Source organism: Nycticebus coucang, chromosome 6 (assembly GCF_027406575.1).
Source record: "Nycticebus coucang isolate mNycCou1 chromosome 6, mNycCou1.pri, whole genome shotgun sequence".
NCBI lineage: Eukaryota > Metazoa > Chordata > Mammalia > Primates > Lorisidae > Nycticebus > Nycticebus coucang.
This window is the reverse complement of record NC_069785.1, coordinates 40,351,579-40,480,584: the sequence shown is the minus strand read 5'-3', so window position 1 is coordinate 40,480,584 and position 129,006 is coordinate 40,351,579. Positions and strand designations below refer to the sequence as shown.

At 41.2% G+C, this 129,006-nt stretch overlaps 2 protein-coding genes across 2 annotated transcripts; one reads left to right on the top strand and one right to left on the bottom strand.

Annotated features, from left to right (window-relative positions):
* Window positions 1–20,278: 20,278 nt before the first annotated feature.
* On the top strand, window positions 20,279–92,991 carry RASGRP1 (RAS guanyl releasing protein 1). The gene is made up of 17 exons (XM_053594489.1): window positions 20,279–20,494; window positions 25,302–25,486; window positions 59,096–59,201; window positions 66,021–66,083; window positions 67,016–67,147; window positions 69,754–69,907; window positions 73,173–73,346; window positions 74,287–74,403; window positions 77,560–77,835; window positions 79,292–79,372; window positions 81,803–81,907; window positions 82,712–82,821; window positions 83,536–83,680; window positions 84,421–84,457; window positions 85,211–85,363; window positions 89,596–89,981; window positions 92,756–92,991. Exons 1-17 carry the CDS (start codon window positions 20,460–20,462, stop codon window positions 92,888–92,890), a joined length of 2,394 nt encoding a protein of 797 aa, XP_053450464.1. The 5' UTR covers window positions 20,279–20,459; the 3' UTR covers window positions 92,891–92,991.
* A 5,929-nt stretch (window positions 92,992–98,920) lies between these two features.
* On the bottom strand, window positions 98,921–128,237 carry FAM98B (family with sequence similarity 98 member B). Its single transcript, XM_053594488.1, has 8 exons — window positions 128,107–128,237; window positions 120,463–120,608; window positions 118,754–118,888; window positions 113,644–113,822; window positions 109,870–109,950; window positions 109,235–109,351; window positions 102,434–102,601; window positions 98,921–99,487 (listed from the first exon to the last, which is right to left on the bottom strand). Exons 1-8 carry the CDS (start codon window positions 128,175–128,177, stop codon window positions 99,122–99,124), a joined length of 1,263 nt encoding a protein of 420 aa, XP_053450463.1. The 5' UTR covers window positions 128,178–128,237; the 3' UTR covers window positions 98,921–99,121.
* Between the last annotated feature and the right edge of the window lie 769 nt (window positions 128,238–129,006).

Below are 129,006 nucleotides of genomic sequence, written 5' to 3'. Positions count from 1 at the left end.
TCTCCTTCTGTAGACATGAACTGAATAAGTGTAACATGTGGTGCTAGTTCAAACTCAAGATGACTATGCACGTCCTTTTTGCTTCTCTTTTCTTTCTTTCTTTCTTTTTTTTTTTTTTTGTAGAGACAGAGTCTCACTTTACCACCCTCCGTAGAGTGCCATGATGTCACAGGACTCACAGCAACCTCCAGCTCTTGGGCTTCTGAGGCCCCTGCCTCAGCCTCCAGAGCAGCTGGGACTACAGGCGCCCGCCACAACACCCGGCTATTTTTTCATTGCAGTTCGGCAGGGGCTGGGTGTGACCCCACCACCCTCGGTATATGGGGCCGGCGCCCTGCTCCCTGAGCCACAGGTGCCACCATCTTTCTTTTTTTTTGAGACAGAGTCTCAAGCTATCACCCTGGGTGGAGTGCTGTGGTGTCATAGCTCACAGCAACCTCCAACTCTTGGGCTTAAGGGATCCTCTTGCCTCAGTTTTTCTATTTTTAGTAGAGACAAGGTCTCGCTCTTGCTAAGGCTGGTCTCAAACTCCTGAGCTCAAGCGATCCACCCAACTCGGTCTCCCAGAATTGTGAGAATTACAGGCTGAGCCACCACACCCAGTATGTATTCTCACTTTTCACACCCCCTCATCCACCCAGAAGATTATATTCCTATTCTTCCAGTAGGGGTCCCCAGGCCTTCTAAATGACTCTGGAGATGTGGTCCCAAAGCTGGGTTTCCCACCCACAGCAGATGTCAGCATACTGACCACTAGGTGGGATTTCCTGACTTGAAAAAGAAAATTTCTCTTTCTTACACCACTTCCTGTAGCATCAACTTTCCAACCAAGAAAGGATCTCCAAGGACATGCTCTGGGGAGGGTTTTGGGTCATGGTGTTCCTAAATTGATGTGTCTGAGTCAAATTAATGTCTACATCCTATTTAAAGCCTTGTCTATCAACAGGTTCTGGTTCCTGTTCAGCTTCACTTACTTTAGTCTTAAAATTACTTGCCAGATTTCTCTGCAGTCTGCTATTTAGGCATCAGGGAACCTTTCTAAACTAATAAAACAGAGCCAAGTTAGAAAAGGATGGTCTTTGGAACCAGAGATTGAGTCCAAGGCACAGCATTGTCAGTCACTGCTGGGTAACTGTGGATCTAGGGCTAAATTTCTGAGAGAAAGTCTTCACATGTAGGACAGCACAATGCTCTCACTTTAACAGGGGCTAAAAGAAAAAAAAGATATAAGGAAGGCATGTAGATCATTGTCTGGCACATAGTTGGTGTTTTAAATGCTAGTTTCTTCCTCCCCTCTGTCCTTTTCTCTTTAGAGAGATTTGAGAAAGGTTCAAAAATAATAAAAGTAAAAAAGCATTTCATGTAGTTTCATGATGACTGATTATGACATTAAGCTACCATACGGCCTGGGATGAGTCCTCTACCTTATCCCTCTCCATTTTCTCATCTACAAAAAGAAAAGGTTGGGTTTTATATTCACGTTCCAAGTCATAGGAATTCCCCAATTCATCTGCCCCATCTGGGCACCGGAGTCATCTCCCTCAACTAGGTATAGTCCAGCTTCTTCCCTCTAACCTTACCTGCAAGATCCTTCCCGCTTCTGATGTACTGTGAAATGGCTGCTCTTTAAGATTAACAAGTACAGGGGTGGGTATAGTGGCTCATGTCTATAATCCTAGTACTTTGGGAGGCCAAGGTAGGAGGATCCCTTGAGAAAAAATTTTTTAAAAGATTAACAAGTACCTACTGACCACTTAGGTAAGGGCATGGCAGGGACCCAGCCACCTGACCTGTCTAGACAACCAGCAGTTCAATCAAAGTAACTGATAGCAAAGACGTCAGTGGAAAGGAATGCAAGGTCACCTCACCCTGTGGTTTGCAAACGGCATGCCCTACGCCCGTGAGACCTGGAGTTTCCTCAGAGCTCCTGGCAGCAGAGAGGGAATGAAGCAGCAGCAGATGGACCCAACCTTCCTCCACTGAAGCAAACGCCTCTGACTCATCTACTTCTCCAGTTTCTGCAGCAGTTTCTGCTGGAAGAGTCTCCTAGCTAAACAGAAAAGTCTTGTAAGTCACCACTTCCATCTTACCCTTTCATTTTACATATAAGGAAACTTTTTGTTTTTATAAGACATTTATACTTCAAAAGCCTCAGAATGATTCCTACACCCTTGAGATCCAATAATTCCACTTTCTAGTAAATTGGTCCTAAGAAAATAATTGTGGATTTGTGAAAGTTCTCATCACCTTATGCCTTAGAGTAGAGAAAAAAACTGCAAACACCAGCAGGAGAGAGGAGTGGTTAAATAATTATCATATCCCCAAATATGGAAAACAGGGCTGGCCCATCTATTATGGGAGAAAATTTCCAGGAAAAGTGTCCGTATGTATTGCTCAGTGGGGTACACACACATACACGTGGGTTTGTTCTGCCTGTATAATGTCCCCAGGTGTGTCACAGGAGGACCTTCTAGAAGTATTTAAATGGGCATCGCTGTACTCACGGGGCTCTGCAGCACGCACCCACCCCTGCTCTCCTGCAGTACCTCTGCCACTGCCCAGAAAGAGGAAGCATGTCCATGCCCAGTGTCTTCTCCAGATGCCCCCCTGCTTCCATCCCTGGTGCACCAGAGCTCTGCTGGGTGTTTGTGCACCCAGGGCGAAACAAGTAACTCTGAGCCACATTTCTCCTTGATCTTGGAGCAACCATACCTATACCCAGAACTGCCCAGTCTTTCTTAAATGGCTCCATCCATTTCTGGCCATCAACCCCTATCCAGTAGATGTGGGGTCCCAATTCAGTGAGAACTGGAATAGACACCACAGGACTTTCCATTCTGCTTTCTGCACTCACTTTCTCCTCCTCAAAGAACCAAAACAAAACAAAACAAAACAAAATCCTCACTATTCCTCAATCTATAGCAATAAACATTTGCATGCACAGAAGTGGAGGCAAACCAACAGAATAATGAGTGTTGGGTTTGGGGAGGTATGCTGGACAGAATAATGGACCTCCCCCCAAAATGTCCACCTCCTAATCCCTGGGGCCTAATCTGCTTTCTTATGTGGTAAAAAGGACTGGACAGATGGAGATGGAGGATCTTGAGAAATTATCCCGGCTCCTTCTGAGAGACTCAGTGTAATACAAGGGTCCTTATAAGAGAGAGGTAAGAGAGAAAAAGGAGATATCACAATAGGACAATAGAAGCAGAGGTCAGAGTGCTGCACTTTGAATATGAAGGGATCACAAACCAAGTTCAGCTGGAAAAGCCAGGGAAACAATTCTCTCCTAGAGCGCCCAGAAGGAATGTGGCCCTGCTGACATGTTTATCTTAGGCCCATAAGACTCATTTCAGATTTCTGACCTCCAAAAGGATAAACTAGTGAATGTATTGCTTTAAGCTACTACATTTGAAATGGTTTGTTGCAGCAGCAGATGGAAATACAATGTTGTTTATTGTAAGAGCTGCTAAACTATCTTAATGCATAGTGGTTGGACTGAGGGTAAAAATTATTTTTCTTATCTATATTTTTTAATCTTTACTCAGATGAACAATACAACTCCTATGATGAAAATGAGAAATTATTATTTTCAAAGAGAAGACTCAAGTGAATCAATGCATGAAGGTCCTGGAAGGGAAATGGCTGTGAAGGTCCTGGAAGGGAAATGGCTGTGAAGGTCCTGGAAGGGAAATGGCTGTGAAGGTCCTGGAAGGGAAATGGCCTGGAATCTGACATTTGCAGCTTAGGGAAAAGGGGCAAAGAATCAAAGAGAAGACCCCGGTCTGGAGTCTGTAATATCTCTACTATCCATGGATTTACCCAGGGCAATGATGTCCAGGGACTCTTGAGCAATGATTTAAATAGCAATCAGGAACATGGGACTTTTCCAAAGAAAAGTAAGAGTGAGAAGAATGAATTTAGAAGTGAGCAGGCACTGGGAAGAATTAAAAAGAAAAAGAAAAAGAAACAGAGAAAGAAATGCATTAAGCAAAAGTCCAGAAAATACATAAAGGTGAAAGTGAGTCCCCCGACACTTTACAATGATAGGGAACAGCCCTTGTGCAAATCTGTGTGAAGGAGGCGGGCAGAGCAAAGGTGACCTGACCAGCCCAGCTATTCACAGGCCCTGTTAGCAGGCTCTGGAGGGTTCCTCTTCCGATATTCTAACCAGGCCCTCCCAAGACATAGCCCTTTCTACAGACTTTTCCTAACCCTTTCTTTTCCACCAAAATATACCTGTCCTATTCTAAAAACAACTGTCACAGACACTTCATTAAGTCAATGTCATGGAGAAAAAAGGAAGGGGGCACAATCTAGAACCAGCTGTGCCCAACAGAGGCACGATGCCAACTGAATTCATAATGTTTAATAGCCTGATGGTCACATTACAAATTAAAAAGAAACAAATGAAACTAATCTTAGCAATATCTTTTATGGAACTCAGTATAGCCAAAATATTAATTTAGCATGTAGAAAATATTAAAAATACATTAATGAGACATTTTACATTATTTTATGCTAAGTTCAGGAGAGTAGATAGATATTCTTGGTACTATTCTTTCAACTTCTCTGTCTGAAATTTATCATAAAAAGTGGGGGAAATATACACATACTCCTGCTCTAGACTCCATGTCCATTAGGAGCAATTTATATGTTGGAAGCTGTAAATGTGCTGAGCTAACTATACTAAAATATTTTTATGGTAGAATATTCTATGGATGAAGCAGCATGGTTAGTAGTTAGAACATTACATTTGAAAAAAAATAAAGATTTCAGTTCTAGCCAGGTGCAGTAGCTCATGCCTATAATCCTAGCACTCTAGGACGCCGAGATGGGTGGATTGAGATGAGCTCACGAGTTTAAGACCAGCCTGAGCAAAAAAGTGAGACCTGGTCTCTACTAAAATAGAAAAAAAAAAACTGAGGCAAGAGGATCGCTTGAGCCCAAGAGTTGGAGGTTGCTGTGAACTATGACGCTACAGCACTCTATCCAGGGCAACAGCTTGAGACTCTGTCTCAAAAAAAAAAAAAAAAAAAATTTAGTTCTAGGTTTACCACCTACTAATCATCTAACTAAAATAGGGGGAGTTTCAATTTTCAATTCCCTTATTCTATATACATATATACATAAACATATATATGTGTGTGTATATATACACATATACATATTTGCATATATAAACTTTTGCATACAGGACAACTATTATGGCTGTTTAATGGGAACTTTCAATGTCTTAATTATAAACTCTGTCTTTAGGAATTTCAGGTCTTCAACCTATGAGTAAGGAAGGTATTTTTGTTTGAGGGGAACCCCAGTCTTATCATTTTGATAACTGTCAACTCCATTTCTAATTGTGGCATCCTGGAAAAAGGAGGGTACTCTGAGGCCCAAAGGCCCTCAGAAAGTTGTGGTCCAGTCAGTCAATCCAATCCTCATAAACTTATGACATCTCATTAAACTTCTCAAGTTTGGACCAACTGGTATGAAGAAGGCCAATGCCATGTTCAAAAAAGAAGACCTATAGAATATCTTTAAGGATATGGGATTTTTTAGTTTTGTTTTTAATCTCTCAACTTCCTAAGGCAGATATTAATCGAAGATTCTTTCAGAACACTACCTATCTACTTTGCTAAACTTATTTACAGTCAGCAGCAGCAGCATGTAAATGTTCAAAGGTAGTATTCTTCTTAGCAAGTTAACAATTTGCTTCTATTATCATATGCTTAGGCTTAATAATACTGTCTTCACATATATATTTTCAAAACAGTAAGCTTCCTATCATGCTTCTGGAATTACTAATCTCTAGAAATATTGAGTATGGATTAGGGACATTTTGCTGTATCACTTACTAACTGAAGACCATGGAGCTAAGTTAAAACTGAACAAGGGTGACAGACCCTGACCTTTTCCCAGGTTCTACCCCTTTATGGAACTAGTTTAGGGGTGTCCTGGCTGAGCATCATCTTCCTGATCCATGATACTACAATTTTTTTTCTCTCCAAAACAAGCTATGAAATTCAGAAGACATTTGACATTTATATTCATGGTGAAAATATATGTATATTTTCAGTTTATGTTTCCAAGTCCCAGATTAAAAGCAAAAGTGGCACAGTCAAGGCCAACACAAAAATCCTGAGGGATCAAGCTGGGTACTTGCCTCCCCAAACCACAAGACCAGGCACAGCACAGAACAAGGGCCGCAAAGGGTACAGAAAATTCTGACAGGCCATTTTTTAAATACCCATGGTTTTCTGTCTTTTTTAAAAAGGAGAAAATAACTCAGCACAGAGAGATCATGTAAAGTCTAATTGTATAATGTAGGACCAATTATGAAAGCTAATTAGACTTTTCAGATAAGCCTGCTAGAAACCAGGAACCAGAAATGACATGAAGAAAGGCAAAGACAAATTCTTTACCATCTGTGATGAAATCTTTTCAAGAAAAACTAGATATTCTTTTGGTAAGAAGGCCAAGCTAGATTTTGAAGATGTGATGAAATTCTCGGTTTGTTAATGACTCAGTCTGCGGCACTTACCTCTGTCCCTTGGTAAGGGCTCTTGTGAGTACAGAACAAGGAACAGGAATGGAAAGTCCTCTGTGAAGGGAAATTAGCCACCTGTATACTAAAATCTCAGGAAAAAATTAGGAAGGTTTAGGACTTCTCACTCCTTGGCCCTTGTGGAACGCCTTTGTTCCAGACAGCCTCCAGTTAGGAAGGGTCCTTCTAGCTTGCATCCAGGGGCATCTCACGACTCTCAATCTTCACCCCCAAAGCAGCCCATGTTTAGATGTCCCTGGCGTCCTTTGTGGAAAACTGGAAACCATTTCCCAGAGTTCTGTTCCTTGTTGGATGATATGACTATTTGCTGTTTGAAATGGTCCTGTAACTACAGCCATGCCCCTCGGGAGATACAAGTTGAGAGTAAGTACAGTTAGGGCAGGAAAGGGTTACTTCCGTCTTCCCCTTCCAGCTTCATCATAAATTGTCATTTATGATGAACAGCAACACCAAGTATCTGCAAATGGCAGCTGACCTGCCAATCAAAGTGCCATCCTGCCTGGATTCCAGAGTTGCTCTCCCTGTAAAATGAGCAACTTTGGTTCAGTGAGAGATGAAACTCTGAATACCAGGGGCTGAAAGGACCTTTGTTTTAGACAGTCTTTTGAAACCTTAATTTTCTTCAGCGCTGGTCCTATTCACGTCACTCAACAATGACTCACTGTTCAGAAAGAGCAGCCTCTGCCAAGCACATTGGGCTTTGGGAGTCTGATCCAAAAGAGGCAGAGCAGCCCTGAGTCTCAGGAACCTGCCCCAGGCTGGGCTTATCCACAGCCTTGCTAAAGATACGACATACAAATTATTAAAGTCATCGTCTGTCTCAGGCAACTCAACTCACCGCCTCCAAGTCACCAGAGCAAAAATACAGGTCTTCACAGAGGAAAAAAAATCCTTTATCAGAAAAAGAAGTAGGGCAGGACACAGTTAAATAATTTTTCAGGAACCTGGCATAGCTCGCTTCTTTTTAACAAAGCTAGAAACTAGCAGGCAAGTCATACTACTTGTTTGCATTTCTTCGTCTTTCCTGATCTCTAGCCCCCTATTTGTGTTACAGGCGTCCAGCGTTTGTGAGGACAGGATTTGGTGTGCGCTCTGCAGCCTGGGAGGGGTGCCAATCATACACATTAAATAGAAGACAAAATTAAAAAGTGGTGCTCAAAGGTCCTGGAAGAATAAAAGGAAAATTGAGATGCTGGTGGAATAGCAATAAATAGAAGTTTACGCGTCTCTTTTCTTTCAGAGGGGCTAGGGACCAGGAAGAAATGTGGCATACCGAGTCGGGAAACTTCCAAGTATCAGATTTGCCCCATGTTGAAAGCAAGACAAGTGAGCAGCCCTTCCCATCAGCGCTCAGACCCATATCAGGCTGGCTGGGGCAGCAAGGAAGACACTCAGAACACTGGGATAGTGCAGGAAGGAAAGCACTGCCAAGGCTGGGAACTTGAGCAACAGGATGAAACAATCGAAAAAGAAAAAAGTCAAAATTAGTCTTAAGTCCTCATTTGACCAGGTCTGATCAAAATGTCTGAATTTATGTCTGCTTCTCAGGAAAATATTCACACCTGTTGAAAATAAATTTTTGAGATTGGAGCAGAATCCCATTAATAGTTTGTAGGAATAAAAAAGTATAATAATAAGCCAAAAGCCCTGTTATAAAAATAACTTTCAAAAATAAAACCTCTTGTTTGTAAGTTAGAAAGAGCTTTAATGTCTGATTCTTTTGATCTTATAACTCTCATTTCTTAAAGGCAGGGACCAGAGCCTTCGAAAAAGTACTCATGGAGAAGAGATTGTAGCAAGAGCCACATTTCTGGACACTCACATATATAGATAACAACACACACCAAGTGTGGCTCCTGTCAGTGAGAGCTGACATGTTAACGTAACATGGCCCTGATTGACGTTTTAATGGCACATTGACGACATTTGTACTTTCACTTTTCAAATAACTTGAAAGTGAAAACTCAAGATACAGCCAGAAGAAGTTTTAAGTCAGTGGCTTCTACTTCCCCACCCAATGCCCAAGTGACTTTAGGTACAATCGGAGCTTGAGCTGGGCCAAGCCAAGGAACAGCTTGGAACCAGACCAAAACTCAGACCCCTGCGATGCTCAGGTGTGTAACTTGTACTTGATGAGATAGTGAAAAGGTTAGTACTTCACTGAGATCATCACAGTATAGTTAGAGCTGGTTACTTATTGTCCTTAGCTCACCCAGAGCTTCACAATGCACAATGGGTAGTAACCAACAAGCTCAACTCCGCGGGTTCTCAATCTGATGATACCAGTAGACAGCGCAGCAAAGTGGTGATAAGCTCGGGCTGCAGAATCACACTAACTTGACCCAGCTTCACTTCTCACTAGTGGTGTTTGGGGTGAGTTACTTACTCTTTCTAACCCTTACGTCCCCCATCTATAAAGTAGGGATGACAACAAGAGTAGAAAATCATCATAAAGGTTTGTGAGGATGCAGTGAAATAATGTACACTTATTTCTTGACACAGTAGTTGACATATAGAAAGTATTGAATATATTGGCTCATATTATCATGAGGGATTTAGGGACAACAGTAAATACAGAGAAAAAAATAAAAATGCATTCAGCTTGATTGTTGAATCTAGCTGAGCATGTGGTCTCTACCGATTTCACTCAATAGTCTAGTCCACTTTCTAAAATAGCCCAAAGTTTACCAGGCCGTTTGTGACTGGGCCTTTGGATACAATAGCCCCAAGTTCAAGTCTGACATGAAAGCAATAGGTGCTTATTCGCTTCCTGGTACAGGTCAAGCCCTTCTTCCTCACTAAGCTGACAGCTAGTTGAAGGGTAGGTAATGCTCTTTTGGCCCCTCTGAGTTAGACTCTCTGACCTTGAATGACCCTTTGGAGTCCCTAATTTGTTTGGGGTTTTTTGTTGTTTGTTTTTGTTATTTAATAGAATGGGGGGGGCAGGGAGCAGTTCTAGGTTCACAGCAAAGTTGAGCAAAAGTTACAAAGATTTTCCTTATACCCCTTTCCCCTACACCTGCACAGCCTCCCCCATTACCAGCATACCCCACCAGAGTGGTGCATTTCTTACAACTGATCAACCTATATCCACACTTCATTATCACCCAGAGTTCACGGTCTACATAGGATTCACTCTTGGGTTCACATCCTGTAAGTTTGCATGAACGTTTAATGACATGTAACATCATTAGAGTATCATACAGAATAGTTTCACTGTCCTAAAGATGCCTGTTAGAATCCCTAGTTTAAAAGATTGTGTGTTTACCTCTCCTCCCCAGACTGGCCTTCACTCCCTACCCTATTTCCCACCCTCCTGCTGTCCAGATGGTAAACTTTCATATTTCTCCATGGCTGTCTGTTCAAGACATAGGAAGGAAGCTCTTCCTCTAAACACACCTTTTCTTCTATTTCACACCAACATTTTTCAGCAGCTATAAGCCACTAACTCTCCTGGAACTCACAAAGAACACTTTTTCTTTCACAAAGGAACAAGCCTACTCTAGATAAGTCTGCAAAGGAAGGTTGAAAGAGCCTATGTGCAGCCATTTTGACTGATTTCAGACACTGGTAAATGCCCTGAACAAGGGAGTCACCAGTCAGTGGCCACCTGGGATCACCTGAGGATGGATGAATGTCTAAGCAGGGTGCCTTACAAACTATGCTTACCTTTCTGTGACAGCAGTTTATGATTAACTTTATGACCTGACCTCAAGACAATGCCGGTCACGTTTAAAAGTGTTACCACGGCTGGGCAGAGTGGCTCACACCTGTAATCCTAGCACTCTGGGAGGCCGAGGCAGGTGGATTGCCTGAGCTCACAGGTTCGAGACCACCTGAGCCAGCTTGAGACCTCATCTCTAAAAATAGCTGGATGTTGTGGCGGGTGTCTGTAGTCCCAGCTTCTTGGGAGGCTGAGGCAAGAGAACCTCTAAAGCCCAGGAGTTTGAGGTTGCTGTGAGCTATGACGCCACAGCACACTACTGAGGGCAACAAACTGAGACTCTGTCTCAAAAAAATAATAATAATAAAAAAAAGTTTCCATGGCCCCTTAAGGGGTCCCCCTCTGAAAGGTGTAAATGACGGTGCCCAGAGATGAGGCTGCAGAGGAGATGACGTTCAGGCTAGGTTTCTTGAAAGGGGAGCGTGACCCACCTGGGCGGTACAAAGATGGTGGGGGAGATAGTTAGAGACCCCTTTTATGTGGTGGGTGGCCATATTCTACAGTTCATTTGGAAAGTTAGAGTCCTTCGGCTTGAACTTCCCAGAGGGAGGGCTAGGCAGATCTCTGTGTCTTTGCCTTAGGAGGAGAGGAGGAGATAGGGATAAAGGGTTTGTGTGTGGCTGAGCTAGGCACCCCCAACAGCCTCCTGGTCAGGAAAGGCCCCCTGCTCTGTGGAGTAGGATCTGTTCTCTGTCTCTGTCTCAGTAAAACTTTCCTTCAGTTAGTTGTCGCCATCTCGAATTCATTCTGCACGAATCCATGAACTCACTTGGTGAATTCATAGGGCTGTCCCCGCTTCATGGGGGCACCCCCCGCAGCAAGTCCAGGGCTGACTTATTGAGGGGATACCATTCCTAAGCTCCAAGACACGCATAGGGGCCCACAAAATTGTTTTGATTTCTTTTAAAACCGGAAGAAAAAATGAATAGAATTATAATACATAATAATGAATCTAGTCTGGATTACATTTGTGTTTATGCTAACACAGTCATAACATATATTTTTAAATACATTTTTGTAGAAGAAGGGGTGCACATATGTCACATATGTTACCCCTGTGCTGGGTTATCACGTCCTAATAGAAGGAGGGGCCTGAAGCAAAGTCACCCGCCTCCCATCTTTACCTCCCACACCAACTATGTGCTTCCTCTGATGGGACAGGATAAAAGTCACAGTAACTTTGATGTTTGAAGACTGTCTTTAAAACAGCCTCCAACCTTGATTAGATATAACTCGTTCATTTCACACATGCATCATAAATCTACCACTGATTTCTTCACACCCCCGCTCCAAATATAAACTAATGACATCAAAGCAAGTAACACTGCCTCAGAATCACACCCACCTGGGCCAAATTAGGGGCCAGCAGGAGATGACCCTCCTCTGGGAGCAAAGCCTCACTCTGGGAAGGCGTGACAATCACACATAAATGAGCCCTGAGTACATTTCTCACAACAGGTGGCAATGCTTGTCACTGATTAAATCATTTGAAATCAATGATGCTGAATACTTGGTTGACCACCCAGTGAAGAGATAGGTCTCAGGCCATACTTGCAACTTCTCCAGGTATTTTCCTTCTGATGTAAAGTACAGGAAAAGAAAAACCCAAAACAATATAAAACAAAAAAAAAGACAGTGTTTTCTTTTACAATAAATTTGGATCATCCTATGGATGAATACTGAGAAATTATTACTATTTTTGACCAAGATGTTTGAGTCAGTTGCGAACTAGACACAGATACGAACCAATCTTGCTCCATACATGCAGCAAATGTAAGCTTTCAGCTTTTTGTTTCAATCAATGCATTTCTAATTTTTTATGATGCTGTATCACTTGTGAAACAGGAAGTCTGTATTCACAGAGAACACAGTTAAGGCACATCCTTCTTATTCTAAGTCTCACTTCCCATGGAGGAGAGATTATTCTACCCCATGTTATGCTATCATAAGGCTGCCTTCTGCCCTCTGCCCTCTGTCCCCTGCCCCACCCCGTGCCCTCCAGGATTTCACTCCCTATTCCCATGACAAAAAAAAACAGACTGAAGAAAAGATACCTAAGCCCTCTGTGGGGTGGGCCAGTGGGAGAACTAACAAAATTCAGAGATTAAATACTTGTTTGTAACTTCTATATGAAACTGGCTACTTCATGATTTCAAAAATATGAATAAAGTATGACCCCTTTTAAAAGGGAAAAAAAATTCTTGCAGACCTTAAGTATGTATCTGCAGATGATCCCAGTTTGAGAAACACCTGCTCACATTAATTTGCTCTGATTTTCTCCACCTCTCACATGTCAGTTTATCTATTAATATTCAGGAGTTTTCATTTCAATGCTGTGCTTACCATAGTTCTTTTTGGATACATATTAAACAGTTTTTTACCCAGAAAACCACATCCTTTGGCTGGTCCCAACTACTTAAATCTTTCTACGAACTGTTTTTTGCCAGCTTTTACCCATGTACTTTTGTAGGTGTTAAATTATTAAGTAGTAATAATGGTGCGGGTAAAGTGCTGGGTACACAATAGAAGCTTTAAAAATAGTGGTTGCATTAGGAAACTGGTTTTAGCATTTAAATTATTGCTCTTTGAATTGCAATGCCAGCCTTTTGAAAAGAGGCCCAGGGTTGAATTTTAATGAACTCAGCCCTCTTTTCAGCAGCACTCATCTCAAGCACCCAAAGGCAAACTTGAGGAGTGGTGTTAATTTAATCACATCCAAAATGGAGCAAAGGATTTAAGGAATTCACCAGGGACTCTTCAAGGTGTGAAACTTCTCAGACTCTGCGATAAGATTAAGTCAGATTTGAGGACTTTATTTATACATTGGCAGGAGTGGAGGAGGGAGAGTCGGTATTTAACAAAGCGCTCTGCTCTTCCTTACCCTCACATATCCCTTTTCTCTAAAACACCCTCCACCTCCACCCCTCCGCCCTTCCCCCACCCTCCCCCCACCCCCACCCCCCACACACTCACACATAATTCTGTTCATTTCTCTCTTTATCTCACCCTTTGCATCTTAGGCTAGACCTCACTTCCGCTGAGAAGTTGGCCCTTCATCAACCAAGATCTAGGGGAGGTACTCCTAGGTGTCATCACATAGCACTTACTAAGTTACTGAGATACTCACTGTCCTAGCTCCACAACCTGGCACAAGAGAAGCACTCCAAACGCACGTCGGTGAGAGTCACGTTACTAAGAAACCTTAGGGATGAGATCTCAACTCAAATCTAATTCTGAAGCTCACACTTTTAACCACAGTACCATTCTGCCACTCAAACACTTGCAAAAAATGAGATTGTTTTACCAACTTGTAATATGTGATTCACTAGCAGTTAACCCCTGTGGGCCCTATCCTCAGTTTGGTTTTGTTTTTTAACCCATCTGGGGCAGAATCAGAAAGCAAGAAGTTCTATACCAGAATGATTCAAAATAGCTTTTATTTACTTATTTTTAATTATTTTTTTTTTTTTTGAGACAGAATCTCACTGTGTCACCCTAGGAAGAGTGCTGTCATTTCATCACAGCTCACAGCAACCTCAAACTCCTGGACTCAACGATCCTCTTGCCTCCGCCTCCCAAGTAGCTGGGACTACAAGCACCCAGCACAACGCCCGGCTAGTTTTTCTATTTTTAGTAGAGACAGGGTCTCTTGCTCAGGCTCGTCTCAAACTCCTGAGCTCAAGTGATCCACCCGCCTCAGCCTCCTGGAGGGCTGGGATTACAGGCAAGAGTCACCATGTCTCACCCCAAATAGCTTTTCCTTATTGAATAAAAGTGTGCAAATAATACAAAAATAAAAATTACAAAAAGGGAACAAGGTAAGAATCCCCAGGCTCAGAGCCATGGAGTTGCGATTCCTTTTCCAGAGTTAATAATGGAGAGCTATTGTCATCAGGCAGGTAGACGTGTGCTTTGTAAACTGTGATCCCAACCCAGCAGTGGGTCCGCTTAGTGGGTTCTGAATAGCATATTTTTATGTCATTGAAAAATATTATAAAATTAAAGGATCAGAGTGAAGTATTGGCAAATATTGTCCCACACAGTCTGGCTTTCATTTTTCAGGTGGCGTGAATGTACACCCAAGTGAGGCACAGAGCTTAAACCAGCTTCCTCACCATGGAGTCATGTTTAAAGTGGCTGGAAAGCCACAGTTGGAAGTTATGAAGGTAACTTCTAGGGAGAGCCCTCCATGCTCACCTCTGATCAACCTTACCAAAGCAGAGGTGGATCCCACCCTCCTGCTCAGGGTTCCCCAAGAACTCTCCTCTCTCTAGGAGGAAAAGCCAGGAGACAGCGTATTTCTATGTGTTTGTTGTGTTAGCATCCTAAAAAAACATACCAAGATGAAATATGATCAAAGTTGGAGACACTAAAAGATGTTTGGAGAACACTCAGAGATCTAAAAATAGATCTGCCATTCAATCCTATAATTCCTCTACTAGGTGTATACCCAGAAGACCAAGAATCACATCATAACAAAGATAGTTGTACCAGAATGTTTATTGCAGCCCAATTCATAATTGCTAAGTCATGGGAAAAGCCCAAGTGCCCATCCATCCACGAATGGATTAATAAATTGTGGTATATGTACACCATGGAATATTATCAGCCTTAAAGAAAGATGGAGACTTTACCTCTTTCATGTTTACATGGATGGAGCTGGAACATATTCTTCTTAGTAAAGTATCTCAAGAATGGAAGAAAAAGTATCCAATGTACTCAGCCCTATTATGAAACTAATTTATGGCTTTCATATGAAAGCTATAACCCAGTTACAACCTAAGAACATGGGGAAAGGGGAGAGGGAGAGGAGGGAGGGGGGAGGTGGGCTGAGGGAGGGTGATTGGTGGGATTACACCTGCAATGCATCTTACGAGGGTATATGTGAAACTTAGTAAATGTAGAATGTAAATGTCTTAACACAATAACTAAGAAAATGCCAGGAAGGCTATGTTAACCAGTGTGATGAAAATGTGTCAAATGGTCTATAAAACCAGTGTATGGTGCCCCATGGTCACATTAATGTACACAGCTATGATTTAATAAAAAAAGTTGGAGAGACTATTTAGGCTAATTTGACTAAAATATGGGCTCTGTGATGCAATTAAATGTGACTTGGTGGGGGAGGGGGTCTGAGACACAACATCCTTCACAGCAGCTGAAACAAGGATGGATTTTTCACTTTTAGGCTCTATATTTGGGGTGATATAGCTCAGAATACAATTTCGCATGACATTCACAAAATTTGTTTGGCGAATCTTGGGGGTCTCTCAGAAAGACAAAGAACTTTCCAGAACAGCAAGCCGAGTATCTCTCTGACACTCCCAGAGAGGCTGCACACGGGAGGGAGAGATGCTGAAGACAGAGTGAAGCAGGAGTCCCACCATGACCCCACAATTAAAGGCACCGGGGTAGAAGCAGACACTTCTTCACAGCTTGGTCCGTATGGAGCACATGGTGTGTGGGATAGCCAGGCCCAGCTCAGAAGAACAAGGCAGGTTGCCCCTGTCTCAGAACAGGAGTGGGAGTAAAGACGGCACCCCACCCCTCCCTTTTCTCTCTCCCTGTCGCCTCACTGTCTTCTGGGGCTATGGGCCCTGAACACAGTGGCGCCATCCTCACAGGTCCCGGTGGAGGCCTCAGCTGGGACACCTCATTGTGTCCCCATGAAGCCAGGGCTATCCTGCCTCTGAAATGGCAGCTCCTGGAAATCAGAGTGTACCACCATGGCATAGTTGTTGATTTGTTTGCATTTGTTTGACTTGGTTACTGACTGTCTGCTGGACATTGTTAACCACATCATATAAATGAGGATCTTGCCTGTCTTGTTCACTGCCAGATTCTCGGCAGCAAGAACAGCATCTGACACTAAGTAGGTTTCCAGTGCCTCTGCCTTAAATGGATGAAGAAATGTTAGACAATGAAGCGGAGGCCATGGCAGCCAATGGGTTCTCCCAGTACCATCAGTCATCAGGCGGATTCTGAAAGGAGGGTTTGCACTCCTCCACCCCTAGAGGCAGCCGCAGGCGTACCCTCTAAGGTACTGGTTCAGATGTGTCTGGTGCTTACCAAGTGAAGAGAGATGGGAGACAGAAGAAAGCACACAAGCAAAAGTTCTGGGGTACAACAGGGCACAGTAGACAGCAACTTCCAGGAATGACCGAGGTGTGACCTAAGAGGCCAGGTGCCTGGCAGGGCACGGTTGGAGGACACGCAAGACAGGAAAGTGCACCATGTTAAGAAGTTTGCACTTCATTTTGTAGGCATTTGGGGATTCCTAGGCAGTTTGGAAGCAGAAAAATGATGTGATTAGGTAACTGTGGAAGCAACATGAAAGAATCAGACAAAAAAAGGGTCTATAAGGGCGGTGCCTATGGCTCAAAGGAATAGGGCACCAGCACCATATACTAGAGGTGGCGGGTTCAGACCCAGCCCTGGCCAAAAACTGCAAAAAAAAAAAAAAAAGGGTCTATAATTAAGTAGTCATGAGGCTACTACACATGTCCCAGTAAGGGAGGATAGGGCTCACACCAGCGTCTGGCCTTAGAGATGGAGAGAAGGCCCTGAGGGACAGTGAAAGGACGTTGTGGTTGGAAATGTGGGTCTGAATGTTAGATATCAAGGGTGGATCTTCAGAGAGAATCATATGGGTCCTGTAGAAGCTGTGTCAAAAAATAAATACATCTAATTTGACTGATGAATCATTTAGAAAATCTGATAAAAGCTAAAAACCTTTCCCTGAGGAAAAACACATTAGAACCTCTGTATGTTGACCACCCAAGGGACTCCAACAAACTGGTCCACATACTAAGGTGATCAACATAAGGAACTTCTATTGAGTACATGTGGTGTCCAGTCTATGAAAATTAGGTCAACTTAAGGAGGTGGTCAACTATGGAGGTTCTATTTTATATATAATAGTTTGGATGCGATTTTAGATGCTTCACATACAATTTCCTAAACTACCTCCCCAACATCCATGAACGTTAATTAAGAGCCCCTTCAGGAATCTGAGACCATCCTAAGGAATAGTGGGACTCCCACCTCTACTAAAAATAGAAAAAACTAGCCAGGCCATGTGGCAGGTGCCTATAGTCCAGCTACTTGGGAGGCTGAGGCCAGAGGATCTCTTGAGCCCAAGAGTTTGAGGTTGCTGTGAGCTATGATGCCACAGCATTCAACTCAGGGTGACAGAGTGAGACTCTGTCTAAAATAATAATAATAATAGCCTCTGATCAAGAAGAGGAAGAATGACAGAAAGAGTCCACAGGAATGGCCTCACCCAAGGGCTAGGCAGAAGACAATGGTTCCCAACTGCTGCTACAGAGATATTGACTACTGCCTCTCACAAAGACAGGAAAAAAGAGAGGTAAGATGAGGGAACAAGAAAAGAATTTTATTTTTGAGGTCAGAAGTGTCTCAAACTACACCAAGGAGGTTAAGTACATGGCAGATGATGAAGACAGAGACATCTAACCTCTCATTTTTTAGATGTTTGGAAAAGATGTATTGCAGCAGCACAACTAGCCAGAAATTCACACAAAAGAGCTAAGGTGAGTCCAGAAACAGAATCAGATGGAAATAAATGTGCAGAATTCTCAGGAATCCCAAGAGAAAGATGCTTGCTGAGCATATGTAAGCCTCGTTCTTTAGAAAACTCAGCAAGACTCATTTCTTGCTAATAACCTCCCTTTCTACTGCTTATATTGAATGGACTGCAGATGTGTGAGGGTAACTGCCTACATGAGTGTTTAGTATTACACGTGTATCACTGAATACTCTATCTGTATGTATCAAAACCTATTTCCATGATGCAATTATGCATTTACATAAAGGTTTATGTTTATCCATTTGACATGTATATACAGTGTAAGTATGGATTATTTCCCTGCCACATACAAGGTCTTTGCTGTCCAAAGACTCAATGCAGTCAGTGGAATGGAAGAGGAAGGGTGAAGCCACAGAGCCCTGCTGAAGGCGTCAGATAACCCCGTGAAGGAGTTCCCATAAAAGCTGGAGGGGACAGCCTGAGCAAGCTGATCAACTCTGCCATAGACAGAGGACTTAGAAGGGAAACTTGAACCTTTTTTCCAGAAATAAGGTGGAAGGATCTAACTTCCTTTTTTGAAGGCACCCTTTTCCACTTTCAATATCAAATCAACAGCAATTTATAGGTAATATCCCACAGGTGTTACCCAAAGCTGGCTGTTTGTGGAAACTAATAAAACCTAAGACCTGACTGTTTTGCCTCAAATAATAGTTTAAGGAATGTGGAGTTAAGACAGGGACAGGGACAGGGAATACTACATGGCAATATAAAGTGTGAGTAGTAAAAGTATTGGAGAAGGGACTGGTGAAGAGCTCATTCTGGGGTGGAGAGGTCAGTGAAAGGTAATTAGCGAGTTCCTCTATGAATCAAGACAATTTCTGCAAATTAGGACAGTTGGGAGATAGGTAGATATAGATATAGCCGGAGAGCTGAATCTTCACCACCTGCAAACATCCACTGACTTAGCTGATTAGGTTGCTGGGCTAACATAGGGAGGGGCTCTAAAAAGGCTTTGACCCATGAGTGAGGAAGTGGGTCATCTGCCCCTAACCTGCACCAGCCCCTTCTTTATATGAGGCTATGACTGAGGACTTGGTTCTTTTAATCACCCAGTGTTGATGAGAGTTCTCTGGAGACATTTCGTGCTGGTCTCAGTATCAAGAAGAGCAAAGCTTCCCTTGAGCAAAAATTTTGTCTTGCATGTGATAGGAATTGAATTTTACACAAGGCCTCTCTTTTGAACTTCTAAAAGTCAAGAAGGCAAACTTTGGTCCCGCTTGCAGCAAGTGTATTGGACTCCATACAGTGCACCTTTTCAAATGACATTTATTTTTTGTTCCATTTTATATGCCTTATTTTTCATTTCACACACTTCTTTCTGTAGGGTATGTATCTTGATTTTTTTTAAGGACAAGGTGGCATATAAATATAAGAAAATATATAAGTCAAATAGCAAAGGGAAGCCCAGAACATTACAGCTGGGGAGACAAGTATGATTGTGGCTAGAGTTATCACATGTGGCCATGATAATGAACGTTATTAGGACAGTCTGGCAGTGATTACAGGGCGTCAGATCTCAGTCCAAGCCATAGTTCTCTGTTTACTAGTTATCCGAGGCAAATTATTCTCTATCTAAACCTTAATATTCTCATCTCTAAAACAGTGATCTCTCTACATTTGGGAGGATGGTTTAAAGAGATAATGTATAGAAAGCTTAGCACAACTGCATCCCAATCAACATTAGTTATTGTTAACTATCAACACTTATCACTTAGACAAGCAGGGGATGGGCCGCCACTCTGGGCTTCTACTCGCACCGACACAGTAAGAAAGCTCTGCCACCACTCCTCTCCTACCTTCCCCAGGTCCCCACACGCCGGGCAGCTGTGCCTCGCCTGGTATGGATCACGCGTCCGGCGCGCACCTCCACTGCCCGGCCTCGCAGGCTGCTAACCAGAGACCCAAATGCGCAGGTTAAAGCAATTCTGTAACTGTTCATCAGTTCCCTACCCCAGCTGCCTCTGACACAGGGGAGGCCTACGAGAGACAAGGGGTCCTCGGGAGTCAGACCGAAATGCCCCGAGCAGCGGCGACAGGCCGCCGAGTAGGGGGTCCCAAGAGAGCCGCTGGCTGAAGCCCGTGTCCTCGGGCTTAGGTGGAGGCAACTGTTGGGGTGCAGGGCATCTGGGAGTCCCCCTTGTCCCCAGCTCCCCTTGGACTTAACCCTTTGGCCGGGAGAGGTGGACACCAGGCAGGGGCGGAAACAGAACTTCGAGAGGCGTGGGCTCCTGGGCACTACCGAGTAATGCGGGCAGGTTTCGGAGAAGAGCAGCGGAGCGCCGCATGCTTCCTCCAGCCGATAACATCAGCGCTTGTCAGGTGGCTCCAGCCGGCGAGGGAGAGAGCGCGCGCGCGCGAGGACTCGGGGGCGCGCTCGCACAAAGTTTGTGCCTGCGGGTGCGCTCGTTCGGGCTCGCCGGCTCCGAGAGCCGAGGGCGGCCAGGCGGCCGGGGGCGCCGAGCCCGGCGGTGGACAGGGCCGGCCGGCGGTGGCGATGCGCCGCGCCCCGCCGAGCCCGTCCCGCCGCGCTCGGTGAGCCGGCTCCGGGAGCGCGGGCCGCGGCCATGGGCACCCTGGGCAAGGCCAGAGAGGCTCCGCGGTGAGTAGGGGCACCGGCGGCCCTCGGGAGCACCACTTTCCTTTCTTGGGGAAGAAGTAACTGCACGGGCGGCCCCCGCCCCGACCCGGGTGGGGGCGGCCGGGGGCCGGAATCTAGGCTGAAGTCGTGGGAGACCCGGCACCGAGGGCGGCACGTCGGAGCGCCCAGCGCGCTGTGCGCGGGGCCGGGTGAGGGAGCTGGGGCTGTGGCGGTGGCAAAGTTCGCCCCTCGAGGGGCTTGACTGAGCCGGCGGCCGCCCGCCGCCGGTACCCGAGACACCCACCCGCGGACTTTCCGCGCCGCCTGCACCTGCTGGGGCGCAAGGCGCTGGGAGCGCCACCTGGCGCCCTCGGCCGGTCCTGCCCTGAACCGCGAGGCACCGTTTGCGGCCATCTAGCTGAGGTGGCACCGCTGGGTCGCCCCTGCTCCAGAGAAGTTTCCAGATAGTTTGGTCAGTGAACCATATAACCTTCTGAGTAGCCCCTGCACTATGATTTTCGAGAGATGTTTTTGGGTTATTGGATGACAGATTGAAGCTAGAATGTCAGTGTGTCAAAGGGCTGTTGGTGGGTGAATGAGGCCTGGAAGGGCCAGGCGACTCTGAGTTTCTTGTCAAAGGACCAGAACTGGGCAAGTGTCTGGACAGTGGCGTATGGCTGGCAAGTTGTGCGCTTCAGGACTCCATTCACGTAGTCACTGACGCGACTGCGCCTACCCAGCCTGCGCGAACACGCCCAGCAGCGGCAGGAAACTTTGTCAGGCCGGACTTTCTGTATTTACGTGGAACTTGGTCCTTCATGCCCTCCCCCCACACCTGTATGTATCCCCCGAGGATCAACCAGTTTATTTTTGTGTTAATTGGGAGTGGGGAGGACAGAACGATAAGGACTCCTCACTAGAAGCCAATGAAAGTCACCTTCCACTACAGAGTAAGTTGTGGAAGTTCAATTCTGTTCTTCCATTTCATCCCTCATTCTTCTAGGCTGGATTTCATAAAAAAGCTCAGTCTGAAACTCTGACCTCCACTGAAATACCTGTGCCCAGAGAGGGTTTTCCCCACCAGTTCAGAGTTTTGGCTGTCTCCTTCAGCAAGCCCCAAGGGTCCTTGGTCACTTTTAGACTCAGAAACACCTTCTGGTTAATTTGTTTCTCTCAGGACTTTTTTTTTTTTTTGGGGGGGGGGTGTCTTCACAAGGGACCTGGGAAATATTTGGCTACTATCCTTTAAAAATTTGCCCGTGCAAGGCCAGGTGCGGTGGCTCATGCCTGTAATCCCAGCTCTCTGGGAGGCCAAGGCAGGTGGATTGCCTGAACTCAGGATTGCCAGCCTGAGCAAGAGCGAGACCCCACCTCTAAAAGTAGAAAAACTAGCTGAGCATTGCGGCAGGCACCTGTAACCTCAGCTACTCCTAAGGCTGTGTGAGGCAAGAGGATTGCTTGAGCCCAAGAGTTTGAGGTTGCTGTGAACTATGATGCCACAGCACTCTACTGAGGGTGACAAAGTGAGACTCTATCTCAATAATACATTTATATATACATGTTTATATACATTATAAATACACATATATATATGTCCCTGCAAACTGAGAGGTCATTCATTTTGTGGATTGATGAAACACCCTTAGACCTGCCTATAATAAAACATTTTATAAATCCTTATCTGTTTTGAGTTCACCAGAAGAGACAGAGCAGCCAGTCAAGACACTACACAGCAAGAGCGTTTCCTAGTTATGGTGCAAAGAAGCCCCATCTTCTTAGACCTTTTTGGCTGCAGTTTGCAGTTTTTTAATCCATTCTCCTCTCCCTGGTTTCCTTTGCCCAAGCCCTCTGAGCCTCTCTGACCTCAGAACTTCCCAGATTACCTCTTGCCCTTCCTGCCCTTTTCCTTCCCCAAATACTCCCTTTAAGTTCTTTCTTTATACCCCAAGGTGGTTTCCTTCACAGCTAGTAGGAAGCATTGCTGGAATTAGAGAACAGTGTGGGTTTGCGAGTCCTGAATGGCCAAAGTCACCAACTAAGAGAGAAAATGGAATTTTCCTTGAATCTGCAGCCGCCTCCTCAGCCGTGGCAGGAAGAACTCTTTCAGTCAATGTAGCCTCTAGTTAAAGTGTTTCTTCTCCAGGGTCTAGGGGGAAGTATTGTGGAAGGCCTGAAAGAGACTTTTCCTATGAATGACTTTATTTTCATCTTTCCCCAACTCTGCCTTTGCTGAAGGTTTTAATGGTGAAAAGGCAGCAGCTGAGGCAGAAAGCTGATTAATGCCAACACTGGACAAGTAGTCTGGGTTTAGGGACTTACCAATAATCCCGGGAAGAGAAAGGGGCCAAGCTGGCTTCTAGCCGCCCTCTGCACCAGGGGTCAGTCATGTTACTCTTCTGAGCCTGGACATCCCTATCTATGGGTGAGGGGATAGAAAATGTGAAGAGTCCGTCCAGGTCTGAGGTCCTGGAGATAGTTCCTGGGACCTGCAAAAGAAGTAGTGGCTGAAATTCAGCCTTTATGTTACCAGCTATGCTTTTGAAGGATTTCACTTTTGTTTTAAATTGACCTTTTCAGCCGTTCTGTGATGGTCTGTTTATTAATTCTTATGGTCTACTTACTAATTCCAGGCACAGTAAAAATGGCTCAGTGAGTAGGGTGCTGATCCCATATACCGAGGGTGGTGGGTTCAAACCTGGCCCTGGCCAAACTGCAACAAAAGCCGGGCGTTGTGGCGGGTGCCTGTGGTCCCAGCTACTGGGGAGGCTGAGGCAAGAGAATCGCCTAAGCCCCAGAGCTGGAGGTTGCTGTGAGCTGTGATGGCACAGCACTCTACCAAGGGCAATAAAGTGAGACTCTGTCTCTACAAAAAAAAAAAAAAAAAAGAAAGAAAATTGTTAAACGAATAAAGCCAGAGAGGTGCCAGGTGCAAACCTCAGATCTAGCATATAAGAATCATAAAACCTTTTAGCCTTTTTGAGACTTTGTTTCGATATCATGAAATACAGATAATATCTTTCTGGGTTGGTAAGCTTCAAAGACAATGTAAATCCCCAGCACAGACCTGCCGCAGAGTTAAGTACACAATTCATTGTGGCCATTATTGTTTTCTTTTCAGATACTGATCTGATTCTGGAGCTATCACAGGGCCTGGGTTAAAATCAATAATGGCCAGAGACTTGAGTCCTGTGTTTCCAACTCAGTTGATCTCTGAGGAACTACTGCCTTGGGTTAGTAGATTCCCAGTAGCCAGGTGTCTGTTCATTGTGTTGGACCAATAGAGCCCAGCCACAGACCAGCACCCTGGAGCTAGCTTGAGCAAGATCCCACAGGGCCAGGGTGCACCTCTGTGAGACTGGCTGCGTGCCAGCCACATGGTGCTGTAACACGCTGGCTTTTAGCAGGCTGGTTTTCCAAACCCATGTGTGCCCAGCATTTTATTCCCATCTCAGCACTTTTTCAAAGCTGTTGAAGAGCTTTCCCAAACACCTCCTCTGGAACGGTATCTCCCACCTCTGAGAAATCATATATCTTACCCTTGGCACTCATAGGACACTTAAGATTTATATGGTTACCTCTTCATCTCAGTCTGATTCCCCAACTAGATTTCTGCATGAAGGGACTTCTAGATAGCCTTTCTATAACAGCAACTAACACAATATTTTATAGTTTACAACGTAACCTCACATGGTCTATCTCACTGTGGTCCCCTCTGGCCTATCACGATGTCTTAGTCATGGAAGAAACACTTACTGATTAGTCAACACCATTATGCGCTTATCGTAATATATAGTGAACAGCTAAAGGTATATTTCTTTTAGTCTTTTTCTCTTTTATTTGGCAGTAAACTGAAATAACCAAAGCCCCAGTAGGAAGAGGAGAATTAACTGTCTGTGCTTCAAAAAGTTACCAGCAATAACACTCAATCACTATTAAACCTAAAAAGATTACAATATGTATCTGTCTTTATTTTTTAATGGAAAGTAAATAAAACACTCATCTTCTTAATCATTTTGCAGAATTACTTGTACTGATGAGGTTATGATAAAGTATGAGTGAATGAATATCCATTAGACTCCAAAGCCACGTCCAGATCCAAACTTCTCTTTTTACCTTTAATTCTGGAACAGGGCTCTCATAACTCTGCTTAATCATTAAGGACCCAAATAAGTTCTTGACAGAATGATGTTCAGTAATAAAAATGACTCATACTGATTACTTCTATTATCAGTAATGAAAAACAGAATCTTAAAACCATCCAAGATTTGTAAGAAAGGCAGACCTCTCTTAAAATCTACCCAGCACCACCACAACCCCTCACTTCCTGCACGTGGGTCCTTAGTCTTTGAATTCCCCCCCAGCATCCTTAAAGAGGTTTCCCAGGCTGCCTGAGCTTGTGTAGCATCTCTGGTATTGCTCAAGATGAATGAAGTTAGCTGAAGATGAGACCATCTAAAACAATGCTGAAGACTCACGTCAGTGGCCTAGCAGCCGAAATAGAGAACGACTGCTAGGAGACAGAGACGGCCAAGGTCCAGTCTTGCCTCTGCCTTTTCCCTTAGGGAACTGCGAGACAGTAGGACGGAGCAGTCCTAACACCCAGGGTGAAGAGCCCTCGTTGCAGCCCTGAAATCTCACCTTGTCATTTGCTGAAATGTCTCTTTTAACAGCCAACCAGTCTGTTTGGTGGATTTGCCAAGTGGGAGGGGTATATCTTCTATCAGCCCAACTCCCAGGATTAATTGTCTTATCTCCATTCTGTGCGTGGAGCTGCCAGTTTGTCCCCTAGCTGCTCTGCTTGCCCTCACTGCCATCTCTCTTCCCCCAGGAAACCTTCCCATGGCTGCAGAGCTGCCCCTAAAGCAAGACTAGAGGCGAAGCCCACCAACAGCCCCTTCCCCTCCCATCCCAGCCTGGCCCAGATCACTCAGTTCCGAATGATGGTGTCTCTGGGACATTTAGCCAAAGGAGCCAGCCTGGACGATCTCATTGACAGCTGCATTCAATCTTTTGGTGAGTTGGCAAACTGCCCACATGCATAATAATTGCTATATTACTTTGTTCTTCCTTAAAAAGTGCTTTGTAGAATAACAACCTAGATTGCATTTTGGCTTTAAAAATAGCTTTTGAGCCTTTGAAATGTTGGAGACAGTCTGCAGAGCCTATGGCACATGACTGTGTGGGTGTAATAGGTCGTGATGAGAAGCGCAATTGAAAGTGAGAAAAGTTACTGAGGAGAGTTTGCATTTCCATTTTTCTTAGGATGGAGGTTTTTCTCGTAATGAAAAAATGGTGCAATGATTTTGTGCATCTAGTGTGCTGACACTTTTCTGTTCTTATATTCTTGGGGGCACATAAAGACTATGTTACATGAGCAAACCTTGTTATCAAACAGAAATTTGAATCATATGGAGAAATAAAGTCTCAATAATCCCACTTACAATCTGAAAGGTAGTTGTGGTGAAATAGGGAAGGACTAGGTAACTCCACAATGTCTGTGACTAGAAGATAGTGGTTCTAAGTGTTGCAAAAAGGAAAAAACGTGAGGGACTGGGACTGCTCTGCTGTCAACACCTGTACTCACCTTGAAGGATGCTTAGCTGAGTGCAGCTGACAAGCAATTATCTGAAAAGATTTCTTTAAAATTTTATAAGCGCTGTCTTTCTTGTGATTGTTATTTGTGAAATAGAGATTGAAAAGTACTTAATATTTGTTCCCTTCTAGAAAAGGTATGATTAAAATGGATGGATTTCAATGAAATCTTTGCGTTCAGAGACTTCTCCCTCCCCTATTGAGAAGCTGTGGAGCCCCAGTGGCTCAGCTCAGACCCCCCTTCCCAGGCCCCAACAACCCACCCCAGACCCCAGCCTCCTGGAAAGCCAAGAGAGGCTTAATCTGATCTCAGGGAGCACACAATTAGATCTCAAAACTAGGGACTATTGGCTAAAAGTGCTTAGAGCTTGCTCAGACCTTACTTACAGGATTGGGAAACGTTTGACATTTTAGAGATACGCGTTTAGTACAATTTAGTCTTTTGAACAGTTTCAACTATTTCCACATTGGTTTAAAGTAATGGTTCTCAAATATTAGTGCATCAGAATCATGTGGAGAGGTTTTTTTGTTTTGTTTTGTTTTTGTTTTAACAGACCGCTGTCCCTGCTCCAGTAGGTCTGGGATGGGGCCGAACAATTTACATTTCTAACAAGTTCCCAGGTGTTGCCCAGGCGGCTGAGACACCCTCCCAACCCCCTTCCTTGAGAATCACTGCTTTAAAGTGCTGTTTGTTGTAGACTTTAACTTGCAAAAGAGGGAGATTTTTGTTATTCCTAGTTTAGCATTAAATTTTTAATTCAACTTATTTATTTACACTTTAACCTTCCAGTTAAGGATGATTTAGGGAACATAATGAATGGCTTTGTTTTTCAAAATAATCTCCTTAGAAAGTGTATGTGCAAGGAGATGAACTAGAAGACGGCTGGGACCCGGGAGGCGAGGAGGCGGGTGACAGGCCCTTCCTCATCCTGTCCTTCCCCGGCACCTAGTTCCGGACTTCAGTGAACTGCACGGGAACTTTAAAGTTCCTTCCACTTCTCTGTAATCACACTTCCAGGGTTTTTGCAGGACACTGTGGCTATTTGATGAATGAGAATTTTTATTCAGTTTTATTTTCAAAGAAAGCAGGGCCAAAGTGTGTTTATCGTACTTTCTTCCTCTCCTGCCAATTATGCAGCCACCAGCTGAGTTCTGGGCTGTTTTCCTAGGCTTCAAATAATGGTGCCATCCAACCTGAGAAATACGTGACCGATTCTGAAGTCCTTTTCCAAAATAACCAAGCCCAATGCACTCCTCTCAACAAATCCTACAAGGGAGTGATAACATCGTTTTCTGGAATTATGTGCTTTAAAATCCAACAGCTGTAATAATCCCCTTGAATCTAATCTTTTACCCACTATCAAGAAGCACTGATTAAGCCCCTAACAGCATCTGACACTGTGCTGGGCAGTACAATGAAGAGAATTGAGGGGAACAGACTCCCCTTCCATTAGAGCTTACGGTGCCTGAAAAATGCGCTGTTCAGGGAAAGATATGTACAAAGGACAAGGCGGTGATACACAGAGGCATGCGGGAAGCGTGAGTGTTTTGTACCACGTAGAGTTTTAAGTGCACTACACAGGTGAGGATGTATTAAGGAGAACAGCCTGTGCTTGTCAGGTCCTTGGGCCATAGGGATGCCAGGAAGGTAAGAGCTCTGCAGTTTCCTGTTACAGAATTCACATAAACGAGGCAAAAAAGAAAAGACACTCTGTGTCTGGAGAGGATGGGAGAGAACACATTTGGTCTGGATTTTCACTCTTCGGGTATGAGCTTTGTGAGCTGAGCTGCAGAGGGAGGAGTGGGGAGGTAGGGGCTGCTGACCTCACCCCGGAGGCAACCATGGCACAGCCTGAGGAGCGACCTGGGAACAAGGCCGCGTGAGGCTAATCCTTCTCTTGAACTTTATCTTACTGGTTATTTTTGCAGGTTTGCATAGAAAAGTGTTGCTTTTAAGCAATCTAAGCTTTTTGTTAATGAATTTGTTTTTTCATTTAAATACCCATGAATGAGAGAGAAATAGTATAGAAGTGAGGGGGAAAATTATTACTATTGGTACTCCCCTGCTTCAGACCCTGAGTTCAACTACTCCCACCAACTTGGAAAAAAAAAAACAAAGAAGGGGGGAAAATAATTATTTTGAATATAAAGACTGGCTAATTGTCAATTTGCTTTCTGTTGCCTTCTCAGCCTCGGCTTAGAGGCTGCCCAATGTGGTTATTTTCTTACACATTTCAATTAAAGTTACATGTGTAATTCAGTTCCTAAACCTCACCAGTCATAGCCAAGAGTCCAACAGCCACAAGTGGTGGCTGCTGCTGGACATAGTAAACAGAGACTATTTCCAATGTTTTTTTTTTGTTTGTTTGTTTTTTGGTGTGTTTTTTTTTTTTGGCCGGGGATGGGTTTGAACCTGCCACCTCCGGCAAATGGGACTGGTGCCCTTCTCCTTGAGCCACAGGCGCCACCGTATTTCCAATGTTGCTGAAAGTCTGTTGGACAATGTAGGGAGGGTTGATGGTTGATTGAAGGGGAAAAGAAACACACAGATTTTTCTGGAAACTGTGATTTGCAGTTTGCTAGCAATGCTAGGTAATAAACAGAAAATTGCTTAAAGCAGTGGTTCTCAACCTTCCTGATGCCGCAGTGTATTTTCATTGTTAAAAAGGAGTTGTGACCCACAGGTTGAGAAACGCTGGGTTCAAGCATCATGGGCATTCAGAAGTCTTTACTGATGGCTATCTCTTTAGCATTATTAACCATTAAATACCACTGACACTGTTCTCAGAAAGACTTACTATCAGTATAATGCTTTTAAGAATAGGTAGCCAGTATACACACATTAAGGGAACTAGCAAGCCACCTAATGTCACATACAAGGTGACAGAGCCTTGAGTCACAGTTCATTGTTTTAACTGTAAAACAGCCTCCTCCCACCTCCTGTTTTAATCAGAGATCAGGCTTTACATTCATTCTCATCACATTATTGCTAGTTAATCCATCTCCAGCCGAGCACATGAGGCAAATCATCACAACCTGCTTATACGTATATCACATGTATGTAAGTCATATGCTCTGTTTCAGAGGTAGAAAAGAGCTTTGAGATCATCTGGGCTTTTAAACTTTTTTTCACTTTATGGGGAGGCTCCTAGCATTGGGGCAGTGTCCAAATTCACACAGCTCTTTGCCCCCCCCCCCCAATACAAGGCAACCTCAGGTACCATTTGTAATGAAAACTGCACACCTGCACTAAAAAGGGACCCCCTCAGCCAGTAGACCTGGTGGGATGTTGGACAAAACTCGGTGTTTCATTTTACCTGTCAGTGTAAAGGGAAATGCATTCTATTCTATTTCTGGAGTATCTTTTATTTCTTAGAGTTCCATTTGTATTGATTTGCTTTAATACTCAAAACAACTCTGAAATAGGCAGGTTAGGTATTATTATTTCCTTTGAACAAACAAGAATTGGCCTCATGCCCCCAGTCTCGGGAGAAAACATGTTGTTCATCTTCCCCCTTTTTTCCCCCTAGCAGGCTGAACCAAGGCAAGCTCAGACCTCTCCCGTAAGACAGGCCTTCCTGTACTCCCAGGAGGCCGGTGTGCCACACAGACGGGCCTGCACTGTGTCCCCCTCCTTCTGCGTGCCTGTTCTCTCCTAGGTTAGAAATTAAACTCCATTTGTAAAAAGTTTTTGGACTCCATCTATATGCCAGGTATCTGCCTGAAATTTTCTGTCGAGCAAAACGTGAATGAATTATTGTGTGCATTGTACTAATTCTACCCCAAAACCTCCCAAGCTAGAAATACTCACCGAAAAAAATAGGCATGTTTTCTCTGGCAGGGAACAGCTGGATGTTAAAAGCATTGTATAGACCCCAGGTTACTAAAACACTACACCCAATTTTAAAATGGGAGCCAAAGAAAGCGCACATACAGTTGTTGGGACTGCAGTTCCCTCCATGGGAAAGGAAAGATGAGGAATTTCTTACCACTCTGCAATTTGATCTATGCACCAAAGCAAGGAACCCAGTGGTAACAGGAGCATAAGAGCAGAAGCCAAGGGCCATCACACAATGGGCATGTAGAGCCAACAACAGGTACCTCCAACAACAAAGTCAAGTGTAGTGTCAGGAAGGGGCCTGAAGCCTTGGCCACTGATGGCAGGTGCTATGTGAAGAACTCAGCTGTCCCAAAAGCCTCCCCAGTGGGGGACATGGCCACAGGGTTTCACATATTAGGATGGTCCCTGGGGCACTCACATCCTAATGGCATCTAGGCATCAAGGCAGCTCGCGGATATTCGTAGCCCTCTAGAATGAATTAGCATCATATGATCGCATGCTGTTTCTTCTGAGGAGCCCTCTGCTGCATCTTTGACAGGCTGGCATCACCCTAGTGCCCCTGGCTGGTGTCTCTGTTTCATGAGCTTGAGTTTCAGTGACTGCTGGTCCTGAGAAAGAAGAAGATGGGAAATCCCCGTTGCTCTTACTCCGTGCTATCCTGCGTGGTGGTGGTAATCGCAGCCTCCCTCACCCTCCAGCCCAGAGAACAGCAGTCTTCGAAATGCTTTGCGTACATTTAGAAAATGTCTCAGGAATTCTCAGCAGTTTAGCTTGATTAATGCATCCAGAGAGATGAGTTTTACTGCTTAACAGAAAGAGAAAGGCATCAGACATTCAGCAAACTGACAGTGGTTGAACAGTCGTCATGGGCTCTGCAGGGTCCTGAGTCTTTCCCCGAGTTGACCCAGTTAATCTTCCCAACAACCCTATGAGCTATCTATTATTTTGCTCCTTAATAGGGAGTTGAAACTCAGGGAAGTCAAATGACCCATGCAAAATCCTTCTCTCTAGGCAGCAAGCTGCTGAGATCTGAACTCTGGTCAGTTTTTTTTTTTTTTTAGAGACAGAGTCTCATTTTATCACCCTCGGTAGAGTGCTGTGGCATCACAGCTCACAGCAACCTCCAACTCCTGGGTTTAGGCGATGCTCTTGCCTCAGCCTCCCGAGTGAACTCTGGTCAGTTTTTCCTCTGAGGTTCACGTAGTTTCTGCTATACAGGAGAGTCTCCAACTTGAGCATGAGAATAATCATCAGGGGAGTGTGTTAAACATTCAGATTCTTACCAGAGAGTTTTATTCAGCCAGTGGTCACTGTGTTTTTTTGGAGGTGACCCATGGACTGGTTTTGAGAAATATCGTTTCTAGGAAAACGTAGAAAACCTGAACGGCACAGATCTCTGGAGAAGCAATAGAGCATTTAAGTTTTCCAGCTGTATGAGGTAGAAAGGCACATGGTGAAAGCAGGCTCTTGGGGATCTCTTAAGTAATCCCACCAGGGCTAATTAGAGAGAGGCCCTATCTGTGAGCAGTTTCCTTCATTTCTCTCTTTTCTCACTACAGTAAACCCACTACAAACTTGTAGCCTGTCTTTTGCCATGGAATTAAGAAGAATGGGAATGTGTGTCCAAACACTCCTGTTTCGGACTTTGCTGTAAGCCCTTGTTTCTTAGAGTACCCCGTCTCCATGGGTCAGAGGCCTACATGTAGTGGTTTAGCCGGGGAGGAACTAGAAAGGTGCTTCCCCTGACTCCTCCAAAAGTGCCACTTTGCCAACAGATTCTTTAAGGCAATTATGTTGGCATGAAGGTTAGTAAGTCCGTGATGAAAACACATTAGGAAATAGCGTGAAAGCAAAAACAATCTGTTTGGTAACTGACAGAAAAGCAGTGGTTGGACCCTGAGACCTCTGGAAAAGGTCACCTAACCTACAGAACCCACATGGACCTGGGGATGTTAGAGCCTGTCTGCTTCAGCGTGGAGCAGCTGCTACTGCCAGGTTTTGTGTCTTGATCTGTAGTTACGGTGAGATTGGGCTGCAACCTCACTGGGTTTGCCATAGAATGGTTGGGAGAAAAAGAACCGGGAAAGAGCAAGAATGGGGCAAGGCCAGCTGCGGGGGGCACCCCAACTGTGAAGACACATGGGCCCTGCATTTGGTTTAATGCTGTTATAGTCTTGAAATCCTTAACAATTTTTGGGCCCCAACAACTGTGTAGCAAGTGGTCAGTATAAGTCACAAAACTAAAGAGCAAAAATAATTTGTCATGTGATAAAGACACATAGAATGACATGGTTTTATTTCTTATTGGGTTTTTTCTTTATACAGAGAGAAAATCTTCAGGAATTTTGTAAGCCAGTTATTAAATACTGCCATGATTACTAATTATCCTAAAATCAAATTATATTAAACAAATTGCTTACAATTTAATTACTTACAATTAAATTATGTTGAAGTTATATTAAAACTGAAGGTAGGAAAATACAACTCCTCACTTCCTGCTGCGTGACCATGCTTTACTATTATCTTTGCTTTTGAAGTTGTGTCTATCACGTAACCATATCTAGATGGTGTAAGTGCTATGCAACAGTCGGCTACTGTGCCTCTCCTCCCAACTCTGTTCAGTGAATTCGCGCTGGCAGCCTGACTCTGCCTATGTAAAGCATGTCTATACTGTCAAAATCAACAAATACCGTCAGCCATGACTCCCATTGCCATGGACAGCTCCTTGTTAAATGTTTACCAGCACAGCACCCTCTCGCCATACAGAGAATGCTTCCAGAGCAAAGTGTTGAGGTGGGAAGGGAACCTGAAAACTCAGGAATGTCACATTACCTGGAGGAAAAAGTAGTCATCCTGTCATTGTTTTGCTGCTTTCATCTCTATATCTTAGAAAACAAACTCTCCATACCTTCTTCAAAGAAAAGAACAATATACCTTAGAGATAAGTATCAGTGAGGTTGAGAAGTCTTCTTAAAATGACAATGGAACTTAAAAACTAGAACTGAGAGATCCTCATTCTGGAGTCAAAGTTGCCAGTCCGCGTTTTTAACGTTTTAATTCACCTCTAAAAAAACGCTCTAGGATTAGATCATCCCTGGTTTCTGACCAACCAAACCTCAATTTTGTGAATTTGTGTTCCTCTCATACGATATGCTATCTGTATTTGTTTCTGATTCCATCTGTTTAATCATTTGTCTTCACTTCCCACTGTGTGGTGATAGGCACTGCTGAAGCTTTTGTTGAGTGTGTTTTCATAAGTTTGTTTGCTGACCATATTTCTAATTTTACAAAGTGCCTGTTCATATCCTTCCCTTTTATATCATTTGCTGCTTAATCCTTTGATTGGGAGAGTTGTCAAAGCTTTTTAGATAAAAAGCTATTAACTCTTTGAATATCATTTTCTACTTATTTTTTTCTTATTTTCATTTCCATTTTTATGTTGGTTTTTGTAGTGTAATGTATGGAAATTTTCCATTTCCATGTAGTTAACTTTGTCCATGTTTCCTTTTTTAGAAATCTTTTATTCTAAACATTATAAATATCCCTATTCTAAATGTTTGGGGATTATTCCACTGTCATTTTAATCAATGTTTTATTAAATCCAGTGTATAATTCCATATCATATACTTTTGTGGGTGATCGATAAAAGTTTATGAATAAGTTATTGTTGCAGAAAAAGACGCCTTCACTTTTGTTTTTGAGATTGTTGTTGGCTTAAAACCATAGCACTTGGACAGGTCCACCTCGTAATTCAGAGCCTCAGTTTCCTCTCATTGTGATACTGTTGAAATGATTTCTGAGATTAAAAACATATAGGAGAAAATGTAATGCAGTCTCAATTGTGATATTGAAGAAAGTCCTTCTGGAATTTGTATACTTAAAAGTGCAGCTAGGCACAGTGGGTCCATGCCTGTAATCCTAACATTCTAGGAGGCCGAGGCAGGTATATTGCCTAAACTCAGGAGTTCCAGACCACTTTAAGCAAAACTGACACCCAGTCTCTACTAAAAATAGAAAAACTACCTGGGCATTGTGGCAGATACCTGTAGTCCCAGCTATTCTACTTGGGCAAGAGGATCAGGTGAGCCCAAGAGTTGGAAGTTGCTGTGAGCTATGATACCACAGCACACTACCAAGGGCACAGAGTGAGACTCTGTCTCAAAAAATAAATCAATAAAAACAAAAGGGGTGCTTTTGATCTGTTTAAAGAGCCAGTATCCTTACTGTGGAATCTTAGAAACTCAACCAAGCTTAAATCATTTTTTTTCTAAATTATTAATATAGAATGAGACCATATTATTATTACATCGATTTTCTTCATGGTGGTAAAATATGTATAATGTAAAATCAGCCACTTGTATAAACTTCTAAAATATTTTAGTAATAGCTAACTTTTGAGCAACTACTATGAAAAACACAGTGTTCATATTATTTTTTGATATACATGTTCATATTTCCTACTAGTTTATAAGTTCTACATTTATACAGATCTAACTGTAATTCAGCTCTCAAACTTACTTTTAAATTTAAGTAACTCTGAAAATTATTCTTGTCCACTATAGAAAACTTAGAAAATACAGACTAGCTTATCTAACAGGATATCCAGTTTGAACAAAATAAAACCAAATAGAATACAAATATAAAATAAAGCACAGACTACCAAAAAGAAGTACAGTCACCCATTTGACCACCAAGAGCAAGAGGAACATTATCAAGACTCTTGGGTGTGTCTGTCTATAATCACATTAGCTTTTTGATGATAGATTCACTATAATTAACTCTGCTTTTCTTCATTTGCATTTTAAACAATTAAGAACTTGAAATCAACAGTAGTATCTATGAAGAGGTATGCTAACATACAAAGTTGTTATTCTATCCTAAAATTGATTTTAAAATAATTCTGGAATAATCCTTTCAAATACAGGACATAAAAGCGAAGGTTGCTTGGCAACTGAAATGACGCTAATGAGGAATTAAAGGTATTACAGGAAAAGAAGAGTCCTCAGATCTTACCAATGCTGAATGCTAATTATAATAACTAGCTGATTATAGTTGTAATAAAGGAAGGAAACAAAAAAATTTCCACTAACTTAAAATTCTGAGCATGAGCTTTCTTTTCTGTGTATGATGAAAGTGAGATGGGGTTTGTTTGAAAAGGAGCTTTCTAAGAATCTTAGGGGCAACTAAGCAAGACCCATGGCAGAAACAAGAAGCTACCACAGTTTGGTGCATCTGCTCCTTCTGCAGTGTAGAAGAGGTGGCGGGGAGGGGTGGTGTGGGGGAGGCCACGTCGTCTACTTCGTTTTTTTCCAGAGAGTGGTCAAGGGCCCTGGGGTGCTGGTTCTTACTAGAATCTTCAAGCAGAAGATGCTTCCAGGAGACTTAACTTGGAGGGACACCAGCGATTCCTTGAAATGGACAAAAGGAGTAGAGACAAGAGGGAGAAGAGGGAAGCAGAGGTTATTTGTTTTGCAGTGGAAGAAATGGAGTAACCAGAGTGATAGGGCAGTCGTGGGTGAAGGCACCTGAGAACTTCTAAGAGGTGCGGCCTTAAGCCAGAAAGGGAGAGTTTCTGGGTGGAGGAGCACATGGAACTACGTCTTCCCTTCTGAGATGGATCGGAACTACTGTCTAGGACTTGGTTTTATCCTTTTGTGAACAGTGAAAGGGGGAACTCTGGGCATTTAGGAAGCCAGGAAATACCCCGGTTATCATTGATGAGTCTATCTTGTTAGAATGTAGTTACAGACGAGAGCATCCTAAAATGTGACAAGCAGTTAATCATTTTGGGAAATTTCCCATTCACTTACTTAACACTACGTACATAGGGCTTTTCCACGTGCCCTTTTCTTCTTCCTCCCCAGTCCGTTAGCATCATGGATTCCAGGTTTACTCCATCCAGACCTGCCTTGGTGGATCTACTATTTCCCTCCAGTCCTAGGGAGTTCACGCCAGACTCTTGTACTTCCCAGAAGATAGCCATAGGACCCATGCTGCTGGCCACTGGGCTGTGAATGCCTGGGCTCAGCAATTGACTCTGGGGCTTATCTGATTGTTTGGCTCTGCTTTAAGCCCCCATATAAAAGCTCCCTATGCTCACTGTTCCTGTGGTCCCCACCCCTCTCTGTCCCCAGGGGCTTACGGTCTTATTCCCTTGGCAGCAAGCACCAGTGTCCACCTGAGTTGGATTAAGCTCCAGTTAACTAAGAAAGTGCCCCTCAAAAAGAAAAAAAGATGGAGCAGAACCCTCTGGATAACAAGAGACTTCTGAGACATTGTAACCAGTCATAATGTGTGAACCTTCTTAACAAAAATTAAGTATGTGTGCATACATAAACATACACTCACATAATTGCATGTATTTGTAAGTTGAACAGTGGATATTTGATGATAATAAGAAAGTACTGTTGGTTTTGTTTTGATCATGTTAGTGGTGCATTGGTTCAGTGCTTTTATTCTTATTTTTAAAAGTATGCACTGAAATAGTTACTGATGAACTATCATGTTTGAGATTTGCTTTAAAATAATACGGGAGGGAAAGGGAGCAGGGATGGATCACAGTTGGCCTTATGTTGGTCATTATTACACAGCATCGGTTTTCAAACTGTGGGTCGTGACCCACAGGAACTGTATTAAAGGGTCGCGGCATCAGGAAGGTTGAGAACCACTTACAGAGGTTCCTTACATTGTTTTGCTTACTGTGGTATATGCTTCAAAATTTCCATAAAAAAAATCTTAAAAGTATCTTTAAAATTAAGAAAAACAGATGATTTGAGAATTGAAGAAAAGTCAAAGGAATCTATTGCTCTAATAACTCTTGAATGACAAAATAGAGTGACTGTGTCTGTTTACAAGAGGGGAAAGGAAAGAATGAAAATGGGTACCTTGGTTACACACCATGGAAATAACTTAGCCGTGCCTTGTATTGCCATCCCATGTCACAGCCAGCCAGGTGCCCAGCTGAGTTGTTGAATGCCTGGGTGTCTAAAAAGACGAGAAAATAAAATGGGAACTGTAATCTTCCGTCCTACTGGCAGAGGTGGGAATTGGAGTTGAGCAAGTGGACCATGCTACTCCCCTCCCCCATTTGGAGCAGGGCAATTCCATGCCTTGGCACAGCCTGATTTCAGCAAAGCAGTGAAGATTTCAGCAGGAGGCCATGGGAGGCCACAAGCCTTTTTGGTCTGAGGAACGCAAAACCAGCTCTGCCAATTACCAAGTATTGACCTTAGGTACATTATTTTATTGCAATTTTCTTATTAGCAAAATGGAGAACGATGGTGATAAAATTTTAAAGGTTGTTTTAGTGTGGGTGAAAATTAAATAAAGTTGTCTTAGTTTGGGTTTTCCCCAGGAGCAGATCCTGAGACAAGAGTTTCTGAGTACTGATCATTTACTTGGGAAGATTCTAGGAAAAGCTGGTAGGGGAGTAGGGAAGGCAGCTCATAGAGGCTGCATTGTCAAGTTACTACTCTGGCAGTCAGGATAGAAGACTCTTGAGAACTATCTTATCCAAGGAAAAGGAGCTTGCGCATTTATATTCCAAGCCCCATCAGTCGCCTTCTAGAGGGTGATAATTCTCCAGCACTTCTGGCCTGCCTTGCACACAGGTAGAAATAGGAAGGATCTCCAGAGAACTCTCGAGAAGGTAAAAGTGGGGTTGGCATTCACTGTGGTGGTAAGTCCGAAAGTATGTGCATGCGAATGGACAGGTGCCACTACAGAATCAAAGAGCAAATGCTTGGTGAATGTTAGATGGTCAAATATAGGCTACGTAAAATCCAGATAAACAGATGTGAAGACGATTAATCACCATACTCAAAGTGTATACATACATATTCTGTAGGTATAATCATTTATAAATGTCTCTGACATTTTCATCAGATTTAAATACAATCTATGTTTTTGTTTGACACAATACTTGGAATAGTAAATATATTAGATAAAAATCAAAATTCAGGAAAATGAATAATATAAAACAATCTTAAATGCAACTTTAGTAAAAATCAAGTCTTACACTGAAGATTAAAAACATTGTTTCTTGTTATGTTATAGATGGAGGAAAAACTGGATTCATTGTAAAAAATATCAATCCTTATGGAAAAAAATCAAAGGATTTTAGTAGACTATAAATACAGTATGACCCAGTAGTATTATGTTTGTTCTCAAAAAGTTAAAATAATCTGAAACTACAGAAATAGATTTGCTGTGTTAAGGGAGTAAGGTTCCCATTCCACGTTGAAGTCCAGTCTCAATTCTTATACATAGTGATTCTGTGCTCTTCAGAAATTTCTTAGTGTTTCTGAGACTCAGTTTCTACCAACATAGAAGTTAGTACATCTCTATCTGAATTGTTGTGAAGTGGCTATCTTACCTAGACAGAACTTGCCAGGCACAGTGGCTCAGATCTCTTAATCCCAGTGCTTTGGGAGGCTGAGACAGGAGGATCACTTGAGCCCTAGAGTTTGAGAACAGCGTGGGCAACATAATAAGACTCCCGTCTCTACAAAAAATTTAGAAGACCAGCCAGGCATGCATCTGTCTGTAGTTCCAGCTACTTGGGAGTCTGAGGCAGGAGGCTCGCGTGAGCCCAGGAGTTCAAGCCTGCAGGGAACTATGATTTCACCACTGTACTCCAGTTTAAGAGACAGTGAGACCCTGTTTCTAAAATTTTTAAAATGAATTTATATATATAATACTAGCATAACTTCATTACACAGATAGAAATGACACCAATCATTACTAGTATAAACTTGTTGAATGTTAAGGGTATCGCTGCCTTGGGTTAATAATGCAAATTGCCACAGGACACACAATGGGAATGGCTTTGTCAAAAAAATTGCCGGGATGTAGTTATAACACACACAAGGAAGTAGTAATGTTATAGTTTAAATTTTTATATGAATTGAGCTATGTTAATTTAGTGTTCAGCAAATAAGACCACAAAAAGCTTTTATTTTTCAATGTATTAAGCAGGACAGTGGCATAAACTATCCAGCATAAACTTATCTTTTGGAATTTATTAGAAGGAATGTGGGGTATTTCATATTACTGAAATACGAGAACAACAAAGGATGTCTGTAGGCCTTGAGTACATCTGAAGTTAGGGAATAGAAAATGAACAGGAGCCTCTGGCACATACACGTTATCCATTCTCCTTGTGTGTCTGTCTGTCTGGGTCTGTCCAAGTGTCAGTCTCCTCTCTGCGACTTCCTCCTCTCTGCTCATCAGCTAACCATTCTCTTGCACTGAAGATGTGTTCCCTCTACAGGCCGGAAACATGGCACTAACAGCTGTAAATCACGTCTCTTACCATTAGAGATTTAATATTTTTTCCCTCAAGTTCAATTAAAAAACTGCCGGTGAAAATCTTTAATTGGTTCAAATCGGGGCAGGTGGCTACTGTTTGAATCAGTCAACTGTGGTCACAGGAAGGGAGTCATTTAGTAATGTAGTATTTCTATCTCAAACCACGTGATCGAATTTGGGGAAGAAACACTTCCGAAAGGAAGACTGATGTTCTGGGCACACACAACAGTATCTGGGCTTGGCGCCCATAGCACAATGGGTACAGTGCCAGCCACATGCACTGAGGGTGGCAGGTTCGAACCCTGCCCAGGCCTGCTAAAACAACAATGACAACTGCAACAAAAAAATAGTCGGGCATTGTGGCGGGCACCTGTAGTCCCACCTACTTGGGAGGCTGAGGGAAGAGAACCGCTTAAGCCCAAGAGTTTGAGGTTACTGTGAGCTGTGATGCCACAGCACTCTATCAAGGGTGACATAGCGAGACTCTGTCTCAAAAAAACCAAAAACAAACAGTCTCTGTCTATTATAAAACCGAGCTCTGACCAGACACTAGAGTGCAGCATGTTATTATATTCAAGTTTAGTCTCTGGGTTTATGATTGGAATGGAAAGGCTAAAGAGTGTGCAGAGGAGATAAATAGTTAAGAAATGATATAGAAATAAAATCTGTGAGGGTGTAAGATGACACAAGAAACAAGGGGCAGTTTATTTCTTGTTTACCTTTATAGCATTCAGCGTATAAGTGCATCAGCATTATGCGTAGAAGAGCTGGTATGAGTTATTTACCTCTACGAGGACAGTAAAAAGCACATGGACTTCAATTCAGCAAAGAACTGGGACTTCCCATCTTCAAAGATATTAAACACCAAAACAGGTGTTTGTTTTTGTTCCATTCCTGGCCATAGTGGAATATCAGATATTAGAATTATTTTCCTGGTATAAACAGATATAAAACCGGAGAAAATATGTAAAGCAACTATTTTTAGGTATTAGAAAAGACGATAGACTTATGATTGTGGATTAAAACAAAAATATATGAGGTAAACTCAAAACTTACGCTGGCTTTCTGCCTGGGACACTTTATAAATCCTGGTGTGGGACATTGGAGGCCAGAGTACAGACTCTTGCCTTGCAGAGCGGTTCAGGCTGTTTGCTGCTGCTGTAACAGAACACCACAGACTGGGTAATTTATGGAGAGATTTACTTGGATTTGGAGCCTCCATGGTTCTAGAGGCTGGGAAGTCCAAATTGGGGGGCCGTATCTGGTCCAGGCCTTCTTGCTGCATTGTAACGTGGTAGGAGGCACCCCATGGAGAGAGTCTAGGGGCTCAAAAGACAGAAACGGGGCCAAACTCCCTCAGTAACAAACCCACCCCCAAGATAATGGCATTAATCCATTCATGCTAGTGAAGCCCTTATGATCTAATCCACATTTAAAGGCCCTATCTCTTGATAGTATTCTAATGGTAATTAAATTTCAATTTAATTTTTAGCATTTCTGAGAATAAACGATGCTTGGATATGGTGACACTCTATGACACCAAAAAGTTACTGGGGGTCTGTGAGTCAAAGTCTTGTGGTCTGGGAAGTACTGCATTCCAGCCAGCCAGAGTGGAGAGACATAACACCTAAGCATTCCTGGGACATGAAAAAAGACTACAAATATGTCAGTGGAACAGAATAGCAAGTTCAGAATTACATCCCCACCTCTGGGCAATCAATCCTTAATAAAGGCACCCAAGCAAGTGAATGAAGAAGGGTTATGTCCTTTAGTAAATGGTGATGGACCAAAACATACTCATAAAAAAGAATGTGACCTATATTGCATGCCACACACACAAAATAACTTGAAACTTATTAACTTTAAATACCATTAAACTGAATTTACAGTTAAAACATTGGGCTGGGCACAGTGGCTAATGCCTGTAATCCTACCACTCTGGGAGGTGGAGGTCGGTGGATTGCTTGAGCTCACAAGTTCAACACCAGCCTGAGCAAGAGCCAGACCCCATCTCTAAAAATAGCCAGGTGTTGTGGCAGGCACCTGTAGTCCCAGCTACTTGAGAGGGTGAGGCAGGAGGATCACTTGAGCCCAGAAGTTTGAGTTTGCTATAAGCTGTGCTGCCATGGCACTCTACCAAGGGCAACAGACTGTCTAAAAAAAATAAATAATGATAGTAAAGTTAAAACATTAAGGCTTAGGTTTAGGAGAATATTTTTGCCAGCTTGGATAAGGTAGGTATTTTGTGTGATTTTATGTTGGACCTGAGGTAGGTATTTTTATATAGACACAAGGACTACCCATAGATAATATATTTAACAAATTGGATTTCATAAAAATTAAACATTTCTGCTCATCAAAAGATACCATTAAAAAAGTGAATGGGCTGGCCATAGAATGGGAGAAAATACTTGACCATACTAAAGCTTTTATTTATGCTAATATGGAATAGGAAATTCCCCGTGGCCCAGATGCATTAACTTTGATCCTGTCCTCTGGCTCACACCAGATGTATTCTGATTGTGCTTTTCAAATTAGAACTAACCAAGCTCCTCCAGGCAGTCTGTAGTATTGGTACCAGATCACCTACTTGTTAAGTACTTCCTTGGATCCCTGAATACAGCTAAAAGACTTTATACTGACTTCTGAAATCAGGATTTTCAAGGGGTCATTTAGTAGTAGGCTGTAGACCTACCCCACGGCAAGAAGAGAACTAAATGGTCTAATCAACCTAATCAAACTTGACTCTCACCAGCTCCCTGGAGCGTTTTTAAGAATGTAATTTCTATGCTCCATGCCTGGATCTCTTAATGCAATAGGTATGACGTTAGGCTTTGGAATCTGTTTAGGTTTTTGGTTTTGTTTTTCGTTTGTTTGTGTTAGTTGAGTAAAGCAGTGAGAGAGCAAGAGGAACAAAGAAGTCTGTATCTGGTGATGATTAATTAGTTGTAAACACCACTACACTCTCTGACCAGCTATTGTTTTGTTCTCAAACCACTCAGATCTGAAAAGTCAGTCAGGTTTTAATATGTCCATTTGCTTCTTGATGGACATATTCATTATAAGAGCAAAAACTTAATCTTCCCCTGAAATTTTCCAAAGGGTGAGTCATAGCCCATAGAGTGTTATCATTAAGGCTGCCTTATGAGAAAGAAAGAAAAATTTCACCAAGTCCCCAAATTTTACTTATTGTAAATTTCTTTTCATTATGTTATTTCCTCTCATAATGACTATTTTAGAAGAAGATTGAAGTCTCTAATACCTTACCATGGATAGACCTTTTCTGTGGTTTGCACAGGTGAGCAGGTGTTTCACAGTGCTGGAACATGAAGATGCAGGGAAAAAGCCCACCAAGTGGGGAAAAGATTGGAGTCCTTCCCTACTTTACAATCTACTCTAGCTAGCCCTGACTTTACCAGTTATGCAGTTAGGATTTTACTGAAGGTACTGGAATGGATCAGAGGCAGATGTATGTGTGGTGCTGATGAGGACCAAAGATGAAATAACCGTATTTACCCCCACTTTAATAAAGTCTTTAGCTAAGCAGGTGAGGCTGAAGCCTTGCCAACTTTAAGCTTCATCCTTGCTGACTTCTTGTACATCCCAGAGGTCTGAGTTTCTTCCAGAAGTAAGATGGCATCCTTGTGATAGATTTGGGAAGCCCCAGAGTAAGTGCCTCTGTAATCATGGGTGTCCTTCCATTATGTTTTCTCAGCTTCCAGGGAGGCAGGAAGGACGTAGACAGGGGAGGAAATTGAGGAGTAAGATCCTAATGTTGTAAAATGAGGGAAGGAAAAAATAACTGCAAGTAACTGAGCTTCCTAATAACAAAATTAGTCCGGGTTAGCTGAAGTTGAACTTGTCTCTCACTCTGATGTGGCCTTGCTGGAGCAGCAGGTGCACATGTGTACACGCGCGCGCACACACAGTCTCTGGCCTTCCCTTGGTAGTGGTGTCTCTTCAGAGCCATGTAGTTAGGGGAACATACACACATAGAGATTAAAGTAAGGTTCAAGGACCTTACAAAATGATCTGCCTTGCAGAGAGAGAGCCCTTAGAGCTCAGGTCGTGAGGTACAACCACCTGGCAGTTTTAACAGAATGCCCCGTGAGCATGTGCTGCCTTCCTCTTTCGGTAGCCTTTCTTCTGCTTCAAAGTTTTAAGGGAAAATCGGAGTATAGGAAACTCCCCAATCTAGTCTGTGAGGTCCCAACACTCTGGTTCCGATCCTCTCCCTACGTACAAACTCTTGTTAATTCAACCAAACAGGGACTTCAGGTCCTCTCCTACATACACCTTTAACTTCATCTCCAAACCCAGAAACCACTTCTTACGCAACTCGGCAGACCCTTACCTCCATCTTAGTCAAAATCTCATGCCCCTTCAAGGCCCACCTCAAATGGCACCTTCTTTACGAAGGTTTAGCTATTTCTTCTAGTCAAATCTGGCTTTCCTCGCCTCTCACCTGCCTTACTGTTCGGTTTGGATCTCCCTCAGGCCCTTGCTGTTTTCTGTACTGAGTTATTGCCTGTAACTTCTTGGGGGCTGGGCCAGGATTCCTGTTATGTCTGTGATCCCTGCAGCACCTAGCTGGGTGCTCTTTGAACAAAGAGCCCTGGACTTCTGATGGGAAAACTCCAGCCTGGAACTCCAGCTCTGCCACTTTGTGGCTATTTAGCTCTGCAAAGGTGATCTGTAGAATATTTATTAACTAGTATGGCACAGGCTCTCGTCAACCTGAGCAGATACCAGTCAGATAGACTCCATTTCAGCCTTTCTTGCTTTTCTCATTCACAAAGTGGATAAGTCCCTACCCACCTCACAAGGGGTTGTGTTGTCAAATGTGAGAATGCATGTGAAAGTACTTTGCAAGGTGCAAAGTTTAGGCAAAATGTAAGTCCAGGGTCCTTTGGCATTTCCAGAGCCCATGTGTGAGGTTGTAAAGACCTTAGCACTGCCTCATGCACTGCTTCACTAGGCCCACGAAGGGAAATGTTGCATAATTGAGCAGGACACCATGAATTTGAGAAAATCCTGGAATCAAGCTGTTAGATCCTAAAGAAACTCAGAATGTCAGCCTCTTTAAGCATGACCCCTTATCTTTTTTTTGTCTAAAAAATATCAATTTTTCAGTCAATACATTTCAGAAAATCTAATCAAAACCAAAAGCCTAGGAAGGCTTTTTGAATTTTAATCTCATTTTTTTTCACTTGAAGATACCTTGTTCCATTGTACAACTACCTTAGAATTCAGGGCCCTTTAAAGTATCTGGGGATCTCAGACTCATCTGATTGTCACTGTGTGGAAAGGGGCTGTTCTGCCTAGATCTGTAAGTGGAATTAAATGCCAGAGGCATTAACATAGATTAAGAAAATAGCAAATCTTAATTCTTCCTTTGTCGTTATACTTTTTTGTCTCCTCCTTTTAACACATTTTCTCTAAAACTACCTTAATTTTCTCACCATCTCCTGTCTGCATCCCCTCACATCTCCAGATCCTAGAAATATAAATCCTTAGCTAATTCTCCCTTCCAAAGGCATTTAATTTTTCCTCATGGTAAGTGGCCAGTCACTGTTTTGTGTTTATGGGTAGTTGCTAGTCAAAGTGTGTTCTTACATATGAGGTCCAACAATTAAGTTTGCAAACTTGCCACTGTGCACTCAGGTTAGTAAGGTTCCATAACCTTGGTATATCAGTGTCTCACAGCTGTGGCCATGTTGACGTGGCAGTATCTTACTGAGTGGCGTTCATTATTGTTACTGTGTGTTTTGGTGTGCTGTTGTGAGAATGTTGGAGCTTGAACGAGAGCAACAAACAGACATTTGTAAATTTCTTGTTGAACTTGGTCAGAGTGAAAATGAAATTAGGGACATGTTAGTCCAAGTTTATGGGGATAATGATGTGAAGAAAACAGCAGCAAACAAGTGGATTTTTCTGAGGGGAAAGAAAGAGTCACTGATGAAGAGAGGTCAGGGTGGTCAGTAATGACCAGAACTGATGAAAACATTGCAAAGATTCATCGAATTGTCTTCAAAATCTTCAACTAACAGTGAGAAGCATAGCAGACCAAGTAAACATCAATAAAGAAATAGGAGCCAGGCATGGTGGCTCATGCCTATAATCCTAGCACCGTGGGAGGCTGAGGCAGGTAGATTGCTTGAGCTCACAAGATTGAGACCAGCTTGAGCCAGAGCAAGACCCCATCTCTAAAAATAGCCAGGTGTTGTGGCGAGCTCCTGTAGTCCCAGCTACTCAGGAGGCTGAAGCAAGAGAATCACTTGAGGCCAAGACCTTGAGGTTACTGTGAGCCACAATGCCATGGCACTCTACCAAGTGAGACAAAGTGACACTCTGTCTCAAGGAGAAAAGAAATAGGAAGATGTTAACTGAAAATCTTGGCCAATGACTCATGGCTCTGGCATCATAATGCTGCACCAGCACTTGTCTGTGAAGGAGTTTTTAGCCAGCAAACAAACTATTGGAATTTCTTCCCTAATCACCTGATCTGCTCTCCAGTGATTTTTTTCTTTACCAGAAAATAAAAGAAATATTAAAAGGAAAACATTTCGATGACATCCAGGACATTAAGAGTAATATAACAACAGCTTTGGCCAGTCCAGAACTGCTTCCCTGGCATTGGTACATAGCTTCCCAAGGAGAGTATTTCAAAGGTGACTATAGTGATACGCAGCAGCGAGGTATGTAGCACCTTTTCTAGGATGAGTTTGCAAACTTAATTGTCAAACCTTGTACTTTGATTTAAATGGAGGAAATGTCCCAGTGTAGTGTATAGAGCAGAATATGAGAGACTGTAGGGTATTGACAGAATGTAGACCCAACCCTCTCACTCACCTTTGAAGGATGCTCATTTAAAAGGCAGTACAGTACTGTGGTAGATCCGAACAATCCCAAACCTAGACTCGGGATTGTGAAATAATCAGGATGATAATTTGTAGCCCCTTCCTGCTACTTCATAGCTTGATGATAATATGGTAAAAAAATACCTTTAACAAGGTATTTTTACCTCTCTTGAGTCTCTTTCTTCCTGTAGCTACCATGTGGAGTTGCAGTAAAGATTAGAGAGAACGTCAGGTCTGTGTGGACCTGGCCTTGTCCCCACATCCTGCACAGGGTGGAGGCCCAGTATAAGGTGACGATTATGGCTGTCAGCATTCTCTTTAAGCATGTAGACTAGCCGCAGAACCTCGGTGTGCTGAGTAAAGGATGTCCTTTTTATCTTCAGAATTGTCAGGGTGAGAGGCAGGGAGATCTGATAGAAAACTCAGGGTCAAAGTCAAAAGGTCGAAACTGAGGTCCCGACACGGCAACTCATCACATGGGTGACTTTAGGCAGGTCACACCACATGTGGGTATAAGGAAAATAATACCCATCTCACGGAGCTGTTCTGAGGCTGTTCTGATGAAGAGAGGTCAGGGTGGTCAGTAATGACCAGAACTGATGAAAACATTGCAAAGATTCATCGAATTGTCTGTCAAAATCTTCAACTAACAGAAGCATCTGAGGCTCAAATGAGGAAACATGTGAGGAGAGAGTGGTCATCCACAAAACGCTAATAAATGTAAGTTGTTAGTAGTTCAACAACAGAGCGAAGGTCTCATGTGCCTGTGTGACAGCAGTCAAGCAGCCTAGATACCCGGGACCCACACGTCAACTAGGCACCACAGTGGTTTGAGTTCAGTTCAGGACCTTGTCCTTCCTCCCCAGAAGATATCAACCCTCATTTCCTATCTTGATTGATCTCCTGATTATTTTTCTGTTGGGAGGGGTGGGAGTGATACGTTATCAAGCTGTCATTCTGCAAGCAATAAAACTGAAGCCCAGGAAGAATCAGGGTCATCCCTGGTTTGAACCGCAGCTCTACCATTTACTAGCTGTGCAAACTTGGGCAAGTTACCTTACCTCCCAGCCTCTATTTTTTTCACTAGCAGTAATGCCACCTGCCTCATGGTTAATATATGTATATAAAGGTTCTCTTGGCAGAAAGGGGAGGAGGATGCTAAACCCTAAACGTAGTTCGTTTTCTGGTCAGATGTTGCATTTCCTCCAACAATACCAAATATTTTTCCTGGTCTGTTCTGTCTTCTAACTAGTGACAACCTTATGAGTTTCAGTGTTGTATTTTGGCTAGTTCACAACCTCAGTTGTGACTTGGGATGTTTTGAAACGCATTCTTATTTGACCATTGACGACTGAGGGGAGGCCAATTTCTTCTTTTCTATAACACCTTCTTCACCCACTCGTGCAGTTCTCTCTTTCAGAGTGGTTCTCCAGGGCCTCCTGCAGAGTTCTCTTTAGCATCTTTGTAAATGCTAAGAATCCTTTTGTTTCGAGGGCCTCCAGGGAGGGCACACTTAAAATCTAGCCTGTGGCTCAAGGAGTAGGGCTCTGGCCCCGTATACCAAGGGTGGTGGATTCAAGCCCAGCCCCGGCAAATAAATGCAAAAAAAAGAAGAAAGAAAGGAAGGAAGGAAGATTGGAATGCCACCAACTAATTGCCAAGGAGTGATACTATGCTTGAGAGGAAACCAAGTCCAATCTTACTGGCACCAACAGTGCAACATACCACAGTGGACAGCCAAGCCCTCTTTGAGTTGTGGTTATAGTCAAGTATTGACAAAAAGTCATGGTCCCAGTTTGGAATAGATGAGGGCTAACATGGACAAAGACAAACTAGTGTTCTAAATGCAGCAAGAGAAGTAAGAGCAGTTCTCCGTGTTAAAGTGCTTCGTGGCGTACTAAGCATTTTCATGTATTTAATCCAAAATAATCGAATCCTAACTATAACCAAAGAAGGGGAGTGAAGAGTTTCAGGATAATTTCTACCTTATTTCAGAAGGCTTTGCTCAGTTACTTTTACCACACATGATGATATGATCTTTCTTGTATGGGACTGTTGATTGCAGAGAAGTATAAGCAAAGGACGGTTTCTATGGTGAGAAGCATATTCTGTGGCAAGCCTGTGTTCGAGGTAGTGCTATTTAATGTCAGCATATACCAGTGGCTGCAATTCTGCTGTGCCCTCGACAAGGTCATCTATCATCTAGGCTTGTAAGTCTGATAGGATCAAGCTACACATTTAGAACAATTTTCTGAAGAAAGCTGAGGTCATACTTAACCAGCAATTTTTAGATGGACCTTATGTTATTTGGTGGTGCACATTTGGGGGAAGTTCCCCTACTTCCTACTTATTTGGCATACCTAAAAATATGCAAAAAAGGCCCAGGATTTCACAGATAAGAAGTGATAGGAATATGCTTAAGGACGAAAGTCAGTGTCCTGTCCCAGATTTCCTGCTAGGTGGTTTGTTTCTGTCTCTTTTTCTTTGGGTTCCCTGCCCTTTGCAGGCCCCTCCTCCAGCCTGCTGGCAGCTGTCTCTGTATCTCTGGGGATCTGGGGTAGGGTCTCGTTGCCCCTTCTCCTCCTGCCAGGCACATTCCTAAGGTGCTGCAGTGTGATTGTCACTGTCTATGAACCAAGTCGTCTGCATTGATAGCAGCTCACCAAATTGCAGCAGAACCACTCAGACAGATAATTTGATTGTCCCTAAGAAGCGTGATGGGCCCCAGAAGTAACCTCTTGGGAGACTTAGTGGGCGCTAATATCAACAATGGCTCTCGGAGTCTGAAGGCAAGGCCTTGTTCCAGAGCCAGCTCACCGGGTCTGCTCAGGACTTGTTCTGCCTCCTCCCTGTCCTTATGTCCTGTTCCTAACCCCAACCCCCAAACCTCATCCCCAGAACTGTGTCCAGTTTGCAAAATTAAAGGACACGTTTCCTCACGACTTCTCAGCCCCCCGCTTCCTTAGATGTGACAGGTTCAGATCGAGGCTGCAGTCCCCGAGGAAGGCCAGCTGGCTTGCTCAGTAGAGGCTATACAGCTAAAAGCTCTTTCTCACTTTAGGCAATTCATGCACTTGGTTAGACATTTATAGATTTCAATTGCTCATCCAAAAAATCTAGGTCATTCTTTACATGGAGCTTCACGCTTCAGAAGGAAAGCCATGCCCAGGGAGGAACATTTCTGAGGTCTGGTTTGGCTGAGAGAGTGGAGAGCGCTTCTGCTGCAGGAGGAAGGAGGAACGGGCCAACAGGGCGCACTGTGCGCTCTCAGGGGACTTGGCATGTTCACCCACTGGCCACCGGCTCACAGACTCGGAATTCTACTTGTCCTAGCTAAATGGTGCTGATAATAACTGTCTTATGTTGATGTCCTAAAGAGTGGTGGGCCTAAGGCAGTGATTTTCATCTGGGGTCCTGTGAGGGGATCTTAGGTGTGCAGTGAAAATTTTTAAAGATCATTAATAAGCACAGTTAAGTTTATTCTTTTACCCTTTTGTTTTTTATCAACATAATTTAAGGGTGCCATGGAAGTTTAAATGTAAGTTCAAGTGTGCCCTGAGATAAAAAAGGTTGAAAACCCTGGTGTAAGGGTTGGGCTCCCAGGGACATTTTAAGGGCATGTGCCATAATTCCCATGAAAAGGACTAGGTTGGTCTATAGGGCTTCTTGAGGAGGAAAATGGAGTGGGGTTATGGCTAAGGAATTTGGCCTTGCACTAGGGCTGGCATCTGGTAGCGCCCTTCCCATTGTGTTCCCACCTACCTCCTAACCCCTCAGGAGAAGCAGAAACCAAAAAGCGAACCCTGGGTCCCAGGCCAGAGGGCTGTTCTGTGGAGGTGCCTCCCTCACCTGCCCTGTGACCACAGCCGCCATATCAACTCGGTCTCTCCTTCTCTAGAGTTGAGCCCACAGTCCCTGCTACTGCGTGGAGAAGTTGTACAACTCAGATACTAAACATAAGTGAAGCTGTTGGTTGACCCTAAGTGTCATAAAAACAGAACATTGCTGGGAGGTGTTCTCCAGGGAGAACAGCATGGTTCTCCAGCCGCTAGCTGGCTTCAGGCCAGGTTGTGTGGGCATGTGCTTGTTTTGAGCAGGTCTTAGCGAGTGTGTGTGTGTGTGTGTGTAGCTGGCCACCATGCAACTTGAAAGGCCTGCTCCTCCCTTGCATTACCACCTGACTCCCACAGGACAGTAAAGATTACTAGGATAGAGAAAGGACAGGTTCTTCATCTTTACTAAGTGTGTTCCAGGTTGTCCTCTCTGGGATGGGAGTTGAGGGAGGCCTGGTTAGACCAAATAATCCAAATTCTCACTTTTTTACGTTAAAAAAAAATTTTTTTTTTTTTTTTTTTTTTGAGACAGAGTCTCAAGCTGTCACCCTGGGTAGAGTGCTGTGGCATCACAGCTCACAACAACCTCAAACTCTTGGGCTTAAGCGATTCTCTTGCCTCAGCCTCCCAAGTAGGTAGGACTACAGGCACCCACCACAACGCCCAGCTATTTTTTGGAGTTATGATTGTTCCTTAGCAGACCTGGGCCCGGTTTGAACCCACCACCCTAGGTGTATGTGGCCGGCACCCTGCTTACTGAGCTACAGGTGCCACCCTACATTAAATTTTTTATCTTTGGATCAGAGAACTGACCACTTCAAGAAATGGCTGCAATGCAGCTATCCCTGAGAGGACTCGCCCTTGAAGCTATCCTCTCCTCTAGTGGAGTTTGTTGATCTGGATTAACTGTCCAGTCGGTCACCAGGCAAGGCCCAGAAGGCGTGTGATGAGGCGCAAGATGAGGTGCTCAGGAGCGCCTGGGGAGCAAGGAGGCCAGGAAGGAAGGAATACAAAAGGAGCGAGCACCAGTCCCCTTGAGGAGGCTGCAGCTGCCATGTGTACATGTTGGAGGTAGCCTCTATCTGTCCTGAGAGCTGATGTGGGCATCTCTTCCCAGCTCCATGGCTTCAGGTGGCTTGCTTGAAATCGACCACAGTGAAAGTATTTATATCACAGACATATGCAAACACTACAAACCAGGGCTCTTCTCTTACAAGCTTACTACTAGTGGCAGCCATGCTAATTATCAACTTGCCCTGAAGAGTAGGATCTTAGCAGATCACCTGCTTTCTCCTAATTGTTCTCCTCCCCCAAATCTTAAGGGGCCGAGGATAAAAAAAAACTCAAAGTGGCACTGGTTATATATTTTAAGCTGTTCTGGTAGTAGAAGTTAAAAGAATTCAAAATGCATACGGATATCACCACATTCTTCTTCACTTGCACTTCCTGCCTCATTGCTGCTGTCAGTGCTAAAAAACTAAACAAACAACAAAGTAAATGAGTAAGCTGATTTCAGCTAGCCAATTTTTATACACTCTCCGAACACAATTTAACTTTTTTTTTTTGAGCCAGGGTCTTACTTTGTTGCCCTTGGCAGATTGCTGTGGCATCACAGCTCACAACAACCTCAAACTCTTGGGCTTAAACAATTCTTTTGCCTTACCTTCCCAAGTAGCTGAGACTACAGATGCCCACCACAATGCCAAGCTATTTTTTGCTGTTGTCGTCATTGTTCAGCAGGCCCAGGCTGGGTTTGAACCCACCAGCCTTGGTGTATGTGTCTGGCGCCCTAACCATGGAGCTATGGGTGCTGAGCCAAACAAATTTAATGAATATCCTTTTTTTTTTTTGAGAGACTCACTCTGGCACCCTGACTAGAGTGCCATAGCAATTGGTACTCTAAGGCTAGGGAAGTTTCAGTATTGGGGGCATAACATGAAATAATAGGTTTATTGTAACCAGCAACAAGAAAATCATAATTGAGAAGCTAGGATCAGAAAACCACAGGGGCAGGGTGAAGTGAGAGTTCTGGCAGGGCTGAAGCTGACAATGGAGATATCTCCGGGTAAGAAATGTGGAAGACTAGATCCGGGTAAAACCTGACTGACAGATTTCTAAATGTCTAACAATGTGGTAAATGTTCCAAAGAAATAAAATAAATTAAGACGAAACATAATAGTATGATACCTCACAGCAACCTTAAGTTCTTGGGCTCTAGTAATCCTTTTGCCTCAGTTTTTCTTTCTTTCTTTTTTTTTTAGAGACAGTGTTTTTCACTCTTGCTCAGCTGGTCTTGAACTTCTGAGCTCAAGTGTTCCACCTGCCTGGGCCTCCCAGAGTGCTAAGATTATAGGCATAAGCCACCATGCCCAGTCTAATGATATTCTTGCTGATAAGTAGGTTTTATTTTATTTCTCTGGAACATTTACCACATTATTGGACCTTTAGGAATCTGTGCATCTGTCAGGTTGTACCAGTCTACCCGGATCCTGTCTTCCATGTTTCTGGAGATACCTCCATTGTCAGCTTCAGCCCTGCCAGAGCTCTCACTTCACCCTGCCCCTGTGGTTTTCTGATCCTAGTTTCTCAATTATGACTTTCTGGCTGCTGGTTGGAATAAACCTGTTATTTCATGTTATGCCCCCAGTGCTGAAGCTTCCCTAGCCCTAGGGTACCAATTGCTGACATGTACCTTTGGTACACTCAACATCCATTTACACATCAAGAGATTTCCATGGAAATAAAAACAAAGGGAAGACAGACTCTGTTCTGGAGTTTCTGTCTGGTACCGGGACATTTGTTTTCATGTTTTGTGTCCATCGTGTAGGAGGCATTCCCATCTCATCACCCAGACAACCCTTCACTGTAGGAAAGTTACCCTTGGCTCTTGTCAGCAAGTCTGGACTGGAGCCATTTGCCAGTTTTCCCTTACAGAAATTTGATCATCTGGGAGTGATGCATCTCTCTGAGAGGCAAGCATCTTATTTAAGACTAAGCCAAGGAAAGGAAGAAAAGAGTTTATAGGCTGATCTAGAGGCAGAGCTGGACCAGATGGCTTCTTGAATTTTGATGTTCTGGGTCACCTCTCCACAGACATCATGAGATCCTTCCTGAACTGCCTTAGCTGGATAGGATGTCTTCCTCCTCTTAACCTTACCATTTAATGTTGTTTCCATGAGTTTTACTCTTAACATTTACCGCCTGATTTTATTAGATGTCTTCAATTTGTGTCTTACTCCCCAACTTGACAGTGAGCTCTTTAATGACAGGAGTTTTCATATAGCTCTTCAGACCTCTTTTAGTACCTGGGACCATGCTTTTCACAGAGCGTGTTCATTTTCAGCAGTGGTCAATGATGTCAGAAACATTTCATATTGAAGTAGAATGAAAAGTTGTTACATAGATTAATTAGGGAGCCATTTCCTCTCATTGTAAAGGCATGGCGGGGTCCTCAAACTTTTTAAACAGGGGGCCAGTTCACTGTCCCTCAGACCGTTGGAGGGCTGGACTATAGTTTTTAAAAAAGCTATGAACAAATATTTATGCACACTGCACATACCTTATTTTGAAGTGAAAAAGCAAAACGGGAATAAATACAATCACTCCGCCTCATGTGGCCCACGGGCAGCAGTTTGAGGACTCCTGGAGTAGAGGCTAGAAAGCCACTTACTTGTAATGTTTTTAGAAGGAAATAATGCAATGGATAGAAAGTAGAAGATGAGTAAAGTCTTTTCTCCCTGAGATACTCTGATTCCACAAACTAGAGCTACTGCCAGCACCAAGTCTAATGGTGGAACATGGATCATGCTGGCTCACAGACAGACGACTCCAGAACCCACATGGCTTTTCAGTTTGTGTGTTGAGCAAATGGTCCACAGATTGGGTGAGTCTTTAATTAGCATACTTCTCTAGCAGCATACATTACCCCTCCCCCACCCACAGCTGAGTGGTAGAGTAAGGAAGACTGACATTGGGTGTCCTACTGAGGTTTTAACCTTTTAAAGAAATCTTTCTCTGAAAGTGTAAGGAGAAGCAGATGGTAATGAAAAAATATGCTCATTTTATTATGCATTGCGCGTTTCACTTATTAGAATTTTTAGTATGACATGCTGCATTTTTAAAAGCCTTAGGATGGAAACAAAATGGAATTATTCATTGAAATATTTAAATCAGCTTACAGCAATTATATCAAAATATCAAAATAAAATCTAACAGCTTAGAAGGTAGGCTCCCCTGGACCTTTGAAAGTCTGTCTTTCAAAGTGGGATCTTCCACGCAAAAAAGGAAGAAGTGCGTGCTGTATGGGAGGGGGGCAGGAAGGGAATGCATCCTTGAGTGCATGCAGAGGTTAAAGGTCATGTAGGGAAGAGACCGTGGTGGGAATGAGGGCAAAATTACTACCCTGAGTAACACCCTTGTTGAAAACAGAGAACCAGGAAGGGGGGAGGAGATGGAGTTCAGGACTACGTGTACAGATAGAGCATTTCTTTCTGTTCTTTCTCTCACCCCATCCCTGCCTCCCTTTGGGGGAATGAGTCAGCTCCTGGCCTTACCATTTCCAAGTATTCAGCCCCACAGAAAGCATGTGAGCATTAACAAGCCACAGTGTGGGAATGTCCCTGAAACGCTGTGGAAGAAGCAGTGCAAGGTAAAAGTGGAGTGTGAATGTGATTCTGAATCTTAGGCGCAGTACCCTGAGTTCTTGTCTTAAAGGCAACTTTCAAAAATAATATTAATCACCCAAGGCTTATAGAGTTGTTCAAAAATCACCAGAGTACAAGAACTATTCTCCCAAATGTGCATTGGCTCCAACCCACTGTCTTAGTGGCACCTCTGAGATTTTCAGCCATAAGGACCAGAAGAATTCTTAAAGCTTATCTCCCATGTGATACTTGGATCCCCGTCCTGACAAATGGCCACGCAGCCAGGTGGAGTGGGAGGAGCAGGGGTCCTGCAATCAGGCAGATCTGGGGCCAGACCCTCACTCCCGCGTCCATTATCTCTGTGACATGGGACAAATACCTGATCTCTCTAGCCCTTAATTTCCTCAGTGTAAGTAGTGAACAACGCCAACTTTGCAGGTTGTTGTGAGAATTAGAATTTACTAAATGTCTTTCCCCAGCCTCCTTTTTGAATACCTCTGTGAGGGGGGTGCTTCCCCGTTAGACCGTCCTAAAGGTTAGCATTTGCTGCCTGTTTCCCATAACTTCTATTCATCTGCTCTGGTATTGCCTTTTGTGGCCCTGCAGAACAAATCTAAACAAATAGCACTTCATACTGAATAAGCCTGGGCCTTTGTCCAGTTTACATGAACATTTTAATGCATACTTTTGTATGCTAATGCAAATTGACTTCACAGTTTTCCTGCTTTTCCTGGTAGTATTTAAGAATCTGAACACTACTAAGGGCGCATTATAAAAACTATTGTCAAACACTGCACTGAAAAGCAACTTACTGACATTTTTGCAGGTTTAATTTGCATTATTGCCCCCATTTATTCCGTCTGTCTGTGTCAGTGATGTTTTCCATGTGACTTTGAAGTTCCTGCACTTAGACTTTGGATTCAGCAGTGTGACTTGCTTAGGCCACACCAAAGGGACATGAGCAGAGCCTACTGCTCAAGGAACCACTAGCCTACTGGTCCAAGGAAGCTGAAGAGCATGCAGGGTAGGGCCTCAGCGAATCACAGACTGTATGTATTAGCTGACCCCCAGCCAACTCACAGAAACTTGAGCAAAAATAAATGATTACTGTTTTAAGTCACTGAGTTTTCGGGTGATATGTTATGCAGAATTTTTGTGGCAAGAGATAATCATTATAGAAATTATGTGGGCCAGAAAACATAAGGTAAGACTAACCATATCTCAACAGAGTATATGTTTAGAAGAATTAACAAAAGGTTTATGAAAGCAAACTCAATTCCATGAAAAGTTAAGCAGGGTTCCTTTTGATACAGTTTATCATTGACTTGACTGTTTGCTAAGTACTACCATGTGTGACCACTGTTCTACAACCTAGAAATATGGTTGTGTGAAAACCAAACAAGGCTTAGGTCTCATGACGCTTCTGTTGGAGATTCATAAAATAAGAAATTAAACTGAGTAACTTCAGGTCATGATGAGTGCTATGAGGAAACTCAGGCAGGGTAACGACTACCTTAAGGAGTTTCAGGAAGACCTCTCTGAGGATGTGGCGTTGGACCTGAGACCTAAATGGCATGATTGAGTCAAGAGAAGAAAGACCATAGTGAAATGAATACCAAATACAAGGGCCATGAGGTACGAATATGCTTGGAGAGTTCAAGGTATAAATCAGTGGTTCTCAACCATCCTAATACTGCGACCCTTTAATACAGTTCCTCATGTTGTGGTGACCCCCAACCCTAAAATTATTTTTGTTGCTACTTCATAACTGTAATTTTGCTACTGTTATGAATCGTAATATAAATATCTGATATGCAGGATGGTCTTAGGCAACCCCTGTGAAAGGGTCGTTTGACCCCCAAAGGTTGAGAACCAGTGGTATAAATAAAGGTGTAGGGAGGAGTAACGTGGAGTAATGAAGTTGGGAATATTAAAAAGAGGCCAGGACATGTGGAGCTCTTTTGACCCTAGTGAGGACTCTGTTTTATTCTACATAATGAAATCCATTGAGGTACATGGGGCTGCTGTGTGGAGAATGGACCATAGGAGACAAGGGCAGAAACAAGGAGGAGAGTTGGGTCATTGCAGCATGGGAGCTACAGCTAGGGTGATGGAAAGATGGAGAGAAAGGAATAGGTTTGAGGAATGTTTTGAAGTAGGGAAAAGACTTCCTAATTGATGGATGTGAGGGAACGTGAGAAACGAAGGACAAATACTAGGTTTTTAGTTTGGGTAACTGGTTGGCAGTGCTGTTTCTGGAGATGAAGAGGAATGGAAGAGGATTGTATTGAGGGTTGGAAGAGGTCAGGAGTTTTGTTCGAATGAGTTAAGTTTGAACTTGGACATCTAAGTAGATTCGCCTAGTAGGCTACTGGACATAATAATTTAGCAGTCAGGGCTAAAGATACAAATTGAGCAGTCACCAGCTTACAGGTGACATTTTAGCCAAAGGACGAGATGAGAAAAAAAGTTAATTTTTTAAAAATTTAAAATAGAAAAAATTTTTAATTTTCAAAATTGTTTAAAAAAAAATGTGGGAGGACTGAGTACACAGCACACTGACATTTAAAGGCTCAGCAGAGGAGAGGAGAAGAGACAGAGAGCCTGAGAAAGAAGCTGACAGAGTGTGATGTTATGGAAGCCAAGAGAGGAAATGTTCCAGGAAGGGGAGAGTAAACTTTGGTTGTGTTAGGTTGAATGCAACTGAGTCATAAAGTAAGATGAGGACAGAGAAGTAGCTACTGGATTTGGCAATGTGGAGCTGATGGGTAACCTTGAAAATAAAAGATTTAGGGGAATAATGGAGACAGAAGTCAAATGGAATGGTTGAAAAATGAATGGGAGGTGAGAAAGTGATGCCAGTGAGGTTTTGCTGAAGAGAACAGAGAAATAGAGACAGAGAGAGGATGAGAGTTTGGTTTGAAAGTAGAGGCATGGGGGCATGTCTAAATGCCAATGAAAATAAACCAATAGAGAGAGGGGAAAGTTGATACTGTAAGAGAGAAAATGGAAATGTGCGGGACAAGCTATCTTGAGCAAGGCAGTGACCCAGAGCCCAAGGCAGTGACCCAGAGGGTGGTGGAGTGTCGCCTCTGCCAGGCCTTCTGTGGTGACCACGAGGGCAGGCTGTAGGGACGACAGAGTCCCCATAAACTGGGAGTGTGCTGATGGGAAAGTGAGGGGTCCTATCAGCTTACTTGTATTTCCTCACTGAATTATGACTTTAGGTCATCATTTGAGGAGCCAAGACTGAATCATGATACCAAATGCACTAGGGCTTCCATTTACCATTTGGTACACTTGAGACAGAATAAAAGTGATAACCCCCAAACTTAAGAGCAACACAGATGACGATAATTCATGTATATTCTTTTATTTGGTACCCCTGAATCATTCAGGCTCCCAGCTGGGAATAGAATTCAGTTTATATACATGAAGGCACCTTAATGAAGGGACTTACAGAGATGAGAGTGGAGTTAAGGGATGTTACATCCAGTGTCAACAGTCAGAAGTCATCCAGACTTAGGACCAGTGGGTCAAAGGAGATTAATAGTGTTAGGTCCCAGTCAGTGTGATCATTCATCACAGACACATAGCAACCGTCAGGGAACTGGACCCAGAGCAGAGAGGAAGGAGGAAGAAATACCCTGATTTCTCTCTCCTCCTGTCTCTTACCGGTGCTTCCTAATGGCTGAATCCAGTTGGCACACAATCGCCAAGGGAGCCGGGTGATGGGGTTCACGGTGATAGACAGACAATAGACTGGACAGTGAACAACCAGTGCAGCCTGGGATTTCATGCCATAAATACGGAAAGGATTTTGAAAACCACACCAACAGGAAACTTTATACCCTATGCTGGTGTATAAAATGCATCTTATTTGGTACCAGCTGGGGGATTTGTAAATCTAGCTACCCGTGCTATGTTACTAAATTATGGATAATTATAAACCACTGGCAATCTTCCAGTGTGATGCGTGCCTATAGTTTTCCCCCAGAGGCATGTTAACCATAGACTAGGGAAAGGTAGATTTCAGAAGGGACCTACTTGAATGAGTCCCTTCCAAGTCGATGGGAGAGCCCTAGAAATGTATTCATATGGTCATTTTTAAAAATCTGTATAAGTAAGATATTTTAACTGTAATCTGTTAAAACTGTAACTTTTTTTAGTCTGACCCTACAGAGGTCTCTCCCCACCCCCTGCCAATTATATGGATGTAGGGTGTATGAACTTTAGGCCTCACAAAACCCACATCTGCTTCAGCTTTCAGCAAGACTCCAGTGTTCTGTACAGATTTGATCCCTTTCCCAAGGTTCTACCACTTTCAGGGCAGTGATTAATGAGCATCATAATGGACATTTTCGCAGGAGGATAAGGAGAAGCACAGAAGGAAGGATGTGGTCTTAGGACGGTGACAGGAAAACACTGCGCCTGAAGAACCCCACCTGGCCACCCACCGCCAAATAGTGGAGGGTTGTCAGATGTCCCACCAGGTGACCTTTCTCTCTGGGGCCTAACTCAGATGCTGCTCTTAATATTTTCAGATGCAGATGGAAACCTGTGTCGAAGTAACCAACTGTTGCAAGTCATGCTGACCATGCACCGAATTATCATCTCCTCTGCAGATCTGCTCCAAAAAGTTATCACCCTATATCCTTTAACATAGTGACTGGCAAGCCCCAAATGCGGTTCATTCAAAAAGTAGCTTGAAATTTAAAGTGTATTTTAATTAGTTTGGAATGATCTTGAGTGGTAAACGGGTTCATATGTCTTTTCAGGGGCATGGGGGTGGGGTATGTGTGTGCTCAAGTACATTCTGGTTGGGTTGAACAGTATTATTGATGCTGATTGCACTGGGTGGGTCAAAGAGATCAACATACAAACACAGTCTTTAGTATCTCTTGATAATAAAAAACATTTTCCCTATAGTCAAAATTCATATTCTGTGCAAATTGACAAGGGTACAAGCATGACTCAAACGATAAATTTCTTTGTTGTTGTTGCAGTTTTGGCCAGGGCCGGGTTAGAACCCGCCACCCTCGGTATATGGGACCGGTGCCCTACTCCCTGAGCCACAGGTGCCTCCCTCAAAGGTTAAATTTCTTTCTAGCTCTCCTAATTCTTGAACCTTCCTCATGTTTTAAAGGAAGCTTCCCAATGTCACAGCCTCTGGAGAATGTGTTGGTGCCTTGCTGCTTCAGACAGAGGCACTGACCACGTGCCAAGCAAATCTGTTTAAGGAGTGTGAATGAGGAGGGTGGAGAAAGCACCTGCTTTCTTTCTCTTGTTGATGACACTGTAAACTGCAGCCCCCAGGCAAAAAGGGCTGTAGGTGGGGTGAGACCGTTTAGCACTGAGGCGCAGGTCCCTCATTCTGAGTCACTCTCCTAACTACCCCCCTTCTCATCTTATGGCACACAGAAAAAATAAAAGCTATCTGGACTGCATCCCTTCTCCAAACATAATAAGAGGTGCGGGAAATGAGTGGGTGCCTCATCTACAGAGAATCTAACAGCCATAATAAAACCAACTCAAGGTGTGTCTGCTTTTTATTAACTCCACATGCCAGTGGTTCTAAACAACGCCAGTGATTACATACTCCTCTCTAGAAAATTGGTTTTTGGCCTAAGGACTAAATTGTGCCTGGGGTACCTGCCCACACAGGGTACAGATCCCACTCTCCCCTCCCCATCCTCCTTCCCACCCCACACAGAATCTCACTCCACCTGTCATCTCTCTCCTCTGCTTTGATGTTCTGCCTCGTCAATGGTGCCTGCCCCTCTCCTAAAACACTTTCACATCTTCCCATCTAAAAATAAACTCTTAACCCTGCTTCTCCTTTATTCTATTGTTTGGGTTAGAAATATGATGTAGAACATCTTAAAATAGTCCACACTCACTATCTCCGATCTCTACTCCTCCTCCTCACTCAACTCAACTTCGACTCCTACCCCAGTGCTTGAACTTTCCTCTGATATCAGCAGTGGCCTCCTAATTGTGAAGCCCAAAGGCCTTTTTTTCTTCCATCCTTGTATACACTGACCCCCAGAAGCACCTGCTGTGACTGACAGCCCCCTGCCTCTCTCAGAAATCTCGCCTCTCCCCTGGGCTCCTAGAACTGCACCCTCCTGGTCCTCCTGCTTCTTGGGCTGACCCTCCCCAGCTTTTCATCTGGCCTCTTCTTTGAGCTTTACTTAAATACAGTGGTGACGTCCTGGTTTTCTTCTCACTCAACTTCCTTTCTGTGGGTGATTTCTTACCAGGATTTCTACCATCAATTTTCTGTGCTGACAGCGACTTTTCAGTCTATAATTCTCTAAACTCACCCCTTTTTTAAATGTTTGGACTAGTTTGTCCTGCTAACACTTCAATCTTAACATGTTCTAATACTTCAATATTAACATATTCATTAGCTCAGTCCCCGATCCCCAGCTACCTCTTTAATTCTGCCTTGACACCTGCTTCACTTAACAACCAGGATAGGCTCTGAGAAATTCATCATTAGGCAGTTTCTTCCCTGTGGAAACCTCACAGAGGGCGGCACCCACACAGACCTAGATGGTGCAGCCTATTGCTCCTGAGCTACAAACCTGCATAGCACGTTACTGTTCTGAATACTGTAAGCAACTGGGACACAATGATAAGTATTATGTGCATCTAAACATAGAAAAGAGACAGTAAAAATACAGCATAAAAGGCAAAACATGGTACCCCTGTGTAGGGTACTTATAATGAACTGAGATTGCATGACTTGCTCTGGGCGAGTCAGTGGTGAGTGACTGTGACGGCCTATGACGTTACCGTGCACTACTGCAGACTTTAAAAACACTGTCCACTTAGGCTGCATTAAACTTATAAAAAAAATTTTTCAACAATAAATTACCTTACTACAACATTTTTACTTTATAAACATCTTAATTTTTGAAACTTTTTGAGTCTCTTACACCATTCTGCTGAAAACACAAAGGCACCGTATCACTGGTGCATTTATATTTCTTTGTATCCTTATTCTACAAAGCTTTTCCTATTTTTAAATTTCAACTTTTAACTTTTTGAACTTTATAAACTGAGACACAAACATGCACATCAGCCTAGTCCTACACAGGGTCAGGATCACCAGGAAGTCACTAGGCAGCAGGAATTTTTCAGCTCCGCTATAATTTTACAGGACTACCACTGTGCGTGCAGTCCACCGTTGATCAAAACGTCACTATGCGGTGCATAACTTTATTTTCATGTTTGATTTCAGCTAACGTTGTCAGTTGGTTAAACCAGAAACATCAGAAGCACTCTTGACTCCTCTCTGCCTTTCACCTCCCACAGTCTGTCACCCAGTCCTAGGGTTTCTGATTCAGAAGTGACTCTTAGGTGGTCTCTTCTCTCCATTCCCATGCCACTGCCTCAGTTCAGGTCCCTGTGGTCTTTCTCCTAGACCAGTATTCCTTACTAGTCTTCTCATCTAACTAACACACACACACGTTTTTATTATCTGCCCTTGAAGTTCTTTCCTACAAAGCAAATAGGGTAGGCCATTGCTTCAGAGCCTCTACAAACTGGATAATGCTGAATTCCTTAGCATACCAGAAAAAGGGCCTCCGTGAAACTCCTTCCCCAGCAACTCCTTCCTGCTTCATCCTGCGGCTCTCTCAGGAACCCCTGCCCCTCCATTCTCCACACACCAGATAGTAACAGGGCCTCTTTTGCCTGCTATGCCTGGAAAGCCCTTTCCACTTTTTGTGCCTACTAAATGCTTCTCTCGCAAGACTCCTCTGAAGCCTTTCTTAACTTTTCCAGCCTTCCTCCCCGTTAAAAAATACTTGTAGTGTTTTAAATTCGTATTCTTGATTGCAAATCTAATTCCTATAACTTTAGTCTTGAATCACTTAAGTCATATCTTTGATCTGGCTGTAATCTTCCCTTTTAAAAGGCTTTTTACCTCCGTATGACTATAGAAGGTATGATGTGTGTGTGTACTGTTAGTTCAGTCTGTCATACACTGTGGCTATTTGTAAGTCATCTCTCACTAAACTTGGTGTCCCTCAAGGGTAGAGACAGCGGAGGCTTATTTATCTTTGTATCTAGAACTGAGCTTAGTGGCCATGTCCTGGTTGGACAGGATAAACATTGCATAGGAATGGATATAAAACATGAGGATTCCTTTTTAACATCTACCAGGACCTTTAGCTGTGATATCTGGGCTTTGGTCAGGCCCCGGTAATCTGGGGTGGAGGAAGAGATTCCAGGAAGGAAGTCTGAGGTAAGAGTCCTGTGATAGAAAGCCAGGTTAAACATTGAAAGCAAAATGTTTTTTGCTTTCATGCTTAGTTTCCCTGTTCTCTGACCTGGAAGTAATAGAAGTTTTAGTTAAATAAGCTCAGATGGTTTCCTGTTTTTCCATTGTTAAAAGAGAGAGAGAGAAATTTAAAAACATTCTCTGAATAGTTCAGATGCCTGAAAAGTACAGTTAGAACTGTAGCCACAGTACTCCTGTGAAAAGAAGAAAAAGGTATGGGGTCTAGGGTTCCAGCAAACTTTATGCTTAACCCAGACGGGCAGGTGCCCGAACCTCTTATTACTCAGGCTGAGGGTTTGTTTCATCTCCTGGATGAAGTGAAAAAGAGGGTGCCCTGCCTCACTTTGGGAGACTGCCTTTGCCATGGCACAGGGGCTTCCTTGACCCTAGAGCAGTGATTCTCAACCTTCCTAATGCTGCGACCCTTTAATGTGGTGACCCCCAACCATAAAATTATTTTCATTGCTACTTCATAACTGTAATTTTGCTACTGTTATGAATGGTAATGTAAATACCTGATATGCAGGACGTATTTTCATTGTTTCAAAGAGGTCGTGACCCACAGGTTGAGAACCACTGCCCTAGAGGCTATGGCCTTCTGAAGTGGCTTGGCACTCACGTGGAGAATGACTGGATTGACATCGATGACACTGCCTGTACACAGCCAATATGTGCAGCATAGACCTGTGAAGGGGTGGGGAAGGAGCCACCGGGAGGAAGTAAGCACTCAGTAAAAGTTACTGTGTTGATTTCATATATCTAGCCAGTGCTTTAAAAAAGAAGTATGCTTTTTTATGCCCTCTCCTTTAAAAAGGAAGAAGAATAAAAATTTCAACAAGTAGAACAAATAATAAAAAACAGAATTCAGAGGTATTTATCTAATATGTACCCTATCCTTGAATCTCCTTTCCCTGAAGTGATGCATTTTCTTAGGGATGTGGCATAAAAAAAAATGTAAAGTCATCTTATTTCCACTTCGCCTTTTGCACCGGAACAAATAGTTGCAGACATCAGAAATGTTAACTTCATGAAGTTTGCCAGTTGCCTAGGCTTACCGGTACTGTTATTTTGATTGCCTTTGTTAATGTGTGTTGATTACCTTGGTGTTTTTCAGTTTTTTGTTTTTGTTTTGGTGCTCTGATCTCAAGGATGGATTTTATAGGTAGTGAATCTATTAAAATTTCATTTTTAAAATTACAAGTCACTTTATTAAAATTATAAATTTCAAGACCATAGTTATTTTTTCTTAATTTTTTAATTTAATTATTTAAATTACTGTGGGTACATCATAACTGTCTATCTTTATAGGGTACCTGGATGTTTTGTTATAGGCACACAATGTGAGTTAATCAAATCAGGGTAATTGGGATATCTGTCACCTTCAGGACCATAGTTCTTGTTTAAGGTTTCAACTTTAGTTTGCAAATCTTAATATTCTTTCTACAAGTCCAGCATGTTTCAGCAAGCATTGTTAAGCAAACTTGAAAACTATTTGGTTAACTTGAATAATATTATTTCCAATAGTTTTAAACTATAACTATGCATTTTATATTTTAGATTACTTTTAAATGCTTTAGATGCCTTCCTGAATTCTAAATAGTTTTTTATAACTCTAATAGACTGAAGTTATAAACAGTAAAGCTTACATTGTCATACATGTTCCAAAGCTGTGCATACATTTAATAAGTTTTCAATTTAAAACCACAAGTCTAACGCGCTTAATTATACATTCAGCGCTATGAAATTTCAAGGCTATCATTCTAATATGCTCTCAAACATTATAGACATATAAAATTTCAAAAATGTATAATAAAAAACATCAGTATTATGCTTTTAACTCTTACTTTTCTATCTTTAACTCCAAGGGTTAAGATATACATACTCCCTGAATGAAGACCACTTTCACCCCCCCATCCCCCCCAGTTAATTGAGATTTCTACTGGTTTGCTCACTGGATTCCTCTCAATGGCCAGTTGAAATTTACTGAACCCCGGGCGGCACCTGTGGCTCAGTGAGTAGGGCGCTGGCCCCATATGCCGAGGGTTGCGGGTTCAAACCCAGCCCCGGCCAAACTGCAACAAAAAAATAGCCGGGCATTATGGCGGGCGCCTGTAGTCCCAGCTGCTCGGGAGGCTGAGGCAAGAGAATCATGTAAGCCCAAGAGCTGGAGGTTGCTGTGAGCTGTGTGACGCTACAGCACTCTACCGGGGCAGTAAAGTGAGACTCTGTCTCTACAAAAAAAAAGAAAAATAAAAAACACAAAAACAAAAAAAAAAAGAAATTTACTGAACCCCTATTGCAGTATCCTGGCACAGTTTTCAGAAGGGAAAAAGGACATTCCTTGCAGGGCACACAGCCCTTAGAACCTGATTCCTCAGTCTGTTGACAAAGATGGCAGGACCCTGCCCCCTTTCTCTTCCCACCAGTTAATCACTGGATTGGATTTCTCATTTCTTTGACTCTTAAACTAAGTGAATATTCTTTCCATATATCTCTAAATATATATGACCTGGGTAAGATGTTGCTTGATAAGATCTTTCTTTCCTATTCATGGTATATTTAGAATAAGGAACCTTCTCCAGTTGTATTTTGGATTATTCACATGGCTTTGTCTAACTTGCCATCTCGGTTTACAAGGTCAATCTACTGACCATCTGTGGGTATACATATTATAATTTTCACATTCTTATTTCCTTGACAGTATATCTGAATGTACAGTTCTTCCTCTGATAATTCACTACCCTCATTGTTTATCAGTTACGAGAAACATTTTAAAAGAGAAAAGAGACTGTTCTCTTTAACTTCTTTCGCTTGGACTCCTAGTCTCCGTGTCTACAGGCACATGGTCATTTGATACTTATTATAAGGTACCTGTACTGACCTTTCCACTTTATTACTTTCCTAGTTCTAGTGCAAAGGAGATGCTATAGCCCCCTTCCATAAGGCATTTCAGCATGCGCTAGAGAGAAAACTGCCATCATCACCCTTCTAGGTGATTATCATAAAGCTGTGGACATTAAGTTGGTTTTTATTCTATGGCCAGAAAAATAAGGCATCACATTTTTGTTTTTTAGAAAAGTTATGTATTACGGTAGTTTTGGCAAATGCTTCCAAAGAGGAAAAGTTGTTTGATTTCTGTTAATAGAGACTTCCATTTCCCTTAACCAAAGCCCTACTTACAAGGATGCCTTGGCGAAGAATTCACCAGGGCTTTGCCTGAAAATCTGCTATTTTGTAAGGTAAAATTTCTTCATGTATTTGAAGACTTTGTGGAACATAGTGACTTGAATTCTGAGCTCTAGTTCTTTCCTGATCCTCCCTGCCTCTCCCTTACCATCTTTAGAGCCCTTGGACGGACTAAAAAGGGCATTCCCTTAATACTAGAAATTTCTCAGCAGAACACAGTGAATTTTTTCTGGTGTACTTGAGCTTAATATTTTATACCAGTGTATTTTTCATTCTTATAATTTCTTATTATATGACATAAGAGGAGGAATACAGAAATAATAGAAAATCTTTGTTACTTCATTTTTATTCCTAATATTGAAAGTAATATAGCTCATTGTGTATAACATTTTGAAAATTCAAAAAATAATATAATAGTAGTCACTCATATCCAACCACCTATATTGGTATACTAATTTCTTTTGTCTTTTTTCCATGTAGATTTTAACAGCTGTGATTAAAACATACATACATGTATTTATAAATATATGGTTTTACAGTTATTTAATTTTGTATCAAAGGACTCTCCAGTCATTAAAGACTTTTTGTAAGCATACTTTTAATAGCCATATAATATTCTAATGTGATAAAGCATCACTTATAAATACACTGCCTGTTTTTGGACATTTGGTTTGTCTGTAGTTGTGTATTTTATGAATACCCCTGATTCACATGATTATGCCTAAATTTTTGTCCCAGCTCTTTTGATGATAAGATGCCTTATACTACCAAAGTATTCTGTGCACAGAAGGACAGAAGATTGTCAGTGGGTGGTTTTCCTCCCTCCCTCCTCTCGTCCCAGCTCCTTCAGTGTACAAGGACAAGTCAGTCCTTGTTTTTTTCTGAGTTCTCTTTATGGCAGCAGATTCCCTTAGGAACCCACCAGATTGTAAGTCCTTGGCATCACTTTTAGAGCGTGTTTTTTTAACCCCCTTCCCCCTTGTAGGTATTGGATAACAGAGTTTTGGGTCATGTTTAAAATGGATGCCAGCTTGACAGACACCATGGAGGAGTTTCAGGAACTGGTGAAAGCTAAGGGTGAGGAGTTACACTGCCGCCTGATTGACACGACTCAAATGTGAGTGTCAAGGTTTTGACTAATCTTTAGAAACCACCTCGCTAGGCTTCTGAATCTCAGCCATTACTGCTGCTCTCTGTCACCACTCTGAGAAGCCCCTCAGACTGGCAGCTTCAAGTGCCTCACCAAAGAAAAAGCTTGACATTTAACAGAAAAGCAGAGAAGCACCCTGGTGATAAAGCAGTAGATGACTAATATCCAAGAGCAGAAAAAATTAAGTCCCAATCAAAAAGAAATCAGGTAGCAAGGAACTGACTGAAATATGTCCAGAGCAGGAGAAACCGAAAGTGTAGTGACTGAACTCGAGCTTCAGCCGCCAGGGCCGGGCACCCCTGAACTTGTGAATGGGGAAGGGACTACTAAAATATGTACTGAGCAGAGGGTTTATAACACCTGTGGATGTCTGTGAAAGATACTTAGACTTTCAGAGCTGGAAAGGATCCCAGAAATATTTCAGATCATTCCTTGGACTTCTTGGTCATAAGACTGGCCCACTCTGTAAAAATGAGTGTCTTTCCTAATTTAGGGAAGGGGAATGCACACATTGTATGCTAAGGTTTTCACAATGTGGCCAGAGTGGAATAATACAGGTCCCTAAGATAGAGACCTTCTAGAACTAAAATATAGTCTAGAGATCATTTCATCCAACATCTTGATTTTTCTGACTGGGAAATGGAGGCTCATCTGGGGGCACAGAGTTAGGGAAGTGAGTGACAGCAGAAACTGAACTGAGAAGCTTTGTTCACAATATACTACACCATGGCCATGTAAAAAATGATTTCAAGATCACATTCTGTGGCTGGGTGCAGCAGCTCATGCCTACAATCCTAGCACTAGGAGGCCAGTATGGGAGGATCCCCTCGAGTTTGAGACCAGCCTGAGCAAAAGCAAGAATCCATCTTTATAAAAAATAGAAAAATTAGCTGAGCATGGTGGCAGGCACCTATTGTCTAAGCTATTTAGGAGACTGAGGCAGGAAAACCACGGCTCAGGAGTTTGAGGTCACAGTGAGCTATGGTGGCGCCATTGTACTTAAGCCAGGGGGAAAGAGTGATACTCTGTTAAAAAAAAAAAAAAAAAAAATTACTTTCTGTAGCCCCAAATAATCTGCTTATCATTTGTATTCTCATATTTCTTTACTTAGAATTATAGAACTTGAGAGATAAAAGAGATTTTCTAAAGTCACAGTTTTTTCATTTTAAAGGTGAAGAACCTGGAGTACAAGGCCACACCCAGGTCTCCCTGTCCCAATACATCCTAACCAACTTTCCTCTATCAATATTTTCCACACTATATTAGGAATTATTAATTTTAGTCCATGGGATACTTGGGTAATTACCTAAGTTTTGATATATGCAAAAATCAAGAAACATAAAATCCATGAGGACAGAAACAAATGAAGCCTTCCCAGCAACACCAATAAGGCAGGCAAGCTGAAACTTGCATGGGTCAATCAGAAATGATGCTATGTTCCCTGGAAACGAAATAATGGACCATAACACAGTCTGTCTCAAAACTTTTGTGTATCACCTGATCAGATATATTTAAGAAATAATGAGTTAAACTTTCCTTTTGTGATATTTTTCAGAGTTAGTAATATGCTCATTATCCAAGAGGACTATAGAATGTGCAGTGCTTCCCAAATTCAAGGAATACCACTTTGGAAAACATAGATTGGCAACCTTTTGCCTTTCAAAACTGAGCTGTTTCCCTTAGTGTACAAAATTGAAACAAAATAAGAAACACATGGGTTGGCTCTAAGACAATATAGTAGTGAGGGGACAATCTAGTGTCAGCTTCACTTCCTTGGTCATTTCTGTGGTTAGAAACATTAGAGGAAAATGCCACAGTTCTGCCAGGAGTGATCACACGCTCCTACGTGTGGTTGCCTGCAGCATGCCATCTGTCCGTGGCACTTGGAGCTCTTCTGACATGAAAACTGCCCTGGGATACCCAACCAGATAGGGTCCTTATCACTCTCATGAGAATGAAGGAGAAATGGAGAGGGCAGACATACCTGGGGGCTGCACAAAGGAGCCAGGAGCAAAGGCAGGGAAACTGGGACCTGTGCCTGAGACTCTGTCCTTCCCACTGCCTGAAAGTAAACTCATTTACTCTCTTCCCCACTGTACGTTTAAAAGGCAAATTGAAGGCCGGGTGCAGTGGCTCACACCTATAATCCTAGCATTCTAGGAGACCTAGGTGGGTGGATTGTCTGAGCTCATGGGTTTGAGATCAGACTGAGCAAGAGTGAGACTGCATCTCTAAAAATAGCCATGTTTTGGGGCCGGTGCCTGTAGTCCCAGCTACCCAGGAAGCTGAGGCAAGAGAATTGCTTAAGGCCAAGAATTTGAGGTTGCTGTGAACTATGAGGCCAAGGCACTCTGAGGGCAACAAAGTGAGACTCTCTCTGAATAAATGGCTTCTTGGTTGCTGCCAGAGAAAATGCTGATTTGGGGAAAATCTAATGCATTGTTTTATCCCAGGAAAACATTAGATAATGGTGTTTTATATGTTCTTTTGGGAAACATGGATTTTATTTGCAAAAAGCAATTTCAGTTTATTCTTTTTCCTTGTCTTCTTCCTTTCACATTTACCTACAAAAGCAATGCCCGAGATTGGTCCAGGAAACTTACTCAAAGGATAAAATCAAATACCAGCAAGAAACGGAAAGTCTCTCTGCTTTTTGACCACCTGGAACCAGAAGAGCTATCAGAGCACCTCACCTACCTGGAGTTCAAGTCCTTCCGAAGAATATCTGTATGTACCCAGGGGGAGGGAGAAAAACTTCTCTGAGATATTTCTAAAAATAAGCAGAGAAATTCAACAGCCCTTCCTCCTCCTAACCCTAGAGGGCCCCCTTTGAGTTGGAAGGCTTTCCCATCAGGAAGCAAATAGTCTGGAAAATCAGATCGGCACCATCTGAATTCCTTTGCTTGTACCTGCTATGCTGTTCCTATCTCCCCTCCCCATGTTCACCGCACTACCCACTCAAGTTGCAACACTGTGGGCACACATATGAGTGTGCATGCAGTACACACACACACACACATATCTTGCTCCTGATCATCACTAGGCTTCCAGAGAAAAATTTTAATCATCCTCAAAAAAAAGAAAGAAAGAAAGAAATGCATCTTCCCAGAGTTTGAATTCATTCCAGGATAGGCTTTGAATGGCTCTGAGAGAGCCCAAAATAAAGTCGCTGCTGGTCTAGTCTAGAATATACCTACATTCGTGGAGTGGTGCTGGCCCAGCAGTCACCATTCTAGAGATAAACCGTGCTGACCCAAACCTTGCTCCTGGGGCAGCTAAGCAGAGTCAGAGGCACTAATGGGGGAGAGATGAAGGGAAAGAGATTTCTATTTATCATTAGGAGCAGAATGAGCACACAAGTACATCCTGTCCTCACTGCAGTCCTTCAGATTCCCTGTGTGATACCAACAAACATTCGTTCCATAGAAGAGAATCTGTCAACATGTCAGATGCCAGTAGGCCCTCATGGGCCAATATACTTTCCTGAGAAGCGAGACCCTTACTCTACTTAGCCCCCACCCTCACCAGCTTTGCTGTAAAAATAGGGACTGCCTAGTTGCTAGAAGTCTTAGAATGACTTGTGTTCCCCAGGTAAGGGAAAGAGGCCCACAGGGTTGACAGGAACAAGCCAGCCCACCTTTTTAGTCAGAGCTGGGGCTAGGACTACCTGCCTACTTGGGTCACTCAGCACCCATTTACTGAGCTATGTTGTATCTAGAAAGAGATCTGCAAAGCAGGTTATAGGGTTCTTATTTTCTTCTGTAATGCTGACATCCTTCCTGGTTTCCCCCAGCTATTTGGCCAGCCAGCCAAGAACCTCCCAATTTCCATTTGGAATTAAGTTTCTAAGCATTAATCCCTCTTGTGTCCTCACTTGTACCTCTCAGACAGAAGAAACCCAGGCCCCAGCTGGGAGGTTCTACCCAAGGAGTTTCCATCTAGCTGTAACTGTTCAGGACACTTTTTTGTTTGTTTTTTTCTACACAATTCTAAACAGTTTTCCCAAACAAAAATGTTCTCTCCAACATGAGGTCAAAGGGAAATTCATCTCTGCTGTGAATTGAAAAACATTAGATATTTTCTGTTTATTACAACACTTGGGGGATGATGAGATTACTGTGGTAACTTTTTTTTAAAAGTAGATTCATTGTCAGATTTATATATAGTGGTATATAAAAGGTATTCATTGGAATGAATCATGGCTACTTTCTTTTAGAAAAGGTAAGGACTTTATATATCTCTCTTAAGGAGAGAATTTGGTCTTATATTTTTCCACCCATCAGCAGTCACAGCACACAGTAAAGTGGGGCTCAGTTAATTTGCAGCTGTAGTTGTGGGAGGGTGTAAAGGAAAAAAAATACAGCTATTCTATTTAGATTCTGATTTCTTCCCCTGAGTGTATTTACTGTTTTGGCAGGACTGCAGTTTCAACCCCACCCCCTTGTTCTCCGTGGTTTAACAAAGCAAAAGTTTTTCACTTACAATGCCTGTCTAGCATGGGTCACCAGGGGCTGCTGAGTGGCTCGGGGACCTAGCTGAAGGAAGCTTCCTCTTGATAGGAAATTCCGTGAATCTGAAGCAGTGGGAAGGCAATATGCTGATCATTCACTGGCTTTGAAATCTTTGCCTTGTAAGTCGTATCACTTCTGCTCACATTCTACTGGCTCATCTCAGTCTTATGGCCACACCTGCTTTCAGAGGGAAAAGTTCGTAAGGGAAGACCTGGAAGTAACTTGGGCAGCAACACCAAAGACTTCCATAGGAGCTAAAGAAGAGCAGACAGCTCTTGGTTATACTTTTTGAGCAGAGAGATTCTTAGTGACAAGGACACAATTGCTAAAATCTCCACATCAACCAGATCTTCTGGGACATTTTCATTGTCATATCTGCTGTTTCATTGCCAACCACAGTCAATGCTGTCATCAGGTGGGTAAACTATGGTCACCAATTACATGGCTATCAAGTTTCATGTACCCCATTCCGTTGACCTCTGCTCAAGGTAGTAGAAGGAAATCCAGACTTGTTTTAGCATAAGGTTAATAATTATTCCATTAGCCACTTCATGTTTATGTAGCACTTTGAAAAGTCAAGGCTTTTACACATTATCTGGTTTGATGTTCATAACAATCCCATGTCCTAGATAGGGCAGATTTTATCATCACATTTCTTTCTTTCTTTCTTTTTTTTTTTTCCCCTAGTAGAGACAGGGTTTCATTCTTGCTCAGGCTGGTCTGAAACTCCTGAGCTCAGGCAGTCTTCCTACTTTGGCCTCCCAGAGTGCTGGAATTACAGGCAGGAGCCACCATGCCCAACCCACCCCCCAATTTTTTTTTTTTTTTTTTTTGAGACAGAGTCTCACTATGTTGCCCTCAGTTGAGTGCCATAGGGTCATAGCTCACAGCAACCTCAAACTCTTGGGCTTAAGAGATTCTCTTGCCTCAGCCTCCCAAGTAGCTGGGACTACAGGCGCCTGCCACAATGCCTGGCTTTTGTTGTTATTATTGTCTTTGTTTTAGCAGGCCCTGGTTGGGTTTGAACCCACCAGCCCCAGTGCATGTGGCCACCACCCTAACCACTAAGCTAAGGCTCCAAGCCTATCATCACATTTTTAAGGAAAGAAAATAGCTGGGGAAAGATTAATTTTTGTAAGGAGAATTATCTTTTATTCCCTTAACTTCAGCAGCAGAGCTGGAACTAATAATGAGATTTTTCTTCCATATATTCTTTAGAATTTAGAATGGATAGTATCTACTGAAATACAATATTTGGACTAACTAGTATGGGTACACATCCACTTATGCCTAATGACTTTTGATGTAGCGACACCATGTCTTTCCCATCATTCTTGTTGGCTAAATGACAAAGATGCAGGAGAGGGCCAGGGGCCCCTCTGTCCCATGTCGGTTCCTAGCCGTCAACTGAGCAGAGCTGATTTGTCTCTCAGATCTTTCAGAACACAGACCTGATGTTTTGTTTTGTTTTTTCCCTGCAGTTCTCTGATTATCAGAATTACCTTGTAAATAGCTGTGTCAAGGAGAACCCTACCATGGAGCGGTCAATTGCCCTATGCAACGGCATCTCCCAGTGGGTCCAATTGATGGTTCTTAGCCGCCCCACCCCACAGCTTCGAGCAGAAGTCTTCATCAAGTTCATCCGTGTGGCTCAGGTGAGTGCCTGGATTAAGTTTTGGTCTGAGCTGTAAGGTAAATTATCTGTCCCCCTTTCCTTCAGCATAGTCTATCAATTAGAGCTGTTTTTCCCCCAAGAACTGTGGTGGAGTTTGTGTGCCTTCAGCTATCCTTAGACCTGGATATGGTGACTTTCTATTATCCCACATAATGACAGTGGGGAAAGAGACGTAAAGGCCATTTCAGGGGTCAGGACACAATTTTACATCTGTTTAAACCTTTAACCTTTTTCAGAAGATGCTTACTATCCTGCATTATGGCAATGGAAAGGGCAATTCTAAGATTTACTAGAGTTGGACCAGCCTGGATTGTCTTAGGTCTTCAAGCCCATGCCATGAATGACTGCTTTTAATGTTTTAAAGCTTAAGCATTTGATAAGAGAATAGGTACTATGAACCCATGTTTGAAGTTCCCCAGAAATTCTATCTTCTCTGTCCCAGTTACTGTCCTACATAGGGGTACTAGTATAGCACAGGAAAATGAAACAAAGTTCTTATCCTCAAAAATAAGTCTGGTAAACTTAGAATGAAGGAAATAAGATAACACTTAACGACATATTTTTCCAACTGTGGATGGTCTAGATTAGAACAGTGTTTCTTCAAGTTTAGTACATGGATTATCCCAACACCAGTTTGGGTCCAGAAATATTTGTATTAAACAGGTACTATGGGTGATTCTTAGAAGCCACAGATCTAAATGGTAGTCCCCTGATCAGCTGCAACAAGAGGAGGGAGATGTGACACCTGACTAGGTTTGGGATCCACTGATCTGGAATTAAGCAGAAGGGGAGAAATGGACAGAAAACTGTAAGACCTTGGTCTTTGACCAATATAAGGAAGCCTCAAGACACAGAGGTGAGAGGCAGCCTCTAAGTCCCCCAGGTAACTGACACAAATAGTCCTGTCTTCTCTATCACAGAAGCTCCACCAACTACAGAACTTCAATACCTTGATGGCTGTGATAGGTGGTCTGTGTCATAGCTCGATCTCCAGGCTCAAGGAGACAAGTTCACATGTCCCACATGAAATCAATAAGGTCAGTGCTACCATCTTCTCTGGGGCCTTTAGCAGCATTCTTAGGACCAATACCAATGATCTCTCTAGGAAGGGGGGAGTTGGGGGAGAGAGCAGAGAGCATTTCCTACTCACATCGTCCCTTGTGAAGCAGGCAAAGTAGCAGGGAGGCAAGCCTTTAGGAAAACCACAGAATGAGGAAGTCACAGATTTGACAGTGACTGTGATTCCATCTGGCCTCAGTGTCACTGCAAACGTACCTGCTGGGCCAGTTGAGACACTGATTTCCTTACTCCAGTTCTTTGCTTAAAAATACTCTCCCAAAAGCAATAGTAGTTCAGTTAACCATAGATCAGTCTGCATGTCATGTGTGGTTATATAGTTATACAGTGATATATTAAAAACCTAGCTACCCAGAGCCTTTGGAGAATGACATTCTAGAGAGTTGAATTTTCTCAGATAGTTGGAGGTGAGTTCTTCAGATACTATTTTGTAATAGATCATTTTTATTGATGATTCTTTTTAAAAGATATCCTATGCACTTTTCTACATTATTAATTAGATTTTACAGAATATACTTTAATGTTTTATGACATAGGGCTTTTGTTATACATAAGCTACTGTGATATACTGAGGATGTAGATGCAGCTACGTCCAGCCAGAGTTAGAGCATGTTCATCTGATGCAAGAGGACCTCATTGTGATGAAACCCCGATCTTTGCAAACTGGCATAGAGAACAATTCTCTTCCTAGGGACAAAGACCTTAGTTCGCTGCCTCTATTCATTTTTCCCGGGTGTTCAGCTCTCCTATGGGTAGTCTCCTCTTAATTATCTCTGCTGTCACAATGCTGGGGCTCTGGGGTGGGCCCCCTTCCCAATGGTCTGATCAAAAGAGCAATATTTAGTTACCATTGCATTCCCTTAACAATTCTGCTGAGAATGGGAGGAACAGTTGAAAAGATTGCCCATGTCAGTGGTGACAGAGGGAAACAGTCACAGAGATGATATGTCTTCATGTCATTTAGCTTACAAGATGCCACTTGCTCCTCTTGGCAGGTTGGAGGTCTCCCATGGCATGTTTCTTGTCTGTAATCATTTGACCTTCAGGGTGGTCAACACAGGGAATTAGTAAGTCCAGTGTTGAAGCAAATATCCCCAAGTAGCTGATTTCACCTTCTGAGGGGAATAAAAATATCTCTGGCATTTCTGCTATTAATCTTTTTGTTTTGCGAGTATCATCCATGCCTACACTCATCTGTGCTGTTGCGAGAGGTGTGTGAGGAGCCTCTTTGGCCATCTCAAAGTGATTGAAAGGGGCTGACTCTAAACATCAAGTTCTTCCTTATGGAGAAATGTTATGTCTTGGGCCACCATTTTATTAAAAGAATTTGGCACAGTGTCTAAAATGGTAGTAGTAGTCGTCCCTCTCCCCCCATCCGCATCTGCCTTCCATGATTTCAGTTACCCGAGGTCAACCGCAGTCCAAAAATACTAGATGAAAATCCCAGAAATAAACAATTTATAAGTTTTAAATTGCCCACTGTTCTGAGTAGCATGATGACATCTGAAGTCATCCTACTCTTTCCTCCTGGGACCTGAATCATCCCTTTGCACAGCATATCCAAGCTTTTGACGCTACCGTTCTTTTAGTCACTTAGTAGCTGTGTGAGGTATCAAACCAACTGTCTGCATATCACAGTGCATATGTTCAAGTAACCCTATTTTACTTACTAATGGCCTGAAAACGCAGTGATGAGTAGTGATGCTGAAATTCAAATATGCCAAAGAGAAACTGGGAGGTACTTGTGCTTCCTTTAAGTTGAAAGGTGAAAGTTCTCGACTTAAAAAGGAAAGCAAAAAAAGTATATGGGGAGGTTGCTAAGATCTGCACTACAGTAAAGACAAACTCCTATCCATTAAATCGTGATAAAGGAAAAAGAAATTCCCTCTAGTTTTGCTATTGCACCTTAAATAGCAAAAGTTACAGCCACAGTACATGATACGATGGAAGACACGAACAGAGATGTGTTGTGACCAGTGGTGGCCTTTGGGTACAGTACTACTTGTAGTTTCAGGCATCTACTGGGGGTTGTGGATTGTATCCCCTGAAATTGGGGGATGGGGGGACTACTTAGTTTGTGTCTTAACATGATTGGCAGACAGGCTTTCACTTCGTATCTCTGCATCTGAAAAGGGGGTTATCACATGTGGGGAGTGGGATCTGTGAACCACTTACTGACTTGAATGCAGAGCGATAGAAAAGAACGCTCAGGGTTGAGGCAGGGCGTGAGCTTTAAGGTCCTCTCCCTTGTCCTTTAGTCTATTGTTTCTTTAATAGACTTTTCTTTCTATTAAGTGCAGGGTTTCAGTCTGCAGAGGGACTGTCACTTGCTTCCTAAACATAGGCCCATTTTGAGAACCTGGAGTAAGGCCCAAAGGAGCGCCTCGTACGGTGTAAAAACACACAACAGACTACAGAAGCTCCACTCTTGATAACACTTGCTGTTCGTCATGCCGGTGGCAAGAGTCAGCACTTCTGACATCACAGCTCTAATGTTAAGCAATGCAGTGTCTCTGGAGACATTGAGAAGACACTAGGGAAAGAAATGCATGGCTTGGGGATGGGTTAGAGAGACACATACTGTGTACTGTATATTCCTGAACCTTTTTAATTTTTATATCAGGTGCTTCTAGTATTTATTTTTGAAATGAAATTGTAATACAAATAAGGTAAAAGCCCCCACTAAAAAATTTAGTTATATTAGCTGGGCGTTGTGGCGGGCGCCTGTAGTCCCAGCTGCTTGGGAGGCTGAGGCAAGAGAATCGCGTAAGCCCAAGAGTTAGAGGGCTTACTGTGAGCCATGTGACGCCATGGCACTCTACCTGAGGGTGGTACAGTGAGACTCTGTCTCCACAAAAAAAAAAAAAAAAAATTAAGTTATGTAGTAACATTAAGTAAAGCACATCTTATGTTTTTTAATATACTCTGTGACATCTGACATAGCTGAAGTTTTAATTTGGGAATCACATCTGCACATTTTAGATCAATCTCCCTCTGCCAAACAAATTCTGGATGGGGTGAAATCACGGTAGAGCATGAGAGTGTGCAAGGTAGCCATTATAGACAACACACCTGCCCAGTGGGTACTGTGATTGTTCTGTTCTTCCTCTTTGTAGGTTCTGGGTGAGATGACTGAGCTGCTGTCCTCCTGCAGAAACTATGACAACTACCGGCGAGCCTATGGAGAGTGTACTCACTTCAAGATTCCCATCCTGGGGGTGCATCTCAAGGACCTCATCTCCCTGTACGAAGCCATGCCCGACTATCTGGAGGATGGGAAGGTGAACGTCCACAAGCTGCTGGCCCTTTACAATCATATCAATGAATTGGTCCAGCTGCAAGAGGTGGCCCCACCTTTAGAGGCCAACAAGGACTTAGTGCACCTGCTGACGGTAAGGTTCACACTGAAGAAAAGAACAGTTACCAAGCACTTTCTGTGTGCCAGGCACCATTCTGGATACCTTACCAAATATTAGTTCATTTAATCTCCCTGAAGACACTATGAAGCAAATACTATTATTATCTCCATCTTATGGATGGGGATACTGAGATACAAAGACATAACTTACCCGGGGACCACACACTATTAAGTAGCACAGACTTACTTCAAACCAAGTGGATAGGATTCTAGAGGCTGTGTTCTTAAGCAGTATGACCTCTAGACTTCCAAGACCATTTCCTTATCCCTCCAAAAGCAGTCCTAAGCTCTCTGGAAAGAGCTGATGGTAAATGAAGATACAAGGCTTGGTAACATACGGAGATAGTATGCTCTCATAAAAAAAGGCAGGACAGTGAGTTTAAAAAAAAAAAAAAAGTTATCCTTTAGGTCCTGGCTTAGATCTTCATTCTCAGACATATTCAAGTCAAGCACAGGTGAGTATTTGTCAGTGGTGAGGAAGACCAGGATTTGCACGTTGGGTGCAGGGTGACATAGATGAGTTCCCTTCCAGACCTGTGATTCTGAGGTTCACCAGCTGTGTGAACGTGGACAGGTAACTCTTCAAGTTTCCTCCTCTGTAACTTAAAGGAGTTAGTCTTGGTGGTAATTTCTAATTTCTCTTTCAGTTCTAAAATATATTTTTAACCCTTTCTGCAGAAGAGAATAATGATCATAGCTGCTTCCCGCCTTTTTGATGGTCCTCCAGGGTTCACATTGACTAGGATCAGATCCTATCCCTTTTGCTAATTAGCCAGGTGACCTTGGCAGGTCTCTGCCTCAAACTTCAAAATTTGTAAAAAGACAGACTGATTCTTAACTCTGTAGGATCGTAAATCCTGTGATAAAAGCTGTGAACCTTCTTCCCCCAAAATGTATGTAAGCCATATATTCAAAAATATTCAGTAATTTCAGGGCATTCTGAATTCCCTGAACCCCATCCATTTACACTGGATTCTGTTGCTAGGTTCAAATTTTAATAGTATTAGGCTGTGTAAACCATCCTTTCAGATTGTCTGTCTGCTTTGGGAGAGAACAAGTGAGGTAAGGACCATCTGGCCAGATAAGGCCTTTGGCCTATGCTCTATATAGAAGCTTTGATTTAAGTCATAGGTGAAAAGAAGGTAGCATGGGACTTCTCTATATTTCAGTTTTTTTCTTCCTTTTCATCCAGCTCAAAATGTCAGGGACTTCTCTAAAATTTAAAAAACATTTTAACAAGAAAAAACTAATGCTTGCCCTATTACAATACTAAGTGTTACACCTTCCAAACTTTGTGATTTTTAAACACAAACTGCTATGAACCTACAAGAATTAACTACTGTAGAGGAAGCAAGCAAGAAAAAACGCATAAACCTGGGGAAAGGCAAATAGCATCTCAGCAATGAACCCTGTTCTGATTTGATCTGCAGTTGTCCCTGGATCTCTACTACACCGAAGATGAAATTTATGAGCTCTCCTATGCCCGAGAACCAAGGAACCACAGAGCCCCAGTGAGTTTTTCATATTAAAAGTCTCGTGTGTAATAGGAGACTCTTTACAAGCTACTCCTTAAATCTGTTCATCTTAAGGAACAGAGTTTTAGTTCAGTTTAATAAGTATGTTGTTTCTTCTAAGCACCTAATCTTGTGCTAGGAACAGAAAAAGTTTCCCAACATATGTGTGAGGAATAGTTCCTGTCCATAAAGAGCTGTGATCTAGTTGAAGGGATGAGACTGACTGATGCTTAAACAGTGAACAGTCAACAATACCCATGTGCCAATAGAATGTCAGAAGGAGCAAGGGAATCGGTGGTTTACAAATTAGAGAAGGGAGAGAGTATTGTGGACTGCAGTGACCTCCCTCTCCATTAAAAAGTATCCCCACATAAGTTCTTTTCTATGATTTGTTGATGATAATGAGGGCCATATGCATTATGAATCAGAAACTAAACTGAGACAGAAAAGCCCCATTATCCTAGCCCATTATGTTGAGTCTGAAAGAACAGTCTGCTGGGTCTTTTGACTCTTAGACTGACAAATCCTCAGAATAGCATAGTTTTGGTGCTAGACACTGTGGGAACGCACAGGTTATATGGCCCTCCTTCTCCTATATGCAAGTAAAATCATTGGTTTTTTGGGAAGCATCCCACTCCCAAAACAAATGGTACTCAAGGGCAATTGCCCATACAAGAAATCCAGCATATCTGTTCTGGTTAGGGATTAAGTTCTAGCTGCCTATCATAATGAAAGATATGCACTGCAAATATTTGGTATGTCCCATTTTCAGGGTGTCAGAAGCACTTAAATGGAAAAGGGTGCCTGCTCCTGTTTTAGAAAGAGATTTTAATTTGGGCAGAGTTTCAAATACAGATACGTACTGCACAGGGACATTTTGGTCAACAAATGGACCACATGTGATGGTGGTCCCTTTAGATTATTTATAATGAAGCTGAAAAATTACTATTGCCTAATGCCATTGCCATCATAAGACTATAGTGGTACATATTATTCACATGTTTGAGGTGATGCTAGTATAAACAAACCCACTGCACTGCCAGTCATGTAAAAGTCTAGAGCACACAGTTATGCACAGTATATAATTCTTGGTAATAATAAACAACTATGTTACCGGTTTATGTACTTACTATACTTTTATCATTATTAAGAGTGTGCTCCTTCTACTTAGTAAAACTTTGTAGTAAAACAGCCTTGGGATAGGTCTTTCAGGAAGTATTCCAGAAGAAAGCATTTTTACATAGGAGATGACAGTTGCATTCATGTTCTGCCCGTGAAGACCCTCCACTGGGACAAGATGTGGAGATGGAAGATATACTGATGATCTTGACTGTGGGGGGAGTTAGGCTAATGTGTGTGTTCTTGTCTTAGTTTATAACAAAAAAAGTTGAAAAAGTAAAAAAAAATTTTTTTTTAGTAGAAAAAACTTCATAGAATTAGGATATAAAGAAAATACTTTTGTACCGCTGTACAATGATACAATGTGTTTGTCTTAAGCTCTTCTGTTACTACAAAAGAGTAATAAAACATTAAAACAATTAAAAATTTATAAAGTAAAGAAGTTACAGTAAGCTAATGTAATTTATTGTGGACTAGAAAGTTTTCCTTCCAAATTGAGTGCAGCCTAAGTGTGCAGTGCTTGTAAAGTCTAGTCCTAGGCCTTCACATTCACTCACCAGAACAGTTTCCAGTCCTGCAAGCTCCATGGTAAGTGCCCTCTGCAGGTGTACCACTTTTTATCTTTTATAAACCATATTTTTTCTTTACCCTATCTTTGGACATACAAATATTTCCCCCTGTACTGTAATTGCCTACAGTATTCAGAACAGTAACATGCTGCACAGATGTATATCCTAGGAGCAAGAGGCTCCACCCTCTAGCCTAGGTGTGTAATTAGGATACTATATAGGTTTGTGTAAGAACACGTTGCTGCTTGGACAACAAAACAGCCTAATGAGGAATTTCTTACAACATTTCTTGCTTGTTAAGCGATATATGACTGTATTTAGGAAAGGATTCTATCTCAGCCTGTCCAGAATTCACATTTGTTTTTCCTTGTGTGTCTGTCTTTTAGCTATTTTTTTCTTATCTACATTTCTACTTCAAAGTGACTAAAGAACAGAGGAAATAATCTACTTTTTGCCAACAGCTTGGACAAAAGGTTCAATGGAGAGAGAATTGAAACTGGGGAAAATTGAAAATTTTAAATGTATCTGTAGTTGCGGATAATGTGTATGAAGAGCACATTAGAAACTGTAAAGCACATGCCTGCAATTGCCAAGATTATTATAAATTTCAATTACTTGTGGGCTGTTCTTTGCCACTGCACATAGTTGAAGGTCATTCATAGAAACAACTGTCAAGCAGTGGGGAAAGGAGTTATAGTTTATAGTAGTCATGGGGATCTCTCTCAATATTTCATTTTAGCCACTAACACCTTCAAAGCCACCAGTAGTAGTGGACTGGGCCTCCGGAGTATCTCCCAAACCTGACCCAAAGACGATTAGCAAACACGTCCAGAGGATGGTGGATGTAAGTACAACTGTTGTTTCGGCAGTCAAGAGCAAGGCACTGCCAGGCTTGGTTTTGCATGTGGGGAGAGGAGAGCACAGGGGGAGAGACATGAAAGTGAAGAGATACTTGCCCCCTATGTGAGCACAGGGAACAGCTTCTCATATCGTGGTTGGAGAACAATTCAGAAGTTACATTTTGACAAAAACACTTTGGTCTCGGGGGTGCCTCTAAAGACTAGCAGGAGAGCAAATGTTGAAGTTTGTAGATTTGGGGCAGAGAAGTGGTGGGGAAAGTCTCAGTATAGTAAGAGTAATAAGCTGAATGTAAAACTAAAAGTTTTAGCACTGTTTTGATTCAGTTCTCTGTGCTGGACCCCGAGGAGGGGTATACACTCTCCTACTTTTGCGTTTTTTCCCTGTGGACTATTCCCATGTAACCATAGAAAACTAAGAGCAGAAAAATAAGCTGCAGATTAAGAATGCAGAGGGCACACTGCCAACTGGGCTGCATGTAGAAGCTTCTCAGAGAAGGTGCACTCTGAGCAGAGCAGTGAGAGAAGACAGTGGAGGGAGAACATCCTTCTGCAATGAACTGCTACACAGCAGCCAGGGTGACAGCTGTGCTGACGGAGTGACAGCACCTGCCCACCTTCTAGCTGCTGGTACCAGCAGTTTGCCACAGCTTAAGGAGCATGTTTCCTTGTGCATCTCACACATGTTTAGAGAGGCATTTATCCAACTGCCCCAGCACTTTATTGTTTGACTAAAGAGAGAGCTGGTTCGTTTCTCTTTAGTAATCACCAAAGAAACTCCTTTTCCACAGTCTGTCTTCAAGAACTATGATCATGACCAGGATGGATACATTTCTCAGGAAGAGTTTGAAAAGATTGCTGCGAGTTTTCCATTTTCCTTCTGTGTAATGGACAAAGACAGGTGAGGGTTTGTGTATAGAATTATGAGGTTCTGGGCCCACTAGTGAGAACAAGTTTATGGGTGTCACTAGAAGAATTTGTAAACTTGGGTGTGTTGCTACTATGATCACTTAGTCAATCAAGTGAATGCCTGTCTTTAGACCACAACAAACTAAATGTGCATGCTTTTTACACAGAACTGACCATTTCATAAATCTGCCAATTTAGGAATCATCAACTATAAATAAAAGTTTAGTCCTCCTCCTTGCTTTGTCCTTACAGATTCTAAGAAACAACTACTATTTATTAATACTTTGCATATTTACTTTTCTTAAGGTTACATATGTCCTGTCTTGGTTCTCTATAGGAAGCCAATTGTATGGTTAGTGGGTTCCAATTATGTACAGTCTCTAAAGTCAGAAACTTACCATAAGGCATTTCCCTCCCTAAAGACACATTTTAAACCACCTCTTTCTTAATTCTTACAGATAATGGTCAAATTAGTTGGCAAAGCTAGTTTGTCCAAAGAACAACTCTGTGAAAATGAATAATGCTGCCTCACCTACTTACTACACATTATCCCATATCCTTATTAAGAGCAGGGCTCCTAGAAGTAATCGTCAGGTAACATGCACTATATTACCACTGAGGATAAACAGAAAGCTGAGTTTCTAAGGCTAGCAGCCACCCTTGCCTCCCTCCCCCTCACATTCTTGCCTTGGACGTTTGCTGGCAGGGAAGGCCTCATCAGCAGGGACGAGATCACAGCCTACTTCATGAGGGCCAGCTCAATCTACTCCAAGCTGGGCCTGGGCTTTCCTCACAACTTCCAAGAGACCACATACCTGAAGCCCACTTTCTGTGACAACTGTGCTGGATTTGTAAGTTATTCATAGGGTGTTCAAGGTTGTTGAACCTGGGGAGGGATTTGGGGCAGTTTAAGACAAGAACAGACCTCACAATCCTTACACAACCATCCTAGCCTAGAGCCCAGGCAAACACCTCGGATAAACCAGGGCCCAGGTGTGTGCTTTTTACCTGCCCTTACCTTCTCTCACTTCTCCCAGATTTGGTTTTGTCCTCTCTGGTGGATAAAGCCTTGGATAGCCTTGGGTAAATGGTACTGGGAATGTTGAACTGGGGATATACTTTTAAAAGTACTGTTTCAAATGTGAGAGAAAAGAAATGTGAGACACCTTCCTCCCCTTTTCAAAAGAAAGGCCTTCGAGGTCACCTGGGCTCTGCCTCTCCTCCATCCCCCCCTTAACCACTAGTTTCCTCCAAAACCCAAGTTCCTGATCTAACCTACATCCTTGTCCCTCAGTTTGGAGTCCTGAGTAGCCTGTTGTCCATTGATTAACTCATTTCAGGCCTGGACAAGGCCTGTGTCATAAAACCAGGGTTAGGGTTAGGGTCTTTAACATTTGACTCTGATCAGCACAAACTCTTCCTGTTTTCAGTTTAAAATCAGATGGACAAACCATGAAAGGTAAGTAAGGTTTCCTTCCCCTTGAGCTAGGGAGTAGGATGAGGGAAAATAAAGAATGACTGTCAACTTTCAGCTTCATGCCAGATAAATGAATGACTCGTGGTTACATTCTATCTCCTGTTTGTCTCCTAGCTCTGGGGAGTGATCAAGCAAGGCTATCGATGTAAAGGTAAGACATCATTGTCGATGGAGTTGTTTTCCCTCATTTTAGGGCCTGTTCTCTAGAGCATTTTTTTATCCTTAGTAGATGTCTATTCAGTCTACAACTTCTCAGCAGAGTTCAGAGCCTCATCCCCAAACTGGCCTCCTAGGGCTTCCCCTGAGAATGACTGTCACCACACAGGACAGAGGAATGCCTGCGTGACTAGTTAAGCACTTTCCCTTTACAGATCTTCTTTCTGCCCTGGTTGCCCTGGAAGTAGGGATGGCTGGTAGGAGCCAGTGCTCTCATAAGTCGTGTAAGGGTGAGTCCTAAATGAAAAGGATAAATCATGTCTTAAACAGAAGATAAATGATTACTAAAGGCTGTCTGCAGCTTTCCTTGTATCAGTAGAGACCTCAGGACGTAATTGTCTTTCCCATGACTAGGAAAACTTAAGAGTTGAAGTAGAGAAGGTCTTTTACTACAGAAAGAAAGAATAAGACTTAACAGCTGGGAGCTTCCTGAGGGTTTCCCTAGAGTAGGCAGGATGCTGGGACACCATTTCTTCCCTCCAACGTAACAGCAAACTGCTCCTGATGCTGAGACTCGCTGATAAAGGCTATGACAAGGGTGTGAGAGAATGCTAGGTTCATTAGGAATATTAGGTCTCCCAGCTCCAGAAGGACAGATGCGTGACAAGAGAGCACTGAATGAATTTTGGCAATGAGACTCTGAAGAGAAAAAGCGAAGGATGTCCTGACCTGGGTGTCTTGTCCACAGACTGCGGGATGAACTGCCACAAACAATGCAAAGATCTGGTCGTTTTTGAGTGCAAGAAACGAGCCAAGAACCCAACAGCTCCCACAGAGAACAGCACCTCTGTGGAGCCAGTGTCCAACCTCTGTTCTTTAGGAGCCAAAGATCTGCTCCATGGTAAGTAGGCACAGGGAACACTTATCTTGGAATGTGAAACGGGAAGGGACAAGTTTGAGAGGAAGAAAGACGACCTCATGATTTTGTGTCTTCACTTTCAATTGAGTTTGTCCTAGGCTAAGCCAGGGCTGATGACCTCCCACAGTTCTGCATTTCAGCTCCCTGCCTATGTGTCAGATGTAAGGGGGCTATAATAGCAGAACGGAAATTTGTCATAAAAATCAGCAGGTATTTATTGAGCACTTACACTAAGTACTGTCTTCTGGCCAAGAAAGTGCCTCAAGTTAACACAACTATCCTACCCCAGATCCAAATCCAAAACAATTAGAGAGGGAATATGTGTATGTATATGTCTATACAATTTACCTTCATATAGAACATAGTATATAAATAACATTAATTTAGAAGGCATAGTTGCATTCAGAAACAAAGGTAAACATCTCTGTAGCTCAGTACTGTATTAAAAACACACAGTAAGGAGCAGATGCTGAAGCTACTGGTCTGCTTGTCTGCATGTCTAGAAGCAGGCATAGGCATTAGGGAATTTGCTTTCTGTACAGTAACGGAGATTACCTATTCATGAGAGATGATCAGAACCAGACTCACTGCTTAAATTTGAGGAAGAAGCCTGGGGGCGGGGAGGGAGGTAGAACTGTCACTTAAGCTTAGCAGGAGGAAACAAACTTAGCCACAGGCAAAGTCCTATACTGCTTGAGTGGTTATCTGTGATATCCCCAGAAGGAGCCCAAAGCTGTTAATTTAAGACCAGATCCTAGACTAGAAACCCTGAGGAGCCAGGTAGAGGTTCTAGAAACAGAAGGACAAATGCAGAAAGGAAGCCCCCAGGCAATTGGGACTTGCAGATTAAAATTCCAGATAATATGAGGAAAATCCTATGACTAAGCCAAGAAATTCAACAACTGAGGGGTAAATTGTCAAATTCATTCACATCAAAATTTAAGCAAGAGTATAGTAAGGAACAATCGTAAACTAGGCATGTTTGAAATGTGCTAGGTCTAAATAGCAACTAGGCAGAAAGGATGGCCTCTGCTCCACGGAGTAGACCTAGCTAATGTACGGACGCGGAGCAGGCTACAAACAATGCAGGAATGTGTGCTAGGAGCCCTCCGGTTGCAGCAACAGCAAGCGATGGTAGTATGGAGGAAAGAGACTGCTGTGTGGGGCTGTTGGGAAGCACTTTACAGAGAAGATGGAATTTTAGCGAAGTCTTAAAGGAAAGGTAAATTAAGTCAGGGGAGAGGGTGGAGTGCATTCCACATCGGATGTACAGTAAAAGGCTAGGGTAGAGAACCTTCGGTGCTGTTGAGACAGGGGAAAGGCAGTGTGGCAGAAGTTAAGATGTAGTTAGGTTGAAGGGAGAACAGTCTGGACAGCCTGCATTATGAGAAGAGGAGATAGATGACAGGACTCTAGTGAGAGGCCTGATGCTGGGGTGTGTGGTGGCTTCACAGTGCTACAGCAGGCCCTAAAAACTACCACCTTGACTTCCTAAAGAACATGGAAGTCTTCAGCTGAAACTCCAATGCTTATTAGGTTGGTGCCAGTTTTATATAGTGTAAAAGCCATGTGAATTCTAATCAGAACCAAAAGAGAAAAATTCATTTTTGACAATAGGCAAGACTATCTGTTGTTCTTACTAATGACTTTTTTCTCCCTGCATGGAAAATTTCATTTTTGACAATAGGCAAGACTATCTGTTGTTCTTACTAATGACTTATTTCTTCTTTCTTTTTTTTTTTCTTTTTGTAGAGACAGAGTCTGTCTGTTGCCCTCAGTAGAGTGCTGTGGCATCACACAGCTCACAGCAACCTCCAACTCCTGGGCTTAGATGATTCTCTTGCCTCCCCAGCATCCCGAGTAGCTGGGACTATAGGCGCCCACCATAATGCCTGGCTATTTTTTGTTGCAATTTGGCCAGGGCCAGGTTTGAACCTGCCACCCTCAGTACATGGGGCTGGTTTCCTACCCACTGAACCACAGGTGCTGCCCTACTAATGACTTTTTTCTCCCTGACTTGAAAATTTGGCCCAAACACAAAGTAAATGCCATATGCTAGTATCATTACTTTTTTGAAATAAGCTCCCTAATTTAGTAAGGCCACTATAGTTACAACAAATGCCTACAGAAAACTTTAAGTCCATGTAGTACACATTCTGAATGTGAAACACATCTGATGTTAGAGGGTTCTACTTCCCTAGAAGAAATGCAAATTCCTTTTTAATCAAACCCGCTGAGTACACATTTTCTGCTTTGTTCCTGAATTCGTCCCTGCACTTAGTATCTAAACATTGGCTGACCTCAAACTTTGAGATATTTTATTCTTAGAAAAAGCCCTAAGGAGATACTTTTTCCTCCCAAGAAAGGATATGCTAATCAACTAAGAAGGTGATGATTAACTTTTAATAAGAATGACCACAAATAGCATTGTGAAAGATAGGCCTGTATATTATGCATTCTGTTACTTTAAGAGGTACACGTAACCTTAGGGCAGCACAATTCTGTCACATAAAATACAAATTTTTGTAAGAAGGTGGCAGAGAGAATCCTGAATCTGGGGCCTCAAAAGAACCACCCAGAAGGGCTACTCCTAGAGATTTCTCCCCACTAAGTCCCAAACCCTGCCCCAAAATGGTAAGAAAAGGTCTTCTGAGGCTTTTTTTAGAACTCATTAGGAAATACAGCAGTGGGTAGGATAAACATGCCTGCATCATGGGCAACAAATGAAAACTGCTGTAAAATTGCTATAAGCCAAGGTCTGTTTGTAGTGGGCCGATTTGGTTATCACACATTCAAATTGCTTTCCTCTCCTTCCTAATAATTATTCTATAGATGGTACCTGTGAATGAAATCAAATTTCCAGTGATTTTTTTAGCCCAATATTATCTTTATTTCAGAGTAACTTTTTTGTATTTGTCAACTTTCACTTTCTTGAGTCTTACACCTCTCCTGACTTTTATAACACTGTGATGTCCTAGAACTCTTCCTGCAGTTTTAGGGCTCCCTTTCCTTGCTTTTTTATTTGCCGCCTTCTTTTTGCTCCCCCAAGAGGCAGAATGCCCCAGGTTTTCCCAAGCTTCCTGAATACCTAGGAATTCAACCTACATTACAGAAGCGGTTATATTCAGAAGCGGTTATATTCATAATAGGGGAATTTGGGTTGGTAAAAAGAATACAGCTATTACAAGAAAGCTGGAAAATGGAGATACAAAAAATTATCACCCACAAAATCCTCCTCCAAAAAAGACAATGTAGTTATTTTAGGGTAACCATAATAATTTAAATATTCTAGTACTTAAATAACAGTTTTTATCTTAACAATTTTGATCTTTATTTGGATAAATCTTAAATGCTAACTTATTTTTCCCTTCGGCAAAAATTAAACTAGGAACTTTAAGATTTTGTTAATTCAAGTTATAAATGCTAATTAGAAAACTGCCATTTTGACCTTACAATCCAAAGTTTTGAATGTCAGAGTGTTCAAAGTCAGGTACTGCTGAGTCTTTGCCTAACAGTGATCTTGGATGATGTGCACTTTATCTTAGAGCTTCCCTGCCACCGATTTCACATTACCTTTGTTCTTATTCTACTTAAATTACTTCTTGTGGTTGTTATTACCAGACCAGGTCTTGGGCAAGGTTGTTGGTTGAAGGAAGAAAACCAGAATTGCTTGCCTTTTCCCCATCAGTATCAAATGATGTTAATACAGTTGGAAACACACTCCACAAAGCTAAAATTTCCCTCTCACAGTTAAGCCATACCCAAGCACAAACGGTCCTACAAAGAAATCCTACCATCTGTTATAGGGCACTTGTATCAGCACTGAAACTTGAGCCCTGAGAGCGCCCAGGCCTCAGGGTCCACAGAAAGTATTTATGGAGCATCTGTCCATATATTGACACTGCTGTCTTTAATTAATGAAACCTCACAGCACTGAGGCAGGGGTTTCAACTTATTCAGAAACAGAAACCCACAATAGCAATTTCTGTGCAAAAAGAAAAAGATGGCATTCAGGGTAGAGTAGCCTGACATCAGTGGCAATGGCTTGGCCATCAAAGCCCCTGAATTTTAGCCTCCACTTACCCACTAAATGAGTACCTAAAATGTGGATCCTCTTGACGCCCAGAACTCCTGAAACATGCAAAGTCCCATTTGGAACTTATGTTTCAATTTTGAGTCTCTGCTCTTCTAATATGTTCTGTATCTTCCTACAGCACCTGAAGAAGGACCTTTTACCTTCCCTAATGGGGAGGCTGTGGAACACAGCGAGGACAGTAAAGATCGGACCATCATGCTGATGGGAGTGTCCTCACAGAAGATTTCTGTTCGCCTGAAGAGGACTGTTGCCCACAAGGCCACCCAGACTGAATCCCTGACTTGGACTGGCAGTGAGGGCCCCTCAGGTCCTTTTGTGCTGTCTTCTCCAAGGAAGACAGCCCAGGATACTCTTTATGTGCTTCCCAGTCCCACGTCTCCATGCCCCAGCCCAGTCTTAGTCAGAAAGCGGGCTTTTGTCAAGTGGGAGAATAAAGAATCCCTCATAAAATCGAAGGACGAGCTCCCTCACCTAAGACTCCCAACTTACCAAGAACTGGAACAGGTACCTTCCTTCCTTTCCCTTTTCCTTTTGTTCAGACTCTTAGAGAAGTAGGTCTAAGCCTTGGAAGAGCATGTGAACTGAAGAGACTACATACAGACAGACCAGAGGGAGGGAGGACAGATTCCAGCCTTCTCACAAAGGACTCAGCGGGGCCCCTGGTTCACATCACACAGGTAGAAGAGAGTATACAGGGAGGAGCCACCATGCAGAAGCCACTTGCAGACTGTTGGTCTCAGTGCCTCCAGCTCTGTGCACAGTAGGATCATTGAGAAAAAAGTTTCTACTGGCCACTTACTGTTTTGACACTACTCCCCTTTTCTAGATGGAACTATTGCCTAATCCTATTTCCTAGAGGTCTTTAACTTGTTCATCAGGGTTGTGGTGAGAACCTTCATAGTTGCCTAGGCATCTTCCCAAAGAAGGCAGGTGATTTTAGTGCTACAACAACAAAGAAAAAAAAAAGAGAGAGAAAGTGGCATATTAGCTCACCACAGACAATGCCTCCCTCTTAACATATGTATAGATGAGGGGAATCTTTTCTAACGTATTTTATTATTAGGCTCACAATGTCCTAATTTTCAGGTTCCCCATAGAGGTGTTGGAAAAGACAAAATTAAAGGTTACCAAGAAAAGATCAACAGTTTGGGAATATGGTGCCAGGATCTGAGATAAGGAAACAATGAGATTTTTTAAAAAGAAAAGATAGATAGGAACTATCTATCTATTAGAGCCAACAGGCAGGTGTCCAGATCCTCAATTCTTCAGAGTCCACAGTTCATGGTGAGGGCCAGCTTTTGTTAGACTTCTTGTCATGAGACAGTCGTTTCTTACTAATTATAGGTAACAAGCCATTTTTGAGACAGACGGATGTATCAAAGGGAGAGAAATGCCTGTCTGACTTTTTTCCAATTTGGAGGCCTGTCAGGACAGATACAAAATCAAAACATCCATGTAGCCAGCATTCCTTATACAAGTCTATATACTACATGGCGAAATTGTCCATGAGAGTTTCAGAATTCCCTGTGTTATATTCAACATGGTATTAACCCCTTTCTTGTCAGACTCCGGGAACTGAATTAGAGAAACATTTAAAGAAACAAGTTACATAACGTATGTGAAACTTGATTTGGTGCCTGGAACAAAGAATATATTAGGAGCAACATATGAAAAAAAGAACATATTTTCTGGATGAAAAGTGCTTTCTTTTTTTTTTTTTTAAGATAAAGACATGCTTTAAAAATCAAGTCCTTCTTTTTAGGGACCAAACCCAACTTTTGAGAACAATGAAAGAAACCTTGAAAAATGAATAGAAATGATAGAATAGAATTAACTTTGGTCTTGGAAGCAAAGATTTGTTTTCAGTCCTAGATGTTCCTTACACCAGCTGTTAAACTCTACAACCTGTTTGGGGCTCTGCTTGATATTTTAAGTGCCTAATGAAAAGGAACAATGTAAATGGCAACAAAGCTTCAAAAACAAATTGACTCAGAGAAATATTTTAGATGAGTTAGTCCCAGAATAATCCCTATCCAGTAATACCAGAGCCAGTAAACCCTCACCATCTTCCCAGTAGCCTCTTTACTTTCAGCTTTGCCAAATAGACTTAAGGTCCACAATTCACTATGTACATTGTGTCCCACTTTCCTATTAAGTAATATTCTTGCAGTAATTTGTCTGATATTAATATTGCAATTAGGTGGTTATGTGTATCTCTGAACCAACTTGGAAAAGCTCTTCGGGCTGGATATGCCTGGGTTTAAGTATCTAATCTGATACTGTATGACAACGTTTTCTGCTCTTATAAAATTCATATACCATTGAAGTTTAAGGTATTTCTATTATCATATAACACAGCACCAGGCACATACCAAGTGCTCAATATTAATATCGTAGCTAACAGACAGCTATCTAGGTAGCTCAGGTCAATCCAGTGTATCCTAAATGACCTAGACCTTGCCTATATACAGTATTCTTTTGGAGTAATCAGTGTGGTATAATGTAAGAACACCAGACTCAAAATTAAATAGGAATCAACAATAGGCTGTATACTTAAATCACTACAAGATCAACAAATCCTAATTTAGGGAATGGGATAAAATTCTTCATCAGAGGCTCGGTGCCTATAGCTCAGCGGCTAGGGCACCAGCCACGTACACCGGAGCTGGCAGATTGGAATCCAGCCTGGACCTGCCAAACAACAAGAACTAGAACCAAAAAATAGTCGGGCATTGTGGTGGGCACCTGTAGTCCCCAGCTATTTGGAAAGCAAAAGAATCGCTAAAGCCCAAGAGTTTGAGGTTGCTGTGAACCTTGACGCCATGGCACTCTACCCAGGGCAACATTCTGACCCAAAAAAACAGAATTCATCAGAAAGGTACATTGGTTTTCAGTGACTTGGGGGAAAAAACTTACAATAAATGCACTATAACATTCCATATAGAATTCTCAGTCGCTGCTTTCATGGCAAAGACTGTTTCTGCATAGTTAAAACCTCCTACTATACACATCCAAAGGTTTTGTCATTATACACCTACTGGTAGAGAAATGGATTATTCTGCATGATAGCCACTCACATCTTTGATATGATCACAAAGACTAATTGCTATTTGCAAAGACTCATTTGATACTTAACTTGTTATTTTCTATTCAGGGCAAAATAACATTCTCAGCCATGGTGAATAGGACATGCCAATCAAGTATAGTGCTCCCAATATTGTAATGATTTGTTATTCATGGCTGCTTTATTAACATACCTCATTTTCCTTTCCCTTTAGGAAATAAATACCTTGAAGGCAGATAATGATGCCCTAAAGATCCAACTGAGATATGCAAAGAAGAAAATAGAATCCCTCCAGCTTGAAAAAAGCAATCATGTTTTAGCTCAAATGGAGCAAAGTGACTGTTCTTAGCCCAGAAACTCAAGGAACACAATCTGTAGATGAGTATACTGGAGATCTCAAATTCTAAACTGAATGACAAAGACACGGAGAACCTTAAACTGACCAGCTTTTAAAACTCTGAAAGAAGCCTGCTACCATGGATTTATAGAAAATATTCCTAACGTGCGATATTGTTTCCTCTTTCAGTCACATGTGACTCGAAGGGGAGGAAAGCTGAAGAATGCAAAACTTTTGCCATTCATACCACTTTTCTTTCTGGGATTAATACTGAAAGTATGCTAACACATGACTGTAGTTTCCTGGCAAGGTAGCTTTTCATGTGGTCTGCCGAGCTAATTCTTCTTTAGAACTAAAATCTCTGGAAAACAAATTTTACTCCTTTTCAAGGTTTTTTGTAAACTGAAGGATAAGCTTTGTTCCATCCAAAGCCTGCTTATGATGGAAATATACCCATATTCCAAAAGTAGATTTACTTCCTCCATATCCCAGCATTCTTGTGAATCTGGTTCCTACTTCACTACCTCAGATCTGATCAATTAGCCTCTGTTCCTTTCTTCACTACACTCATACACACATGAGCATATCTACCTAGAAGTGAATTTCTACAGATGTAGCCACAGCTTTTTAGAGGCCTATTGAACATGATATCCAATTGCAGGTCAACCACAGTTGTAGTCTTATAGTTATCATAAAATAAGTAATTGAAATAAGTAACCTGGAAACACAGCTATTACCATTTCTTACATGACTGACTAATTAGTTAAACATAATGCAAACATTTATTCTGTGGATAGAATTAGGAATTGATGGCTTTAAAAAAAATTCTGAAGATCTGCTTAACTCTTCATGTTCCATCTTTATCTTCTGAAGTAAACTATTTTTACAGTTCTCTTTCTAAACTGAACTTGTGCTTGAAATGTCTTCACCATTAATGTTATGTAGAAATAAGCTAATGGGATCAGTGGCTTAAATAACAGCTGACAGTGTGTACATATGTATATACAGTATCAGGCATGCCTGTGGCTTAGAATTTTGTTTCCTCCATAAAATATGGCAATGAATCAAACAACTTTTAGACATTACACAAATTCACAAAGTTCAGTTTGTTACAAAGATGAGGAAATTGCTCATAAGATAAAATGTGTTACTTGGCAAAATCACAAGTAACAGTCCTGTGAGTCTCCTGTTCTGAAAGTTAATGTGATAAATGAGCTTATTTAGTTACCTGGGCAACTATTCACCAATTTGTCAGCCTTTTTATAGTTCTCTTTAAAAAATTATATGATCATTTTCCTTTTTTAAGGGACTTAGTGCGTGTAAAGTCTGGTACCAAGCTGACTTGAAATTTATCCATAGGTTGATCAGTTGGCAAGAATATAATCTTAAAGACCCAAATCTAAAGCCAACACCACCAAGTCAGCCTTGTGAAGGATTTGGATCCATTAACAATTTTCTTTGATGTAAGACCAGTTTCCATTTGCATTCCTCCTTGTACTGAGTTTTAGTGACAAAAGAACTAGTTTGTAGTTAATGTTTCAATAAATTTTAAAGAATCATTTTATACATGTATTTACCCTTTCCTAAACCCAAACTCTCCAAAGCAAGGCTGCTAAGATGCCACTACCTAGTATATAAACTTACAGTAGCACTTTGCTTTATATGAAACAAACACGAATTATGATAAACTTTAAAATTCCTATTATCCTCCTTTGATGTAAACCAAGAGAGTATAGCTCACTTTCTTTAAACATAGTCATGAAATACAATTTTCATTTATCTTACCTGCCATCCAAAATAAAGACCCCAGATAAATTTTATGTAAATAACCTGCAATCTGTAGGAATTCAAAAGGTCACAGTCCTCTTAATTAGTCAAATTAACAATGGTCTCAAGCACTGAATAATTTGTCACTGAAATGGATAGGAAGAAGTAGTTTCATCACAGGTTTCTATAGTCCAGCAAAGACCAAAGAAATACAGTATACAAGTTAATAGAATTTGTGTTGAGCTACATGGGGTTAGTGGAATCTACAGAAATAATTTGGCCAGATATTTATCTGCCAGAATACAGACAAACCTTGTATTAACGTCACTTCTCATTTTTTCTTTGCTAACTGACTCATCTTTTTACTGCCCATTTGTGAATTTCTGTCTAAAGATGTGTAATGTAAAAGAAAAAAAAATGTACAGATTGTAAAGCGTTTTTTGATACTTAATGTAAGTTTTCTTTGTGTAATATTTATATGATAAAAGACAATAGGATCCCTACAACATGTCTTGTGTTTCTTCTTCTTTACAGATATGTGGAACTTTTGGAAACTTCACCTTTTTACTATAATCCACACCTGAAACCACTCCCCTATTCTACTAGCCAAACTGAGTTTTCCTGGGAGGAAAAACAAAGCAACTAGATTGTTCAGTTTAAATTTTTCTAAATCTTTTCACAGTACAGAAATATTCAACCTATTCCCTCTTTTAATAACTTACAGTGATACCAAAGATTAAGTCTATAAATACTTAACATTAAAGTAGACAAATTTTAAATTGTCATTTCTCTTTTGTCTTTAATCCCACAGTTCCATCTAAGCAAACCAGCAAGAAGAGAAATTTTGAAGCTGTAAGTAAAATTGGTAGAAAATAGCTCAATCCAATGTATAGACCCACCCAAAGCAATTCATTTGTGGTCATGATTAGAGTGTTTACAGAGACAGCCATGATTTCCCCTTAATCCCCAATTTTTTGTTTAACCAGACCAATGAAAAGGGGGAGGAAAATTCCTTCACTTAAATTCCATTGTAGAGTGCATTCTGGTACCTTTAAATGGGGGTGTATTGGGCTGCACCTGTGACTCAGTGAGTAGGGCACTGTCCCCATATACCGAGGGTGGCAGGTTCAAACTCGGCCCAGGCCAAACTGCAACAAAAAAATAGGTGTTGTGGCAACCGCCTCTAGTCCTAGCTACTCGGGAGGCGAGGCAACAGAATCACCTAAGCCCAGGAGTTGGAGGCTGCTGTGAGCTGTGACACCACAGCACTCTACCGAGGGCAAAGCAAGACTCTGTATCTAAAAAAAAATTATAAATAAATGGGGGTGTATTCATCATTTTGGCAATTCATAATATTTCATACAAAATAATGAAGTCACACTGCCAACGTAACCTCACAGAGAAATGAAACTGCCTCCTCACCTCCCACCCCAATTCCCATCCCAAATATCTCTACCCTGTGCTCTTTACAAGGTATAGACAATATCATTCATTACTGAGGACATTTTCTGGCCACAATCTTTCTAGGCTGTCGTACCTTCTTTTGTCACAATATTAATGTAATTAAATATTTGGAGTTAAAATTTTTTTCCCAGTTTAAACAGGCAAAATTTCCCTGATCTGCCAAACACAAGGAAACAGACTCAAAGAAAACACTTGTCTCACTTTTCAGGAGTGCTTCTGGGTAATGGTGTGGCAACTATGTACAGACAGTACATAAAGTCTTTATGTATATGGTCCGAGGGAAAGGTAGGTTACTACTTTAATCCAGAAATTCCCAGTTAGATCATCTCTATACATGCTCTTAGGTACCACAGAATGGACAAAGAAGAAAAAAGGGGAAGGAAAATGAGGTAACAGAAAAATGAAATTGAAAACTAGGCAAAAAAGAATGAAAAGGAGGTATCGAAAAGATGCTGGATTTAGGAAGCAGTGAAGTGCCACTCATATCTTCTATGTCGGAATCTAACTTAATTTACAAAATATGTTCACATTATGGCCTTTCACATTAGAACCCAAGTCAACTCACTGCTATTGTAGATACGGCCAAGCAAACAGTTCTACAAATGTTTACTGAAAAGATTATTCTGAAAATCCTACCTTACAGGAAAGAGTAAGATATTAGAGTCTCGATGATTCAGTTTTTCATACAAACAAGGTTTATAGGAATGTGTAAGTAGGAGTGGTTTCAGCTCCAACATGATTCCAGGAACAAGTACTGAACTTAGATAAGATTTATAGTGATTGCAGCGAAAAACCCAAATAGCACTCTTACGAAGGTAGAAGTCTTATAGAAACTGATAAACTATTTTTTCTGCCATATTTACTATAAATCTTTAGTAGTAAAGTTAAAAGTAGTTGTAAATCCCCTTTCTATATCCTAAAAAGAAATGAAGTAGATGGGACGGTGCCTGTGGCTCAGTGGGTAGGGCACCGACCCCATACACCGAGGGTGACGGGTCGAACCCGACCCCAGCCAAATTGCAAAAAAAAGAAAAAAAGAAATGAAGCAGAGTTGTAAATGTTTTAAATGAATATTTTTAAACTAATAACTCCTTTGAAATGTTTCACTCAAATGGTCTTTTGCTTACATATTTTTTAAGAATTAGTTTTCAGAGTTCATAGCTACTGATAAAGGTGTTTTCTTAATTATGGAAAGCCTTTTTTCAACTATCACAAATAAAATTGTCTTTTCATTAAACAAAAACACAAAAAACTAAATTTACAAATAACTAATAAAAAAAATTATTTATCCTAAACACATTTCTTCAGTTAGCCTGAAAAATACATTTCCAAGATTATAGTATATACAACGTTCACCTTTAAAATTTTAACATTATTTTAGATTTTATCACAGGGTTTACTATAAAACAACAAAAAACCTGCCTAATATCAAATACCATTTGTCCTCTAGCAACAATTCAGCTTTCTATCCATTGAGTTGGTTAGATCACAGAGAGTTGTTATGCACAGGTATTGACCAGGAACCTATACCAAAATACACATTTTACAGTGGGATTGGAAAAAAGCGTGTATGACCAGCTATTTCCTCTCTCTACACTGAGAAAAACACGTTGCAGTACAATTGCATTTGTACTGAGGTCTTTATAAAACAACCGAAGGAGGAGACAAGTGTCTCTTTCCTCACTTAGCAAGTAAGGACAAATCAATCCTTGAAAGCTAAGGTCATTCCAACCCATAGCATCCTTGGCCTAATGCCATGATTTGGATTCACAACTCCTAATTCCCAAGCCTTTGATTGCCTCAACCACCAAACCATATAGCCATTCCCCAAACTTGTGTTTGTTAAAGCTAGCTATGAATCAGAATTACCAAGGGAGGCCTTAACCCTAATCCTGATGATCAAAGCTGAAAATCAGTACCTTAATCCTATGTGACACAGCTCAGCCTGCCTTTTAATAGACAGGTACCTAAAGTGAGGGCACATATGATGAAGAGACCACTTTGAAAGAATATTTTTGACACCACCATGTAAAATTGGTATGGATCTTTGTCCCATTAAAGTAATTCTAACACAAACTTAAATTGCTCTGTCAAACAAAATTCCCATAGATTTCAAATCCAATTAGAAAATAAATCAAGGGCGGCGCCTGTGGCTCAGTCGGTAGGGCGCCGGCCTCATATACCGAGGGTGGCGGGTTCAAAGCCAGCCCCGGCTGAAGCCGAACTGCAACCAAAAAAAAAAAAAAAAAAAAGCTGGGCCTTGTGGCGGGCGCCTGTGGTCCCAGCTACTGGGGAGGCTGAGGCAAGAGAATCTCTTAAGCCCAGGAGTTGGAGGTTGCTGTGAGCTGTGTGAGGCCACGGCACTCTACCGAGGGCCATAAAGTGAGATTCTGTCTCTACAAAAAAAAAAAAGAAAAGAAATCAAATATGCACAGTAAAGAACAGACATGGGCTTCAATTAATGGAACTTAAGAGAAACCTGGCCAGAGGAATTTCCTGTACTAGAAAAAAAGGAATTGCGATAACTTCCTATTGAACACAACTAATAGGGAAAGCCCTATTTTGTAAAGTTAAAATACACAAAGCACATCCACAGGAATACAGATGAGGCAGAGTCTATACTCCTTTCCATCAAAGGTGGGGTCATTTATGAGTCTCAAACCTGAACAAAATACAGGTAACAGTCTAAATCCAATCATGACAATAAAATACTTTCCATTTTTAAGTTTGATGGTAATATTTACATTTTAAAAAATAGTTTTTTTCTTTTTTGTTTTTTAAAAAGTTACAACATGCTCAAGGATACATACATATGGAAAAATCATCACTTCATCTAAGAGATCAACTGGTAGTATAAAACAATGTTCTTACATATTAACCCAATTCAAGAATGATATCATCAGGGAGTCTAACATGGTGTTTACTTCAAAGATGATATTCAAGTATGTTATTTAAAACACTATGTCTAATATATCTATCAAGAAGTAAGCACTGCTATCTAATTTTTTAGTTTTAGTATCTTCTATATCCTCCTCCACCACCACCACCTCCTCCATATGGATCTCCATAACCTCTTCCACCATAACCCCCTCTTCCACCATACCCTCCTCTTCCACCATAATCTCCCCTCCCACCATAATCTCCCCTGCCTTGGAAACCTCCTCTACTACCCCCTGCCCCACCCCACCCCCCTCCTCCACCCCCACCCCAGCCACCTCTTCCACCTCCCCCTCCTCCTCTACCACCTCCACCACCCCCACCCCCCCAACCACCCCTTCCGCCGCCTTCTTGTCTCTTTTGCCAAGGGGGCATTTCAGGAGGTGGTGGTTCAATTTCATTTGGCCGTCCTCCCCTGTCAGGCACCCTTCCCATCAGCACCTGTGTGAAGAAACATTTTCTTTTAGTTTTTAATATTTAGAAAGTTAAAATTTTCATGAAGGTTTCAAGTGATTGTAAAGACATGGTTTCAAATAACAGAAGCCAAATATTTAAGGACATGAAAGTATCGGGCATATCCATACAAATTAATATTAAAAATATAAACATGGGAGGGCAGCACCTGTGGCTCAAGGAGTAGGGCGCTGGCTCCATATACCAGGGGTGGCGGGTTCAAGCCCGGCCCCGGCCAAAACTGCAAAAAACATATATATATATAAACATGGGGCTAGGAAGAGACTGTAAAATTACAGCTGGATAAGAAGAATAAGTTATAGTGTTCTATATCACCTTAGGCTCACTATAGTTAACAATATATACTTTCAAATAGCTAGAAGAGGGAATATTGAATGTTCCCAATACCAAGAAATGATAAATACATGAGATGATGAATATGTTAATTATCCTGATCTAATCAGTCAGTATATATCACTATGTACCCCACCAATATGCAATTTTATGTGTCAATTTTTTAAAAATTTAAAAAAGGAAATATGAAAAAATGTAAGTGTAAAATATGACAAATTCCTCTTAATGATATTATTTTTAAATAATTGGGAGAGTACTTCTGAAATTTAAAGGCTTGCTAATTTTCTCTCATTTAAATTTGTTTAGCAAATTCTAAAACAAATGTAGTATCCATCTCACTAATAAAACATTTTTAATATATAAACTACATATTCTACTGCCCAATAAAAGTTTGTATTCCTAAGCACATTTTACTTCAACAAAGTGTGAAGTATATATGATAAACAGGATGTAATAAGGTCAGAGATTAATACAATAACTGTAATCCCAGGTCTCACGGCAAAGATACTAAGATTCTCAAATTATGCCTTTCTTTTGAGAAACTGAAGGTCCCTTTCAGTGATGATACTCGTCACTATATTATTATATTATAAAGGGAATAGAGTTGATATACTTCCTTAACATACTTTACAATACTTTGAAAAATAAACCAGGGAAGAAGTTAGTTTAACTATCCAAACTTCCGTAGAAAGGAGCTACTTTATAAGTAAGCCCAGGAGCAGAGGGAAAGACAGATAGCACACCCACCACAGCCAGGAGGAAGCCAACAACTTCTTTCTAGTGTCTTTCAGAAAAGAAGGTAACATTGTAACTGCCTCAATCAAAATGACCAATGAATCAGTTGGGTTCCACTTCCATTCATCCTCTAATTAAAACCATATTTAGGAATATATGTCATAAATGAAAGACAAAAAGTACAACAGCCTCACTGTAGGACAAGGTTCTAAAAATGGAAACATTCTTTTAAAGTCAGCAATAATATCCTAATTACCAAATCGAAAAACAGCCTTATTTGGTTGTTACTCTCACTGGCTCTTTACCAAACATGTTATGCTGATAGGCATATGGAAATGCTACTCCAAGAAGCGATCACCTTCAAAAAATCAGACTATACATTTTAAACTCAAAAAAGAAATGGGCAATGTCACTTACAGAAGTAGAACTCCTGAACCACCAAGACAACATTACAACCCAATGCAAGATATTAAGCACCATATTTAGAGAATGAATACTATCGGAAAATAGAGGGGGCTGATACAAAATGTAAACAGAGGCAAACACTGGTGATGCCCAAGTTAAAATAATTAGTAAACTGATTTTAAAAACAACCATCCTTCTGACAAGGTAAGACAATCTTTATCTCAAGCTACATTCAGTGAGAAATTATGCTTTTAACTCTTTCCTAGCCTATGTGGGATGTTGTCTGACATAATGATTTTTTGTTGTTTATAAACAAAAATAAACAAAAACACTCTTAATTATTTTATATAACCTAAAATAGATAATGAAATCATCAGGTGAGTTCATACTTAGTTTTTCTCTATTAAAACTGTAAGATAAAAGGATCGGTGCCCATAGCACAGTGCTTACAGAGCCAGCCACATACACCAAGGGTGGCGGGTTGGAACCCGGCCTGGGCCAACTAAACAACTGCAACAACAAAAAAAATAGCCTGGCATTGTAGCAGGCGCCTATAGTCCCAGCTACTTGGGAAGCTGAGGCAAGAGAATCGCTTAAGCCCGAGAGTTTGAGGTTGCTGTGAATTGTGAAGCCACGGCACTCTACCAAGGGTGACATAGTGAGACTCTGTCTCAAAGAGAGGAAAAAAAAAAAAAAACCCTGTAGGGTAATTACAAGTAACCCGTCAACCTCTCTCCCATCCAAAATAAATAAGAGCTGGGGAGTGTGCAAGTGGCAGAAAAATTGGTTGGAAATATGCAAATCCCTTACTTCTGATTTTCTGCTTTTTTATTATAAGGTTTGCCATGAAGTACTCTACCTACATGTTAGTTGAGCTGACATAAACACTCTAGATTAAATTACTGTTACTGCTATTGTAAAGTAAAAAATTTAGATTCCCTGAGATTGTTTAACTGTCAGAGAAATAGGTCCATACACCAAATCAGGAAACAGAAGCTCAGAGAGATTAACTTGATGATGCCTCTAAAAAAATAATAGAGCTAGAATGTGAACCCAGATTAGTTTGACTCCAAAGCATGCACTTTTCTTCCCTTTACACCAAGAACATAAGGAGTCTGCCAATACCTGAAATAATTCCTAAAAATCCTTACTGACCAAAAACATTATTACCTTTTGGAAAGAAGGAAAATAATCCTTGCTAAAGCTACTGATAAAAATAGCTCTTAATTCCTCTAATTCAGATAAAACTTTGATTTAACTTATTAATACAGAAATTCAAATGAACACATGACCAAGCCTAGACACACATATACTGAAACCCTCTCTGCCACTCTGCTAGAGGTTTGCCAGGACATGAAAGAAAAACAGATTAAAGACTGTAATAACATCAAATGAGGATATTATCAATTCATTCCTCACTATGTTGAAAGACACACGGACCTTATTAATGGCACATGCTGTCTTCTCCCGGCTAGCACCACTACTTGTCCTAATGATCTTGGACAGATCTTCACGAGCGGCAAGCAGATGCGCCATTGTAACTGTCGTCTTGGGTGACAAAGCATAACGCTTAGGCTGATAAATCCTTGCTATGTCATCTGTTTTTACCTAAATGACAAAAATTAGGTAAAACAGGAAGAAAGGTAAATTTTAATGAAAGAGCAATAGCAATCATAATCTTCAGAAAGGAAAAAAAACTGAGATAATGGACAAGCAAGGAAATAGAAAAGAGCAAAGACATCCAAATACCTGATCATAATTTATATACAGAATTTTTAAAAAGCCAACAAATGCTAACAGAATATATACAACTACTAACAACAACTTAAGAAAAAGTATAATAAAAAAATTCTATTCTCTTCACACATTAAATAAAATAAAATACCTACAAATAGTTTACTAAAAATACATACAGGACCTTTAGAAAGAAAGCATCACAGAGTTTACCCTGATAATCAGGCTTTAGCCACCTGAGAAGCTGATTTGGTATTACAGACACAGAAATTTCCTAAAAATGCTCTACACCTAATCATAGAAAGTCCTGAGAGGCACATTCGGAGCCAGTACAAAGTGCTGGATGTTTACTAAAAGAAAATACATGAATGACCCATCTCTAACTCCACCTTATATAATCCACTTCTAGTCACTCTTCACTTTTCTGTATCTCTCTGCCAGGTGTTTAGAAAGAGACTCTATGTGAGAGGATTTCTAGGTAAACAGGTTAGATTGAACACACTAACTTATAAAAAGGTACACATACCCTACCACAAAGAATGAAAGAGATACCTTTAAGAAAAAAATAGCATTTCAGAAAATAAAATCTGCAGCTGAAAGTTGAAATTAACTCAAAGTCTATCTGTAGAACAGTCTATTTCTCTAACCCCTGGTGCCATGCTGCCACTTCTTCTCTGGCCAAAGGGGAAAGGGCATAGGAAAATGAGATTAATTTTCTTGAAAAAATGAGTAGCTACAGAGAAAAAATTTCTACATGTTGGCATTAAGAATTCCCACAGCACAATAGCCATCGCCAAAGCCTGACAATAACAATCCAAATGACTGCAGTTCCCGCTAGGCTTTTCAGTGCTTTATTCTTAAATATGAATGACCAAGGACTACCACAAAGCCTGCTGAAGAAAGCCACTGAGATCAAGAAAAACAAATAAGCAAACAAAAAATTAACCAGGAGGAAACAAGAAATAATTGCAGGTTAAAACAAAAAAATGCCATATTCAGTCAAAAAGATAGCATATCAAAAAATAAGGAAAAATTTATGGAAAAAAGGAAAACTTGAGAATTAAAAAGAATTCATGAATATTCAAAGCAAGTAGACAAAAACACATAATGGGAAAAGGATGCCCTGTTTAATAAATAGTGCTGGGAAAACGGAACAGGATCTTTATTTCTTGCCATATAAATAAATTAACTCACGATGGATTAAAGACCTAAATTTAAGTCCTGAAACCGTAAGTATTGTGGAAGGAATCATAGGAAAAACTCTTCCAAACACTGGCCCAAGCAAAGAATTTATGAGTAAGACCCCAAAGGCAAATACAGCAACAAAAATAAAAAATAGGACTTAACTAAAACCTTTCTGCACAGCAAAGGAAATAATCAACAGAGTAAATAAGACAACCTATAGACTGGGAGAAAATACTTGCTAACTATACTTCCAACAAAGGGTTAATATCCAGAATCTACAAAAACCTCAAACAAATCAGCAAGACAAAAACAAATAATCCCATTAAAAGTTGGGTGAAAGAAAGTGAACAGGGTTTTTCATAAGATTTACAAATGGCCAACATCACTAATCAACAGGGAAATGCAAATTAAAATCACATCAGACACCACCTTACCCCTATCAGAATGGTCATTATGGCCTGAATATGGTGAAAAAGGAACTCTTCTGTACTGCTGATGGGACTGTAAATTAGAACACCTGTATAGAAAACAGCATGGAGATTCCTCAAAGAACTAAAAGTAGATCTACCATATGACCCAGCATTCCTACAAGTAGGTATCTATCTAAAGGAAAAGATGTCATTGTATCAAAAAGACACCCATACAGCAATGTTTATCGCACGGTCATAAAGCGGTATGGAAGATCTGGGGCACTAAGAAGAGAGGAGGGCAGGAGGGATACAAAGGATAAAAACTTACCGATTGGGGACAATATACTATTTTGGTAATGGGGACACTAAAAGCCCTGACCCGCATTATACAACTCATCCATGTAACAAGAACACTTCACTTTAAAATACCTCAAGAATTAAAAAGAATTAATGAAAAATTTTTTTTTCTTTCTTTCTTTATTTATTTGTAGAGACAGGGTCTTACTTTATGGCCCTCGGTAGAGTGCCGTGGCCTCACACAGCTCACAGCAACCTCCAACTCCTGGGCTTAAGCGATTCTCTTGCCTCAGCATCCCGAGCAGCTGGGACTACAGGCGCCCGCCACAACGCCCGGCTATTTTTTGGTTGCAGTTTGGCCGGGGCCGGGTTTGAACCCGTCACCCTGGGTATATGGGGCTGGCACCTTACCGACTGAGCCACAGGCGCCGCCCAGAATTAATGAAAATTTAAAAAATGATTGCAGAAACAAAAATCCAATACCAAGTACAAAATAAAATAGAGGATATTTCGAAGAAAGTAAATTAAAAAAAAAAAAGAGATTAAAAAATGAGAAAAATTGGGTGATGCCCATAGCTCAGTGGGTATGGCACAGGCCACATACACCCAGGCTGGCAGGTTTGAATCTGGCCAGCTAAACAGTGACAATGACAATGACAACAAAAACAACAAAAAAATAGCCAGGCTTTGTGGCGGGAGCCTATAGTCCCAGCTACTTGGGAGACTGAGGCAGAAGAATCGCTTGACCCTAGAGTTTGAGGGTGCTGTGAGCTGTAACGTCACAGCACTCTACTGAGGGTGACATAGTGAGACTGTCTCAAAAATAAATAAATAAATAAATAAATGAAAAAAATAATAAAGACAACTTTAGTGGGTCTATCTCAGATGTTCAATATCTGATTAATAAGAGTTTCTTTCTGGCTCGGCACCCATACCACAGTGGTTATAGTGCCAGCCACACGCACCAAGGGTGGCAAGTTCAAGCCCGACCCAGGCCAGCTAAACAACGACAACTGCAACAAAAAATAGCCAGGCATGGGCGGTGCCTGTGGCTCAGTGGGTAGGGCGCTGGCCCCATATACTGAGGGTGGCAGGTTTGAATCTGGCCCCAGCCAGCTAAAAAGCAGTGACAACTACAACAAAAAATAACTGGGCGTTGTAGTGGGCACCTATAGTCCCACCTACTCAGAAGGCTGAGGCAAGAGAATCACCTAAGGCCAAGAATTGGAGGTTGCTGTGAGCTGTGACATCATGACACTCTGCTGAGGGTGACAAAGTAAGACTCTCTCTCAAAAAAAAAAAAAAAAAAAAAAAATAGCCGACACGGTGGCAGGCACCTATGCTCCTAACTGCTTGGGAAGCTGAGGCAAGAGAATCACTTAAGCCCAAGAAGTTTGAGGTTGCTGTGAGCTGTGACACCATGGCACTCCTCTGAGGGCGACACAGTGATACTCTATCTCAAAAAAAAAAAAAGTTTCTTCCTGAAAGAACAAAAGAAATGAAAGGGAAAGGGAAGAAATTAATTATAAAAAATATAAAAACTAAGAAAGAAAGAACAATGAATGAAAAGACCCAGTTCAACACACATTGCAAAAATTCATAATTCCAAGGATCAAGAATCCAAACAACAAAATGTCACTCAAAAAGACACAGACTGTCATCAATTTTCTTTTCTTTCTTTTATTTATTTATTTTAAGAGTTTCACTTTGTCACCCTCAGTAGAGTATCGTGGCATCAGAGCTCACAGCAACCTCCAATTCTTGGGCTCAAGCAGTTCTCTTGCCTCAGCCTCCTAAGTAGCTGGGACTATAGGCACCGGCCACAACGCCCAACTATTTTTTTTTTTTTTTCCTTTAGGGATGAGGTCTTGCTCTTGCTCAGGCTGGTCTCAAACTCATAAGCTCAGGCAATCCACCCGCCTGGGCCTCCCAAGTGCTGTAATTACAGGCGTGAGCCAACCTTGCCCAGCCTGTCATCAATTTTCTTTACAGCACACTAAATACTTAAAAACAATGAGGCAATGCCTTCAATATGTTTTCAATCTAGAATTTTATATTTATCTAAACTCTCAATCAAATATAACAGCAGAATAAACATTTTCAGAATGCAAGAAGAGTCAGAAAAATCACCTCCTATGCACACTTTGTTAGGAAGTTACTGGTGGATTTCCCCAACCTTTTTGACATCAGGGACTGTTTTCATGGAAGACAATTTTTCAGCAGACTAGGTGGAAGTGGGGGTTTAGAGTCTCATAAGAAACATGCAACTTAGATTCCACACAGGCACTTTACAGGAGCGTTCACAAACCTGTGACCATCTAATGCACCTGCCGATCTGATGGGACACAGAGCTCAGGCAGCGATGAGAACAATGCACCCCAGTTCTTAAGAGGCCACAGACTGGCACTAATCCACAGCCCAGGAGCTGGGGACTGCAGTCCTATATTATAATGAGTAGAAAATGAAAGTATAGGGCAGCGCCTGTGGCTCAGTGAGTAGGGCGCCGGCCCCATATGCTGAGGGTGGCGGGTTCAAACCCAGCCCCGGCCAAACTGCAACAAAAAAAATAGCCAGGTGTTGTGGCGGGTGCCTGTAGTCCCAGCTGCTCGGGAGGCTGAGGCAAGAGAATCGCGTAAGCCCAAAAGTTAGAGGTTGCTGTGAGCTGTGTGATGCCACGGCACTCTACCCAAGGGCGGTACAGTGAGACTCTGTCTCTACAAAAAAAAAAAAAAAGAAAGAAAGTATAGGCTGTGGGATCCAGAAAATAGTGGGATAACTAGCCAAGGATAGTCACACAAACAGCCCAAATTACAGTAAGGGCACAGAAGGTTCTGGGAGGGAATGTACACCTAAAATGAAGAACACATCAGAAGACCTAATTTTTAAAAGCATAGTTTAAAAATTTGCATATTATCTTATTGCAGAAATTAAAAGAAAAAGAAAATAAAATTCCATTAGGGCCAAATGACCCTCCCCAAGATGTCTACAGGCTACTACTTCCTGGAAACTGTAAAGGTACCTTGCAGATGTAATTAAGTTAAACAACCTGAGATGGAAAGATTATCTTGGTAGGACCTAATATAATCACAAGGATCCTTACAAGAGAGAGACAGGAGTGTCAGAGATGTGAGAAGGCAATATAACAATAGAAGCAGAGAATGACTAGAAGATTCTATTATGCTACCGGCTTTGAAGACAGGAGATGAGCACAAAAGCCAAAATATGCAAGTGGCATTCAGAAATAGAAGGAAATGGATTCTTCCTTAAAGTTTCCAAGAGGAATGCAACTCTGACAATACCTTCACTTTTGTTAATTAATTTGTATTATTTAAGCTACTAAATTTGTGGTTAATTTGTTATAGCATCACAGGAAACTAATACAAGACACCACATGGAAATAGAGACCATAGGAAAGCTAACAGGAAAACGGAAGCACCACAACATAGAGTAAGCCCCAAGAACCCAAACATGTGAGACAGCCCTGCTGGATGTTCCTGCCAAGCCCAGGCATCAGCTGAATGAAGGTGCCTTAAATCATCCCAACTGATACAACATGGGGGCGTGGCCCACTTAATACAGAACACATAATTATTCCCAAATTTCTACTTGCAATCAAGATAGAGTAACAGGCACTAAATTTACACTCCCACCTAAACCAAGTGAAAAACTGGACAACCCATATGAACCAAGGATTTTCAGATGCAGGATATCAAGGAACACAAGACGGTGATCCCTTAATGAGAGGAAGCCCTACAATTGTCCCAGTATACTGTCCCCAAAACTTCTAGGCTATTGTGCATAGGCAGAGGCGGGAGGTCAACTAAGCCTGAGCACAGATTAAAGCACAAAATGGGAGGGATGGAGCAGATGCCTGCAATCTTTGCCCTCTGGGAGGCTGAGGTAGGAGGATCACTTGAGCTCAGGAATTGCAGACCAGCCTGAGCAAGAGTGAGATAAGACGGGTAGCAGCAGGCACCTGCAATGCCAGCTACTTGGATGGCTGAGGCAGGAGGAAGACTTGAACCCAGGAGTTTGAGGTTGCTGTGAGCTAGACTAAAGACACGACACTCTAGCCTGAGCAACAGAGTGAGACTCAGTCTCAAAAAAATAAGCAACATAAAATAAAATGAACACATAAATGGGGGTGATGGGAGACTAGCTCTCTAGAAAGTTATCTAATGAAATTCTATTTGGAATTTCAAACCCCCACTTCAACTGTAACACTCTCCAAATTCATCCAGCCTTAAGGACAATTAAAAAAAAAAAAAAAAAAACAACCTGTTGACATCAGTACTATTCCTATACTCTGCTTTCTTGATAAGTTACTATCTCTACTCACTACCTCCTAAGATGCCCCTTCTTTTATGCGTATCCTGGCATAAATCACAGTATCTATGAGTTTAAAATAAAGGTCAAAGATTTGGGGAGAAATTAAATGATTTGCAACAAGGATTTATATAAGACTGGGCTCACCATATAAGATCAGTAGTTGGCCTGGGCATCCAATTCAGATAGTGATAAAGTGCAAACATGGCATAGTTATGTGGTAACGGACAAGCCTGAAGAGCTGTCACAGGCTACCACCTACAGGACACAACTGGGAAAACAGCCTTACCTTTGCTCTATCAGACCATCCAAAGGACTGCACTGTCACGTCTAGTCGTTTCATCAACATTCTCCGGCGGCACTCATATTCACAGGAAAGAGCTTCATTGATTCTTTCTAGCTGTTCCTGAAGAATGTGGAAACAAAAATCAGAAACTTTAGACTCTTTCATTTTATAATGAAAAGAAATTTGAAAACTGCAACAAATAGTTGCTGATTCAAATGATACCATACTTGATAATCATTTTCTGATCCCATGAGACTTTATGCTAAATGTTTAAATAATAGAGTATCTGATAGAATATTTATCAATACTTATTTGATAGACATTAAACATGTAAGTTAAACTCGACCACTGGTAAAGTTTACCTGATCGCCAATCAAACACATTAATTTAAATAAAATATTTACTTCAAATCACAACTGTGCTAACATATTGGGGACTATAAATATTCCTGGCCAGATTATTTTTTAAATTAACAATTTGATTAAAGAAATGTTAAGACATATTCAGAATATCAATCTATTTTAATTCTCAAAAATAATATTACAGGCTACACACTATAAAATCTAGATATTGATTTATAAAATTAAGTCATATTCACTAATTTAATTACATAAAACTAATAGGAAAGGGGGATTTACCGCCTGTTCTGGATTTAAATCAATTTTCAGCAGTGGTTTTCCCACATGATTATTCTGGACTTTTGAGAGAATATCTTTCACCTAAAAGTAAATAAAAGATGTGAAAATGTACATCCCAATATAAAACAATCTTATCCTTGTTTAAATTGTTCTGAACACTAGAGAATAAATGTTAAGTGAAATAATTAAAATATACCTCGACATAACAAGAAAAGAGCATCACTACAATACAGAATATATTCTTCAAAAAAGCACCAGAATACCTTCTTTCCCAAAATAAAGAGTGTATATGGACAACTAAAGTACCTATTAAAAGGTTCTACCATGAGAATCTGTATTTTAGTGAAATAATTTTGGAGTTTCTACTTAAGACGGCACTCTTAAATTCTCAAGAGGGATACTAAAATCTTTGACCACAGCCCGTTGATTTTTCTCAAATAACACTAGGTACACATTCCAGTTTTAAATTAGTCTGGTTTCATTGTTTAGCAAAACAAAAGAAGGGAACAAGTCCTCTCTCTCAGTTACAGTCATCATATTTACATTTTCACTGCCATTGCAAAGTCACAAACTTAAGTTACTTGAAACATTTTTATTTTCGTAAACAAGATGTTAGGCATTTATTTTTCCTTTGGCATTATCAGGGGGTCATTCCAGTAGCAGTAATTTATCCTCCTCAATAGAGAGTTCCTCAATGGATGAAAAAAAATTTTTTTTCAAACAGTTTCTTAGTTATAAAGTAACTAGGAAAAACAATCAAGAACAATTCATGTTTTGAGACGTATGAATCATCTTTAATGTCAGAGACTCACTTTAAGAAAAAGTTAAAAATTAAATTAGCTTGGACTCTGGAGTGGTAATGAGAAATAACTGGGCACAAGATTTCTTTTCAGAATGATGGAAATGTCCCAAAATTAGATTTGAATGATGGTTGTACAATTCCATAAATACACTAATTTCACTGAATTATATACTGGAAATGGGTGAATTTTATGGCACAATTATGTTTTGAGAAAGGCATTTTTTTTAACTAGTTTAGAAAGAACCTATGCAAATGAGGGCCCCCAAAGCTTAAGGTTTAATATCTTCATAGGAAATTTACCTCAATAACCATGGCATAATTACTGTACTCAGTTTTTAAATATTTTAAGGAACCAACTTACTTTCTTAAAAAAAGCCATTTTTGTGGATTCCCCAATTATTGTAAATATCTTCAACTTTATGTTATTTCCTATTTTACTTAAAATGTTAGTTTTAACTCCTTGCAAGGAATTTTTAGTGCATATCTGTAGGTTCTTACATGTAATCACATTCAGTTCCATTCCTAGAATTTCGACATTAGATAATAGTTGTACTAAGTTTGAGATTTATTTATTACTGAGTGAGTTAAGAGCACAAGTTTTGGAGGCTTACTATCTGCATTCATTCTCAGGTCTACCACTATTTAAGAACTTGCTTGAAAAAAATAAATAAAAACTTGCTTGAGTTATTACATCTTTTACTACCTCAGTTTCCTAGCACGGCAGTTGTAAACAATAATAGTACCTACATCACAAGCATGATTAGAGAATTAAATAAGGGGTTTTTATTGTTTGGGGTTTTTTTTTTTTTTTTTGAGACAGTCTCACTTTGTTTCTCTGGGTAGAAGGCCGTGGCGTCATAGCTCACAGCAACCTCAAACTCCTGGGCTCAAGCGATTCACTTGCTTGAGCGCCCAAGTACCTGGACTACAGGCATCCACCACAACACCTGGTTATGTTTTAGAAATGGGGGGTGTCTCACTCTTATTCAGGCTGGTCTTGAACTTGTGAGCTCAAGCAATCCACTGCCTCAGCCTCCCAGAGTGCTAGGATTACTGGCATGAGCCATCGCTCCTGGCCCTAATTAAATAAGTTTTTAGTATGTAAGCACTTAGAACTCTAAATACCGTATGTTTGTTGTTAATATTCCCATAATTACACATTTGAACATCTTCAAGTTAGAAAATAATAATTTTCTGGGGCGGCGCCTGTGGCTCAGTCGGTAAGGCGCCGGCCCCATATTCGGAGGGTGGCATGTTCAAACCCAGCCCCGGCCAAACTGCAACCAAAAAATAGCCGGGCGTTGTGGCGGGCGCCTGTAGTCCCAGCTACTCGGGAGGCTGAGGCAAGAGAATCGCTTAAGCCCAGGAGTTGGAGGTTGCTGTGAGCTGTGTGAGGCCACGGCACTCTATCGAGGGCCATAAAGTAAGACTGTGTCTCTACAACAAAAAAAAAAGAAAATAATAATTTTCTTTCTCTCCGGCAATACATCATGTGTGGAAGAAAGAAAATGGGGAAATTTTTACTTTTGACAGAAACCAAATGAAGTAAGGAATTCTTTTTAGGCAAATATTTAGCCAACATGGCCAAAGTAACAATTACCTTATATTTGAACATGGGCATTACAGCCTGCTTCAAGTAGGGAAAAGGATTTGAGAATATTATTCATACTAACTGAAAACAATAAAAGGAAAAAGCCTCTTTGGATTAATACAGGGAAATACTGGAAGATTAGGAAAAGCCCAGAAATCTATCTCAGTATGAAATAGTTCCAAAAATTTCAGCCAACTGCACATCATTCTTAATCCAGAGGAAAGGAAAAAAATATTCTGAAGAGTAACTCAACTTTAGAACGACGTTTTCCATTTTTCGTAAGATTCACAGACTTACTCTCTGGTTTGCAAGTTCTACAAAAAAAAATTTTTTAGTACTGTTTTCTTTCTTTCTTTCTTTATTTTTTAGAGACAGAGTCTCACTTTGCCGCCCTCGGTTGTGTGCTGTAGCGTAACAGCTCACAGCAACTTCCAGCTCTTGGGCTTAGGCGATTCTCTTGCCTCAGCCTCCCCAGGAGCTACAGGCGGCCGCCACGACGCCCAGCTATTTTTTTGTTTTGCAGTTTGGCCGGGCCGGGATCGAACCCGCCACCCTCGGCGGTATGTGGGACTGGAGCCCTACTCACTGAGCCACAGGCACCGCCCAGTACTGTTTTCATCTTAATACTAAAATTCTCTTACATTCATTAAGACAACCTTATTTTCAGGTTCATTAATTATCAGTGCGAAAGATCTTTATTGAACAAGGATTTAATTAAGGAAATGTGCCTTAAAATGGAGTTATAGTAAGGGTTAGGAGAATTTTCTTTTCTTTTAAAATGAATTTGTATTATTCCCCTATAGGACTCCATATTTAATAGATGAAACCAGGAACTAGGCCAGAATTTGGTCTGTGAGAGTGGTAGCATGCTCTCTAATATGTGGCATTTTAATTGGTAGCTTACCAATTAAAACAAAAATGTTTTTAGATGCATGAGGTACATAGTTTGTGGTTGTTTTTAAATATACCACCAGGACCAAAAATTGTGCATGCTCACTACCAAATAAACCACACTGCAATTCTATTAACATCCATTATAAAAAAAGTTTATTTTGACTTTTGACTTTTTAGGATAACTTTACTCCTTTCATTACACTATACTACAATCCTATGTGGGAAAATGATCCTTTAATTTGCAAAATGATTTCTATAATGGCAAACTCTGGCAAAGCCTAAGGGCACTCACTGTGATTTGATCCCTGAACATTAGCTTTAGACAAATTAGGTTACATACATACTAAGCCCAAATCCAAAATTTACTTTACATGAAAACAAACTTCTCAAGAAATGAAATGTGTATCACTTAAAGAGAATATTTTCATTTTTAATATAACATTTACTAGAATTTTTTAGAAATTAAAAAGCAAAACAAATACAATACCTTTGATTCCACTTGGTTTAGCATAAGTGGAATGTCAGAAGTTGCTGTCTTGGGTATACCAAGAGTATCACACATAGCTTGAACTTCCTGATGAATTTCACTATTTTTATCTAATTGAGAATGTTTACATTTTTTGTTCTGTAATATCTGTGAGGCTTGAAGTTCTGTACTTAAAAATACTATAATAAAGAATAATAAAGAGAAAAATAATGTTAATACATGCACAAGAATTTCTTGAAATATTTCACTGAAAATAAACATTAACAATACTAATACTAATACCAACTTATAAAGAACTAAACAGTAATATCAATAGCTATAGAACACTACAAACTTTAAAATGAGAAAAAAAAATTACTTAAAGCTAGATAAAGTGGCATTTAAAATAAATGTATTTATACTGTACTTTAAGTGGTTGATTGTTTTCCACATTGGAGGAGCCCGAGCAGCTGCCACTGGAGTTAAATGCACAGGATCCAGGCTCCCATAACAGCAGCTTCAATTCCACCTGCTTTAACTATAGTGGTTTAACCTGAGACTCAGCAAAACTAAAATAAATTGATTTAATACTATCAGGGAAAAGAAGAATGGCTTATTTTATTCTCCTTGATTTCACCCTGATTTCAGTTCCATTTTAATAAACGTATTAAATTATCTAGATTGCTATTTCACTAAATACATATTTTCCAAGGGCCTATTCTAAGCCAGGCATCAGGTAGACAATGAAGATACAAAGTTATAAGAAATAGTGTCTACACTCAAAGAGTTTAAAATCCAGTAGCTGAGATCCATAAGCAAATCAATAATTTAAGAATGAAATATAAGAATGTATAGGACACTGATAAAGCACTCTCTCTCATATGTACGAAGTACCCAGGATAGGGGAGCACGTACACCTCTTAACTCATCTATAAGCAGATAGAGCAACTGAGTTAGGACAGACCACCTCAAGCTGCTTATTAACTAGTTCCTTTACTTTCATCATTTAATTCTTTCAACACATTTAAGAAGATTACACAAAACTCTTAGATGGCTACAGCCTTACTTTAAATTAACTTTGTACAGTATTTAAGATTTTTTATATTTGTTTAAAATTACACACACACACAAACTTAAGATAGCAATTTTAACTCCAGATAACCGGAAGAAATACCTAAAAAATTGTTTAAAAGTATAGGTACTATGGTCCCATCCTCAGTGATTTTAAGCCAGCAGATTTCAAGTAGGAGTTGGGCATCTGCATGGTTTTAGACCCAAGGTGATTGTCACTGGCACACAGGATTGAGAGCCACTTACTTATAGACTTTCTCATGCAATTTACACATGACAGTCTGAAGAGCTAAGTACCAAAAAGTTAAGATCAATATCTATCAAACTTTGTTCATGAGGACTATGCTAAGGTCCCTCTAATTTAAAAACCTCACTAAAACAAATTATCAGTTCTTCCAAAATTTATATTTTGGACAACATCTTGGCTAAAATCTACCTTTGCTCTATGGAAACACGCTTTCTCTCTACCTAACAGTATAAATACTTTAGTATATTATTCAAGACGTTAATCCATATAGATAATACAGGGAAAGGTAAGTCTTCTTCCCAGCAGAGATCCTTAGACTATCCCTCCCCAGAGGCAATTATTAGTTTTTGGGTAACTTTTCAGGCATTTATTTTATGCGTATACATTCAGTATACATATTCCCTATCTATAAGCTTTTGTTTCTTTTATATTAATAAGCATACTACGCATGTTTATATAGATATATTTTTTTAACCAACATATCTTAGAGATCATTATCAGATCAATCTGATCTATTTTCCTCCTTTCTAATAGCTACTTAGTGATATTACTGCAATAATGTATCATTTCTATTTAACTATTTACAGACACTCAGATTTCCAGTCTTTTTTTCTACTACAGTGTTATAATGAACATCCTTTTCACTCATCTCTGCGCACTTAGGGGAATAGATACATATTCGTAGACAAAAAATTGCCAGATCAAAAGGCAAGTTAATCTCAATTGTGATAATGAAAATATTTACTCTTTAGAGGCTATGCAAGTTATTCTCCCACCACAGTCTTCCCTTTGTAGTATATGAGAGTGCTTACATGCTTATTCCCCCAAACTTGTATTATGACATTTTGGTGGTGGTGGTGGTCTTTTCTAGCCTGGTAAGTAAAAATGGTATCCTGTCATTTTACATTCCTAACTCCTGAGTGATACTGTGCATCTTTTCATGCCAGAAGCAATTTTTAGAAAACATTCTTTTCTATAGAATCCATGTTCATGCCTTAGCACTTCACACATTTTTCCAGTGAATTTTTCTCTTTTCCTCTTGACTTATAAAAGCTCCTCACGCAGTAAGGAATTTGGCCTTTTTAATCTTAGAACAAAAGAAGCTTATTATGTCAACATGATTAGAACAGTCAAACTAAAGAAAACAACAACAGATCCTGTTAAGATTATGAATTGTTATAACATTTCTGAAGTAAAATAAGGCAACATATATATAGACAAGAGATTTATTTATTTATTTATTTTTATCTTTTTGAGACAGTTGCCCTAGGTAGAGTGCCATGACGTCATAGTTCAGAGCAACCTCAAACTCTTGAGCTCAAGCAATCCTCTTGCCTCAGCCTCCCAAGTAGCTGGGACTACAGGTGCCCCCCACCACAACACCTGGCTAGTTTTTCTATTTTTAGTAGAGATGGGGTCTCACTCTTGCTCGGGCTGGTTCCCATTCCTAAGCTCAAGCAATCCACCCACCTTGGCCTCCCAGAGTGCTGGGATTACAGGTGTGAGCCAATGAGCCCAGCAACAAGAGATTTCTTAAATGTTTATAATCTTTGTCTAAGAATATCCAAAAATATAAACAAACTGAAACTCTGTAACCATTGAACACTAACTCCTTATCACTACCCTCCCAGATATGTGTTTTTATAAACAATAGGAACTAAATAATTATTTTTATATTTTATTTCTCCACTTTATTTTTACTTGTACCAAAAACCTATATTGCTATTATTGTTGAGCTTCTCAGCATCTAAGAAAACCATGATAGATTACATAGTTCTCACTGACGGACAATAGCAGCATGTGAGTTCCTCTAGGCCAGTGCTTTCTAGCTTCCTTTCTGTCCCACTATACCTAGGGTTACTGTAACTTCCCATTAGTAACAGTGGTTCATTGAATCAGTGACTCACACCAAATAGGAAGATGGAGAAACAGAACTGGAAGTGGGGAAGGACACATCCTTTTATGCTCCCTCAAAACTCAAGATAATTCAAATGCCACTATCACCACTACACCCATGCATATATATGTATATACATACATACACAGACGCATGCACATAATTTGCCTAATGAAATAAACTTTACTAACACAAGAGACTAGAAGGAATATGTCACATGAAATTGTTTTATAAATGATAAAACATGAAATATAAATCTTCGATAATATAAGATGTTAGAAATTTTTTCTCATATGGCCATTGTCCTTAAAACTTTAGGGCTCGGTACCCGTGGTTCAGTGGTTAAGGCACCAACCACATGCACCGGGGCTGGTGGGTTAGAACCCAGCCCAGGCCTGCTAAACAATGACAACAACAGAAAAACAGCTGGGCGTTGTGGCAGGCACCTGTAGTCCCACCTACTTGGGAAGCTGAAGTAAGAGAATCGCTTAAGCCCAAGAGTTTGAGGTTGCTATGAGCTATGATGCCACAGCACTCTACCCAGAGAAACAAAGTGAGACTTTGTCTCAAAAAATAAATAAATAAATAAAAAGTATAAAATTAGGTCAGCCTCGGTGGCTCATGCCTATAATCCCAGCACTTGGGAAGCCGAGGTGGGTAGACTGCCTGAGCTCACAGGTTCCAAATCAGCCTGAGCCAGAGTGAGATCCCGTCTCAAAAAGATAGGTAGGCATTATGGCAGGTGCCTATAGTCATAGCTACTTGGGAGGCTGAGGCAAGAGAATAGCTTAAGCCCAACAGTTTGAGGTTGCTGTAAGCAGTGACGCCACAGGACTCTACCAAGGGCTACAAAGTGAAACTCTAAAAAAAAAAAAGTAAAAAATTAAACTGAAGTAAAAATAATTTGAAAGGACTCAATACAAATAAATGGATCTACTATTTACGGTGATTATTTAAGTACAACATAATCTATATTTCAAAGTCCTCCCTGATAAAAAACAATCCATAATAAGTACCTTTTTATTTTTTTTTTAACTAATCTATCCCTAGTGTCTAGAGCAGTTCCTGATACAAGATTAGGTGATCAATAAATATTTGGGGAGGGGGAAGAGGATGGGTGGAGGGTGGGTAATTGGTGGGACCACATCTATGGTGCATCTTACAAGGGTACATGTGAAATTTATTAAGTGTAGAATATAATGTCTTAACACAATAACTGAGAAGATGCTGTGAAGGTTATGTTAACCAGTTTGATGAAAATATTTCAAATTGTATATAAAACCAGCACATTGTACCCCATGATTGCATTAATGTATACAGCTATGATTTAATAATAAATAATGAAATAATAAATAAACATTTTTGAACAAACTATCATGCAATGCCTATCACTATAATAAAAATGAGATCTAATAGTCCACTTAGCGGCCTAGTTTCAGAGTCTTAAGATTAAATAGAACTTTGGAGAACACCAACTTTAGCCATATAGACACAAACACTTAGAGATAAATTAGGTGATGGAAAAATTTCTAAAGTACTATACAAATCACAAAAGGTATTCTATACTGGCCAAATAAATCACTAGTATTAGTGGGCATACTAGTAGAATTTATATTATATTACCTAAACCTCTCTGAGAAATCTTCATATTTTAAGTCACATTTAAAAAATTTTTATTTTTTATTTATTTATTTATTTATTTTTTTTTTGTGGTTTTTGGCCGGGGCTGGGTTTGAACCCACCACCTCCGGCATATGGGACCGGCACCCTACTCACTGAGCCACAGGCACCGCCCTAAAAAATTTTTAATATAAACTGTCTAATGCTTCATTCAGGAAACCGCATAAATCTTGACTTAAAAATAACAAAAAACAGATTAAACACATGCATTTAAATGTCAAGGAAAGGTAACTTACATAGAAGTTTCAAACAGTCCTCCTTCTTTTTTAAACGGTCTTTAATATCTCCTGATATGAGTACAGAATATGGACATGCCATTTCTTTTAAAAAACCACTTATCTCAAGCTGGAAGCTCTCTAGATCATCTCCCCCTTTAAAAAAGAAAAATCATAAAACATTTACTAAGTATTTACCATATAAACTGATGCTATAAAATCTACTACTAGTTCATATCAATTTTATATTTAATTCTAAATTTTTACTTTCATATTAAATACTTAAATATATGACTACAAAAGCTTAAAGGTAACCAAAAAATTTCTACATACATAAAGTCAATACAAATTTTAAAACATAGATACCAATTTAAGAACGTAAGTATCTTGTCATGAGACTTTAAATATTTTTATATTTAAATCCCTAACAAATCTCTTCCAACAGACTCTCCATAAAGTTAAATAACTAGTAATATGTTAGCAACTGAAATATTTAAAGCATTATTATGGCTACAATTATTATTATTTATTTATTTTTTTTTTTTTTGAGACAGAGCCTCAAGCTGTAGCCCTGGGTAGAGTGCTATGGCATCACAGCTCACAGCAACCTCCAACTCCTGGGCTCAAGTGATTCTCCTGCCTCCACCTCCCAAGTAGCTGGGACTACAGGCGCCCGCCACAATGCCCGGTTATTTTTTGGTTGCAGCTGTCATTGTTGTTTGGAGAGCCCAGGCTGGATTCGAACCCACCAGCTCAGGTGTTATGTGGCTGGCGCCTTACTCACTTGAGCCACAGACGCTGAGCCACGACTACAATTATTAACTGGCTTCAAGCAAATGATCCATTTCTAAATATTCAGATAATAAATGCAATCATTTAATTACATCTCACTGCTTATTCTCTACTCATAATATAATTATGTAGGAATTTGTTTCATATGTTTGGAATTCAGATTATTTTACTTTGTTTCAAGTGATTTCTGTTAAATTTGGGCTGAATAAAACCAATTTAAACATAAGGATAGGCTGGGTTCCATGGCTCACACTTTTTGTCCCAGCTACTCTGGGCTTAGGCAGGAGGATAACTTCAACCTAGAAGTTTGAGTCAAGCAACATAGTGAAACACCATCTCTTTAAAAAGGAAAAATAAAAAGCTACTTAGTCCCCTAACAAATGCCCAGTAATTTTTAAGTTTTCATTTTATTGAATTACCTAAAAATCTACAAAGAGCCACAAGGACTCCAGTTACTAAGATGGTGATGAATTACAAGTAAATAAGCTTTATGAGCTAATATATAAGTGTGGAGGGGTTATTTTGCTGTTGTTTTATAAAATTCCTATATGATCTATGTCCTTAGTTACAGGGTTGGGAATACAATTTTAATTTGGGATCACATGTATTAAAGGAAAAAAAAGAATAACTTAATTCAACATTGAACAGCATTCAAAAATTAAACTATCAGCAAATTCAGACTCTACCTTTTCTCCAGAACAATACTGAGGTTAAGACTGTAGACAAATAGTAATTGCTTATAATTTTACTACAAATTTAAAAATCAATTTTGGATTAAATTAACATCAAAAATTTTTAATGTCGCATACTGAAGTTCTTTGTAATGCTAGTGATTTTTCTTTGTACAGTAGGCACACTTGTTGACAATACCACAAATCAAAAACTATCTATACATTTAACCATTAAACAGAAAAATAAATAAAATACAATGGCAATACCAGCTGAAGTGATACTTTCTTCCAAGTTGCATAATGATTTTATTTGAGAGCCTAACCAAACACAGAGCTCTGAAAATTCTGGTGAAGACAGTCCACCCTCTGCTGCCTTGGTAAGGGCTTGCTCTTTTAACAGTGGTCCCTTATACCTAGGAAAAAGAAATAGAGGTCAAAAATACCCGTATCAATGCCTGCTACCTGTTTTTGTAAATAAAATTTTATTGGAACATAGCCAATAAAGTGTTAATTTACAGACTGTATATGGCCTTTTTCACACTGCAGTGGTAGAGGTGAGCATTTGCAACACAGATAGAATAGCCAACAAAGCCTGAGATGTTTATTATATGGCCTTTTACAGAAATAGTTTAATGATCTGCTCTAAATAACATTTGGCTTTTTTCCCTACACTTCAATATTTTACAGTAAAATTATCTACCAATTTTAAGATTAATATTATAATATAGGGTCAGCGCCTGCAGCTCAAGCGGCTAAGGCGCCAGCCACATATACCAGAGCTGGCGGGTTCGAATCCAGCCCGGGCATACCAAACAACAATGACAACTACAACCAAAAAAAGAAAAAAAGAAAAAGAAAAAAATAGCCAGACATTCATTGTGGTGGGTGCTTGTAGCTTGAGGCTCTGTCTCAAAAAAAAAAAAAAAAAAATTATAACACAAAGCTAAATGTAGTATAAAATTTAATAATCTTATGCTAGTTACAAGAATAAAAATTACAGTAAGAAAAGCACAGATGCAAATTTCAAATAATTAAAGCAGAAAAGAACTTACAGGAGCACTTTAACCTAAAACATTTATTTTATACTTTTAAAAATTCTACAAATTTTAGGCTCAGTGCCTGTAGCTTAGCAGCCAAGGCTCCAGCCACATACACCAGAGCTGGTGGATTCAAATCTAGCCCGGGCCTGCCAAACAACAACAACTACAACCAAAAAATAGCCGGGTGTTGTGGCAGGGGCCTGTAGTCCCAGCTACTTGAGAGGCTGAGGCAAAAGAATCGCTTAATCCCAGGAGCTGGGGTTGCTGTGAGCTGAGATGCCATGGCACTCCACCCAGGGCAACAGGTTGAGGATCTGCCTCAAAAAAAAAAAATATATAAATATATAAATATATATACACACATACATACAAATTTTATTTGATCAAAAATTTAAATTTTCAAAATACAGTAGAACCTCCATAGTTGACCATTTCTCTACATTGATCACCTCCTTAAGTTGACCTAATTTTCATAGACTGGACATACACCACATGTCTCAGTACAGTAGGCCTAATTCCTTACATTAATCACCTCCATATGTTGACCAGTTTGTTACAGTCCCTTGGGTGGTCAACTTACAGAGGTCCTAATATTACTTTATATATTATCTTAAGTGAATTAGATATCAGTTTTCTGCTTTTATGGTTCTTTCTGAAATCAAGGTTTTTTAACACTGTAAATTCACAGATATCTAATTCACTAGTTATTTTCTTTTGACACCCACCTTGTTCTATCTCTGGATCCCATTCATGTAGGCTGACAAGCCTTTGACTTGCCCTCAGTATTTTCCAAATACTTTCCTTGTTTTCTATGACAAGATATCCTTGCCCTAGACATGTAATCAGGCATTCCTCCACCGAGCCAGATTCTTTTTAATGGTGTTCAGAGTACATGATCTGGTACCAAAGGCCAGTCACTGTTTATATGCCTTTTTATTTATTTATTTTTTATTTATTTTTTTTTTTTTTGTAGAGACAGAGTTTCACTTTATGGCCCTTGGTAGAGTGCCATGGCATCATACAGCTCACAGCAACCTCCAACTCCTGGGCTTAAGCGATTCTCTTGCCTCAGCCTCCCAAGTAGATGGGACTACAGGCGCCTGCCACAACGCCCGGCTATTTTTTGGTTGCAGTTAAGCCGGGGCCGGGTTTGAACCCGCCACCCTCAGTATATGGGGCCAGCGCCTTACCGACTGAGCCACAGGCGCCGCCCTTATATACCTTTTTAAAAGAAACCACAACAGGGCTTGGTGCCCATAGCTCAGTGAGTAGGGCGCCGGCACATACACTGTGGCTGGTGAGTTCAAGCCCAGCCCGGGCGTGCTAAACAACGACAACTGCAACAAAAAAATAGTCCCGAGCGTTGTGGTGGGTGCCTGTACTCCCAGCTACTCGGGAGGCTGAGGCAAGAGAATCACATAAGCCCAAGAGTTTGAGGTTGCTGTGAGCTGTGATGCCATAGCACGCTACTGAGGGCAACACAGTGAGACTCTGTCAAAAAAAAGAAACCACATCAGAAGCTCATATTACTATTCCCATTTGGATTTAGAGTTGTTAGGGTTTATTTGTTTATTTATTTATTTTACTTATTTTGTTTTATATTTTTATCTATTTTCTCTTACAATGAAAATTCTTAGTTTCTTTTTTCCAAAATAGCATGCTTTACTCACATGGAAGAAGCAAAATAATGGGTAGAGATTTGCATTTTGAACATTTATCCAAGAAGGAACACACAAGAGTTCAACAAAAAAGTGAAAGAAAATTTCAGCTACTGGAAAAGAGGTGAGTAGGCAGCAAAAAGAGGTGGGCAGGCAGCCTGCGTAGTAGGGTCTCAAACATGGGAGAGGGAGAGTATCTCTTTGCAACCCCCTTCCCACTGAGGCAAAGCAGGCCTCAGGAGAGCACCTTCCTAGGCACCAGAAGTAACCTGGGGAGCAGCCAGGCGACTATGAGAAGAAATGACTCTGGGAACTGTCCTGTGTACCTTCTTAAACCTGGGTACCAAGAGATTTGGGTACCAAGAGAAGGATTGCATTTTCAAACCTAGCTCATACCAAGCTGTGCAGGATCCTGCAAGCTGGCAGTGGTAGCAGCCATTGGCTTTAGAGAGACTCAGCTAGGGATTGAAAATCTGGGTCTCAAGCAGCGGAGGGGCTTCCATAGCCAGAACAGAGAAAGAAGTTTAGTGTAGGTTCTTGCCACAAATCCTAGAAAGGGGTTTCCCCACTTGACAGGACCAAAGCAGGAAGAAATTTGCCTGGAAGGCAAGGTATTGACCTGAGCAGTAAGTCTTACAGCCTGGGGCATTTCAGACTGGAAACAAGCTGGTGGTTAAACCCTGTCAGGTCAAGGGTATGAGAGACAAGTAGGTCCCACTCCTGCTCACTTGGCTATGTCAAGGGCTCACCCTTACTCCCATGCTGAGACCTTGGCACAGCAGCAGTCACTCCACTCCTCACCTGGCCATTTCTCCAGGAGCCTAAGGATTGATCACCAAATCTCTCATGGTTGATACTTGCACCTACCATTGAAAAGCCAAAGCAAAGGCTTGCCCAGTACAGTTTTACTCAGTTTCATCTCCCCCTCCTCCAAGACAGAGTTCAGGACCTAGACGATCAAGAATTCCCTAGTCAAACCCAAGCATTTCTCTGTTAACAGAAACTGGAAGTCTGTTTATGCTACATTAGAACTCTTTAGTGTTTACCATATTTATTTCATGACTGCTTTGATTTTCGATACTATTTCTGCTGTTTACTAAGACTACCATGCTCCTAGTTTGTTCCATATATTCTTTCTTTAATTTTGGACAGTGGCACTATTATTCTAAACACTGGGATCACCTCCTCTAGACCTCCCCACCCCTATGGCTTTGTCCCCTGGGATCACAAATGCTGGTGTTGACACTACTTCAAACTGGGTGATCCAAATCCATTAGGGCCTGTGGAAACTCTCAACAAGGCAGCCACAGCCTAATATACTCTGTTTTCTATTTTCTTTTTTTTTTTTTTTGTAGAGACAGAGTCCCACTTTATGGCCCTCGGTAGAGTGCCGTGGCCTCACACAGCTCACAGCAACCTCCAACTCCTGGGCTTAAGCGATTCTCTTGCCTCAGCCTCCCGAGTAGCTGGGACTACAGGCGCCCGCCACAACGCCCGGCTATTTTTGGTTGCAGTTTGGCCGGGGCCGGGTTTGAACCCACCACCCTCGGTATATGGGGCCGGCGCCTTACCGACTGAGCCACAGGCGCCGCCCCTCTGTTTTCTATTTTCATCAGCCAACAGATAAAATGTGAGACACTTTCTATTCCCTTGTTAGTTACCCCATCGGCTTTGCCTCTCATGCAGCTCTCAACCTCTCCCTGCTTCCCAAAGTCTTAAACTATATGGTCCATCCATAACATCCTGGATTTGTTGCTATATTACCTATCTTTTCTCAGACAGATTATCCCTACCACCTCCATCTTTAGGTATTTTTACTTTTTCAAATCTGTCAAGATCAGATGAGAGGAGTTTTGTCCTGCTTGGTTCCCAATACAGCAGCCATATACATTGCTCCCTCATTATCTTATACAGATCTCCTACTTTTCTTAAGGCTGAGACCAGTCAGATTTGCCACCTTTTCTCTCGTGATGTTCATCTATCAATCTCTTGGACACTCCCCAATATTCCCTTTGCTCAGTTCTCTCCTCTCCTCTAGTCTTGCCATTAACTTTGAGTTTCTCCAAAGTCCCTACATACAAATGCATACCCTCAGCTCTCAATTTCAACCTTTTTCTTTACATATCATTGACCATCCCATCACCTGGAATTACCCTACCTCTAAAATCACTAATTCAAACATGTCTCTCCCTAACCACAACCTCCTATCCTTCCAGGTCGGTGTTTTTTTGGGTTTCTTTTGACCACCCGTCTACAATTATTCTTTGATATAATCACTACTAGCCATTTCATTGATCCATCTGCAGCTCTGTCTTTACTAGCTCCCTCCTATCTTCATTTTCTTCCCTATCCAATTCAAATTCCAAGGTTTATCATTTCATTTTCGTGCTCAAAAAATGCCAACTAAGGCACTCTGTATTCCACCCACATTAGCCTCCTTCCAGTTTTTCTAATATCGCATGGTTCTTCCCACTTAAAGGTCTTCATATTTTCTTTTCACTATGAGGATGTATTTGTCCTCTTTTCCCACCCAATCTCAACAGTTAACTTCTATTCATCCTTCCTATTTCAACTCAAATGTCACCTCCTCAACAATCTATCACTAACCCCTAAGACTACATATAGATTCTTCCATTATAACACCTTGTTCTTTTCTTCTGAAGCATTTATTATAGTTTATAATTATTTGCGTGATCTTGTCTGTTTCTTCACTATATCATAAACTCTACAGGAACAGGAACCAAATCTATTTTGCTCACCACTAACTCCTCAGGACAGTGTCCAATATACAGTTGTGCTCAATAAATATTTAAAATAAACTTCCCCTCCATGTTTCTCAACCTATGCATGCTAATACCACACCTCTGAAAATTATGATTCAGTCAGTCCCTGGTATTTACTAGACTGGAACATTTTTCACAAATTCCATACATGATTCTAATGCACAGCCAGCACAAAATCATAGACTATGAGAATAAAACAAGACTTCCGAAATCATGGGAAGTGGGCTCCAGCCCACTCATTTCACAGAAGAGAAAACTGAGTGACTCCGGCCTACTTTCATTTATAATATATCACTAAATTATTATTTCAAAGAGATGTTCCTTTTTATTGTCTCCCATTAATTCCATATTCTATATGACAAACTGAAGTACCTTCATTGGTATTCTAATGTCTTACTCACAACAGAAAAATCATTATTCACAATCTTCATCTGAAAACACAGTGCTTAATCACAATATATATTGAAAATAAAAATAAACTATTGTTTTCACAAACTTCAAAATTTTATTGTTATACTATGAAAAAATGCTTCTAAACATATAAACTGCTTTGCTCTCCGTATTGAACAATCTGAAGCTAATTTTCCTTGATAAAAGTTATGATTATAATAAACTTCATTTTCCTATATACCTATAATATGAACAATAAGTTTAACAAACAAAGGGGGGGAAGCATCATCTATTCCTGTTTCATAAATTGTGAGATCCCACTATTCGCACCTGGAATAACTTGGGTGTGCAAACGATTTGGGGCCTAAATACTTCTACTAAAAATTTTCTATTAAAAATTTTAATTTTTGTTCTGGTTACTTCTTTGGTCAAATTAAGGAAGAATTAACAAGGGATTTTACAGAAGTAAAAATGTCCCCTAAATAATCAGTGGTTCTGATCTGATAAATTCTTACTCAGGAAGTACTAAGAGCAAAGCTTTGTAACACTGGGTACTGCAAAGTCAGTATTATCAGGGTCTAAATAAAAAGGCAGTTGACAGGTACGAATGCAGTGTTACAGAAAAAGCAGGTAGCGGGGAGAGTGAGCTTTGACACCACAAAGGCATGGCTTACCCTACCAAGAAATTGCATCACACAGCAGGGTAAACAACTGTGCAGGCAACGCCAAACTCCTTAATTAATGTGCATTTTTTGACTCTCAACTATCTGGTCCTGTGTTTACCACTGTCATTCTGCTCTTTGTACCTTTATTCATTTATTTACTCATTTATTCAACCACTATTTATTGTAACAGACCCTGTTCTAGCAGGGTTAGAAAACAAAACAGACAAGGCATCAGTTTTGTGTTAGCAAACAAAACAGACAAGGCATCAGTTTTCCAGGAGCTAACTTGCAGAAGAGGGAGGTGAAAAAGAAGAAAAAACGAGTTCAAGAAAGACGCCGGTAGTTCAGTGGGTAGGGGGCCTGCCACATACACCGTGGCTAGCGGTTTCGAACCCAGCTGGGACAGCTAAAACAACAATGACGAATGCAACAACAACAAAAAATAGCCTGGCGATATGGCGGGCGCCTGTAGTCCAAGGTACTAGAAGGCTGAGGCAGGAGAATCCCTTAAACTCAAGAGTTAGAGGTTGCTGTGAGCTGCGACGCCACAGCACTCTACCCAGGACAATAACCTGAGACTCTGTCTCAAAAAAAACAAACGAGTTCAAGAGACAAACAGGCAACAAAATTTGCCTAGGGACAAGGACTGTGGAGCGGGGAGGGAGAAACAACAGAATGAAGCTAAGGAAGAGATTATGGATTCCCACAGCTGTATTCCCCCACCTTAATTCCAGTTCTAACAGCACTTATCCCCCTGAATTGCAAGTACCAGTAGACTTTTTGTAGCCTCCACGACTATGTAAACTAATAGTAATCTGAAAACTGCCATTTTCCCCTGCCTAAGGGAAACTTACATACTTATGTACCAATAAATTAAACATGTTGTTAGCGAACAGATGAAATGGTTGAATGGGCTCGCACTGACTAAAACCCTTCCTGGCCAAAGAAGTTGAAAGATTTCGCTCCTCAGTTGCCCCAAGTTGTACACTTTCGGAGGTTAAGAGTCCTCGGCCGCACTTCGGGTTCCAGCCCCTCCCCCTGGGCGTGACATCTACGTGAACATAAATATCACCTCCGGCGCAGGGCTGGCCCGGCCTCTCCGCGCCACGCCGCGCGTCCCGGCCGCAGAGTTTCAAGGAAAGAAGTTGGGAAGAGGGGGCCACGCGCCCAGCTCTCCAGCCCTGCTCCACCCCCCAAAACGGATTTCTTTCCCGCCTCCCGCTTAACTCTGTCGGCGCCGGAGGGAGCAAGGCGAGGAAGTAGGCCTGCACCAGGCCAGGCGGGCCCGACGAAGACCAGCGGGAAGGAGGTCTCAGCAACCAAGCGGAAAGAGAGGCTACGTTTTCGGAGGAAAGACAACCCCAGGAACACTCACCCCAGCGCCTCCAGTGTGTCCAGCACGTCCCCCTCCATTGTTGGTTCGGGACCCGGCTCCGGCCCTCTCATGGTCTTTTGGCCGAAGCTGTTCAGTGCTTTAAGGAGCCCGCCGGAAACCAGCGTCACCGCACCAAGGTTCCGGTCCTGCTCTAAGGGCATCTCTGACCCAGGACTCAAAGGTTCCTGGCCCAGAGGCAATGGACGCTTGCTAGTGCCTACAAACGCTTTACATAACATAATAAATTTAAAAACAATTAGGATAATAAATAAAGAACCTTTTATATTGAGTTTTATCAGTGTGTTAAAATCAACCTTAGCAAATACTATGATTCCACCCGAATTGATCAGACTTTGAGACCTCTTTTTTAAATAAAAAAATCCTGGGGGCGGCGCCTGTGGCTCAAGGAGTAGGGCGCTGGTCCCATATGCCGGAGGTGGCGGGTTCAAACCCAGCCCCGCCCAAAAACCACACACACACACAAAAAAAAATCCTGAAATGAAATTATAATTTCTTAACCTAAAATTGCTAATATCATGTACTTACACATATAAATTTGAAATCAATATAAATGACAGACCTCCTACTTTAATATAAAAAGTGAAAAGATAATCCATAATATTATTTCATTATGAAATATAGAAGACCAATGAAGTGATCAAATGCTTGCACCTATCTGTAGAATCCCATCAAATACATATTGGGACTGTGTGCTGCATTGCAAACAAAACATGAGTTATATAAGCAACAAAAATACCATGAACAGAATAAGGTAGTTGATGTGATTTTCCAAAATTTGATTAATTCCATATTAACCATATTGGTGAGAGCCAATAATGCTCTCACCTCCCTAATCATTGTGACAAACAAAAAGTTTACCAGTAAATTTGTATAATGGCT

Coding starts and splice junctions, on each gene's coding strand:
- RASGRP1 (XM_053594489.1), top strand. CDS start 20,460: ATGGGCACCCTGGGCAAGGCCAGAGAGGCTCCGCG. Junction 25,487..59,095: donor CAGCTGCATTCAATCTTTTG/GTGAGTTGGCAA, acceptor TAATATTTTCAG/ATGCAGATGGAAACCTGTGT. Junction 66,084..67,015: donor AAAATCTGCTATTTTGTAAG/GTAAAATTTCTT, acceptor TCCCCCTTGTAG/GTATTGGATAACAGAGTTTT.
- FAM98B (XM_053594488.1), bottom strand. CDS start 128,177: ATGAGAGGGCCGGAGCCGGGTCCCGAACCAACAATGGAGGGGGACGTG. Junction 120,609..128,106: donor GACACACTGGAGGCGCTGGG/GTGAGTGTTCCT, acceptor TCTTTTTCCTAG/GTATAAGGGACCACTGTTAA. Junction 102,602..109,234: donor GATGGTCTGATAGAGCAAAG/GTAAGGCTGTTT, acceptor TTTGTCATTTAG/GTAAAAACAGATGACATAGC.